This window comes from Hemitrygon akajei, chromosome 1 (assembly GCF_048418815.1).
Source record: "Hemitrygon akajei chromosome 1, sHemAka1.3, whole genome shotgun sequence".
Lineage (NCBI taxonomy): Eukaryota > Metazoa > Chordata > Chondrichthyes > Myliobatiformes > Dasyatidae > Hemitrygon > Hemitrygon akajei.
Window position 1 is genome coordinate 82,914,584 of NC_133124.1, and position 121,896 is coordinate 83,036,479.

At 38.3% G+C, this 121,896-nt stretch overlaps 1 protein-coding gene across 6 annotated transcripts; it reads right to left on the bottom strand.

The window, feature by feature from the left end:
• Positions 1 to 9,425: 9,425 nt before the first annotated feature.
• On the bottom strand, positions 9,426 to 115,260 carry ptpn2b (protein tyrosine phosphatase non-receptor type 2b). 6 transcript variants are annotated; one of them, XM_073046602.1, is made up of 10 exons: positions 115,046 to 115,253; positions 85,202 to 85,292; positions 57,438 to 57,538; positions 38,470 to 38,568; positions 34,630 to 34,767; positions 25,752 to 25,961; positions 25,067 to 25,228; positions 16,015 to 16,214; positions 14,599 to 14,700; positions 9,426 to 9,784 (listed from the first exon to the last, which is right to left on the bottom strand). In XM_073046602.1, the coding sequence occupies exons 1-10, from the start codon at positions 115,100 to 115,102 to the stop codon at positions 9,769 to 9,771; spliced, it is 1,176 nt and encodes a 391-aa protein (XP_072902703.1). In that variant the 5' UTR covers positions 115,103 to 115,253; the 3' UTR covers positions 9,426 to 9,768. The 6 variants fall into 6 exon arrangements, with proteins under 6 accessions (XP_072902703.1, XP_072902694.1, XP_072902730.1 ...); XM_073046593.1 differs by having other exon boundaries at positions 16,006 to 16,214; XM_073046629.1 differs by lacking the exon at positions 25,067 to 25,228 and having other exon boundaries at positions 16,006 to 16,214; positions 115,046 to 115,260.
• Positions 115,261 to 121,896: the final 6,636 nt, after the last annotated feature.

Below are 121,896 nucleotides of genomic sequence, written 5' to 3' on the forward strand. Positions count from 1 at the left end.
AGTTCCTCCAGTGTGTTGTGCGTGTCACACAAAAATCTATTGCTCAGGTGAAGGGAATGCGGAGAAATGATCTGTTGTGTTCAGTGGTTCGCCTGCTGCAGTGCCGGTGATTTTTATGAAGGGATTCCTGCTACAGAATGTGAGCTCATAATGTCTGGAAACTGATCAGCAGGAAACGGTGTGAGCATCACGCAAAACGCTGAAGGCAACTGGGCAACATTTATGCAGGGAATGTTGACAAAGAGTATTACGGCAATTGTGACGATGGAAGAAATGCAACATCAGAATGTTCGCATAGAGGCTAATGACAGCAAAACAACAGACTGCAGCTAAAGGAAACCTGATCACAGGCATCAGGAGGCCATGAACTATTTTCTGAGAATGACTCAGGGTGGGAGCACAGATGCTCCCTGAAGAGAATCAGGTTTGACAGTATCCCCTGTTACCAAAAAAAATACTCTGCAAGAAGGATGCATACAGCACAGTTAATCCTGGATCTTTTCACAAGAATCACAACCTGGTCCACCTTCACAACATATCACTCCTTCCATTTCACCACCTGCACCTACTGAGTCATTGATGTATTCATGAGTACACACTGTGCTATGCATTGTCCCATTATATGCTCACTGCTTAAAAAATAATATTGTAATACCCTTTGGTAGGGGTGGCCAATCCGTTTGAGAGCATGTCCCCATATTGGTGATAATATTACAAAAATTTCTTTCACACCTATAATTTTGAGTGGAGATTATCTTTGATAATTTATTTAGTAATTAGTGGAGATTGTAATTGATTAATTAATTAATTATGGACTTTTTAAAGGAAAAAAGATGAGACCTGTTGCTTATTTACCTGTATACCTTGTTTTACGATTAATTAACGTATAAGAGACAGATTGAAATAAATGAAGCATTTTAGAAAACTTGTTAAAATGTTAATATTAGTCTTTTTAAAAAGACAGAATCACTTATAAATAGCATTGTAAATGCTATTTATAAATTATAAATGCTTATTATCCAAATACTGATATGTATACCAGGGCTGTGAGGAGTTCAAAATGTATCATACAACCTCTTGTGTTCTAGCTACCAGCTAGCTGGTGCCAGGCTGATGTGAGATGTTTCCTGTGGAAGCATCTCACTACTTTCAGATTGTAAAAAAACATTACTATTTTATTTAACGGTAAAGATAATCATTATGTAACTTTTTTATTATGGGTGGGATTTAAAATGCCTCATGCCAACAAAATTTCTGAGTGCACCATCTGGGGCACAGGTGAAATAGGTTTGCCTCCCTGCATTTTGTCTTCCACAAAACCTTCCTTTCTCATCCATCCTTGGATCCAAGTAAGGTATCAGGTACGAGCAGCATTCGTTGCCTCTGGGCTTCTACTTGAAGGGTTTCAGCACGATGGGGAAATCTTACTGAAGCCTATTGGCTATTGAAAGAACTGGATAGAATGGATGTGGAGAGGATGTTTTCACTAGTAGGAGACTATTTTTCTCAGAGTAAAGGGACTCACATTTAGAACTAAGATATAGAAGAATTTCTTCAGCCAGAGGGAGGTGAATCTGTGGAATTTGTTGCCAAAGAGGGTTGTTGTGTCTACGTCATTTGGTGTACTTAAGGCAGGGATTGATAGTTTCTTGATTTATAAGGGGGGAGGGGTAGTTTACAGCGAGAACAGGGTTGAAAGAAATCTGCCATGATTGAATAACAGTTTATTTGATGGGCTGAATGGCCTAATTCTGCTCCTATATCTTATGGTCTTATGTGCTTATAACCTATGTCCCCATCAAAATGCCTTCTACCACTTAACACTAATTTACATTTTTCCACTTCATAATTGCTAAACCGTATCTCTGTATCATAATGTTTGCCTTTCCCTAATTAGGACCTTTTATTCCTGTTTTAATGTTGTCTTTGTCCATTACTTCATTGAAATCAAAGTCCAGTTTATTGTCATCTGCACAACTATAATGTGTGCATGCATAAGTTCAGTGAAAAACTTCCTTGCCACAGCATCACAAGCTCATAGCTCAAATAAACATCCATAAGAAAAAACAAACTGAACATAAACTGTGCAAAATTATATAAACCCACCCAATTTATAATCATTACCACTATCGTGTTCTTGCTGTTACTGCTTCCACTATTTCACTCAGTGAAAGTTGAGAAATGTTGCCTATCTTGTTGAAATTGCTAAGTATTGATTAAGTTTTTTCTTGCATGTATTCCAAAAAATCTACATCATTTATACTTTTACCAAGATATCACTTGCAACTACCATTCTTTTAATAGAAATCCCCTATTTTAATGACTAATTTTTTACTGGAAATTTGCCTGAATTATTTTTAGTTCTGTCTCCCTGGTAACTTGGGACCAGCATTGAGACAGGCCTCTGAAAGTGCCTCGGGTTAACTCAGTTGTTGACTTTTCCATCACTCCTCAGAGTTGCAATCATTTGAACAATATTTCACATTTTGCTTCTTTTTATCCCTATCTAATTAGAAATCCCTATAACCAAGGAGTAATAAATAATGTGCTGGAGGAACTCAACGGATTGGACAGAGTGTGTGTGTGTGTGTAATGAAATTGTTGATGTTCTGGATCAGGGTCTGAAGTGGAGAGTGAAAGGTAGCTGGGATGAGGATGAGACGGAAGCTGGTGTACTGAGGAGGGATGAAGAATGTCGGACAGGTGGTCAGATTGGGGAGGGGTTATGGATGGAGTTGGGAGGCAGAGACAGGTGAAAACAGAAAAAATGCAGATGGAGCAAGATTTCGGAAGGGGGAAGTTGGAAGTTTTAATTTGGTTCCATCCAGGAGGATGGGGAGTTCACAATCTCCTGTTCAACCAAAAATGTTGAAAAGTAGCTTGTGTCTGCTTTCACAATCCATGTCCTTGACTCATTGGCTTCATTTCCCTGATTAAAGAATTTAATTGTTCACATAAATATAACTGCAAAACACTACCAACTCCTTTATTTATTATTGTGCAATTGCTTCTTCTGCCATGCAACGTCCTTTACAATGCAACTCATCATATCCTGATGAAGGGTCTCGACCAAAAAGGGCGACTGTTTATTTTCCTGACCTACTGAGTTCCTCCAATATTTTATATGCATCTGCAGAATCTCCAACATTGCCTCTCCATCTTGAAATTCAAAGTTAAAAGTAAATTTATTACACATACAAAGTACATATACGTCACCATGTAGAACTCTGAGATTCATTTTCTTGTGGGCAATCACAGTAAATACAAGAAACACAATAGAATCAATGGAAGACTGCACCCGAAAGAACAGATAAACAACCAATTTGCAAAAAAATACACACTGTGCAAATACAAAATAAACAAGCAATAAATATGGAGAACATGAGATGAAGAGTCCTTGAAAGTGCGTCCATAGGTTGTGGGAAAAGTTCAGTGATGGGGTGAGTACAGTTGAGTGAAGTTTTCCCCACTGGTTGAGAGGTAATAACTGTTCCTGAACCTGGTGATGTAGGTCCTGAGGATCCTGTACCTTCTGCCTGATGGCAGCAGTGAGAAGAAAGCATGGCCTGGATGATGGTAGTTATTAATGATGGATGCTGCTTTCCTGTGACAGCACTCCATGTAGATGTGCTCAATGGTGGGGAAAGCTTTACCTGTGATGGACTGGGCCGTATCCGCTACTTCTTGTAGACTTTTCTGCTCAAGGGCACTAGTATTTCTATACTAGGCCGTGATGTAACCAGTCAATATACTCTCCACCACACATCTATAGAAGTTTGTCAAAGTTTTAGATAACATGCTGAAACTTTGCAAACTTCTAAGAAAGTAGAGGCGCTGCTGTGCTTCCTTCATTACGGCACTTACGTGCTCAACCCAAAAGGCAGATCTTCTGAAATGATAACACCAAGAAATTTAAAGCTACTGGCCCTCTCCACTTCTGAGACCCCAATAAGGATGGCTTGTAGACCTCTGGTTTCATCCTCCTGAAGTCAATAATCAGTTCCTTGGCCTTGCTGACACTGAGTTAGAGGTGGTTGTTGTGGCACTGCTCAGCCAGATTTCCAATCTACCCACTATATGCTGATTTATCACCACCTTTGATTTGGCCAACAACAGTGGTGTCATCAGCAAACCTAAACATGTTATTGGAGCTGTGCTTAGCCTGACAGTCATAAGTATAAAGCGAGTAAAGCAGGGGCTAAGCACACAAGCTTTGTGGTGCAACCCCTGCTGATGGAGATTGTGGAGGAGATGTTGCCAAACTGAACTGACTGGGGTCTGTGAGTGAGGAAATCGAGGATGCAGTTGCACAAGAGGGTATTGAGGCCAAGGTCTTGAAGCTTACAGACTAGTTTTTAGGGGATAATAGTATTGAATGCTGAACTGTAGTCAATGAAGAGCATCCTGATGTATGCATCTTCACTGTCCAGATGTTCCAGCATTGAGTGAAGAACTAATGAAGTGGCATCTGCTGTTGGCCTGTTGTGATGGTAGGCAAATTGAAGTGGATTCAAGTCACTTTTCAAGCAGATGACGTTTCATCACCAGCATCTCAAAGCACATAATCACAGGGGATGTAATTTCTACTGGATAATAAACATTGAGGCAGGTTACCACATTCTTCTCAGTCATCGGTATAATTGAAGCTTAATTGAACCATATGGTTACTTAAGACTGCTGAAGTGTGAGGTTTAAGATATCGGTGAACCACCATTAAACACATCTACATGGAATGCTGTTGCAGGTAAGCAGTATCTATCCTCAGAGACTCTCACCACCTGGCTTATGCTTTCTTCTTTCTGCTATCTATATTTATTGCTTTATTTATTATTATTATTTAGACTATAAGACATAGGAGCAGAATTAGGCCTTCTGGCCCATCGAGTCTGCTGCGCCATTCAATGACTGATCCTTTTTATTTCTCCTCCTCAACTTGTTTCTGGCCTTCTCCCCGTAACCTTTGATGCCATGTCCAATCAAGAACCTATCAATCTCTGCCTTAAATACACCCAATGACCTGGCCTCCACAGCTGCATGTGGCAACAAATTCCACAAATTCACCACCCTTTGGCTAAAGAAATTTCTCTGCATCTGTTTTGAAAGGGCACCCCTCTATCCTGAGGCTGAACCTCTTGGCCTGGACTCTCCCAGCATGGGAAGCATTTTTTCTTTTATATTTGCAGTTTGTCTTTTGCACATTGGTTGTCTGCTCTATTTCTTTGATTTTATTATGTTTCTTGGATTTACTGAGTATGCCCTCAAGAAAACAAATTTCAGGGTTGTATATGGTGACAATAAATTTTCTTTGAACTTTCCAGCCAGTTGATCCACATGGGTCTTTAGTACTCAAATTCCCACTTCTTGTCAAGCTAGTTGAATCCTTACCAAAAACTAACTCATTAGATAAAAATAGGTTTGGCTTGCTGAGTTGCAATGATACACATTGTGTACGATTTCCCACCTTTCACGAGAAAATCCTCAATACGCGAAGTTTCTAAACTTCCACAAGATGGCATTATAATCTCAACAGTAACAAAGTGCTAGTTATTACTTAAGGCCCTATCTAATATGTAATACTGTGAATTATCCAATATCATACTGCAATAGGTCAGATGATTTCTGGCATCTCTGCATTGTCTTGCCACAAGACCATACGATATAGGAGCAGAAATAGGCCATTTGGCTCATTGAGTCTGGTCTGCCATTTGTTCATGGTTGATCCAACTATCCTCAGCCACAATCTCCTGCCTTCTCCCCATATCCCTTCATGCCCTAACAAATCAAGAATCTATCAACCTGTGCCTTAAATATACATAAAGATTTGGCCTCCAGAGCTGTCTGTGGCAACAAATTCCACAGATTCGCCGCTCTCTAAAGAAATTCTTCACCTCCGTTCTAATTGAATGCCCCTCTAGTCTGAGGCTATATCCTCTGGTCTTAAACTCTCATACATAGGAAACATCCTCTCCACATCCACTCTATCAAGATCTTTCACCACTCAATAGGTTTCAATTAGATCACCCCCCCCCCCCCCCCACTTCTGTATTGTAGTAAATACAGGCCTAGAGCCATCAAACACTGTACATGTTCAGCACATTGTGGGCCAAAGGGCCTGTATTGTGTGTAGGTTTTCTATGTTTCTATATGAGAAGCCATTCAATCCTGGAATAATTTTCATGAACTTCCTTTGAACCCTCTCCAATTTCAGGACATCCTTTCTAAGGAGGCCCAAACTGCTCACAATACACTGAGAGGCTTTATAAAGTCTCAACATTACATCCTTGCTTTTATACTCTACTCCTCCTGAAATAAAAGCTAACATCGCATTAACCGTTTGTTTGACCAATCCCAGACCTAATGTTTCAGCTGCAGAGCCTGTGAACCAAACCAGTCACATAGCAAGATGTACTGTGTTGCACCAGGGAAGTACAGGAAACAAATGGTAGTCTACAAACTTGGTTGTTTAAAAAAAATGTTTATTTTGTTTGTACTGTTTCCCCCTCCCTGTAAAATATGCCTACTGACTTTTGGGAATCATCAGTATTAAAAAATTTACACAACTGTTTTTAACAACCAAGTCAAAAGTATTTGAAGATGATTCTCCAGTTTAAATAGAGAATTACAGCACTTTGTTACAAGTGTTGCAAGAGAAAGCCAACTGAATATTCTGTCAATTAAATTCATATTCATTTGGAAGGACTACTACTTTTGAATGAATACCCAAGAAATAGTACAAGGTTTGGTTAGTTCATACATCTTTCAATGAAATGTGGTTTTACAGCTGGCAGCTGACCACTGAAGTCCATGTTACTCTTTCATTACTTTCAGAAAAGGTTAAAATTAACTCATCATGCTCTTTTAGGCTGCATAAATTCCTTGTAATTTTTTGGTCTTTAACCTCCCCCTGTAACTGAATCCTTGACCTCCTCATTGAAAGACCACACTCAGTGCAGAATTGTAATACTTCCTCCTTGCTGATAATCAACATGAGCACACCTCATAGATGTGTGCTTAGCCCACTGCTCTTTCTCTACACTCATGACCTTGTGGCTAGGCACAGCTCAAACATTATCTATAAATTTACTGATGGCACACACAACTGTTGTTGGCAGATGGTGACAAGGAAGCATACAGGTGCGAGATAGATCTGCAGATTGAGTGGTGATGCAACAATCACCTTGCACTCACCATCAGGAAAACCAAGGAATTGATTGTAGATTTCAGAAAGGATGAGCAGTTTCAAGTTCCTGGGTATCAATATCCCTGAAGATCTATTCTGGGTCTAACAATATTAATGCAATTATGAACAAGGCACATCAACAGCTATTTTTCATTGGAAGTTTTGACACGTCACCAAAGACTCTTAATAAATTTCTACAGACGTACTGTTTCACTGTGCCAAGTATTCTGACTGGTTGTATCACCATCTGGTATGGAGGCGCCACTGCACAGAACTGGAAAAAAGCTGTAGCAGATTGCAAATTCAGCCAGATTTCTCACGGGCATCAGCCTCCCCAGAATTAAGGACATCTTTAACAGGTGCTGCCTCAAAAAAAAAGCAGCATCCATTATTAGTAACCACAGGACGTGCTCTCTTCTTATTACTAACATCAGAGAGGAGACACAGGAGCCTGAAGATACACTCAATGAAGCACAGCTTTTTCCCCTCTGCCATCAGATTTCTGAACGGACAAAACACAAACCTATGAACCTCACTATTTTTGCTCTTTCCGCACTAATTATTTAATTATATACATCTTATTGTAAGTTATAAAATTTTAATGTATTGCTCTACAACAAATTTTGTGACAAGTCAGTGATATTGATTCTGTTTAACATCAAAGAACAGGACTCACCAATAATCTTGCTTTCAAAATTCAGTACAAAATCCAATTAAACCTTAATCCAGGTTATAGATATGTTATATAAGAGAACTCAGCAGAACAGATTTCAGCATGAAGTCTGGGACTAACCAAGAATGAAAATCAAGGAATTGCAAAAAATGAAATAAATACAAAAATGTATCAAAAGATATTGCCAAGAGACTGATCAATAGTCTTCCAATAATTAGGAGTACAAGTAATCCAGGTTCAACTCCTATTTAGCTGTCCAAGAAGTTCGTCCATTCTCCTCATGACCACATGGGTGCTCCAGTTTGCTCCTGCATTCCAAAGACAAACTGTGCAGGTTAGGGTTAGTAAAGTGTAGGCATGCTACATTGGCACAGGAAGCATAGTGACACTTACCCTTGTCCCAGCCATCCTTGTGGATGTGTTAACCATTGTTCCAAAAATGACATTTCACTGGATGACTTGATGTATCATTGCAAGCATTCCAGCACCTTCACCAGTTCAGAGATGTATTTTTCGATACTACATTTATGATCATGAGGAGGGATCTTGATTGTATCTAATAGGTAGCCACAAATTTTGGTGTGTTTCTCCAATTACTTTTTGTATTCTAGATTACATGGCTGTGAAGGTGATGGTAATAGGGAGCAGGAAAGATGAAGTTTATTGCCATGATATGCAGACTACTATAGTGGTTATAAACCCTACAAACTCCAATTCAATCAAGGAACCTACAGAGACTAAGTATTCTACAACAGATGGCTCACAATCACAAAGCCTCCCCACCATCATTTCCACTCAGTTTAAGAATGTGATGGAAAAATTGCCTGGAAATACATTAGGATAGAGCAGTCTGCTTTAATTTCTGCTACTGGACCAGCTACCCCTCCACTGTTTCAGGTTTAGTATTGGTGGTCACAGTTGAATAAAGGGTCCATTTTTCTGCTTTACAACTCTTAATTCATGAATTCATTTGGGAACTTAGCAACTACAACTCCAAGCCTGTCAACTTTCAGCATTCTCATCACATCCAAATCATCCTTTACTCTCATAGTGGGCCCATAGCCTTTATTGCTCTAGCAAATATTTTTTCATTATTGAGATACAGCGTGGAATTGGCCCTTCCAAACCCTTTGAACCACACTGACCAGCAATTACCCAATTTAATGCTAGCCTAATCACAGGACAACTTAGAATGAACGATTAACCTATCAACCAGTACGTCTTTGGACTGTGGGAGGAAACCGGAGCACCTGGAGAAAACCCATGCAGTCACAGAGAGCACGCACAATTTCCTTACAGGCTGCGGCAGGAACTGAACCCGGATCGCCGGTATTACCATGCCACCTAATATCTTTGGGGGAGCACTGACAACAAAGATTATAACAATTCAAGCAATTACCAATGATTTAAAAATTTCTATATACAATTGCCTTCATAGGGGAAACTAACTGCAGGAAAATAAAACTAATTTATGTACTTAGGTATGCTTACTAATAATATGATTTAAAAGGTAACCTGAGATAATCATATTAATTATGGATCAAACTTAAGTTTCCAAAAAAACCAGCCACCTTTATTTTATTCTTTCAGAACATTTAATGCAGATCAAAAGGTATAAAAATACAACACAGTGAAATGACTAAAGTACAAAGCTTTTTTAAAACTTTTGTTTTTGCAAGGCGCAGACTATAAGCATTATAAAACATGTGATAATACATGAAGTCCACCCTCTGCAGAAGTCTTGTGGGGTCAGGTTTGTGTTTTGTCTCCTGCATCTAGTAGTTTACGCTGTAAACAGTTACATGTGAGGTCTCCTGAACAGCAGACCTCACTATTCTTGAGTGGTATTTTTCTTATTTTCCACGGTTGATAAAAATAGGTGCAGAATGTGGCATCTGTTGTGTGGAGTTAGCAGTCAGACAGTCTTTAGCCTATGACATACAATACAGAACATAAAACATTTACTCAATGCAACAGTTCCACTTTATCGACACATTAATAAGTACTTCACAGGCAGTGCAATTAAGAAACCAATGGGAAAAAAATCCTGGTCTCTGGATAACAAGTTATTGATTTCAAATTCTTTCAGATGATCTCTGAGTAAAATAGCTGGCTTATGTAACTTGACATATAGATAGCTTGAAAGAACAGTTGTATTAATTGTCAGCATATGGTTCACAATTTGTAGCAGCTCAAATTTATTCTCAATTCATGCTAACTGCTTTATTCAATTATGTTGCAATCAGTTGATTTAGCCAGACTGTGGGAGTCTGGCAAATACAGAACCATAATCAGCATTCCCTTTCATCATAGGGTCACAATGCAATGAGATGAATACAAATAAGGATCCTGATGTAAAGGAATGATTTAATAAAAGAGATAAACTACAATTTTCAAATAATTTTAATAACCTTTTGTAATAGTGTACATCTTATTAATTGATTATGCTTAAATAATAGATTTGGGAGAAACAGTAAATTAGTGCACCTGAAGATATTCAATTACTTTGTTTCACAGTAAAGTCAATCCAGAATATTTGCATTAATCTATTTTCTGCCAGTTCCCATTCTTATACACCATTAAGGGGATATACTTAAACACAGATATTGACTGAGTCAGTTAATTAAGCCAATATAGTGACTTGACAGAAGCCAGAACAAGATCTCTTGAATCAAAAGACAGGATGGGATAAAAAAGCCCATGAAGCCTATCCTTCCAAAAAGTCTTGTCCATCGGAGTTTCCGAAGGTTTGTTGAATGCACCTGCAATGCCCCAATGAGCTTTAGGCATTAGATGAGAGGATTACTTTTTGCATGAGAACATTCCTGGCATTAACCATATTAAAGGTTTTTAAAGTTCTCATGTCCAAGGTATGCAAAATGATTTCTAAAGGGGATATGAATTAATTCAAAAGTTGCACAAGAAATCTAAGCTTTTAATTATTCATCAACACAAAAGGTAAAAGGTTAACATAAATTATTTAGTAAGTATAATTCCAAAATATATTAGGAACATGATCGTACTTAAAATTAAAAGGTGCGCCCTTTACTTAAATGTGATTTAAAAGTTTTAATTTTCTTCATCTTTCCTCAGGTTGGACTTGCAGTTGAAGAGAAATATTTTGCTTTTCATGTGGTGTTTTATTACATGGAGTTATGAGAAGAAACGTAGTTCTATACAGATTTGAATTCAATCTTATATTGTTGCAAACTGGAATCAAAGTCTACATCTTAAAATTATGTTTTACAAACTTTCTGTCCAGTGGTATGACATATTATTGTGGATCATATTTTAATCAATCAATGTTTAACAATATAAACTGGCAGCTTTGGTGAAAATATGTATGTAAATTATAGTGGGAAAAACTTACCTCAACATGCAAATTATGCCTTTTTTTGTTGGCCAATCTAACAATTCAATATATTAATTCGACATATCAACTAATAAACAATCTCCATTCCTCCCCTTCATGATAACTGATCATTACATTTCTTAATATCTTTAAAGCTATTAAAGGCTCCTGTTGGATATTTCCTGAATGGTCCCCAAGTACAATAAGATGGATTATTGACTCCAAAATTCACCTAATTATGACCTTGGGACCTTTTTGTCTACCTGAACTGCACTTTGTCACTGTAAGACTTTATTCTGCATCATTGCTTTACCTTGTACTACCCAAAAGCACTGTTGTAAGGGAATTGATCTGTATGGATAGCATGGCCAGAAAATTTTTCACTATACCTCATTACATGTACCAATGAACCAAAATGCATATTTTAACATTCAAGATTCCAATGATAAAAAGGAACTATCTCAAAAGAATCTCATTACAAAGATCAAACTTTTTTTTTAAATTTAGTAAACAAGAACACATGGATTACTTCATATCTGTAGGGGTTTTGGAAGGTCCTGAGCTTGTAAATGAAAGCATATACATGTAAAGTCTCTACCTTCCTATCAGTATACCGTTCAGTTAAAATATAGGAATACATGAGAGAAAACAAAAAAGATAAAACTGTGATAACTCTGAAAACTGCAAACTCTTCTACTTGTCTTTTTGTATTTTTTTGAAAATTCAGATTAATCTGCAGTGCTTATTAAACTAGATAATTTAATGTAACGTTATGACACGAACATGTTTTCATGCCAAATCTCATTTAAGTCAATTATTTGAACTCTTATTTACTTATAACCCCATATTTAATATTATATCATAAAAAACAGCAGCCAAGCTCATTAAAGAGTTAAGTTTAGAGTATTTTGAAATTGCATTTTTCTCTTCGTAAATAAGATTTTAATTCAATTTTGAGAAATTTTACACTTTCAGTAATAAATCTTCAATTCACATGAGTTACATCAACTTTACCCTCATTAGATCTACAATAAATTACACGAGGGAAGAACTTACAGGCAATATGCCCAATTTACTTCGGGCCACCTTGAGCTACAGTGTCATTTCTTTTTTTTTCAGGCCACATACCTAAATTGTGCTCTATTTAACCTACAATATATACCTGGAACTTCTCCAACAGTTATCTTCAGAGTTAAAAATATCCCAAGCTTACACTTTCATTTAAACTTTCCAATACTGGCCTTCTCATGATCATCCCAGTAACTACTAGGTTCTAATTTCTTTTTAAACAGAATAAGTGCAAGTTAAGGAAGCAAATCTTCCAAACTTTAAGAGCTGGGAACATACCTAACTAAAGAAATGAACTGTGACATTTCACATCAAATACACATCACTAATGTTATTCCCAGTAACTTCGCTTTTATTGTAGATAAGAGCTCTAGGCTCAAACCAACAGGGTAAGTGCTGGGTGCAAGTTTCTAAGAATTCTAGCCACTGGCTGATTAAGTAATAAACTAGCAATCACATGTCTGATATAAAGTACATCAGCTTCAAGCTCTGTTAAAGAGATTTTATCCTGAGTCATGAACAAGAAAGAAATGATTGATTACTGAATACATGAAAATCAAGTATTGCCCACTAATATATCTCCTGTCACATTCATGAAATGGAGGTGTAAAATACTTGGCTTCAATGCAGAGAACAGTGCAGGATATTCTTAATGCAATATATCCTGTTTATGACTTTGATCCAAGCTATTTCCAGATCAGTGTATTATTTGAGGCATAGATCCTCTTCCCTACCATTAGTGCCCCCACCCCGCCTTAGGTTTGGAGAGAAAACTGGATCAAGGATCAGAATTTTCTCATTTGAAGGCATGCATAAACATTCAGAAATGCAAGGACACATTAATAAATAATAAATTGTCATATGCCTGATTTCCATCACTAAATTGATGATCTATTTACAAAGCTCACTAATCATACCAAGTGGCAGTGATTCAATAATATAACAGTACACTGCAGATTGGACATAATTTACATCATTAGATTCTGACATAGCTTACAAGAATCTTTATCTTATAGTATGATGCATCATCTCCAACACAGATGTACAATGATACTAATTAAAAGCAGATTTTATTCGGCTGGTCTTTCTGGAATGTAAAGCTGTAACAAATTTTAAGTGTCATCTGATGCTATTTCCAACAGGTTACTCCTTCCTGCCCAAAACACAAGAATAATCGTTTCATTTCAGGATAATCACATCATTAACCAGCACTAACTAGAAACACTTCTCAACTCTTTAACCCACAGAAGCAACTTTGGATGTCTATTTACATATCAATCTCTATACATGGAATGAGTACTTTGGTATATTAAAGGCATGATTTATCTTTAAAGATATCCTGGTAAACTATGCAAGAAATTGAACTGAAAATTTTAAAGTAAAATTTGAGAAATATACATCATAGGAGTATGAAAATAAAAAAATCTGGCAACAGAAAATAAAGAACGGCACTTTTTTTTGGAAACCTCTATGGGTTAAGGAATTAACTAGTATTTTAGACATTCACAATGATAATCAACAATACTTAGACTGCTTAAAACTATTTTGAAAAGGCTTCCAAATCTCTTTGCCAAAAGAATAACTGAATTCTACATACTGGCCAATAAACAACAAAATGGAAAAAATATTTAACCCAAAATAATTAACTTTTTAAGTGACCTCTTTAATCCAAGCAAATATGTTTTAAATGTGCTGATAAGATAAAAAAGGGGGAAAAATGTAAAAATGCAGGACATCAGTTGGCTAAACCAGTAAAGTAGAACCCAAGCCATGCAAAGAGGTTGGCTTCCACTCCTTGTTGGTTTAATATTTATGGACATGGATATTTAAACCTTCCTACCAAAATAAATGTGCTTTTCATAATGCCCAGGCTACCAGGCAAAACAGAATAAATATAAATATCCTTTTGGACATCTCAAGAACAGGAGAACAACTACTTTTAATGGAATCACAACTTTTAACCAAATGTTTATTGTAGTACAGATCTGATAATTTATTTACAACAGAATCTTTGTGTCTGGTGGTTTTGTTTATTCAAACATCTGACGGTACAAGAACCTGAGATTCTATATTGCAAATTTTGAGTAAAACCAAACAGCTCCACCCTACTGCATTTTTTCTTTGTCAATCCTGAAAAACAAAGTTCTTGTGCAGGGAAATATCATTCCTCAGCATCTGAAATCTCAGATGCAATATGCTACCATGTGCCATTAAATGAAGTTACAAACTGATCACTGAAAATACATAGAGCAGCAAACAATAGCTCCAACTGCAAGAGTAGTAACTGCAGCAATGTTAATGAGAATAGGTTTCCAATATAACCACCTTTTTCGTTTCACCTCGGTTTCATTAAGCTTCTGTTTCATTCGCTGTACTTTCTGCGCTGTACTTGCTATCCTATCCTCACGATGTCGCTTACGAATATTACTGGAAAGCAAACAAGAAAGTGATAATGAGGGTATACAATCACATATAGAATTTAAGAAAAAAGTTGAATGCAGTTTTTTAATACACAAAACAAAGGGTACAATATACAGCCACAGACTTACCGTGACACGGACAACCATGATAAGCACAAGAGACATTAATTTGCAGCACTATGAAAAGCATATGACTAGGACCAATTTGACTACTCCACAAAATGACTCAATGAGCTCCTTTGTTGCAACAATTTTATGACCAACTCCCTGATCATGGTTAAGTTGGAACATTGAAAAGGTAGCCTGCTACTCTGCAACTGCAATATGGCGCATATCAAAGTCTTAATACCCAAGGCTAATCATACATTTCCTAGTTACCAGCTCAAAGCAATATCTGTGGAGTTCCAGGAAACCCAAAGATGATACAACATTTGACAGGAAAGAAACATAACAGGTACTAAGAAAAGAAAGTTCTAATGCAGCAAAGCTGTGTTTCAATGACATAAAATATATCATAATTGATAAATTGATTAACCCTTCAGAAGCATATTCCCCTAAAAAATCTTTAAAATAAATCAATTATCAGGTCTTCTTCATATAGATATGATTAGTCATTCCAGAACAGTTTAACTTATTGATGAAACAATAACAAACATAATTCTAGTGGTTTCAGGGAAGAATTTAAAATTCACTTGCAAAAATACTTTTTCTAAAAACTTGTGAAAATTGATTTCCATCAATCAGTAGCCTCCCTTACTCTAAGTTTTAATGTTATACCGTATCATTAATACCCAAATAAGCTGACATTGATTCAATATACAAATAACAGCACAGTAAAACACAAAAGGTCTATAGCACTATTTCTTCAAAAGCTGCATTCAATGAAATTAAAATGGTCACACCAGCATAGTAAACAGTATTTCCATTTTCCATGCATTAGACAGTTGAAATTAAAAATACTCTTTTGATGTTATAGAATACCTCATTTTCCCAAGCAAAAAAATAAATCCACACTTGATAGGAAAGACGGATTCTAAAAAAGAAATTAGGTATTACTTGCATTAATCTATAGAATTACAAAAAGAGGATCAAGTCCAAATTATAATTTCTCAAGTTATTGTCAGTCATATCTGCATAAGATGGGAAGCTACAAGACATAGAAGACAGTTAATTGAAACAAGAGTCAGCACAAGAACCACACATAAAACCTCTCAAGCCATAAAGGAGTTCCAGAAGTTCAGAGCCTAAGATACAAAACATGTACAGAAAGAACAGGGTAACATTTAAATTTTTTTTTTAAAAAAAGACTCACTTCACATACTTTGCTTTGATCTCTTTTTCTTGTACAGAATTTTCTTCTGTGGAAATGTTGTTTGCTGCATCAGTTGCTTCATCTACTGACAAATGAGGCGCCCTATTCTCATTATGTCGTGGAAGGGCTCGTTTTGGAGGCTGGGGTGGTGGAGAAGCATTGCCTGGTATAGGCTCCTGGTCTTCGTTGGAAAGCTCTTTCCATCTTTTCTGTTCACAGGCAAAAAAAAATCATTGTTTGTTCCATCAGATGAGCATACAAACAACTTGCTAAGCCTCAAAGTAAAAAAGCAAATCTTAAAAAACCTTTTCATCTTACAAAGGTTTTGACAATCCCTCACTCAGACAACAGCAAGCATTTCAGAATTAGAATGAGGTTTAATATCACTGGCAACAATACAGTGGAATACATTGCAAAATAAAACTAAATTACATTAAGAAAGACTTACATTTTTGCACATAATTTAAATTACTGCAAAAAAAAACACAAAAAGGTCATGTACATGGGTTCATTCTCCATTCAGAAATTTGAAGTTTGATAAAGTTTATCAAACTTTACAACTCCTCCCTCGGAGTGTCAGACACTCTGAGCCAATAGGCTGGTCCTGGACTTATTTCCACTTGGCATGATTAATTTATTATTTAATTATTTTATGTTTTTTTATATTGCTATATTTCTACACTATTCTTGGTTGGCGCGGCTGTAACGAAACCAGATTTCCCTCGGGATCAATAAAGTATGTCTGCCTGTCTGATGGTGGGAGTTGGGGAAGAGGCTGTTTCTTAAACGTTGAGTGTGTGTCTTCAGGCTCCTATACCTTCACCCTGATGGTAGCAATGAGAAGAGGGCATGACCTGGGTGATAGGGATTCTTGATGATGCATGCCACCTTTTGAATGCATCACCTTTTGAAGATGACCTTGGTAATAGTGAGGCTAGTGCCCATGACAGAACTCAGCTAAGTTTGCAACTTTTTCAATCCTAAACAATAGCCCCTCCACACCAAGTGGTGATGCAACCAGCTACAACGTTCTCCATGGTACATCTGTAGAAACTGGCGAAAGTCTTTGGTGACATACCAAATATCCTCAAACTCCTAATGAAATATAGCCGCTGCCGTACTTTCTTTGTAATTGCACCAATATGTTGGGCCAAGATAGATCTTCAGTGAGGCTGACACCCAGGAACTTGAAATTGTTCACCCTTCCTACTGCTGATCCCTCAGTGAGGACTGGTGTATGTTCCTTTGACTTCTCCTTCCTGAATCTACAATCAATTCCTTGATCTTATGATGGGTGGAAGGTTACTGTTGTGACAGCACTCAACCAAATGGTTGATCTCAGTTCTGTACACCTCCTCGTCACCATCTGGAATTCTGATAAAAGATGTTGAGCTATCTGAGAGTGAAGCACCACAGACATTCATGATGTTAAGAATTTGCCTTGTAAGAAGTAAAAGCCTGCAAACCTTGCCAGAGCAAAGTAGAAATAACATCTCCTCCTCACTGACAATCAACACTGGCGCACCTCAAGGATGTGTGCTTAGCCTACTGTTCCACTCCCTGTAAACCCATTTCTGTGTAGCTAAGCACAGTTCAAACGCCATTATGAATTAACTGAAATAACTACTGTCAGAGTTTCAGATGGTTATGAAAGAGGTGTACAGGAGTGAGACAGATCAGCTGGTTGACTGGTATCGAAACAACAACCTTGCATTCAACATCAGTAAGGCCAAGGAATTGATTGCGGACTTCAGGGAGGGGGAAGTCAAGGGAACACACACCAGTACTCATCAAGGGATCAGCAATGAAAAGGGTGAGCAGTTTCAAGTTCCTGGGTGTCAACATTTTGCACAAATTTCTACAGATGTACCATGGAGAGCTTGGTACAGAGGGGCCACTGTGCAGGACTGGAAAAAGGTGCAGGAAGTTGTAACCTTCAAAAGGCTGCATCCATCATTAAGTAACCCCATCACCCAGGACATGGCCTCTTCTCATTGCTACCAAATGAGGTGACAGAGTCTGAAGACACACACATTTCAGGAATAGCTTCTTCCCCCCTGCCATCAGATTTCTGAATGGACATGAACCCATGAACACTACTTCAAAAAAGACCATAAGACATGGGAGCAGAATTAGGCTATTTGGCCAATTGAGTCTGCTCCACCATTCAATTGTGACTAATTCTTTTTACCCTCCTTAGCCCCACTCCCCTGGTCTTCTCCCTGTAACCTTTAATGTTATGTCCAGTCAAGAACCTATCAATCTTTTCCTTAAATACACCCAACAACCTGGCCTCCATAGCTGCCTGTGGCAATAAATTCCAGAAATTCACCACCCTCTGCTTAAAGAAATTTCTCTATATTTCTGTTTTAAATGGACACCCCTCTATCCTGAGGTAGTGCCCTCGTCTCTAGTTCTAGTCTTCCCCACCATGGGAAACATCCTTTCCACATCTACTCTATCTAGGCCTTTCAACATTTGAAAAGTCTCAATGAGATCCCCCTCATCCTCCTAAATTCCAGCAAGTATAAACCCAGAGCCATCAAACATTCCTCATATGATAACCCTTTCCTTCCCAGAATCATCCTTGTGTAACTCCTCTGAACCCTCTCCAATGCCAGCACATCTTTTTTAGATAAGGAGCCCAAAACTGTTCACAATGCTCAAGGTGAGGCCTCAACAGTGCCTTATGAAGCCTCAGCAACACATCTCTGCTCTTGTACTCTAGACCACTTAAAATGAATGCTAACATTACATTTGCCTTCCACACCACTGACTCTACCACCGTTAACTTTTACGGTGTTCTGCACAAGGACCCCCAAGTTCACTTGCACCTCTGACTTATGGATTTTCTTCCCATTAAGAAAACAACCTGCATATTTATTTCTACAATCAAAGTGTATGACCACGCATTTTCCAACAGTGTATTTCATTTGCCACTCTCTTGCCCATTCTCCTAATCTGTCTAACTCCTTTTGCCGCTTCCCTGTTTCCTCAACACTACCTGCCCCTGCACCAATCTTCATATCATCTGGAAACTTGACAACAAAGGCATGTATTGATACACAGCATAAAAAGCAGTCCCAACAATGAACCCTGTGGAACACCACCAGTCACTGGCAGCCAACCAGAAAAGAATCCTTTTATTCACACTCGCTGCCTCCTACCAATCAGCCAATGCATTAACCATGCCAGTACCTTTCCTGTAACACCATGGGTTCTTAACTTGGTAAGCAGCCTCATGTGTGGCACCTTGTCAAAGGCCTTCTGAAAGTCCAAATATACAACATCCACTACATCCCCTTTATCTCTCCTACTTGTAATCCCCTCAAAGAATTCCAACAGGTTCATCAGGCAAGATTTTCCCTCAAGGAAACTATGCTGACCATGTCCTATCTTGTCCTGTGTCTCCAAGTACTCCATAACCTCATCCTTAACAATTGACTCCAACATCTTCCCAAACACTGCATTCAGGCTAACTGATCTATAATTTCCTTTCTGCTGCCTTCCTCCTTTCTTAAAGAGTGGAGTGACATTTTCAATTTTCCAGTCCTCTGGCACCATGCCAGAGTTCAATGAGTTTTGAAAGATCATTACTAATGCAATCTCTACTGCTACCTTTTTCAGAGCCCAAGGGTGCAGTTCATCTGGTCTAGGTAACTTATGTATCCTTAGGTCTTTCAGCTTTTTGAGCACTTTATCCCTTGTGATAGCAACTGCACTCACTTCTCTTCCCTCACACCCTTCAACATCTGGCACACTGCTAGTGTCTTCCACAGTGAAGACTGATGCAAAATACTCATTTATTTCATCAGCCATCTCCTGGTCCTCCATTATAATTTCTCTGGCCTCATTTTCTCGAGAGCCTATATCCACTCTCGTCTTTTTTAAAAAAAACATACTTGAAAGCTTTTGCTATCCACTTTAGTATTGTTTGCGAGCTTGCTTTCATATTTCATCTATTTCCTCCTAATGATTCTTTTAGTTGTTTTCTGTATGTTTTTAAAAGCTTCACAATCCTCTAGCTTGCTGCTAATTTTTGTTTTGTTTTATGCCCTGTCTTTTGCTTTTACATTAGCTTTGACTTTCCTTGTCAGCCACGGTTATACTGTCGTTCCATTTGAATATTTCTTTGTTCTTGAGATACTCTATCTTGCACCTTCCTCATTTTTTTTTTACAGAAACTCACATCATTGTTGCTCTGCTGTCCTCCCTGCCGGCATCTCCTTCCAATTTATTTTGGCCAACTCCTCTCTCATACAACTGTAATATGCTCTACCACTGAAATACTGCTACAACAGACTTTACTTTCTCTTTATCAAATTTCAAGTTGAACTCAGTATTATTTCGATCACTGCCTTCTAAGGGTTCTTTTACCTTTAACTCCCTAATCACCTACAGTTCATTGCATAACATCCAATCCAGCATAGCTGATCCCCTAGTAGGGTCAACAACAAACTGTTCTAAAAAGCCATCTTGTAGGCATTCAACAAACTCACTCTCTTGAGATCCATTTCCAACCTGATTTTCTCAATTGACTTCTATGTGAAAATCTCCTATGACTTTCATAGCATTGGCTTTTTGACACGCCTTTTCTATTTCCTGTTGTAATCTGTGCTCCACATCAGGGTCCTTTTATCCTTTCAATTCCTAACAAGGATTCATCATCTTCTGGTCCTATGGCACACCTTTCTGCTGAATTGATGCTATTCTTTAACAGCAGAGCCACTCCACTCCCTCTGCCTACTTTCTTGTCCCTCCAATACAACATGTAACCTTGGACACTCAGCTCCCAACTACAACCATCCTTCAGCCACAATTCAGTGATTGCCACAACATCGTACCTGACCATCTACAATAGTGCAACACAATCATCCACTTATTTCTTGTACTGCGTGAATTGAGACATAACACTTTGAGTACTGTATTTGTTATCCTTTTCGATTCTGCAGTCAACATAAAAGCAAAAAGGGCATATAATAGAGCAAAGGTATCCCCCACTTTTTGAAATTTTCCTTTATGCCACTTTGCTTTTACGAAAGACGTACATTAGTACCTGTTTTCACTAACTGAAAGAAATCCGAAGAGGATTTTTGCTTTTATGAAAAAAGACGAAAAGCGAAAATAGCGTTCAGCATTTGTTTTGCAGTGAGCTGTTACTGTATAGAGGCAACTGTTACTGTTTAGCGTGCCCCAAGCTCCTTCCCCAGGAACTACACACAGCATCTAACCGCCATAGCTTTGAACTGTGCCTGTGAGCATCTGTGCTTTATCTCCATTTATTTTGTGCATCTGTTAGCAAGCTGTGTCCTAAGGCTTATCATAAAACTGGACGTAATTAAACGTATTGATCATGGTGAATGAAATAAAGACATCGTGCCTGCATTGAACTTGCCTGCGTCCACCATTCGTACTATTTACACGCAGAGAGAAAGAATCTTGAAAGCTGCCGATGTTATTATTGGTTTTGCTAGCAGCAAAGTGGTCTCTTTTAGTTGGTATCATTCCTGCTTTTACCATATGTTAGTGTTATTTGGTATGATATGGAAGGTTATTTTTTTGGGTCTGGGAACGCTCATCAACTAAAAAAAAAACATAAGGAGTGAAAAGATGAAATTTGAAGGTACACTAGCTAATAATATCAAGAGGATACAGGTTTCCCCCACCATCCAAAGCTAGAGCGTTCCTATGAAATGGTTCGTAAGCCAGAATGTCGTAAAGTGAAAAAGCAATTACCATTCATTTATATGGGAAAAATTTGTGAGCGTTCGCAGACCCAAAAAACAACTTACCGAATCATGCCAAATAATACATAAAACCTAAAACAACAGTAACATATAGTAAAAGCAGGAATGATATGGTAAATACACAGCCTATATAAAGCAGAAATACTTTTCTGCAATCATTGCAGCACTGTCTACCGTAGTGAAAATCTCACACAAGCGCTCTCGGCAGCACTCGCGTCAGAAACATTTGGCACAAGTGCTCTCGGCAGAAACACTCGGCACAAGCGCTCTCGCAGAAGCCTTCTCTCCGGTAACCTTTAAGCTATGAAGCTGCCAGATCATACCAAATAACACATAAAAATACACAGCCTATATAAAGTAGAAATAATGTATGTACAGTGTAGTATCACTTACTGGAATTGGAAAGACAGCAAGCACATTAATAATGGTGTGTTAGGCTGAGTTGTCAGAGGTTGGGATGGTGGGAGACTGGGGTGTCATCTCATTGTCGTCTGTTTCCGTCTTCTACGTCTGCCTGCCTTGATGTCGAAGGTTGAGGTTCGTCGTCTGCTGTGACTGATGTGGAAGGCTTGAAAAACGACAGTATGCTTGATTGCTTAGCCTCGCGCATTTTTCTATCATACAGTTCTTTGTAAGCACTCAAACCATCCTGCAAATATGCCCTAAACCTACGTACCCTTTCAAAATTAAAGTTGTACTTTTCTGCCATCATTGCAGCATTGTCAATTGCAGCGAAAATCTCACGCAGTTGCTTCATGTTGAGTTCCTGGACAACTTCACTTTTGGTCTGTTCGCTACTGCTTTCAATTTCGATTGTTATCCTTTCCTCTTCCAATTGCATCAGCTCTTCATCTATCAGTTGTTGGTCATGGGATGCCAAAACCTCTTCAACATCATCTTCGTCAAAGTAAGCCAAACTTACTTTGTCCTTACTTTGTTCACCACGATTGAAACGCTTAATTATGTCTAGTTTTACGCTAAGTGTAACACCCTTACGAGCTCTTTTAGGCTTTTCCGATACCTTAGAACTCAACTTGCAAATGGATGCACAAAATAAATCGGAATAAAACACAGATACTCAGAGGCACGTGTTTAAGCAATGCCGGCTAGAATGCAGTTCCGGGGGAGGAGTTCGGCTGCTTGGGGCACGCGCTGCCTTTTTTCATAACAGTGAAAACACCTTCTGTTAATGAAAACAGGTAACTAATGTAGGTCTTTCGTAACAGCGAGGTGTTGTAAAGCAAATGCTCAAAAAACGGGGAACACCTGTACAAAAAGTTTTTTTCAGGTATACAAAGAGTAAAAGAGAGCTAAGAGTAGATATTGGACCGCTGGAAAATGACGCTGGAGAGGTAGTAAAGGAGGACAAAGAAATGGTGGATGATATATAGTAAGTATTTTGCGTCAGTTTTCACTGCGGAAGACAGGGTTTCAGGGTACTTGGAGGCAATGGTAAAATAAGCTGAAGTTGGCATGGTTTCCACTAAGGGAAAATCTTGTTTGACAAATCTATTGGAATTCTTTAAGGAAATAATAAGCAGGACGGGCAAAGAAGAATTGATGGATTTTGTGTACTTAGATTTCCAGAAGGCCTTTGACAAGGTGCTGCAGATGAGGCTGCTTAGAATAAAGGCCCATGGTATTACAAGAAAGATACCAGCATGGAGAGCGCACTGGCTGACTGGCAGGAGGCAAAGAGTGGGGAAGAGGGAGCCTTTTTGATTGGCTGCCAGTGACTAGTAGTGTTCTGCAGTTGTCTGTGTTGAGATCACTGTCAATGATCTGGATGATGGAACTGATGGCTCTGTGGCCAAGTTTGTGAATGATAGAAAGATAGGTGGAGGGGTGGGTAGTGTTGAGGAAGGTGGCAGGCTGCAGGAGGTCTTAGGCTGATTAGAAGAATGGGCAAAGAAGTGGCAGATGGAACACAATGTCAGGAAATGCAAGGTCATGTACTTTTGGAGAAGGAATAAAAGCATAGACTATTTTTTAAACAGAGAGAAAATTCAAAATCTGTGGAGCAAAGGGACTTATGAGTCTTTTTGAAGGATTTCCTAAAGGTTAACTTGCAGGTTAAGTTGGTGGTGAGGTACAGAACTGCAATGTTAGTATTCATTTCAAGAGAACTGAAATATAAAAGCAAGGATGTAACGCTAGGCTTTATAAAGCACTAGTGAGTACTGAGAGCAGTTCTGGGCTCCTTAACTAAGAAAGAATATGCTGACATTGGAGAGGGTTCAAAGGAGGTTCATGAAAATAATTCCAAGAATGAAAGGCTTATCACATGAGGAAACTTTGATGACTCTGGACCAGTATTCACTGGAATTAAGAATAATGACTTGGGGGGGGGGGGGAGGGGTGCGGAAATCTCATTTAAACCTACTGAATGTTGAAAGGCCTATATAGAGTGGATATGTAGAGGATGTTTCCAATAGAGGGGAGCCTAGGATCAGAGGCATAATCACAAAATAGAGGGACGTTCACTTAGAACAGAGATTAGGAGGAATTTCTTTAGCTGGGAGCAGTGATTCTGTGGTATTCATTGCCAGAGGCAGCTATGGAGCACAGGTCATTGGGTGTATTTAACGCAGAAGTTGACGCTCTTGATTGGTCAGGCATTAAAGGATAGGGGGAGAAGGAAGGCGATTGGGGTTGAGGGGGAAATGGATCAGCCATGATCAAATGACGGAACAGACTCAATGGGCCGAACAGTCTAATTCAGCTCCTATGTCTTGTGGTCTAACTCAGGCTGCTATGAAAAGCCGGGGAGGAAAATTGCTGGAGCTATGACAAATATTTTTTACACTTTCCTTAGCTACAGATGAGCTGTCAGGAGACCAGATGATAGCAAAAGTTGTTTCTTTATTAAAGGGCAGCAGGAATAAGCCAGGCAGCTACAGGCTAGTGAAACTTCTCTCAGTTGTAGGAAAATTATTGAAGAAAATCTTATGGGATAGATTGATGTACTTTTGGAAAAGTGGAAGTTGATAATGGATTGTTAGCATAGCTTTGTGCAGGGGAAATCCTCCTTTACTAATTTGATCAAGTTCTTTCGAGGAGCTAACTAATATTGAAAAAGACAGAGTAGGTATCCATTGATAATGATTTAGTAAAGGCATTTAACAAGACTCTGCAGTTTGGCTGGTCCAGAAGATTAAGGAACATGAGATCCATGGCAAGCTGTGTAATTGCATCCAAAACTGGCTTGGTGATAGGTGACATAGGATAGGGTGTGTTTCTGTACTGTCAAACTTTATGACAAATGGTCTATCAATTAGTCAGAAATATCACGGAGGAGAATAAACAGCTTTTACCTGCACTGATGAGTCTCCCATGATATATTTTGCTCCCTCTATAACTGCCATGTATGAAAATCTCAACTGATCTGGGGTCTGTATGAGTCCCATCCGGTATTTCCTCATTTCTAACAGTACTTCTCTGATGTCCACAGAAGATGGATCTTTGCGTTTTTCCATCTGCAAGAAATATATCCTCCTCAGCTGACAGGTTTAAAAAAAAAATTTGCATGTGTTTATCTGCACAGTAACCATAATCATTACAGGCACCTACAAAGTATAGAGTATAGAGTTGCTTTTCTTGGCAAACCACATTCAAGTTTCCACCATTACTTGGGTTCTGCATGGAAAGGGACAGTGAATGGAAAAGCAACCTGTCTACACAGCAAAGGAGCATTACAAGGAACTATTATATGATTAACACTGATGTTTGTACAGTAAGTGATCTGCATTTAAAAGGTCATGATAGCAGATGAATTGCCAATGAAATCAACTATTTATCAGACTATAGAGTCAAAATGAAAAAACTTGCCCCCCCACACCCAAACCTTTTATTATGATTCAACTATTTGTTGAATTGGCCTGAATATTAATCAATCTTAATTTTACATGACATGCAAAAATAATAGGATATAAAATGATATTTCAGACTGAGGCAACCAGGTGCTACTTTCAGTAACTATTTAACTTTATGACCACTCACCAAAACAAGGCATGTATCAACCAAAGAGAAAGTACCAGATCTTCCAATGCCTGCACTGCAGTGAACAACAGTAGGTCCACAATCTGAGTTCAAGCAGCCAGACTCCCTTACTTTGAACAAAAAATTAAGGAATGAAGCAGGGGATTCAGGTACTCCAAAGTCAGGCCAAGTGGTGTAATGGAAATGGTAGATTTCTCTGGTTTCTCCAGTCTAGTGATACAAAAAGAACAAGAAACACAGATAAATCAGTAGTAACATTGAAAAATAGAATATAGATAAAACATTTCCAAATATGTGGTTTAACACCTTTAAACTTCCAAAATAAAAACTTAAGTCAAGAATAAAAGAAAAATCTCAAACTATAGAAGTTTCTTCAGGACCATTACCTAAAAGTTTCAATTTAAGATGTAAATTTACAAAGTTCTAACTTCCAGGAAAACAAATACAACTTTAAGACTTCCTACATCCCATTAAATGAGCTTCTGAAACTAACAGCATAGAAACAAAAATCAATTTATAAAAATTTATTCCAATCCCATACAGAGGATTCTAGTTAACTAGGGCACAATGGGACCAATACATTTTGCCCCAATTAGCCAAACTTCCACTGAAATAGTTAAAAAGATATAAAAAAAAGACAAACTCATGTTTAACTAAGTAACAGGTTATGTATTTAAATTAATTACAGAACAATTTAGAACACTACCAATATCACTACAGTACTATAAAACTGTGTATTAGTTCCTAATATTTATCGAAGAAATTCATCCAGAGTACACAGCTGTGTTCTTTAAGCTGACTGTAAGTGAAAAAAATCAGCGCAGACACCTAGTGCAGATGGTGAACTGTCTTCATACAATGCTTTTGACGTTTGCATCCTCCAAACATTCATTTCATTATAACATTCAATGAGTGTCAATACATTCAAATTCTCTGTAGTTCCTAATTTGTTGAGGAAGTGAAATAGTTTCATTTTCACTCCTGGTCATTTCTGGCATCTCCAAGCCTGAACGCTTGAAACAGCAATGAATTGTCTTATTGCTAGTTTGTCACCAACTATCAGTGACAAAAATCACTGCTTTTTGAACACAAACACATACAACTAATGCTATTTAAAAACGGTTTGTTTCAAGCATGGTGTGGTGTCTAACTGATGCTAGTTAGAAACAGTTCAGCAAAAGCCTCCTGCCCCAGTTAAGGGCCAATTAAACAAAGGGAATCCTGGGCATTTAGTTTTTGTTTTTATAAGAGTTGTCACAAATAAGTGGCTGCCCAGATTAACTGACGGCTCAATTCACCAGAATCCATTGTATTATAATATTGACTTGGAAGCAAAATGCTACAGATGCGCCTTCTGGTACATCAGGTGGCAACCTTGCCGTTTCTTTAGCATTTGTCGTCGAGTTGCTAGCTTGACACTCAGCTTAGCACAGATGGAAAATGTGCAAGGAGCCAGCCGGATTCAAATCTGGGACCACTTGCCTCAAAGTCCGGTGTGGATGCCACTACACCACCGGCCAGCATTTCTATCCTGAAACCCATTACCCAACCTTTAAGTTTCTAACTTAAAGATTCAGACTTTCTGATCAACAGACTGCAATCAGTAAGGATAGTCAGCAATACCCCTGCCATGATTATTCTAAGCATCCTCAGCCCCCATACACTCATGACTGCTTGGCTAGACTCTGCTCTAATTCCGTTGGTAAGTTTGTTGATACCACTGTCATGGGCCACATCTCAAATAACGATGAGTCAGAGTACAGTAAAAAAAAGTGAACTTAGCTACATGATGTCATGACTGCAACCTTTCCCTCAGCGTGAAAAAAAGAGCTAGTCATTGATTTCAGAAAGGGAAATGGTTCACATGCTTCTGTCTACATCAATGGTGCTGAAGTAGAGAATCGAGAAGCTTAAAGTTCCTTAATTTTTAACAATGCGCCATAGGAAGTATCCTATCTGGATGCATCATTGCTTCAATCGGCAAGTACTCTGCATGTGACCACAAGACACTGCAGAGTTGTGGACGCATCTCAGCACATCACAGGAACCAGACTCCTCTCTATGGACTCTGTCTATGCTTCTTGCTGTCTCACTAAAGCATCCATCATAATCAAAGACACCACCTAGACCAGACGCCCTTTTTCTCCCCTCTCCCATTGGGTAGAAGATACAAAAACTGAGAGCACACATGACGAGACTCAAGGACAGCTTCTAACCAACTGTTATAAGACTATTAAATGATCCATCTGTATAATAAAGATGGACTCTTGGTCTCACAATCTACCTCGTATGATCTTGCACTTTACCAGTAGCTTTGACACTTTATTCGGCATTGTTACTATTTTACCTTATTCCAGTTCCGTGCACTGTGTAATGATTTGATCTGTATAAACAGTATGCAAGCTATTCAATCTTGGTAGATTGACAATAATAAACCAAAACCAAACACAACTTGTCAACAATTAACAACTCACTTATTAAATCTCCTTTTGCTACTTTAAAAAAAAAATTCTTGGCACAGTAAAACACTCTGGTCAGCACTATAGTCATGCAGAACTACTGCACGTTATTCCCCTATGAATACCCCAACACACTTACAATATACTTTAAGTAAAAATACACAGAACAATAACTTTCAAGAAATCTCTGAGATTAAATGCGCTTAGAAACCAGGGCACCAGTGAGTTTAAAGGAAGCATGGGGAAACAACACCCAATGAGTCAAATGTCAATCTATCAGGGTTTGCCAAAGAGTAAGATATCAGATGATCAGTGTTCTCTCACCAATTATCAGTGAAATTCCTATAACTTACACATTTTCAGGACCTTACTTGAAAACAGACCAGTTACTTGCAACAAACAAAAACAGGAGTGGCTTCAAATAGATCACGAATTTGCAGAAATCTGAATGGAACAGCGTTTGTAATTAATCATATCCAAAAATCTATTCAGATTCAAGGCTCTAGGAGGGTCAAAATTAAAACCAGAGAAACTGAACGTTTTCTGGAAAAGTACAATCTGAATTGGAAATGGATGCTTTTTGGCTATGTACCAATATCAAAGTCTCTAGCTGCTGAACAAAACATAATTACTGCCCAACTAAGGTCCCAATGCTGTGAATAATAAATATTATGCTATTAGGCCATGATGTTACTTTGACACTCTAAAATAGGTTCAGGTCTGATAGGACACTAATCAGTTGTACTATGGCTGACCCAGGGGGTACAGAAAGAGAGGACATGAGCGACCATCAGGAATACCAGTCAGACAGTGCAGGAGACTCTGTAGTTATCCCCCTTGCTAACAAGTACACTTGTATTTGTCTCCATGGTGCTAGGGTTAAGGATGTCGTGAACTTGCTGCAGGACAATCTAAAAAAGGTGAATAGCCAGAGGTATCAATCACTTAGTAGAAAGGATAAGGCCCTGTAACATGAGCATAAAGAACTAAATGGCCGTTTAAAGAGCAGGACCTGAAAGATAATTGCTTCCAGTGCCATATACTAGTAAACACAAGAATAGACACAGATTAGATGACTATGTGGCTACTGGGATGGAGCAGAAGAATGGATCTATTGAAATGCTTAAGTATTCTGGTTGCCAACATTTGAATTGAAAGCATTTTGTTTGGTCTGGTATGCACAGCTGAAAAACCAACATGAATGGAGCTGAAATCAGTGACCTTGAAGTCGGGGCTAAAAAAGAAATTAAACTTACTGATAAATTTTTAGCAAACAGAATCAATAGTTCTCAAAAGGAATTTAAGAAAATTGTGAGCAAAATTAAAGGTTTAATACCATAAAATTACAAGTCTTATGTGAGAATCAGAAAATGTCTCAAGTGGAGTCTCACATTAAAGACTTGCACATTCTCCATGAAGTTGTTGCTAAGCAACATTATGGGTTTTCTTTAATTTCTATTCCATAGTGATAAGCAAGTTGAAAGAGATTCTTGTTAATAGTCATAGCAAATTGCTGAAACAAATATGCGATGTTGAAGGTTATGTTGCTGAAACAAGCAAAAAGGCTTCTCAAAGTCTAACACGTGTTTTGACTATGTATAAAGCTGAGGATCCACAGGATGATATACACCCAGTTGACAGCGCTTCAAATGTGCGTACTGCAAGTTATGTTGCCAGCAGAACATCTGATGTGTCTGATATCTCTTTGGCATGCATTAAAATGGAGGCAGATTTAACTGCATTATTCACACAGCAACAAATATACATGCATTGGAAGAACAAGAGCAGATGGAAGAACAGCTTTGGAAAAGAAAAGGAGCAGATACGAAGAAGGATCTTAAGCTAAAGTGCTAAAGGCTTCAAGTGCTGTGGGTGCTAAAGGTGCCTCAGTAGGACAGCTTTATGGTGTGTCTTCCTAGGTTGATATGGCACAGAGAAAACCCAACACACTCAATGGGTACATTTGCTCCTCAAATGTTTATGAGCCAAGAGTTAGGATCACAACAGGTAGTTCAGGGTGTACACTCTCAACCGGCACTAAGAAGGCTCTCTGAACCAATGTCATATCCAACAGCTCAAGGTGCTTTTGGGGACATTAACTTAACAATATGAAAACACTCGTTTTTCAGATGATAGAGGTCTGAATTGTACGATGGATGTCATAAGGAAGCAAAATGATATAACAACCTTATTTGTACCACAACAATGCATTGCATCTCTGCCTAAAAGAGATTCAAATCTTTGATGGCGATCCATCGCAATATTATGCATTCATGAGGGCTTTTAAGAATAGTGTCGAAGGCAAGACTGACACATAAGGTGACTGCCTCTACTCCCTTGAACAGTACACTGGAGGTCGCCTCAGAGGTTGTCAGAAGTTGCCAGCCTGTTAACTTGGAGGAAGGATATCTAAAGGTCAAACCTTTACTATAGGAACGTTCTGAAAATGAACAGAACACTGCACCAGCAAAAAGCTCTTTCTTGGCCATCTACCAAATCGGAAGGTATGAAGGCTCTTCAAGACTACAGTCTTTTTCTTTACAGTCAAGATAATCCTTCGGTGTAGAGGCTACTGAGTGTGCAATGGTATATTCACTCTGATACTTTCAAGCCCAAGATCAAGATTAGATAGACTGCTTACTAGTAGGGGGAATCCTCTTCACAGTTAGTTCCATCTAGGATACCTTGGGAATGTTGGTGTTTTCTGCTAACAATATTCTACAAGAAAGAGCTTGACTGGGATGATGCTATACCAACATTATCAGCTGCTCATGAGTGGACAAGCTGGCTGGAAGAACTCTGCCAAATGGGAGACTTCAAGATAGCTGTTTGAAACTCCTGGATTTTGGAGAAGTTACTGTTGCACTGTTACACCACTTTACAGGCACAAGAGAAGATGGCTGCAGAGCAGTGACCTACCTAATGTTGCACAACACGTATTTTCAGGTACACAGTATTTTTGTCATGGGAAAATCTATAACAGATCCATCGAAGTCAGTTTCCATCCCTTGTACGGAACTCAGTTGTTACAAAGGTAAGCCCTCTGGACATACTGTGGAGGAAGGAGTTGCACCTGCAACTTCGTGATTCAGTTTTTTGGACTGATACTACTACTTTGCTGAAGTATATCAAGAAGGCAAGTTCCAGGTTCCAAATCTTCATTGCTACAGTTTCAGGAACTCTTAAGCTCTCACAAGCATCTCAAAGTAGGTATGTAAGCACTTCAAGCAACTGAGCAGATATGGCCTCTGGAAGGTTGAAGGGTGAAGGTCTTTCTGAAGAATAAGGCATGGGTGTCAGGACCTCAATATTTCCTTTCGCCTGAAAGCAAATGGCCTGTGAATCCAGACTGTTTTGGAGAATTTCTGCTAGAAGATCCAGAAGTAGCAAAGGGATTGCTACAATGAATGTCATGCAGATTGGAGAGGTGCTGGAAGCGGTAACACATAATCCATCACTTCTTGTCTTGGACCCACTTGAGGAAGACAATGACCTAGATTCTTAGATTTAAGAACCTGTTCTTATTTCTTATTTGAAAGAGGAAGCAATTGAATATTGTTCAATCTCAGTCTGACTTGGAAGAAGAACAATAAGTATTATTTGGGGAGAGAGGTGGAGGAAGGTCAGATTGGCTAAGATTGTCTCTCAGTGAAGGAGCTCAGAAAGGCTGAAATGGAGATTGTTGGTTTTTTCCAAAGAAAGATTTCCAGATGATTTCTTTAGTTTGCAAAGGGGAGAAGGTGTGAAAAGAAACAGCCATATTTTCAAGCTCAATCCAGTCCTTGAAGATGTACTTGAACTACTTGAGAGTTGGTGGATGGCTTAGTAGGGTGGCCATGTCTGAAGAGTTTAAACATCCTGATGTAACTGGCAAAAGTTCTTCATATCTCAGATATCGCTCTGAGGAATGTACATAAATAAGTGGGATATAGTGACCATCAGCACTCGTTATCAAGGTTTTCCCAAAAATATTGTAGTCCCAGTGCTAGTACAGCTAGACGAAGAATCTTGTCTAAGTGTGTTGTTTGTTGACAGTTGCATTCAATTCCAGGACATCAACACATGACAGATCTACCTCTGGACAAGGTCTCCCCAGATGAACCGTTGTTCACATGTGTAGGAGCAGACTACTTTGGACCTTTTCAAGTGAAAAGCAGGAGTACAGTGAAGAGATACGAGGTTATATTTATTTGTCTAGATATACAAGCTATTCATATTGAAGTGGCATCTTCTTTGGACACAGATTCTTTTGTTAATGCCGTTCCAATGCTTTATAGCAAGACAAGGACAGGTTCATGAACTACGCTCTGATAATGCAACTTTGTTAGAGTTGAGCATGAGTTGAGAGAAGCCATTGAGAAGTGGAATCATTCACATCAATAATGTACTTCTTCAGAAAGAAATGAAGTGGATCTTTAACACCCTGCCTCCTGGCTGGCTCACGTTATGAGGAACATTGGAGAGTCTGATCACGTCAGTAAGAAAGGTTCTCAATTCTACCATGAAGGTGCAGAATCTTGATGAAGTGGATCTTCACACAGTTCTTTGTGAAGTACAGGCAATTATCAATGGTCATCTGAGTACTAAAACATCATCCAATCCCAATGATTTGGAAGTGTTAACAGCAACCATCTGTTGCTTCTAAAGACCTCACATACTTATCACCAGGAGTGTTCCAAAAGGAAGACGTTTATATTCATCATAGATGGAAACTTGCCCATCTGTCAAACTTGTTTTGGAAACAGTGGCTCAAGGGGTATTTAACACAGCTGCAAGAATGTCAGAAATGGTCAAGTGCAAGACACAATTTCCCAGAAAATATTGTGCTTACTGCTAACGGTACTGCGCCTTGAAACTCATAGATCATGGGAAGAATCATTCTAGCCTTTCCAGACAAAAGAGGATCATGACCAAGACTAGCTGTTTGGATTGGCCTTTAACCAAAATTGGTCTTCTACAGAAGGCAGAGGGTTGAGGAGCTACAGCTTTGAAAACTTCATTAATCTGTCTTCTCAGACAGTAGTGATAAAGGTCACTCTGTACTGGGCTAAGTGCTCGTAACCTCTGGCCAAGATGACTTGTCTGGAAGAAGAAAGAGGATATTTGTATGTATGACTTACATGTATGTAAGATTTCATGTCTCCTGATATTTATCAGTATGCAGTTGTAATTATTATAATAATTAAGGGCTAGGATGTAGGAGCCATTTATCTATTTTCTATCTATATTATATTTTGTGTTGTATGTTTATTATGTTCATTATGGTAGTTAGTCACGTGGGTTGCAGCATGGTAGATGTCAAGAGTTTAGTTATGTATTCATGCTTTGTCTTTGGGGTCAGTCTAGTTTAGAGCTAAGGAGTGAACTAGGGGTGGTATCTTCTTTGTTGACTGCTTAATTATGCTTAATATTGCTTAACTACATTTGAATATTCTTGAATACATTCAAGAATGCTTGGCTTAAGTCATAGGCTAAGACTTTATTTTGTTACACTGCTAATGTCAGTTTCATTAGTTTTTAAATCATTTCAAGATTGTTTTGCTAGTTTCCTAATAAAAGATTGATCGTATTCTTCGACTGAGAAACTTTGTTACTGGATTAGATAGTGTATCATACAGGATCAACCCTACTTAGTCTCCAAGTGGTTTTGGTTTGTTCGAGTAAGCACTACAATAGTTTTTATTTATTAAGATACAGCGCAAAATAGGCCCATCCAGCTCTTTGAGCAACACTGCCCAGCAATCCCACAATTTAATCCTAGCCCAATCACAAAATAATGTACAGTGACCAATTAACCTACCAACCAGTATGTCTTTGGACTGTGAGGTGAAACCATTGCACCCGGAGGAAACCCATGCAGACATGGGAAGAAGATACTTCTTACAGGTGGCAGCAGCAGGCTTTAGGCTGCTGAGCAATACAAACATGTTGGTGAAATGGGCTAAAAAATGGTAGATGGCAGTTAAGCCAGACAAATGGCATCTTTGGGAGTACTTGAGGGTAGGAAATACACTAATGAATGATAGGATTTTGGAGGGTACCAAGAGACAAAGAGACCTTGGCATACAAATCCACAGATCCTTGCAGGTGGCAAAAGAGATAGATATCAAGTTAGGGAGGCATATTAGAGTACTAATTTTTATTGATCAGGACAATGAAGTGGGGATATTATGGTTTAAATTTATAAAAACTTGCTCATCTAGAGAGTGGTCAGCATCTCAAATGTAATGCCTACCAGAGTAGTTGAAGTTGGGTCACTGACAGCATTTTGGCAAGTACCAGGCAAGGAATTGACAGTGAAAGGTGCCCACTGGTCAGTGAGGAGGAGTTGAGTCAAATAGCTTGTTTCCATACTGTAGGTTTTATGATTCTATGAAATCAGACCCTTAAAATATCACTTCAGTTAAAAATCTCCTTACAGAGGTTCTCTGCAATTCCAACTGCCGCACAGTGTAGTATGATTTTACATCGTCGCACAACAATCTTAGAGTGAACCCAGTATCTTCATATGACATTGTTTCATCTTTCGTGCTTGGCCAATACTTTTCACATTTTACCTGCAATGCAAAAGATTACATTTAAGTTCCACTTTCTAATAAACCACTCATTTCAAAAGCTATAAAGTTATTATGGTACAGCTACATTAATGAAATTGAATTTAGATGAAGTCCATTTGTATTCAATATCTTGCTCGTCAGTTCCACAGGGAAGAAAAATATAAAATTCATTAACAATGTTATCCAATCTTAAATAGAGACAGATCTGTATAATATTGTGTGCTGTTTGTTGCACATTAACACTGATAGCAGAAGATAAATTTAATTACAATGCCTACACTTTTAAGTTTTAGTGCTATCTCATGGGACGAATTAGCAGGAAGGTCATGCCACTCTCTTTCCAATAATTAAGTGATAGTCCTAATTCTCTAAGTTTGGAGAAACTCTACATAACCAAACTTTAGAATAACAACATACAATATACTTAAAAATCATTAATGCATCTGAAAGAAATTTTGTTAAGGGTACAGTACGAATAGCTGAAAAATGTATTATTTTGAGTCAGAAACAAAAACTGATCAAAGGAGTGAGGTAAACAGAAGGCAGGTGGATCCCTGTGGAACCATACTGCAGTAAATACATTTACTGAGTGATTGTAGGAAGTCAACTGTAGTTATGTGCTTTCACATAAATATTTTCAATATACAATTTATGAAAACAAGTTATGTTGAGCAGCTGATTACTTGCTTCAGCATTGCTAAAATTTTCAAAAAAATAGGAAACAAATAATTCTCTTATCGTCTCCTACTCCATCATATGGCAACATTTTCACTGGTATTTATCTGACTGAAGTCTAGATTGCCTTACAAGCATATCCCTTAATAAGCAAAGCTGTTATCTGGACAAGCAGGAACATTTCTACTAGTATTTTGATTAAGAAGCTTCACTACTTTGTCACATAAAACTTCAAAAGACCTAGATTCCCAATCTATGGTTCTGCCCAATGTATGTTCAAGACAAACTTTTATTTTAAAAAAAGTCTGTGCATTAATGGAGGACAACATGTATTGCTGGAAGAACTCAGCAGGTCAAGCAGCACTATGGAAAGGAATGAAAAAACAATTCGGGCTGAGGCCCTTATTAGGAGCAATCTTGTATTTGATATAGGGCAAAAATGCCCCACAAAGCCCATAAGTATAAATTTGTCAGTAGGTTTCTTGATATCTGCAACAAGGTAATGGATTTCAATGGAACAATCCTGTGAAGTGATTAAATGCTTAAAAACTTTAAAAACTCAAAAAAGCATACATAATAAGGTGAACAGAGAGCAACAAACAAAATATGATTTTCATTATAGACACATGGTTGCAGGATAATCAAAGCTGGAGTTGAATATCCAAGGACATTAAATAGTTAGGAAGCACATGCAAAATGGAAAAGGAGGAAATGGATGGCTAATTAAAGGATTAGTCAGAAACATTAGTTCATAAAATGAAATGTAATGAGTCTGGATGGAGCTCAGTGGTGCAAAAGGACCAGAGATATTGACAATTGTCTACAGACTTCCTAAGCCATAATGGAGAACATATGGTAACACTAGAAATTAAAGATGCATGTAGAAAGGGTAAAACAGTTATATTGAATGATAGCAACCTAAATAATAATAATCTATAAAATCATAACTGAATAGACAGGAGTAGGCTGCCAGGGGTAGTGGTGGAACCAGATACAATTGTAGTGTTTAAAAGGATTTTACATGGACCCATGAATATGGAAGAATATGGATCATGTACAGGCAGAAGAAATTGTTTAAATTAATGTTGAGTCTGAAACAACGTTGAAGAACTTCTGAGCAGTATTACTGCTGTTGTGATTTTGTTTAGCTTTTTAGATCAATATGTTCAGCAGATGAGCAGAGAACAGGCTCTCCTAGACCGAGTATTGTGCAATGAATAGATGGTCACTAAAAATTCTGTTGTATGGGATCTGAAGCAATTGGAGAGCTTCATTCATAATTGTGGCATTAGATAGTCAATGGCTGACAGTAAATAAAGAGTGCAGGAACTGCAATAGTTTTGGTGTAAAACCAAAAGAATAAATGGTGATTAATCAGGATCAAGCCCCACCCATGCTCTGTTCACTTGAAAGGTTATATAAGGAGGTGTCTCTAGGGGGACTTGTCATTTGACTAACTTGTGCCTGAGGAATACAGTAGGATTTACAGCTGAAACTTGCAATCAGTATCTCTAAGTATGTGACTGTTAAGGGCAAAAGATAATATGGATCAATTACAACTATAGATAACAAAAATTAAAGATGGTATAATATCTAAAGTTATACTCGATTGCTAGACAAAGCAACAAACGTGAGCATTGGGAGCAGTTCAGTTTAGCAAGGAAAACAGATTAAAGAGAAAAAGTACACAATGAGAATAAAGTTGCAGCAAACAAATAAATAGATTATAAAAGCTTCCTAAACAATGTTGAAAGAGAAAGTGATATCATGTATAACACCATAAGACATAGGAGCAGAATTAGGCCTCTCAGCTCATCAAGTGTACTCCACCATTCTATCATAACTAATTTATTATGCATTTCAACCCTTCTCCTGTCTTCTTCCCATAACCTTTGACACCCTGACGAACCAAGAACCTATTAACCTGCCCTTTGAATATATTCAATGAACGGCTTCTGCAGCCATTCCTGGTAGTGAGTTACACAAATTCACACCCTCTGGCTAAAGAAATTCCTGCTCATATCCGCTCTAAATGGATGTCACTCGATTCTGAGGCTGTACCCTCTGGCCATAGACTCACCTACTATAGGAAACATCCTCTCACATCCACTCTGTCTAGGCCTTTCAATATTTGATAGATTTCAATGAGATCTCCCCCACCCACCCTCCCCCCCATTCTTTAAAACTCCAGCGAGTAACAGTGCAGACCATCAAACACTCCACATACTTTAACCCTTTCATTCCCGAAATCATTCTCGTGAACTTTTCCTGGACCTTCTCCAATGCCAGCACATCTTTTCTTAAATAAAGGGCTCAAAACTGCTCACCATACTCCAAGGGTGGTCTAACCAATGCCTTATAAAACCTCAGCATAACATCCTTGTTTTTATATTCTAGTCCTCACAAAATGAATGCTAACATTGCATTTGCCTTCCTTACCACCAACTCAACCTGCAAGTCCCTTTGTACCTCTGATTTTTAGATTTCCTTCCCATTTAGAAACTAGCCTATGTCTTTATTCCTTCTATCAAAGTGCATGGCTATACACTTCCCTACACTACATGCAATTTGCCACTTCTTTGCTGATTCGCCCACTCTGTCCAAGTCCTCCTGCAGAATCTCTGCTTCCTCAACATTACCTTTCCCTCCACCTATCTTTATATTGTCTGCAAACTTGGCCACAGAGCCACACTTCTGTCATTCAAATCACTGACAGATAACTTGAAAAGCAGTCCCAAAACCGGACCTTGCGGAACATTACTAGTCACCAGCAGCCAACCACAACTGGCCCCCTTTATTCTCATTCTCTGTCTACTTCCAGTCAACCTATCTGCTATCCATGCTAGTGTCTTTGCTGTAATACCATGGGCTCTTATCTTGTTAAATAGCCTCATACACCAATTAACCTGTTCATTTAAGCAGGATGGTAGACTAAAATTCTCCTATTTACACTATGATACAAATGGAAACAGCAAGTTGCTAGTTATATTAAATTAAATTACAAATATTAATTTATCTTTCACTTACTGATCCCTTTTCAATGACACGATTGAGCATCACAATTGCTCTACTTCTTTGTTCCCAGGCCATTTGCCAGAAATGTCCACATGAATTGGGAAGCGGACCCTGTTATAAGAACACAAACAATGGAATTGAGATTATTTTTTAGAAGTATGATGCATTGTCCTTACCTGGTGGTGGAGTTTTCAATTTCCAGTCACAGTAAATACTTTAAAATTACTTCAAAATTTTACTGAAGCACCAATTAACAAAAATTGAAAGTTTCAGCACAGTAACAAAGGGTGCTTTCAGCTTCTATCCACGTTGGCTACAAAATTTGGCAATTGCTGCAGTAATAAGGTTGTAACAGAACAACAACACACAAATTGCTGAAAGAACTCAGCAGGTCAGGTGAACAGTCAACAGATGAAGGACCTTGACCCAAAGCATTATTGTCCAGTTCCCTCCATAGATGTGGCCTGACCTGGTGAGTTTCTCCAGCATTTTGTGATTTGCACCAGATTCTAGCATTTTCAGCTTCCTGTAACAGAATAGAGCTTCCTGTAACAGAATAGAGTATATGGTAGAAAAATAAATTATATTAGTTCAATAGAAATGTTTTCAGTTACTTTTCAGAAGGTTTAGTTTTAAATGATAAAATCTTTCAGACATTTTTATTTTTTTATTTTTGAGTACATTTGAAAACACATTTCCACAGGCAAAACCTGCTTCTTCTGTTACTCCAACAAAAACAGTAACAAGGAAAGACCACCTGTCAAACAATAACAAGGAGAAAGCTGGTGTCAAACATTAGATTTTAAAATACTTCTTCAGTTTTAACAACTTCTTTCAAATATTCCTTTTAGTCCTTCCTCTCAAGCCCTTTATTTTTCCTACCCACCTGTCTTCACCTATCACATTCTAGCTGAATTCCTTCCCCTCCCACCAACTTCTTATTCTGGTGTCTTCCTCCTTCCTTTCCAGTCTTCAAGGAGGGCCTCAGCCCAAAACATCAACTGTTTATTCACTTCCATAGATGTTGCCTGACCTGCCAAGTTTTTCCAGCATTTTGTGTGTGTTCCTTTAAATTGGTATCAGTTATTTCTCAATCACCACCTCCCCAGCTGGAATCCAAATATGCAAGGAAACGGATTATGCTCTCCCTGTGAACATTGTCTTGAAGCCAAATTGAGTAAGCTATAAGATGGAACAATGAAAATCATGAACTTTGCCAGAGAACATGGTAGTTTTAAACACATTAAGGAACTGAGAATTATTCAAAAGGATCTTGTACATGAGTCACTGAAATCAGCATACAAGTATAGCAAAAATTAGGAGCACAAGAATATTGTTTTCTATAGCAAAAAGGTTTGAGTCGAGGAATAAAAACATTTTACTGCCATTATTTAGGGCTTGGGAAAATTGCATCTGAGAGTATAATAGGAAGTTTTGGCCCTCTTATCTACAAACAGATATAGATCTCATCATGTGAATTTAATAAAGGATAATGAAGATGATATTCACTAGATGAGTTTTTAGGAAGGCAGGTTTGCCATATAATGTGGGTTTCGGTACAGTAGTCCTTCACTTTTTTTTTGTAATTTATTTTTTTATTGAAGTTCATCAAACAAACATTTCCATAAGATGTATTTCAGACATTGTACATATATATCATATAATCATATATATCACAAAATCTCCACAAAGTATTTATCTGAGGTATACACTTATAGAAGAGTGGAAAGAAAAAACAAGCAAAAGGAAAGAACTATGTACAAGTAGGGAGTGATCTTTTCTTTAAACAACAGATTCATTGATTTGTGAGAATAAAATCAGGCCTATGAGGCATTATGTAGTTAAACCATTTTTCCCAGTATAAATCAAATTGTTCCAGCTTATGATTAACAGATGCTGTTATCTTCTCCATTTTGTAAATGTCCATTGTAATTTCCATCCATGTATTTAAAGTTGGGCTCTCCTGTGATAACCATTTCCTCGTAAGAGTCTTTTTACCAGCCACCAACAGTATATTCATTAAATATTTATCTCTTTTCAACCATTCTTGAGGTATATATCCAAAATATATTGTCTTACTCTCTACGGGTATTTCACATTTAAAGATGTCTTGTAGGGCATTGTGTATCCCCCTCCAATAGTTTTTGATAACAGGGCAGTCCCAAAAAATATGATAATGATTTGCATTTTGATTTCCACAATTTCTCCAGCAAACAGGGAAGTTACTATCATAATGGGATTTCTGAGAGGGTGTAATAAAATATCTTATCAAGTTTTTCCATCCAAACTCCCTCCATTTCTGTGAATTGGTACACTTCCATTGATATCTCCATATTGTTGTCCATTCTTCCTCAGATATAATTATTCCTCCTTCCTTCTCCCATTTTGTTTTAATGTATGAAGTCGAAAGTGTTTTAAGATTTGACAACCCCTTATACATGCTTGAAATGATTCTACTACCATTATCTGAATTATATGCTTTTCTAAAGAGCTCTATCAAGCATGTATTTGCCTTGGTTACATTTTTAAGCGTCTTATTAACATATTGTCGCATCTGTAAATACCGATAAAAATCTTGTTTTTCTAATAAGTGTTTCTCTTTAAGCATTTCAAAACTTTACAGTATTCCTTCTTTCATTATGTTGCAAAGAACTGTTATTCCTTTAGCTGTCCAGTCCTTAAATCTAGCATCCAATTTATTTGGTGTAAAATCAGAGTCGTATGCACACCATTTAAGAATTGCAATATCTCCCTCTAGATTATATTCTTTTATGGTAGTTTTCCATATTTTAAGAGTCAGTTTCACCCATGGGTTATCAATAGTATTTATGTACCTTTGCAGGTTCTTATCAGACAAAATTGCTTGTATGGGGATGGGAAGTACCCGCTCCTCAATGTTCTTCCATTGAGTGTCATATGATGGGTTGCACCAACATATCACAGCTCTCAACTGTGCTGCAAAATAATAATGTCTAAGAGAAGGCAAGCCCCATCCCTCCTTTTCCTTTGCTAATTGCAAAGTTTTGAGACGAACTCTAGGCCTTTTACACTGCCAAATATACCTTCAGAGCATCTTGTTCCATTAATTGAATTGACTTTGATTAATCTCTATTGGTAGGGTCTGAAAGAGATATAACAGTCTGGGCAGTATATTCATCCTAATAGACTCAATCCTTGAACTGAGACTGAAAAACGGAATCAGGCTCCATCTTGCCACATCTTCCTTAATTTTTTTATATAAAGGCTGATAATTACATTCTGATAATTTTGCCAAATCTTTTGGCATAATGATGCCCAAATATTTGAAAGACTCTGTATGCCATGCCCAGGGGTATCGACTTTCAATTTCTCTGGGTGGGCTATAGTGATATGAAAGTAATTGGGTTTTATCTATGTTGATCTTGTATCATGATAATTGACCATATTGTTCAAAGGATTGCATCAATTTAGGTAAAGAGTATGTTGTTTGCCCTAGATAGATCAAAATGTCATCCGCACAACAAGCCCATTTATGCTCTGTCCCTTTAATAGTAATTCCCCTGATATCTTCATTTTGTCTGATGTATTGAGCTAATGGTTCCAGATATAACGCGAAGAGTAGTGGTGACCATGCACAATCCTGTCTTGTGCCTCTTTCTAGGGTAAGACTATTTGATAAATATCCATTGATTTTAATCCTAGCAGTAGGATTGTCATATAGTGAGTCCTTCAGTTTTCAAAGAAATGAGATGAGCTCTTTGCAATGTGAATGCTGGAACGTAACTTCCTCTCAGTGGGCGGGGGGGGGGGGGGGGGTGGTGAGAAACAGAAGGTAACAAACTTAGAATAAAGGGCAAATCTGCTACAATTATAGAACAGAACAGTACAGCACAGTACAGGCCCTTCGGCCCACAATGTTGTGCCGACCCTCAAATCCTGCCTCCCATATAACCCATTTTAAATTCCTCCATATATCTGTCTAGTAGTCTCTTAAACTTCACTAGTGTATCTGCCTCCACCACTTACTCAGGCAGTGCATTCCACGCACCAACCACTCTCTGAGTGAAAAACCTTCCTCTAATATCCCCCATGAACTTCCCTCCCCTTACCTTAAAGCCATGTCCTCTTGTATTGAGCAGTGGTGCCCTGGGGAAGAGGTGCTGGCCGTCCACTCTGTCTTTTCCTCTTAATATCTTGTACACCTCTATCATGTCTCCTCTCATCTTCCTTCTCTCCGAAGAGTAAAGCCCTAGCTCCCTTAATCTCTGATCATAATCCATACTCTCTAAACCAGGCAGCATCCTGGTAAATCTCCTCTGTACCCTTTCCAATGCTTCCACATCCTTCCTATACTGAGGCGACCAGAACTGGACACAGTACTCCAAATGTGGCCTAACTAGAGTTTTATAGAGCTGCATCATTACATCGCGTCTCTTAAACTCTATCCCTCGACTTATGAAAGCTAACACCCCATAAGCTTTCTTAACTACCCTATCTACCTGTGAGGCAACTTTTAGGGATCTGTGGACATGTACCCCCAGATCCCTCTGCTCCTCCACACTACCAAGTATCCTGCCATTTACTTTATACTTTGCCTTGGAGTTTGTCCTTCCAAAGTGTACCACCTCACACTTCTCCGGGTTGAACTCCATCTGCTACTTTTCAGCCCTCTTCTGCATCCTATCAATGTCTCTCTGCAATCTTTTGAAAATCCTCTACATTATCTACACCACCACCAACCTTTGTGTCATCTGCAAACTTGCCAACCCACCCTTCTAACCCCAAATCCAGGTCGTTAATAAAAATCACAAAAAGTAGAGGTCCCAGAACAGATCCTTGTGGGAGACCACTAGTCATAACCCTCCAATCTGAATGTACTCCCTCCACCACGACCCTCTGCCTTCTACAGGCAAGCCAATTCTGAATCCATCTGGCCAAACTTCCCTAGATCCCATGCCTTCTGACTTTCTGAATAAGCCTACCGTGTGGAACCTTGTCAACTGCCTTACTAAAATCCATGCAGATCACGTCCACTGCACTACCCTCACCTATATGCCTGGTCACCTCCTCAAAGAACTCTATCAGGCTTGTTAGGCACGATCTGCCCTTCACAAAACCATGCTGACTGTCCCTGATCAGACCATGATTCTCTAAATGCCCATAGATCCTATCTCTAAGAATCTTTTCCAACAGCTTTCCCACCACAGACATAAGGCTCACTGGTCTATAATTACCTGGACTATCCCTACTACCTTTTTTGAACAAGGGGACAACATTTGCCTCCCTCCAATCCTCCGGTACCATTCCTGTGGACAACGAGGACATAAAGATCCTAGCCAGAGGTTCAGCAATCTCTTCCCTTGCCTTGTGGAGCAGCCTGGGGAATATTCCATCAGGCCCCGGGGACTTAACCATCCTAATGTATTTTAACAACTCCAATACCTCCTCTTTCTTAATATCAACATGCTCCAGAGCATCAACCTCACTCATATTGTCCTCACCGTCATCAAGTTCCCTCTCAGTGGTGAATACCGAAGAGAAGTATTCATTGAGGACCTCGCTCATTTCCACAGCCTCCAGGCACATCTTCCCACTTTTATCTCTAATCGGTCCTACCTTCACTCCTGTCATCCTTTTGTTCTTCACATAATTGAAGAATGCCTTGGGGTTTTCCTTTACCCTACTCGCCAAGGCCTTCTCATGCCCCCTTCTTGCTCTTCTCAGCCTCTTCTTAAGCTCCTTTCTTGCTACCCTATATTCCTCAATAGACCCATCTGATCCTTGCTTCCTAAACCTCATGTATGCTGTCTTCTTCCGCCTGACTAGATTTTCCACTTCACTTGTCACCCATGGTTCCTTCACCCTACCATTCTTTATCTTCCTCAACGGGAGAAATTTATCCCTAACATCCTGCAAGAGATCCTTAAACATCGACCACATGTCCATAGTACATTTCCCTGCGAAAACATCATCCCCATTCACACCTGCAAGTTCTAGCCTTATAGCCTCATAATTTGCCCTTCCCCAATTAAAAATTTTCCTATCCTCTCTGATTCTATCCTTTTCCATAATAATGCTGAAGGTCAGGGAGCGGTGATCACTGTCTCCCAGATTCTCACCCACTGACAGATCTGTGACCTGACCCAGTTTGTTACCTAATACTAGATCTAGTATAGCATTTCCCCCAGTCGGTCTGTCAACATACTGTGACAGGAATCCATCCTGGACACACTTAACAAACTCTGCCCCATCTAAACCCTTGGAACTAATCAAGTGCCAATCAATATTAGGGAAGTTAAAGTCACCCATGATAACAACCCTGTTATTTTTGCACCTTTCCAAAATCTGCCTCCCAGTATCTCTGCTGCTTACAGGGGGCCTATAGAATACCCCCAGTAGAGTAACTGCTCCCTTCCTGTTCCTGACTTCCACCCATACTGATTCAAAAGAGGATCCTGCTACATTACCCACTCTTTCTGCAGCTGTAATAGTATCCCTGACCAGTAATGCCACCCCTCCTCCCCTTCCCCCCCTCTCTATCCCTTTTAAAGCACTGAAATCCAGGAATATTGAGAATCCATTCCTGCCCTGGTGCCAGCCAAGACTCCGTAATGGCTACTACATCATAATTCCATGCACGTATCCAAGCTCTCAGTTCATCACCTTTGTTCCTGATGCTTCTTGCATTGAAGTACACACACTTTAGCCCTTCTACCTTACTACCTTTATACCCTTTATTCTGCTGCTCTTTCCTCAAAGCCTCTCTATATGTTAGATCTGGCTTTACTCCATGCACTTCTTTCACTGCTCTATCGCTCTGGGTCCCATCCCCCTTGCAAATTAGTTTAAACCCTCCCGAACCATGCTAGCAAACCTACCAGCAAGGATATTGCTCCCCCTTGATTTCAGGTGCAACCCATCCAATCTGTACAGGTCCCACCTTCCCCAGAAGATATCCCAATGGTCCAAAAATCTAAAACCCTGCCCCCTGCACCAACTCCTCAGCCACGCATTCAACTGCCATCTCCTCTAATTCTTACCATCGCTATCACGTAGTACTGGCAACAATCCTGAGAATGCTACCCTTGAGGTCCTGTTCTTCAGCCTTCTGCCTAGTTCCCGAAACTCACACTTCAGGACCTCATTCATCCCTCTTCCTGCCTATGTCGTTGGTCACGACATGTATCACGACTTCTGGTTGCTTTCCCTCTTGTACCAGGATGTCATGCACCCAGTCAGAGACATCCCGGACCCTGGCACCCGGGAGGCAACAAACCATGCGAGTTTCCTTCTCACGTCCACAAAATCTCCTGTCTGCTCCCCTGACTATACAGTCTCCAATGACGACAGCTCTCCTCTTCTCCATCCCATCCTTCTGCACCACAGGGTCAGACTCAGTGCCAGAGGCCCTGCCACCATGGCTCACACCTGGTCGGTCGTTCCCACCAACAGCATCCAGGATGGTAAACTTGTTATTCAGGGGAATGGCTACAGGGGTGCTCTGCACTACCTGTCTATTCTCCTTCACTTTCCCCCCTCGAACTGTCACCCAACGACCTGCTTCTGGCAGCCTAGGTGTGACTACCTCCCCGTAGCTCTCATCTATGACTGTGTCATTCTCCCTTGAGTTGAAGGTCATCCAGATGCTAGTCCAGATTCCTCACACGGTCTTCCAGATCGCCCAGCCGCAAGCACTTCTGGCAGATGTGACTCTGCGGGAGAGGGGAGTTCCCCCAAGACTGCCACATCTCACAGGAGAGGCACATCACCATCTCAGGAGTCATTGTAAAGACTAACTGGGAACAAGCTTGTCCTCTGCCTCTTCTCGTCGAAGCCTCAAATCTCCACTCCTTCACTGGCCCACTCACTCACTGGCCGCTTTCCACAGCGGAGGAGAAATGTCTTCACTTAGTGAGTGCGGAATTTTTAGTATTCATTCTGAGGATTGTGGAGGCTTAGTTATAGATTCCATTCAAAACATAAATACAATTCAGGATTTTAAGGAATAGTGGGATATAGGATAGAGCAGGATAATAACAGTAAGTTAGAAGCTCAGCCATGATCTTAATGAAAAGCAGAGCAGGCTGAAAGGTCAGGTGACAACCTCTTGTTCTTAAGTCTTTATATAATTTACCAATTAATTTAAAATGATGCCCTAAAAGCCAGTGACCTCTTTGCTAAGGGAAATAGGGCCTCTGTACATCTCAGTTTTGTATAGCTCAGCTAATTATTCCCCCTTCCCTTCTTAAAAACTTGGGAACAGCAAAAATTTAATTTTATTTGCATAATTAATTCCCATACATGATGCAAGTTTAATCTGAAATATGAACTGCTCCTTGTTTCTTTGACAAAATACTCATACCTGTAAAGAAACTTTGAAACTACAAATAAATTGGATCAGCGATGCCCTTGAAATTAATGCTTCAGAAACATTTATTTAACAGCACTTGCAGCAGTACGGTAACTATTTATTCAAGAGGAGCCTGGTTTTAGGCAGCAAATTATATTTAATCAATCTGTTCAGCTACACGTAAATATTAATATATTATACATTACATGTAATATAACACAATACTAATCAAAATAACATGCAAGTCCAATTTAACAACCCTACTGCACCACAGGCTACAGGCAACTTTTTTAATGTAGTGGAACAAATTGATAATACAAAGAACTTCTGAAGATTGTAAAAGTCTGATAAAATATGACTTTCTATTCAGAGAAAACTTAAGAAATCGCCTGTTGTGTAACACATTTTTAAATTTTAAAAAATTGCTATTCTGCTCTCTACAGCTAATCAGCAGTGCTAAAAATGATAACCACATTAAAACTGTCAGTGTTAATACCAGAGTGCAAGCATCTCAAAATACAAGTTGTAATACTTTTATATCGTAACAATGTTACAGTGTCCTTAAAGTTACCAACAAATCAAAGACAGTGAAGGTCAATATGCTGAATTTCAATTCAGCACATATTATTTATTGATGCAGTTTTAACCTGTCAAATGCAGTTCAAATCCTAGTCCTGACAAGATCAATCCTGTGGATGGCAGGTTTCTTCAGTTTCAATACAGTCATTGAATTTTCCCTTCATTGTCCTGCTAACACTGTAATTGTCCACTGTAATGCTTCAAATGGTGTCATAGCTGAAATTAACTTAAATGGCTTCATAGTTGAAATTAACTAACTCCAAATAGAACTACAATAAAATGCCAGATCTTCCATTTTGTAAAACTTGATACCCTCATCTGTTATTCATCAGGGAGTCTGCATTTCTCTCTGACACACACACACAGACAAAAATGGCTAAGTGTAATAAGACTAGTTGCCATTTTCAGCAAGACAGTCTGGTTAGAGTACCAGCTTGGCAGTATGTATAAGTCAATCTGACCTTCACACAAGATGCAGATACACTAATACACAAAGCCTTGGAGTAAGTTAATGGATCGACACCCTTAGGACCTCACTTCAGTTCTTTTTAAAGAAGAAAGCATTATAGAAACAATTCAGATTCCTTCAGCTCAAAAAAGATATTGTCATGCTTCAGTAAACCACATCCAGAGAATGAGGAATCAAAACTAACATCTGCAATTCTTCTTCGGGCTTCATTTATTCCAATTCTTCTAATTATTTTCCATAGGGAAATTTATATTTAAAAAATGGAAAGTAAATATAATTTAATTTCAAGGCCATCTTCAAGCAGAAAACTTCAAAAACAATTGCAAAGTTTAGTTAATTGGTAATGTAACCTGATAAGGAGAAAATCTTCACTTTAATACTGGACAATTAACACATGAAAGTTTTATTGTGTGGCAAACATGCAGTCTTCTCCCATTGCCATTGCAAGCCACACACTTAACATATCATTGTTGTACAGAATTCTGCACATTTAAGGTCCATGTATAAGGCATGACATAAAAATAGACTTCAATACTTCTTTGAAGAGAATTAGTGAATTTATATTTCTTCACATCAGTTTTTCTACATCGCCTCAATACTCCACTACTGTGCTTCAATAATAATTTATCAAATAGCACCTCAACTTTTGTATCAGATCTCTTGCTCTTCCCCAAATAAAACTTTTTTTAAAAGTTGATAGATTTTTAGGCACCAGGAAATGAAGGTGTATGGAGTCAGTGCAGGAAAATAGTATGGAACTAAACTATGAACTGGCTAAATAAAATGAAATGTAAGAAGGGCTAAAGTGCCTTTAAAGACTGACATATCAGAACCAGGTTTATTATCACCCGCACGTGTTGTGAAACTTGTTAACTTAGCAGCAGCAGTTCAATGCAAAAAATATAGGAAAAAAAATCAATATACATATATTGAATAGATTAAAAATCATGCAAAAAACAGAATATATATTAAAAAAGTGAGGTAGTGTTCAAGAGTTCAATGTCCATTTAGGAATCAGATGGCAGAGGGGAAGCTGCTGTTTCTGAATCGCTGAGCGTGTGCCTTCAGGCTTCTCTATCTCCTACCTGATGGTAACAGTGAGACAACGGAAGACATGGTTGAAAGAATGAATAAAATGGAAGATGATATTACTGCCTGGACATCAGAAAGAAAACAATTTATGGAAAAAAGATTTTTTACCGATTATCGAGAAGCGGAGGAGTTCGCACAAAAACTTCCATTTATTCGCTAATTACACATAGAGACTTCCAAGCGTAATGGATTAAAGATGAAGATAGAGACAGTGAATGGAAGTGATGGACATTAAGGATGATACAGGGGAGAAAAGCAAAATTTCAGAAATACTAATTGAGAATAATTTTTTTTTCTTCTTATATACTATTTTATGTTGCGGGGGGGCTGGGGAGCTTTGGATCGGTTACTGCGGGATTCACGTGTGTAATCATGGCGATCGCCATGACCCGTACAACAGAGGGGGGTAATGTTGTGTTCTTTTTTTTTCACAACATTAGTAGGGGGGTATTTTGTTTTTTTTCTTTATACCCTATTTTTCTTCTATCTTTCTGCCTGGATGATCGGTGGGGACACACATAGCAACATGGAGAATTTTTAAAAGATTTCCCAAGATACCACGAAAGTTGAAAGATTAGGTATTATTATAGATTGGAGTAACATAATAAAAAATAATGACTAATTTACTGAATTTTTTAAGTTTTAATGTTAATGGGCTTAGCTTAATGGACCGGTAAAAAGAAAAAGAATTTTAACATACATTAAAAAAATGAAAACAGATATAGCTTTTTTTTTTACAAGAAACACATTTAACAGACATAGAACATCAGAAATTAAAAAGAGACTGGGTTGGAAATGTTATTGCAGCTTCATTTAATTCAAAGGCGAGAGGAGTTGCAATTTTGGTTAATAAAAATTTACCAATTAAAATACAAAACGTATTAATTGATTCGGCGGGGAGATATGTAATTATACATTGTCAAATTTTCTCAGAACTATGGACTCTTATGAATATTTATGCACCAAATGAAAATGATGTAAAATTTATACAAGAGGTCTTTTTGAATTTGGCTAACGCACATGATAAAATATTAATAGGTGGAGATTTTAACTTTTGTCTAGATCCAGTTTTAGATAGATCAACAAAGGTTGTCACAAAATCAAAAGTAGTAAAATTAACTCTATCATTGATGAAAGACTTAAATTTGATTGATATATGGAGAAGAATTAATCCAAAAGAAAGAGATTATTCATTTTATTCAAATAGACATAAAACATATTCAAGGATAGATTTTTTCCTATTATCAACGAATATTCAAGATAGAGTGGAAAAATATGGAATATAAAGCGAGAATATTGTCAGATCATTCTCCTTTGATAATGACAATGATAATGATAGATAAAGAGGAATCAATTTATAGATGGAGATTTAATTCAATATTACTAAAACGTCAAGATTTTTGTGATTTTATGAAAAAGCAGATTCAGTTCTTTTTAGATACAAATTCACATTCAGTTGATGATAAATTTATATTGTGGGAAGCAATGAAGGCATATTTGAGAGGTCAGATAATAAGTTATACTTCTAAAATTAAGAAGGAATATATGATAGAAATAGATCAATTGGAAAAAGAGATTACAAAATTAGAAAAAGAATCTCAAAGAAATATGACAGAAGAAAAACAAAGACAACTTATTAATAAGAAGTTACAATATAATACACTCCAGACATATTGAACAGAAAAAGCAATTATGAGAACTAAACAGAGATATTATGAACTAGGTGAAAGATCACATAAGATCCTTGCATGGCAGTTAAAAACAGACCAGACTTCTAAAACAATAAATGCAATTCGAACAAGAGTAAATAAAATTACTTATAAACCTTTAGAAATTAATGAAACTTCTAAGAATTTTTATTCTGAGTTGTATCAATCAGAATCACAAAATGATAATGTCAAGATAGAAAGGTTTTTATCACAAATAACTCTTCCAAAATTAAATACGGAAGAACAGAAGGGATTAGATATGCCTTTTACATTGAAAGAGGTCGAAGAAGCCGTAGGATCACTTCAAAGTAATAAATCTCCAGGAGAAGATGGTTTTCCGCCTGAATTCTATAAAAAGTTTAAAGATTTATTAATTCCTCCTTTTATGGAGTTAATACATCAAGCGGAAAGAACGCATAAACTTCCAGAATCTTTTTCGACAGCTATTTTAATAGTATTGCCAAAAAAAGATAGAGATCTTTTAAAGCCAGCATCATATAGACCTATTTCTTTATTAAACACTGATTATAAAATAATAGCAAAAATCTTATTTAACAGATTATCTAAATACTTACCAAAATTAGTACATATGGATCAAACAGGATTTATTAAAAATAGACAATCAGCAGATAATGTAACTCGGTTATTTAGCATAATTCATTTGGCGCAAAAGAGGGAGGAAATGAGCGTGGCAGTTGCTTTAGATGCAGAAAAAGCATTTGATAGATTGGAATGGGATTTTTTATTTAAGGTATTGGAAAAATATGGATTAGGAGTATCTTTTATAAAATGGATTAAAACCTTAAATACTAATCCAAAAGCTAAAGTGGTGACAAATGATCAAATTTCAACACCATTTCAGTTAACAAGGTCAACTAGGCAAGGTTGTCCATTATCACCTGCTTTATTCGTGTTGGCGATAGAACCATTAGCTGAATTAATTAGAATGGACCCAGATATTAAGGGTTTCAGAGTTAATCAGGAAGAATACAAGATTAACTTATTTGCTGATGATGTTCTGCTTTATTTAACAAACCCATTGCACTCGTTGCGTAAATTATCCTATAGATTAGAAGAATATGGGAAAATATCAGGTTACAAAATAAATTGGGATAAAAGTGAAATTTTACCTCTTACAAAAAAGGAGATTATAGTCAATGTCGATTAATAACTCAATTTAGATGGCCGGCAAATGGTATAAAATATTTAGGTATAAGAGTTGATAATGATATAAAGAACTTATATAAATTAAATTACTTACCATTATTGAAAAAAATTCAAGAAGATCTTGATGAATGGATAGTATTACCAATAACATTAGTAGGTAGAGTAAATACCATAAAAATGAATATATTCCCTAGACTACAATACTTATTTCAATCACTACCAATACAACTACCCCAGAAGTTTTTTCAAGAGTTAAACAAATATGTGAGGAAGTTTCTTTAGAAAGGTAAGATGTCAAGAATATCGTTGGAAAAACTGACATGGAAATTTGATCTAGGAGGGTTACAACTTCCAAATTTTAAGAATTATTATAAAGCAAATCAACTTAGATTTATTGCATTTTTTTTGAGAAAGATAGACCGGCATGGATTAGAATAGAACTAGATAAAATAGGAGAAAATACACCAGAAGATTTTATATATAAATGGGAATCTAAATGGATATGGGAAAAGAAAGAATCTCCTATATTAAAACATTTGATTGACTTATGGAATAAGATAAATGTTGATGATGAGACAAAGAAATCTTTATTAGCAAAGAGATCTTTAATTCAAAATACTTATTCCTTTTACAATGGATAATCAACTTTTATATAATTGGTTTCAAAAAGGGATTAGATATATAGATTGTTTTGAAGGAGGTATATTAATGTCATTTGACCAATTAAAGAATAAATATAAAGTATCAAACAACACTCGTTTTTGTTACTTCCAACTAAGGGCTTATTTAAGAGAAAAATTAGGTCAAACAATGTTATTGCCGAAATCTAATGAAATAGAAACTTTAATTCAAAAAGGAAAGATTAAAAAATTTATTTCTTGTATGTATAACTTGATTCAAAAACAGGCAATTAAACAAGGAGTCCATAAGTCAAGACAAAAATGGGAAAGTGACTTGAATATTAAAATTGAAGAAACAAATTGGTCAAGACTATGTCTTGATAGTATGACAAATACAATAAATGTCCGGTTAAGATTAGTGCAATATAATTTTTTACATCAATTATATATTATACCACAAAAAATAAATAAATTAAACCCAAATTTATCCAATCAGTGTTTCCAATATAACCAAGAAATCGGTACTTTTTTACATTCTACTTGGTCTTGTTCTAAAATTCAACCTTTTTGGACAAATTTAAGAGTTTTATTGGAACAAATTATTGGAACACAACTTCCACATAATCCAATATTATTTTTACTAGGCGATATTGAAGGGATAAAACCGAAACCCAAATTGAATAAATATCAGAAAGAATTTATAAAAATTGCACTGGCAGTAGCCAAAAAGGCTATTGCAGTTACTTGGAAATCGGATACATATTTAAGTATAGATCGTTGGAAGAAGGAAATTTATAGCTGTACTCCATTTGAAAAAATTACTTATAATTTAAGAGATAAATATGAAACATTTTTGAAAATTTGGCGCCCTTATTTACAAAAGACAGGTGCTCCGAAGATGAAATAATTGGTTATTTGGGGAAAGAAATATATATACTAAAGTTATTATGAACTCCATGGAGCACGTGGGGATCTTCTGATATCCAGGCACTCTTTCTTTTTTTTTCTTTCTTTCTTTCTTTTTTCTATAGGGATGTTAGGGGGGAGGGGGGAAGGGTATATATATATATCTTTTCATATATTTTCTTTTATTTCTGCAATTATTTGAAAACTCAATAAAAAAAGTTTATAAAAAAAAGAATGGCGAAAGACAACTGCACGGGTAATAGGAAGAGGAAAAATGACTCTTCAATAAGAGCATGACTTTGTATGATTGCTAAAGTGGACAGCAAAGTATTGGCAGCTTCATTCTGAATGGATGATCTATTTCAACTTATTTTACAGATCCCCATCATCACATAAAACTACCTTCAGCCAATATAATTGCATCAATATGTCAGTAATAACTAAATTGCTGGTACACTAAAAATGGTGGGAATAGACAATATCCAAGCTATAAAACTGAACATGCCTATACCACAAGCAATTGCACATCCAGCCAAACTGATCCAGTACAACTTGAAAACCAGCAACCATGCAACCAAGTGGGAAATTTTTAAGGTATGCCATGTCAAAAAGACTCCAATCCAGATAATTACTGTTCAGTCCAGCAACAAAGTGATGCAGGGTATCATTGGAAGTGTTTTTAAGAAGCTTTTAAATTGCCAATAAATTATCCACTGATGTTTAGTATATGTTATATTCTTTATTGATCATGTTATAAAAGGATACGGGGGAGGGGAAGGATGCAAGAGATTGGGGCTGAGGAAAAATGGATCAGCCATGATGAAATGGCGGAGCAGATTCGATGGGCCAAATGGCATAATTCTGCTCCCATCTCCTATGGTCTTGTGTTTCGCCAGGACTACATCAACAAACATTTTCACAACCTTGATTTAAACTTGGAAACAAAGAGCTGAATTTCAGAAATGAAAAGTTATTCATAAGTATCTCAGGGCAGTGTGGTAAACCCAACCAATTCACTGCTTCAATGGTCCTCCTTTCAACATCAGGAGTAGAGGACACATCTTCAAACACATTTACTTCCATTTTGAACTCATCAACAAATGAAATAGCTATACATCAAAACCTCACGTAAAATCAAGCATCAATTACCACATAATGGAATAAAAGAAACAGTTACTAACCTGACAGCCTCTAACCAACTCTAATTTGACATTCTATGATAAGTCAGTCAGGTACTGGGTATATTGCAATGAATGATTCACCTCTTGATGACCAAAGCCTTTCTAATATCTATCAAAAAGTCAGGAGTATGAAACAAATGCACCCTATTTGCCTTGAGTGTTTCTGGAGCTGTGTTCATCAAGCACCTCAACACCACACAGAAATAAAGCACTCCATCTGAATGGCACACTACTCACTACACAAATCGTTCATCCATTCAACCAATGACACAGAGTGGCTAAACAAATAAATCAGAATTATGGGATGGTTATCGCACAAGTGGTGGTTACTGGGCCCCATTATATCTGTGCTAGCTCTTGAACTAACCAATTCTATATTTCTTGCAATTTCTTTGCCATCATTCATCTATACAATTCTCTCTCAAAAGCTGCAATGCAACCTGCCATTACTATATTTGCATCTAGCACTTTCTATGCTCAAATCAGAGGGAATCTTTCCTCTAATCACTCAATTGTCTTCCCTTTAACAGGCCTTTCTCAATAACAAATGGCTTCTGTTTTTACAGACATCCATTAATTTTATCCTCAAATTGGAAAATGGACCAAAAATATCACTATATGGTAACCACATCTCCACAGTATTGTAATATATGGCATCAGAAAAATCAGATTAATAAGAAAGAGCAATTACTAAAAGCGGAGAGAGAATCAGAATTAGAAAGGAAATTAGTTCTGTTGCTCAAATACATCAAACTTTTGAACTTACTATTATAGAAACTTATTCAAATGTAAAGGGTGCCTATAAGTCAGGCTTTCATAACCTGGGAATGGCCAGTGTTTTCTTTCTATGATCTCTGGTCACCAGCTGCTCCAAAAGAAAAAGTGTCTCTTACTTCTTAATCAGTATCTTAGTCACCTCATTACTTTGATCAAGTGTACTTTGATCAAGTCACTTATTTTTTCACCAAAGAAAACAGTCCCTACCTCCTAAATCTATTGCATATACTATTCTCATTCCAGAAACCATCCTTCTGGACACTCTCAAATGCCTCACTTCCTTATTATAAAAAACTGAATTTATCATGAACACCTCTATTGACAACTTTAGTTACTAGCTCTGCCTTATTAAGTTTTCTCAATCCACCCTGCTACTTCTAATGATTTTAAGTACACTCACATTTGGATGTTCTGATACATTTTGATGAAGAAAGGAAGGTGGCTTGAGTGGAGCATAAATAGTCTCGGTGGTCTGGTTTGACATAAAGAGCATGCTGTGTATTCCGTGCAATCTGTGTATGTAATCATACCCCAGATACCACTAATCCTTCAGTGATTTTAGCATAGTATTCCTTATTCTATATTGCTTCTTCTCAATTTTTCTAAAAATGCATCACCACTCACTTCTCCAAAATAAACAGCATCTATTCAGTCTATCTAAATGTACTCACTAATCTATCATTCTCTTCTCCACCATTCACAATACTACCTCATCTTTTTTTGTTGTCTACACATTAGTTCAAGGTGGATCACCATCACCTCAAGGGCATAAATTACCATCTTGCCAGCATCACCAAACTGCAGTAAAGCCAAATTATGCATTCCAGCAAAAACATAATAAAAAGGAGCACAGAGACAAATCGAAAAACAGAAAAGTGCCCTTTATTGAATGCAATGAAATACAGGCAGTCCCCGAGTTATGAACATCCGACTTATGGACAACTCGTATTTACGAACGGAGGGAGGAGAACACCGTCCGCCATTTTAAGTTGGATCATGACACCATCTGCCATTTTAAGTCGTTGCTGTTAACACTGTGTTGAGTGTGTAACTTTGTATTTGGCTTAAATATTTCTAAGCAAGATTCACCCTGATCCCCCTTTTCCAGTCAGCACTGCCCCATTTAACCTGTCTCAGTGCGGGCTGAGTTTAGGACCCGGAGCGACCCACTTCCCGCGGCTGACGCTGTATTTTTTTTTATTAAGTGCTATCATGAACAATAATCAGATCAGAAATGCTGATCAAGTCAACTAGTTCCTAAAGAGAACTCTGATAGGCCAATCAGACAGTTCACTGCTGCTCAATGATAGAACATAAAATCTGCAGTTTTCTGTTCCATTGATGGAAAATGATCGCGATTGAAAATAAAGTGGAAATAATAAACCGATTGGAAAGAGGTGAAACGCCATCGGTCATTGGAAAAGCGTTAGGCTACAGTCGGTCAATGATCGGAGCAACTTTAAAGGATACAGGTAAAGGATAAAGTGAGAATAATGGAGCACGTGAAAGGCCCTGCCCCAATGAAAGCTACAATTATTACTAAGTAATGCAGTGGTTTAATTATTGAAATACATAAGTTTCTTAAGTGTTTTTATATACATAGAAAGGTAAAATATATACTAAGACAAATGTTTGACTAATTAATGCTAAATGATACTGGGTGTACCTGTTCCGACTTACGTACAAATCCGACTTATAGACAGACTCAGGAATTGAACTCATTCATTACCCAGAGACTGCCTGTAGTACTCCAATTTGAACTAATTACTTTAACCAAAGTGAAAAGACAAATTGATGGGGTTGCGAAGATCTCAGTCAAGCATTTGTGATAATGAAAAATAACCGAATTTCAGGAACAGCGCGTTTGCAATGTTTGAAACTTGAAAAGTGAAGCCAATCTCCCCACACATAAATACTACAAAATTAAATATCCTGCCCAAGCAGGGCATGAAGATCTGCCATAGGCAAAAGCTTGTTTGGCATTATAATCTTACAAGTAACGTTGTATTTTGCCTGTTCATTTGGGGTACAGGTTACATAATTTGTATGAACACAGTTCAACCACCCCACACAAAATCCAACAGCAAAAAATTCAATATTCTCAATCACACCAGACAACAGACACTCTGTGGCTTATCTGTGTCTACCTACCTGGGTTAAAATGTAGTTTCTCTGGGCCTCGTCCATGCTAATTAGACTTGCATTGATATAATCATTATCTGCTTTCTGAAGTTTAACACGGCTGTGGTCAACTACAATTAAAAAGTAAAACAAAATTAATAGATGTCAAACCAAAATTAACATTGTGGACCATGTTATTTTCTACTGAATATTACTGTTGATATTATTAAAACTTAGAAATACTTGATGGATCAGGAATCTGGATCAACTAATGAATTGAAAAATTCTTTTCTCAACAGGCAGCAAATGGAGGTAAATAAAACCAATCTCATATCAACGGCTTCATTCAGAATATACCTATTCCAGTTTTGGATAGTATCTATGGGTTCTTAAAACAAGCTGTCTAAAATAGGCAAATGTTTAGTTCTGATTAATTCAACAATAATAAGGAATTGGAAATAAAACATTTACATGAACTTATCACAAGTTAAAATTCCTCAGACAGACTGAATAGCTACCAATCCCACTCCTGACTCTAGCTTGATTGTTCCAAAAGTCTGACCCATTTGGTAGTAGTATTAAGCTAGTGGGTTGATAAGCAAAATTAGACTTTCCAAGCGACTTCCCAATGTAAGCTCTGGCAGCCACAATATTGGATCGGCTGAAGAAATCCAGCAGCTTAAGTGAGCACCCTTTCACTGCCTCAGTGATGTCAAGGTACTGTGAATTCCAGTTAATTGGAACACATTGGGACCAGGACATTTAGGCTCAATTAAGCAAAGTTCCATGAAAATAGTTTTAAAAGTTTAAAAATGATAAACTAGTGTTTAACTGAGTAACAAATTATGTAATTAAATGAAATACAGAACAAATTAGAACATTACTAATACTACTACAGTACTATAAAGCTGTGTATTACTTCCCAGTAATTATTGATGGAGGAATTCATCCAGTGTACACTGCCATGTTCTTTTGGTTGACTGTAAAAATCAGCGCAGACATCTAGTGCAGATGATATTGGACCGCCTTTATACAATGTTTTCAATAAACAAATCCTCCACATCTTCATTGTAACATTGAAGGTGATTGGCAATACCTTCAAATTCTTTGGAGCTCCTAATTTAAATTTTCATTTTCACTCCCGGCTGTTTCTGGCATCTCCAAGCCTCAATACTTGAAACCATAGTAAGCAAAACAGTCCCAAAATGTCTTATTGCTTATTTCTTGACTGCTTATTTCTCGCCAACCATCAGTGACAATCACTGCTTTTTGAACACAGGCGGATGTGACTGACACCAGTTAGAAACTGTTCGGCAAGCTTCCTGTCCCAATTAAGCAGCATAGTGTCCCAAATAAGCTGAGGGAATCTGGGCTATTTTCACCATTAGTTTTTGTTAAGCATTGTCCCAAAAAGCAGTTGTCCTCATTAATCGATGTCCCAACTAACCGGAGTCCATTGTACACAAAAACTACTCTGCATCCTTTTTGATATTGTCAGTTAATACAGCAGAAACCACAGAGGTGCAATCCTAAAATGATAAACTATATGCTGTGCACATCACAAGATCCAATTTACATATTAAGAGACAAGCATTCCATTCAACATCAATCCAAGGATGTTTGATTAGCTACAGTTAATGAGCCAAGTGACATAATCACTCCATCATTCAGGTGTCCTCAAAATATATTCCCAACTAAAATGCACTCAACTTGATAGTTTCTACAAATTGGAATATAAGAGTTATCTCACACTTGCAGATGCTATTGACAAATTGCAAGATTTTCTCCTGTTATTCAAAGGAGAAAAGCTATTTCACAATAAATGTATGCTTTACTATCAGGGATTATTTTTTAAAAATTGCACTGCTACCCAACAAACTCACAATGTGAACAATAAACACTAGTTAAATACATCCAACTAAACTGGAAAGTGGAGCTTTTAACGTACAACACTCCTGGATAACTGCATTAAAGTTTCAGCATAGACAATAGGAAAATCATATGAAATCTTGAATAGAGTCCATAAATGGGTTTGAACTTGCAAGTAGGATGCATCATCAATAATTCTTCTGCACTCAGGTCCTGCTTAAGCAAGTACATATTTATCAGAATTCTGCATCACCCTTAAAAACACATCCCAAAACCCTAAAAGCTAACTTCCTATTCCAGACATCTGGATCTGTCCAAACACACACACAATCCTGACTGAAAATATTTTGAAAACAGAACAAGTCTGAACTCAAAATCAGCAATCCCACTAGAATAAAAACTGAAAAATTAATTTGGCAGAAGTCCCAAAACTTGTTAGGACACATAGACTTGAATAGACCAATGGAGTGCACAATGATTAACAATTATACATAGGAGCTCAAAAGAAGACCTTATAATTAACAAAAGCAACTAATAAAGTACATTTTATATTATATACTTCCTTGCAAAATAAAAAAAAATCAAAATGAAGTTGAAAACAGAAAGATTGAACCTTTCTACCCAAAGTCAAAAATGATTGGTCACTGTAAACAAGTTCCTTGAACTTAAATTCATTTTGAGTAACTACCTGTCTACTCTTTAACAATTATTTTTTTAAACTGGATTCTCAATGAATTTACATAATACAGAATGCTTATGCTAACTTCCACATCAGCAAAAAAAAGTAATATTTTCTTTCACTTTATTTTGAACATACTTACAAAACTAAGAGTTTAAAGGGAAGTTTTCCTATTTTAAAAAACTAAATGCACAATACAAAATTATTAAGCATTGTTTACTAAACAAAAAGGTTGTTTTTATTCATGAAACAGCAATATACTAGTGACATAAATAATCCATAATTTCCAAATAAATTCAGCCTATTTTTTTTTTTTTTTTACAGAGACCAATAAAATTTCCATAATCATGTTTACAAAGGTTACACTGCAGATGTCAACAGGAAAAGTTCTACACTTTCTGGTAAATTGAAGCTCTAGTGTTCTCGGAAAGATGACATCACTCCTTCAGAAAAACGAACTAATGTAATACTATGAATAGTTCCTGATGCAACCTACACATGAACACATATTTAACTGTTTCATGGCTAGACAGCACATTCATGAACTTGAATAACTTCCTTAAAAATTGTTAGTCAAAACATTTAATGCATTTAATCATCACTAAATCAAGTACATATCCTGTGGCTATTCTCACTGAGGACTGTGTATAGTCCTGATCATCAGGCAGTTCTTAAATCATCTGCAGCAACTGCTTTGAAAACAAAGAAAATATGAACAGAGTAGGCCGGTTGGCCTTTGGATACTGCTGTAACATTCCATAGGATCATGGCCAATTTTCCCTTTCAATACCCTATTCCTGCTCCCTTCATACATACCTCTTGTATCTGGAAATTTATCTTTCTTAATAGTATTTAGAAAATTGGTCTCAACAGACATCCTAATAGAGAATTCCACATGTTTACCACATAACAGGTGAACTTCACCTCTTAAAACCTCTTGCCTCTGACATGAATCTGTGATTCTTTATTCGACACATCTTCCTCACATTCAAAATGTCTAGCTGTAACAGAATTCCATTAGATCTCTTCTCATTTTCTCAATTTAGTAAATAAGACAAATAGTCTCTATCTCACTGTCTCCATCTCTTGAAACAGCTTTTTACTTGATGTCTATTATAAACCCAAGGACTCTCATAGCTACCTGGATTATACCTCTTCTCACCCTGTTACTTGCAAAAATGCCACCCCTTCTCTCAACTCCTCTGTCTCCACCGCATCTGCTCTCAGGATGAGGCTTTTCATTCTAGAACAAAGGAGATGTCCTCCTTTTTCAAAGGAAGGGACTTCTCTTCCTCCACCATCAACGCTGTCCTCAACTGCATCTCTTCCATTTCACTCACGTCTGCTCTCAACCCATCTTCACGCCACCCTAGCAGGGATAGGGTTCCTTATTTTCACCTACCACCCCACCAGCCTCCACATCCAGCACATAATTCTCCAAAACTTCCTCCATCTCCAAAAGGATCTCACCACCAAGCACATCTTTCCCTACCTCCACTTTCAGCTTTCACAGGGATCGCTCCTTACATGACTCCCTTCATTAGTCCCTCCCCACTGATCTCCCTCCTGGAACTTATCCTTGCAAGCGGAAAAAGTGCTACACCTGTTCCCTACACCATCTTCCTCACTACCATTCAGGGCCCTAAAAAGTCCCTCCAGGTGAGGTACCCGGGAGTCTGCTGGGGTCATATACTGTGTCCAGTGCTCCCGGTGTGGCCTCCCGTAACAGTGAGACCGCTTCACCAAGCATCTATGCTCCATCTGCCAGAAAAAGCAGGATCTCCCAGCGGCCACCCATTTGAATTTCATTTCCTAGTCCCATTCTCATATGTCTCTCGATGGTCTGTGTCTCCTCCACTGTTGTGATGAGGCCACATTTAGTTTGGAGGAACAACATCTTATATTCCATTTGGGTAGCTTCCAACCTGATGGCACAAACATCGATTTCTCAAACTTCCCGTAATGCCCCCCACCCCCCTTTACTATTTCTCATCCCCCTTTCCCTGCCCATCACCTCTGTCTCATGCTCTTTCCCACTTTTCTTTCTTCCATGGCCTTCTGTCTCCTTCACCAATCAACTCCCTGGTTCTTCACTGCTCCCCTTTCAGTTTTCATCTGTTTCTTTCTCCCCTCCCCCCACCTTATAAATCTCCTCCTCAGCTTTTTTCCTCCAGTCCTGCCAAGGGGTTTCAGTCCAAAATGTTGACTGCACTTTTTTCTATATATGCTACCTGACCTGCCAAGTTCCTCCAGCATTTTGTGCCTGTGGCTTAGATTTCCAGCATCTGCAGATTTTCTCTTGTTTGTGATAAGACTAAATAGTCTTCAGTTTCCCATTTTCAAAAGAAGATGGGGTTACATTTGCCATCCTCCAATAAGCCAGATCTATTTTAATAAGCCATAGAATTAAAAAAAATTGCAATGCATTCATTATTTCAAAGGTTAGCTATTTTTTAATATCCTGTAATGCAAATTCAGGCACATTTCTTGCCACTAATTTCTCCAGTACTATTTTCTTACAGATGTGAATTTTCTTTAGTGCATTGCCTTTAAGGAACAAAGAGTCTAACATTTCTGTGAAGTTATTTGTACCCGCTTCTTTTATGAATCAAAATAAAACAGTATTTATTTAAAGGCAACACGAGTGAATCTGTAGATGCTGGAAATAAATAAAAACACAAAATGCTGGCAGAACTCAGCAGGCCAGACAGCATCTATGGGAGGAGGTAGTGACGACGTTTCGGGCCGAAACCCTTCATCAGGAGTGAAGTAACATGGGATGGTCGAGGGGGGATAAGAAGTGGGGGTTGGGATGAAGTAGAGAGCTGGGAAGTGATAGGCTGGAGGGAAATGGGCTAGGGGGGAAGGTGGAGAATTATGGGAAATAAAAGAGAAAGAAAGGTAGGGCTGGCGGGAGATTATAGTGAGGGGGGAAAAAAGAGAAAGAGAACCAGACTAAAATTATAGATAGGGATGGGGGTAAGGGGGGGGCAGGGGTATCAACGGAGGTCTGTGAGTTGGATGTTCATGCTGGCAGGTAGGAGGCTACCCAGGCGGGAGATAAGGTATTGCTCCATTGACCTGCGTGTGGCCTTATCTTGACGGTAGAGGAGGCCATGGACAGACATATCGGAGTGGGAGCGGTCTGTGGAATTGAAGTGTGTGGCCACAGGGAGATCCCGCCACTGCTAGAGGACTGAGCGCTGGTGTTCGGCGAAACAGTCTCCCAGTCTGAGGCGGGTCTCCCTTATGTATAAATGGCCACATTAGGAGCACCAGATACAGTATATCACCCCAGTTGACTCGCAGGTGAAGTGGTGCCTCACCTGAAAGGACTGTCTGGGGCCTAGGATGGTGGTGAGGGAAGAAGTGTGGGGACAGGTGTAGCACTTCTTCCGTTTGCAGGGATAAGTGCCTGGAGGGAGGTTGGTGGGGAGGGATGGGGGGCATGAACGGACAAGGGAGTCGCGTAGGGAGCGATCCCTGCGGAAAGCTGAGAGTGGGGGGGGGGGGGGGAGGGGAAGATGGATTTAATTAGGCTGACATTTCCCAGTTTCCTAATATGAATTTCCCCTCTTTCTAACCGCAGGGGTTAACAGACCACTATAATATTCTCCAAAAGTTTATTTAAATACTGTTTTTTTCTCCAAATCATTTATTTGCCATCCTCCCTGCTGAAAAGAAAACCAGAGTTAGAGTAATACAGCATAGAAACAGACACCTTGGTCCAACTGGTCACACTGACCACAGCATCCTCACTGCAATCCTGTAACCCTCCAAGCCATACTTTTCCATGTACCGACCCAAATGCCTCTTGATTGTTGCAATTGTACCAGCCTGGACCACTTCCTCCAGCAGCTCTTTACAAGTACTCACAACCTTCTACGTAAAGAAGTTACCTCTAAGGTCTCTTACATCTCTCTACTTTCCTTGTATCTGTGTCCTCTAGTTTTGGACTCCCCAACAATGGAGAAAAGACTGTCAGCTTCCTTGTCCATACACTTGATTTTATTATCTTCTGTGAAGTCACCTCTCATTCGCTTGCACTCCACAGAATAACAACCCAACGTGGCCAACCTTTCCTGTAACTCACCTGACAGCATCCTCATAAATCTCTTCTGCCCCCTTTCTGGCTTGATAATGTCCAAAAGCAGGGTGGCCAAAACTGTATGCAATACTCCAAGTGTAGTCTCACCAACAACTTGTAAAAATGCAACACATCTTAACTTCTAAATTCAGTGCTCAGGCTCATGAAGCCCAGCATGCCAAATGCCTTCTTCACCACTGCTTTCAATAAAATACGCTCTTGTACTCCCAAGTCCCTGCTCCCAACACAAAAACTTAACTGTTGCAAGAAAAACTTGCCACATACTTGGTCTATTGCCCGTCTTTGTAACCATAACAGAAGTATCAGCAATCTCAGTTACTACAGTTGTTTACTGGATTTCTTGCTTTGTTCATTTTATAGTTGAAGGAATCATAACGCCACCCATTTACATTTCATTTCAGATTTCTTCCCTAGATCTTAAAAAAATGATAAACCTTAAAAAATGTATTTAATATAATTATTTAATTTTGGAGCAAAGAAGAGTCCATCTAATAAAGCCATCATAGTCTTAATGGCACAAGAAAATAGAAGACTGGAAAATTGGAAATAATCAGAAGTGAATTATTAAAACAAAGTTGTCAAGTTAAATTTGGGAAGTTAATAAGGTAGTATGTACCCAATGAATAGTTCAGCCCGAAGGAGAACTGAAAAGCTGAAGGACCTTGATAAGTTAAAAAAAATCTCACGGTAGCAGTGTAGAAGATAGTGACAAAAGCAACATGCAGGACACTCAGCTTCATCAGTCGAAGTATATAAAGTAACCAGAATCCGATTTAATATCTTTGGCGTGTATCATGAAATTTGTTAACTTTGCAGCCAGTACAATGCAATATATGATAATATAGAAAAAAATCCTGAATTACAGCAAATATAAATGTATATCTAATAGTTAAATAAGTAGTGCAAAAGCAGAAATAAAGTAGTGAGGTGGTGTTCATGGGTTCAATGGTCATTCATAAATCAGATGGCAGAGAAGAAGCTGTTCCTGAATCACTGAGTGTATACCTCCTTCCTGACGGTAGCAATGAGAAGAGGGCATGTCCTGGGTGATAAGGTTCCTTAATAATGGATGCCGCATTTCTGAGGCATCCCTCCTTAAAGATGTCTTGGATACTACAGAGGCTAGTACCCATGATGGAGCTGACTAATTTTATAATTTTCAGTAGCTTGTTAAGATCCTGTGCAGTAGCCCACCTCCAGACCAGACAGTGATGCAGTCTGTAAGAATACTTTCTATGGTATATCTGTAGAAATTTTAGGTGACATACCAAATCTCCTCAAACTCATAATGAAATATAGCTGCTGTCTTGCCTTCATTATGGCGGCATGGATATGTTGGGACCAGATTAGGTCCTCAGAGATATTGACACCCAGGAACTTGAAATTGCTTACTCTCTCACTTCTGATACCTTTGAGAATTGGTGTGTGTTCCCTCATCTTACCCTTAATCAACATGGTTTTGTGGAGAGACATCATGTAAACATCTCTCGTTTTGAAAAGGTGACAGAAATGAATCATGAAGGTTGGGCAGTAAAGGTCCACGTGGACTTTAATAAAATATTCAACAAGGTTCCTCATGGTAGGTGGATCCAGAAGATGAAGACACATGGGATCACAAGGACTTTGTATATAGGATTTAAAACATGATTAGCCATAGAAGTTAGAGGGTAGGACTGACTGGAGATCAGTGACCAGTTATGTTCCACGGGGATCAGTGATAATATGGACAGAAATGTAGGTGGGCTGTTTAGTGAGTCTGCAAATTACATCTTTTTCATTCAAATTGGTGGTTGGAGTTTGTAACTGGTGTGAGTGGTGGAGGAGGCCAAAACCCCCATGACAGTTAAATACGTAAAGGTGTGCTTTAATCACGAAGGCATAAAAGGCTACAGAAAATATGTTAGATGGGCATTTCATAGTCAGTGTGCACAAGGCATGCTGAAGGCCCTGCTTCTATGTTTTACCACTACATGATTCAATTTTATTAATAGTGAAATTGCCATTACTTTCATTACTGTTCTTTTTAACTATGTGAGTCACTGTGGAAAGTCCCTGCTGGCATAACAACAGTTTCACTATTTAAATTACAGTTGTCATAGGAAGCAGGATTTACATATTACTTGCCTATATTTGCTTTATTTATCATATTAAATACCCATAACTCCAGATTCATCTCCAAGAGCAAAAGAAATACAAGACTCTTTATTTCACTACAACACCACCCCCAAAGTACTCTTAAATAATGTCAGGGTACATAGATGTCATAGTCACCTGCATTAAGAAAGAATGGAAATTTGTAGGGATGAGGTGAAAGCAATATGGAAGGAGGAGCAGATGTGGGGGGGGGGGGGGGGAGGGCAGGGAAAGCAAAGAGCCCAAATATGTGGATAGGGTAGGTGAAGGTAGCTGGGAGAAGGGGGATGAAATGGGTGGAATGGAGAAGGATTGTAAGGAAAAAGAGAATAGTGTGGCAATGGAGGAAGGGAGAGAAAACAGAGGTTGAAGGCTACCTAAAACTGGAGAATTGAAATGTTCATATCACTGGGTCATAAAGCATCCAGGCAGAACACAAAGTGCTGTTGCTCTAACTTGCATTGGACATCAGTTATGGTGGTGGATATTTAAGCAACTAACAGAAAGGGGAAGCCCCAAGAATATTCACCAGGGAAAGCACAGCAGCTGAGTGATACAGACAAGACTGAAGTATCCAACACAGTGTAATTAGTAAGGGTAGTCAGTAACGCATCCACCACAATTATTCTACTCCCTGTACACTCCCCGTGGCCAGGTTCTGCTCTAACTCCATCTAAAAGTTTACAGAGGATATCACTATAAGGAGCCAGATCTCAAATAACGATGAGACAGAGTACAGAGATATAGAACTTAGTGATAACCACCTTCAAAGTTCAAAGTAAATTGATCAAAAATACAACCAGTACATGTCACCACACAGAACCCAATAAATCCATAATAGAATAATAGTTATAGTAGAATCAAGGAGAGACCACACCAACTTGGGTGTTTATCTAGTATGCAAAAGACAGCTTTTATGCATATACAAAAAAAGCAAGAAATAATAATAATAATAATTAAATAAGCAATAGATATCTAGAACATGAGATGAAGAATCCTTGAAAATGAGTCCATTGGTCGGTGAACATTTCAATGATGACACAAGTTGAATTGTTCCCGAACTTGATCGTATGAGTCTAGAAGCTCCTGTACCTTCATCCTGAGCGCAGCAGTGAGAAGGGAGCATGCCTTGGATGGTGGTGACCCTTGATGATGGATACTGCTTTTCTGTGACAACGCAGAAACTTGGGAAGGGCTTTACCCATGATGGACTGGGCTGTATCCACTTTTTATAGGATTTTCTATTCAAAAGCATAGGTGTTTCCACACCAGGCTGTGATACAGACAGTCAATATACTCCTCACTTCACATCTATAGAAGTTTATTAAAGTTTTAAATGTCTTGCCAAATCTTTGCAAACTCCAAAGGAAACAGAGGCACTGCAGTGTTTTCCTTGTAATTGCAGTTACATGCTGGACGCAGGACAGGTTCTCCAAAATAATAACACCAAGGAATTTAAAGTTGCTGACCCTCTCCATCTCTGATCCTCCAATGAGGACTGGCTCATGGACCTCTGGTTTCCTCCTCCTGAAGTCAACAATCAGCTTCTTGGTCTTGCTGACATTCAGCTATTGTTGTGGCATCACTCAACCAGATTTTCAATTTCCCTTCTGTATGCTGATTTGTCATTACCTGTGATTTGGCCTGTCAGCAAACTTGAATATGGTGCTGAAGATGTGCTTAGCCCCTCAATGTCAACAAGAGCGCAGATCCACGGCTTCAGAAAGGGCACTGGTGCACATGTTCCTGTCGACATCAATGGGGTTGAAATTGAGAGGGTTGAGAGCCACAGATATCTGGGTGTGAACATCACCAATAGCCTGCCCAGGTCCAACTACATTGATGTCTTGGCCAACAAAGCTCATCAATGCGTCTATTTCCTTAAGAGGCTAAAGAAATTTAGCATGTCCCCATCAACACTTACTAATTTTTAATCAATGCATCACAGAAAGCATTGTCTAGATGCAAAAAGGCTTGGCACAGCAATTGCTCTGTGGTTGACTACGAGAAATTGCATAAACTTGTGGATACAGCTCAGCATATCACGGGAACCAGCCTCCCCTCTATGGACTCCATCTACACCTCTCTCATTCTTAGTGAAGGAGATTAAAGATTAGCTTTATTTGTCACATGCACATCAAAACATACAGTGAAATGTGTTGTTTGTACTTATGACCAACCCAGTCTGAGAATTTTGCTGGGGGGGTAGCCCACAAGTGTCAAACATTTTAAGCACCAACATAGCATATCTATGCCTCAACTGTAGGTCTTTGAATGTGGGAGGAAACCAGAGTATCTGGAGGCAATCTACACGGTCACAGAGAGATGGTGGCATCTGTTAGTCTCACAAGACCATGGATCTGCACCTGGGAAGTCTACTAGACTGTCCTCTCCAGGGTGTAGGCCTGGGCAAGGTTGTATGGAAGACCGGCAGTTACCCATACTGCAAGTCTCCTCTCTCCATGACACCGAGAGACTCCAGCTCTGGATTTGTCCTCAGGGTTTACTCCCGAAGCCTTTCCCATGAATGGGTATGGCCACAAGGCAGCAGAGGTTTGAATTCGGAGTTTTCCCTCTCTTAGGTGGACTGCCTTCCCAGGTTGACGAGCTCCATCTACCTGAACAAACAGAGAGAACATACAAAAAAACCCACATACAGCACTGTTGCTGTTAAGTATTATACTAATTGCTACACAACTATGGCCAGTAGGTAGCAGGTTTATGTATTTTTTTTAATGGATGCTTCCTGATGGAATATCAGCCAGAATACAATTGGAATGGTCAGCCAACATTAGCAAATGGAACGGAGAAATGCTTAGCTCCAATAAACAAAGATCTCACCCACCTTGGATATTCTCTCCTCTCCCATCAGGCAGCAATATAAAAGCCTGAAAGCATGTACAGCTCAAAGACAGCTTCTTTCCCACTGTTATCAGACTCTTAAACAGGCCAGTTATATATGAAGATGGACTCTAGGCCTCCAAATCCACCTCTTTATGATCTTGCACTTTATCTTTACCTCCTCTGCATTCTTTTGGTAGCTTTTACACTTTATTCTGCATTGTTATTATTTTACTTTATTAAAGCTCAATGTGCTGTGTAATGATTTGATCTGCCTAAACATGATGCGAGACAAGCAATAAACAGAAACTGTATATTGGTACCTGTGAGAATAATCTACCAGAACCAAAGTACAACTGAGAAGTGGTGTAGACAATCAAGAAGCCAGTCTTGAGTCAATTAAATTGACTCCAAATGATAATAAAATACGAAAAGCACTGGTTGCAGCAAAAGCCAGGAAAAAAAAGTGAAGGCTGCACTTCAAAATTACTCTCCAGCCAAGCTGTTCTTTACAGTCATAAATTGAAATATACAAAGTAGTATGTCCAGTACAAAAGGTATAGTAAAATAATAGTTCACTAACTCACAATCAATCAACTCCCAAATGGGAGTCTCGCTTTTACATCAAGGCAGCATTTGACTGAACATTGCATCAAGACAAACAGGAAAATACTTATCTGTCATCTCCTATCAGATTTCCCCTTCTCCAGCCCTTTATCTCTTTTACCAATCAGCTTCCCAGCTCTTTAATTCACCCCTCCCCATCTCCTAGTTTCACCCATCATCTACTGCCTTGTACTTCATCTCTTCCCTCCACCTTCTTACTCTGACTGTTGATGTCTCTTCCCCCACAGTCCTCATGAAGGGCCTTGACCCAAAACATCAACTGTTTGCTCTTTTCCATAGATGCTGCAAGGCTTGAAGATTTCCTTCAGAAATTTGTGTGTATTATTAGAAAAATACTTCAGTTGGAATTACACCTTATCAAAAGGTAGACAAGGATGACTTTTAGTTGCCAAATAGCCTAAGCTCTAGGAGATCACTGTGGAGTTTCTTCGCTCAGTGTATGCAGGTCAAATAGCATCAGCTGCTTGCCTGCTACGCTTTGCCTTATGGAAAAGGTGCAATCATGTCATGTTTTGAATGCAGGAAGTAAACACCCCATCTTTGAATCACGTTGCAACACCACTGCAGAGAAAAATTACACACAGATTGACAGACAGGCCTTGAGTCTGGTTTGGGGTGTAAAACATTTCAACCAGTATCTGTATGGAAGAGACTTAACCTTCATAACTAATCACCAACTAATCACGTCCATTTTCAATCCAACGAAGAATGAGCCACTAACAACAGCAGCAGAGATGGGCTGTGTTTCTTGGAGGACACTATTACAAGAACAAATTCAAGAGGACAATTAATCATGGAAATGCTGATGAATTGTTCCATTTACCCTTGGAAAGATAATAACTGAAAAATGAACAAAGAGGGTAGTCCTTTTGATGTATTCACCCGAATGCATATCGGAAGTCTCCCTATTATGGCAGAGATGATCAAAAAGGACACCAGAAAAGACCCCATACTGTCTCAGGTCTATACGGCTACTCACAATGGCTAGAATGTGCAGCAGAAATCCCAGTTCCATCACTTTTACTAACACTGGATGAACTTGCCCTTGATGGGAGTCGCCTTATGTAGGGATTAAGAAGTGTTCTACCATCCAAGCTGAGAGTAAAGTATTGGAGAACCTAAAGGCTGCAAAATAAAAACATCGGCTTGAAGTGTGTTGGCCTGGGATAGATCATCAGATTGAGTAGCTTGCCAGATCAAACAGTCGGCAGCTCTATTTGGGATGCCAAGACATCCAGAAGATGCTACGAGAAGCGCCTCCCCTTCCCTAGGAATGACCTGCATTACCCTGGCAGAGGATTCATGTGGATTTTGCCGGATCATTCGTGGACACAAATTTTTTGGTAGCAATGGATGCAGCTACAAATTGGCCAGAAGTGCTCCCAATAGCTTCCACTAAGAAGCCTCTTCTCAAGGACTGGTGTTCCAGATGCTTAGTAACAATGGACCACATTTTGTTGTGGAACAGTTTCAGTCATTCCTGAAAACAGAATGGATTAAGACATTTTACATCTGCACTGTACTATTAACAGATAGGTTTGCCCAGAGTGTAAAGAACGCCCTGGAGCAACGTCAGCAAAACACACTACACTGACACTAAATCAGAAGCTCGCCAATTTTCTCCTTGCATATCGTAATGCAGCACAATCCACAACCAACAACTGTGCTGCTCCTGTGTCATCCATGTGCTCATGCTTGGATCTCCTCAAACCCAATCTCAAAAGTATGCAGAAGAAACAGCTGAGACAAATTGACGGCTTCTCAAACAACAAAGTTCATTGTTTCACACATGGACAAGCACTCCTCACAAGGGACTAAAGAGGAGATCAAAAGTGATGTCAACTCAGGATGATACATTCAGGAGAGCAGAGTCAATTGTTTGAAAAGAAAGAAGTTCAGAGCTGTCAAAATCACTTCCTGCAGTCCTAGAGTTAACTCCTACAAGCACTATGGCACAAGCCACAGAACACAAGATTGTTTCACAGCCACAAGTCTCACCTGCCAGAGTAACCCCTCCTTTGTCAGGAAAGATGCTATTCCACAAGAGTAATATATCCTCCATAGCTATTAAATATTTAGTCCGAAATGGGACTATTTAAAATTTACTATTCTGTGGATGTCTATATAGTAGTTTTATTATATAGTGTACGGGGAGTCTGCAAATTATACAGCATGGAATAAGCCCTTCTGGTCCTTCAAGTTGCACCACCCAGCAACCCCCAAGTTAACCCATGCCATCAAGAAGAAAGCGTACAAACAACTTACAGACAGCAGACAAAGATATATATAGTCAGTGGCATGGGGAAGATTTGACTGGTAGAAGGAAGAATGAATTGAATAGCAGCAAATTACACACACGCACATGCGCAATAGTTTGGGCAACCCCGGTCAAAATTTCTGTTACTGTGAATAGCTAAGCGAGTAAAAGATGACCTGATTTCCAAAAGGCATAAAGTTAAAGATGCCACATTTCTTTAAGATTTTAAGCAAGATTACTTTTTCATTTCCATCTTTTACAGTTTCAAAATAACAAAAAAAGGAAAAGGGCCCCAAGCAAAAGCTTGGGCACTCTGCATGGTCAGTACTTAGTAACATCCCCTTTGGCAATTAGCACAGTTTGTAAATGTTTTCTGTAGCCAGCTAAAGAGGATTTTCACCCATTCTTCCTTGTAAGAGGCTTCTAGTTCTGTGAGATTCTTTGGGCCGTCTTGCATGCCCTGCTCTTCTGAGGTCTAACCACAGATTTTTGATGATGTTCAGGTTGGGGGACTGTGAGGGCCATGGCAATACCTTCAGCTTGCGCCTCTTGAGGTAGTCCATTGTGGATTTTGAGGTGTGTTTAGGATCATTATCCTGTTGTACAAGCCATCCTCTTCATCGTCAGCTTTTTGTTTTTACAGACAGTGTGATGTTTGCTTCCAGAATTTGCTGGTATTTAATTGAATTCATTCTTCCTTCTACCAGTGAAATGTTCACCATGCCACTGGCTGCAACACAAGCGCAAAGCATGATCGATCCACCCCCGTGCTTAACAGTTGGAAAGGTGCTCTTTTCATGAAATTCTGCACCCTTTTTTCTCCAAACATATCTTTGCTCATTGCGGCCAAAATTCAGTGTCAGAAGTTTGCAAAGGAGCATCTAAACAAGCCTGATGCATTTTGGAAACAAGTCCTGTGGACTGATGAAGTTAAAATAGAACTTTTTGACCGCATATACTGTGTCCGATGCTGCCGGTATGGCCTCCTGTATATTGGTGAGACCCAACGTAGATTGGGAGACTGCTTCACTGGGCAGCTACACTCCAACTGCCAGAAAAAGTGAGATCTCCCAGTGGCCACCCATTTTAATTCTACTTCCCATTTCAATGTGTCTATCCATGGCTTCCTCTACTGTCATGATGAGGCTACACTAATGTTGGAGGAATAACACCTTACATTCTGTCTGGGTAGCCTCCAACCTGATGGCATGAACATTGATTTCTCTAACTTCTGGTAATGGACACCACCCTACCCCCCTTCACCACTCCTCAACCCCTTTTCCCTCCCTCACCTTATCTCCTTGCCTGCCCATCACCTTCCTCTGGCACACGTCCCCCCAATGGCCTTCTGTCCTCTTCTGCCCCCCCTTCTCCAGCCCTGTATCTCTTTCACCAATCAACTTCCCAGCTCTTTACTTCAACCCCTTCTTCCCCCACACCTTGGTTTCACCTATCACCTATCCAGTCCTGCTAAAGGGTCTTGACCCAAAACGTCGACTATACTCTTTTATACAGATGCTGAGTTCCAGAGAGCAATACATTACATATTTGAGTTGAGTGCATTCCATATTGAGTTGGAGTTCACAGCTACACAGTTTAAATATAGCTTCAAACTATATTTAAAATTTCAGCCATACAATTAAGATTGTAAATGTATTGTTTCATTCAGCTTTCTTTCTTTGTTAACATAATTTCATTGAGGATTATATGCAAGTAGTACGTGCATGGTATACGTCATTATGCCACCAAACCACATGTGAGTGCCTTACTAAAGAAAGATTAAGACAAGATCCCATGCCTCTGTGTTTTTCTTCCAATCATTTCTGGAGTTACAAAATATAACACCAGACTTCAGTAATGCTTAAGTTTAATTAAGTACAATGTTGCACATCTGCAACTTGAAATCTGACAGGGAGGTAACACAAATTATAAACTATTTGACTTTATTTTTTAAAATTACAATTGACAGTATTTTTTTTAGAATAACCTTAATATTAGAGTTCTCTCTTCTGGCAAAATCAATGGCACTTCTGGCTCAATCAATCAATTTAAAATAGAGGCGCAATTTTCAAATTCCTCAAGGAAAATATTAAGCACATCCCAAACTTATGCTATTTGTATTTTGTTTCATCTTATTCTCTTATATTCATACAGAAGCCTAACAATTAAGTGCATTGAGATCAATGGCTTTACTTGTGTACCATGTGGATCAAGTTACAAGATGATTCTTTAAACATGAAGGCATCTATTTTGACAGATCACTTAGATGCATGAAGTATCGATCTAGATTTGGATATATGGCCTGGATGTATTGATAGTCAAATTACATTTCAAACAATTTCTACATTCTCATGCAAGTGCAAGATAGATTCATAAATATACAGGGAATGGAGGAATATGCATCATGAGCAGCAGAAGGGATTAGTTTGATATCATATCATGCTTGGCACAGACATCACTGGCCAAATGGCCTGTTCCTCCGCTGTAGTTTTATGTCCTACACAGTGCTCCTCAAATTACAGAGCAAAATATGACCAACGAACCAAGTCTGTGATTCTTTCAGCACTTACACTGAGTTAACTGCTGGCTTCAGACAACTTGATTGGCAAGAGTTTAGGCTGATGTTACAGGTTTCCTAATTACACCTTAGCTTCTGCTTTTCGCAGAATTCCCAAGCACAGTTGGCCCAACGACTGCTGCAAAAAATGAATCTCATAATGCTATCAGACTATGTGCAGTGCAGTCAGGAGAGTATCAAAGTATGATTCAGAACTTCCAGAAGTTATTTGATGCAATTCTTTATCAAGACCATAGACAAACATTGGAGCTCATTGAACTGAAGGCAAATTATTGATCTGGTAAGCAATTAGTTGAAAGCACTGTTAGTCAAGTTGCAGGTTCTCCCCAGGTTACCACAGGTTGTAAGTTGGAAATGCAGCCAAGACCAAAATTCCCATTTAGCAGAAGGTGCTTGCAGAAATTGGCTTGTGCCATATGAACAGACAGCATGGAAAAGCATTTTAGATTACCTTTTGCCATGTTTCATAACGGATTTGATAAAGGGACTTAAACGGCTCGTAGATAGGCAGATGAATACACAGAAAATGGAGTGATATGGACCATGTGATGTCATTAGCTTAACATGCATCAAAGGCTGAACGACCTGTTCCTGTGCTGTTCTGATAACGTTAACAATATGTTAACTAAAATGCATTTTTGAGTTCATAAAAAACAGTGCACCACAGCACAAGATTCAACATTCAAAATTGTTCAGTGTCATTTCCAGCACACACTGTAAAAGAGAACAAAATAACTGTTTACTCTGGATCTGATGCAGCATATAAAAAATGTACAAGATAAAGAACACAAAAATAAAAACAACAATACATGATAGCTTATATACATAGATTGATTACATGTACATAAAGTGACACTAGGCAGTGGAGTGTCTGTATATAAGGTGACTGACAAGAAATGATAAAATAGGGGTGGTGGGGATTGTGGTGGAGTGGGTTAGTGAGTAGAGGAGTTGACCAGCCTTACTGCTTGAGGGAAGTAACTTGCTTTTGACTCTGCTGGTCCCAACATGGATACTACACATCCTCGCTGATAGGACTGGGACAAAGGCCAATAGCAGGGTGGACAGAATCCTTCATGATATTGATGGTCTTTTTCTGGTATTTTTCTGTATACATGCGGGTAGGCTCATGTTACTGATGTGTTGCACAGTTTTGTTGATCCATAGTAAAGCCTTCCTGTCCACCACAGTCCAGCTTCCATGCCATGCAGTGATGCAGGATACTAGGATGCTCTCTACTGTGCATCTGTAGAAGGCTGTGAGTACTGATGTGCATAGTCCAGCTCTCTCTGGCTTCCTCATAAACGAGAGGCATTGGTGAGTTTTCTTGATTGTGTAGGTTGTGTTCTGAGACCATGAGAGGTTGTGCAACAAAGATGTGCACTCCCAAGATTTTGAAAATGCTCGCAGTTTCCACTGCTGTGCCGCCAATGTAAAGAGGGGTGTGAGTGGTGCAAGTTCTCTTGAAATCAATAACCATCTCCTTTGTCCTGTTGGCATTGAGGGAGTTTATTTACCTGATAGCACACTGAGTCTTTCACCTCTTCTAAGCTGAATCATTGTAATAAGACCACCAGTGTCAAGGTTTTCTAGGAGGGCCTGGTGCATGACAGATGCCATGGTATGTGTCATAGAGCAGTTCTGTCAGTAAACATATTAGTGAATGTCTAGTGTCGTAGGGATGGAGTTTCTGATAAGTGACATTACCAGCCATTCTAAGCATTTCATGATGATTGGCATCAGTGCCACTAGGAGGTAGTTGTTTAGTTTTGAAGTTGCAGAGTTTGATGGTATAGTGATGGTGGCTGATTTGAAGCATGTGGAGACATCAGCCTTAATGACAGAAGTGTTGACAATGTCCTAGAAGACATCAGTAAGCAGGTGTGCATGCTCCCTGAATATTCCACCTGTGATGCTCTCCAGCCCAGCAGCCTCAGAGGGGGCTGACCCTCTGCAGAGTGCTGCTATTACAGACTGTGGCTGCTCACCTGAATGGGGGAGGGGGAGAATTGAAAGTTGTTTAGTGTTGGGGAGTGAGGCATCACTGATACAGCCATGTACACTGGGGATCATTATTGAAAAGTGTCGTTGATTGTTTGTGCGTAGGTGGACTTTGCCCTCATAAGGTTTGTCCTGTCTGCTCTGAGAGCTGTTCCATCACCAGGCTTGAAGGCAGCATCAATGGAACAAACAAAAAAAACCTAGTTTAAAAAATTCCAACAAGCAAATATTTAAATCAGCCATGGGACTGATGAGCCTTCAGAAAGAACAAAATTTGTTAGAACAAGAAATATTCCTCAAGACATTATGCAGCACTGCAATGCAGCAGATTCTTCAAAGTGCAAAGTAAATTTATTATCAAAGTACATTGTATATGTCACCATATACAACCCTGAGATTTGTTTTCTTGCAGGCATACTAAGTAACTTCAAAAAAACATAATAGAATAAATGAAAGACCTCACCTAACAGGACAGACAAGCATCCAATGTGAAAAAGACAAACTGGGCAAATACAGAAGAAAAAAAAACAATAAATAAGCAATAAATATCGAGAACGTGAGATGAAGAGTCCTTGAAAGTGAATCAAGGTTGTTGGAACAGTTCAGTGATAGGGCGAGTGAAGTTGAGTGAAGTTATCCCTTCTGGTTCAAAAGCCTGATGGCTGAGGGGTAATAACTGTTCCTGAACCTGGTGGTGTGGGTCCTGAGACATCTTTACCTTCTTCCTGGTGGCAGTAGTGAGAAGGGAGCATGGCCTGGGTAGTGGATTCTTTCTCTCTCATTTCCAATTGTGAAACCAAATAACAAGCAAAAATACAATGCTATTATTTATGCATAGAAAAATCTTTGAAGATATTGTGCATGGCATGCTCTTCTATCCAAAAACTTAAAAAGCCTTTTTTAAAGGCAATACTTTACATCTATAAATGCTAGAGCTACTTAAACTTGCTGAATTATTCAAAATGCTGTTTGAATACATTTTGTTCACTGGTTTGTCAGTTCAGTAACTGGAACCTATGTCCAAAATAAGATGTTAAACAACACATCAATGCTCTATTTAGCATTACCCTGTAGACTCCCAATTCTTTGTAGCATTATTGGTCCTAGCGTCAGAACATTCACAAGGTACATACACTTAAAAAGACATTTGCTTGAGATGTGCATTACCACAATGAAACACTCAGCTGGCACTTTATAAATTCCGCAATTCTCAGTTGGACATGATAAAATCTGTTGCCACCGCTCTGTTGAACTGCACACCGCACCGCAGTCTGAGGACTGCTCTATAGTAACAAGCTCAATGAGTGCTGTCTAAGTGCACCCTATAGTTCTACATGCCCATCTCAACTCTGCAAAGCCACACTGTTCACCTTTGCCTGACCAACACCACCCTTAACAGGCACACTTTCCATACTGAACCAGGGATTGATTCATGGCTGCAGTTATTCCAGATTCTCAGCACAGTGGTTTTGTAATACATCTAAAAATTGCTATCACAACCCCTTTAAGCGCTAATTCCATGAACACTTGTTCTTGGGAACATAAAGCAAACTAAGCAAGATATCAGTATAACCAAACAAAAAATGACCAATGAACCAAGTCTGTGATTCTTTCAGCACTTGCCAGGTGCATTGTCACATCAACTACAAGGGTCATGTCTCCAACATGATATTGGACAGGAATTTTGGCCATTTGATACACCAAAAACTTGGTGCTGGATTTTGGTGGTGCAAGATGGCGCCAGTGAACAACAGCAACCTTCTGCAGGCTACATACAATACTTCTAAATATACCTCTTTGAATTACTCTCACTGCAATCTTCAGCATGTAATTTCCTTTTAAGCAATATACTTTTAAACTGACTTTATAAACTACAGATTTCACAATCTTCTGAAGGCCTTGGCAGGCTTAACTTTCAAGCAAGCAGGTACAGCAACTTTAAGTAGCCAGAAGTGAGGCGTGGGGTGGGGGGGAGAGAAGAGAGGAGGGGGCGAGAGTACTCCAAACCAGGCTGAAATACAGAGGAATGAGATCCCTTCTATCCAGCATCTTGGCAAATGAGCAGTCAATGAAGAACAAAGAGGACCTGAGGGTAAGATGGCTGATCAGAGGGAAATAAGAGATTGGTGTGCTCTAACTGTAACCAAGACATGGCCTACTCCCAGCACACAAGACACGGTGACCAAACCCAGAGCCTTCTCAATTCACAGGATGGACCTAACAGCTGATTCGAAAAAGGCAAAAGCTGGAAGTATGTGCTTCTTTATAAATTCTCAGTGGTGCTCCAATGTGGCGGTTTTGATGAACTCATGTTCCCCTGACTTGGAACGTCTAATGGTGAAATACTGTCTATTCTATTTATCCAGGGAGATCACCTCCATAATCCAGACTGCATTTTACATACCACCAGATGCCGACTATATTCAAGTGCTTAAGATACTGCATGGGTGCTGTCACCAAACAAGAAACAGTCCACCCCTAAGCATTATTTCAAATCAAAGTCATAATCAGGTTTTTTTTTTTAAGAACTCTCTTCCCAATTACAATCAGCATATAACCTGTAGCACCAGAAGTCCCAACATATTAGACCACTTTTATACTAAGATAAAGAATGCCCAGACCGCATTTCAGTAAATCTGATTGCTTGTCTGTCCTTCTACCTGTAGAGGTAGAGGCTGAAGAGCAAAGCTCCAGAGATTACAACAAAGAAGTGGTCGTGGGAGCCAGAGTGGGGGCTACAGGATTGCTTTGAGTTGGTAGAACAGGCCTTGTTCAAAATCTCAATATGTGAATATGAATGAATAAACCATGCTTGTAGTGGACTTTATTTGTAGATGACTCGGTCCTCACAAAATCATTTGGTCTTCACCAACCAGAAGCCCTGGATGAACCATGAGATCCACAATCTACTAGGGGCTAGGTCAGAGGCATTCAAGTCTGGTGACGAAAAAAGTTACAAAAGGTCCAGGTCTGATCTCCAGAAAGTCATCTTACTGGTGAAGTGGAAATTCCAAACAAACTTGAATCAATGAAGGATGCATGAGAATTGCGGCAAGGCTTAAATGCTATCACCTTATATGAAGTGAAATGAAGCAACATAGGTGACAACAGGGTTTCATTTCACTCCAGATGAGCTTAGTACCTTCTATGCTAGATTTAACTGTTAAAACATTGAAGAGCTATCACAAACTCCAGCAGCACCCTGGGATTTCAGTCTCTGACGCCGACGTGTGAGCAGCCTTCAGGAGGGTAAACCCATGTAAAGCATAGGGTATGAGGCCAAGTACTATAGATCTGTGCTGTTCAACTGGCTGGAGTGCTCACTGAAATCTTTAACCTCTTGATTAGGTAGTCTGTGGTACCTACCTGCTTCAACCAGACTTCATTTATACCGGTGCCTAAGAAAACCATGGTAACCTGCCTCAATGACTATCGTCCAGTAGCACTTACATGATGAAGTGTTTTGAGAAGTTGGCAACGAACCATATTAACTCCTGTCTGAGAAGCAAATTGGACCAATCAAATTTGCCTACCAGCACAACAGCAAATCCCACTGCATTGGCTCTTCACTCAACCCTGGAATATCTGGACAGCAAAGATGCACAAATCAAGACACTCTTTATCAACTACAGCTCAGCATTCAATACCATCATCCCCTCAAAACTAATCACTGAGCTTCAAGACCTTGGCCTCAACACCTCCTTGTGCAACTGGATCCACAGTTTCCTCACTTACAGATCCCAATCAGTTCAGTATGGCAACAATATCTCCTCCACAATCTCCATTAGTACAGGTGCACAGGGCTGTGTGCTTAGCCCCCTGCTCTACCCACTTTACACTTATAACTGTGTGGCTAAACACAGCTCCAATGCCAAATTCAACAAGGTTGGTGCCATAACAACAACCTCTTAAATAATGTCAGCAAAACTAAGGAGCCGATTATTGACTTCAGGAAGAGGAAATCAGAGGTCCATGAGCCAGTCTGCATCGGCGGATCAGAGGTGGAGATGGCCAACAACTGTAAATTCCTCAGTGTTATCATCTTGGAGGACCTGTCCTGGGCCCAGCTCGCAAGTGCAATTATGAAGTACAGCAACACGTTTACTTCCAACAGTTTGCCAAAATTCAGCGTGACATCTAAAACTTTGACAAAGTGTGTGGTGGAGAGTATATTGACTCCCTATATCACAGCCTGATATGGAAACACCAATGCCGCTGAATGGAAAATCCTACAAAAAGTAATGGATATGCCAGTCCATCACGGATAAAACCCTCCGCAACACTGAGCACATCCACATGAAGTGTTCTCGTATGAAAGAATCATCTGATCCTGACCACCCAGGACAAACTCTCTTCTCACTGCTACCATCAAGAAGGTGATACAGGAGCCTCAGAACCAATACCACGAGGCTTAGGAACAGTTATTACCTCTCAACCATCATGCTCTTGAACCAAGAGGGATAATTTCATTCAACTTCACTCAATTTCACTTGCCCCATCATTAAAATACTCCCAGAATCTATGTACTGACTTTCAAGGAATCTTCGACTCATGTTCTTGATATTTATTGCTTATTTCTTTTTTATTTTTATTATTATTATTATTATTTCTTTCCTTTTATATTTGCAGTTTGTTGTCTTTTGTACACTGAATGCCCAAGTTGCAGTCTTTCATTGATTCTATTATGAACTGATTATATCTGCAAGAAAATGAATCTCAGGGTTGTATATGGTCACACACACACACACACACACACACACACACACACACACACACACACACACACACACACACACACACACACACACACACACACACACACACACACACACACACACACACACACACACACTCACTCACACACACACACACTCACTCTGATAAGAAACTTACTTTGAACTTTGAAGATCTTGATCCATCACTTTTCTGCTAATGGTTTTGTTAGCATATTGGAACTGGTGGTTAACATTGACGCCTACCTTTATTGAAATAATCCACTTAGATCACGATTACATGATAAATATCAATTGTTCAGGTGTGGTGTTCTATGACAGCATTAGGTTGGTGATGGACTGTCAGATGTCTAGTGTGAGGCCTGTCCTTTTTATATATATTAATGAATGAACTGACAATAGTTTATAGCTCAGCCTCCAAGCGTGCAGTAACATCAGTGCTCTCATACAGAACAAAACTGATGTGATCTTTATTTTGGAGTGGAGATGACAAGAGGCTGACAATTTTCAACTCCATTTCACTTTGGCCAAGAAGTAGTCAGCTCCAAAAATTAAACAGCAAAACAGGCACTTAAAAATTTCATGTCTGTGTAGATATGAAATTCTTCTGAACCACAGAACTACACATTTAACACCAAGAGCCCTTTTCTCACTGTTACCATCGGGTAGGAAGTACAGAAGCCTGAAGGCACACACTCAGCGATTCAGGAACAGCTTCTTCCCCCTCTGCCATTCAATTCCTAAATGAACACTGAAGCTTTAGACACTACCTCATTTTATTTTTTTAAATAAACAGTACTTCTGTTTTTGCACTTTTAAAAAATGTATTCAATATACATAAATGATTTACATATTTATTATGTTTTTTTCTCTCTCTGCTAGATTATATATTGCATTGAACTGCTGCTAAGTTAACAAATTTCACGTCACATGCCAGTGCTAATAAACCTGATTCTGATTCTGAGACATGTACAGTATAAGCTTTAAGAAAAATCTTACTAGGTTCTATTGTTAGATACTCATAAGGGTTGTAAACATCCCTTAGTATTGCTGACATACCCCGAAAGGACCAAGAATTCTCAGATTGTTGCAGCAACATTGTGGTTGAGTTACAGATTAATATCCACAACAGTTGCGAGACACAAATCACACTGCAGCACCAGAATTACAGTTCAAGTAATTAATTAAATCTATAATAAGAAGATTCTTTTTAGTATCAATAAAAGAATTGTTAAAGCTACCAGATCATCTTAAGAAACTTGCTGGTTCACCCAAAACTTTGTAAGAAAATGAAATCTGCCACAAGTGATTTCAACTGTGTACAATTGTTAATTGCACCTTCCCTGAAAAGGCAGTTACAGATGGACAATAAACAATTGTTTTGTCAGTAACACCCACATGTGAATATCATGTTTTTTGTTATTTCTTCCATGCAATACAGCCCTCATTGCTGGGGAAAAAGCTCCATTCAATGCAGGATATTTCCATTGTATCCTGGATAATGGACCACCTGACTAGTAGACCAGTTTGTGCAGTTCAAGAGCTGTGTGTCAGACATGGTTATAAGCAGCACTGGGACCCCACAAGAGACCGTATTGGCTCCCTTCCTATTTACCCGTATACCTCAAACTTTAGATACATGTTACCTGCAGACATTCTCTGATGACTCAGCAATAGTTGGGTATATAAAGGGAGGATGGGAGGATTTGATCAAATGGTTCAAGCTGAATTACCTGCAGCTCAACATTAACAAGACAAAGGAGATGGTGATGGATTTTAGGAAGATTAAGCCTGCACTGCTCTGGAACTATTGGTGGTGACAACATGGATATGGTGATGATCTACAAGTACCCAGGGTGCACCTGATGAAAGATAAGTGGAGCAACAATACAGAGGGTGTGTATAAGAAGGGCCAGAGTAGCCTCTACTTCCTGAGGAGATTGAGGTCCTTTGGAGTACAGAGGCCTCTCCTTCACATGTTCTACTAGTCTGTTCTACCTGTATAATGTGGTGGTGTGCCGGGGCAATGGCATCAACACAGGTGATGCCAACAGGCTTAATAAGCTGATTAGAAAGGCTGGCTCTGTTATAGGAATCAAACTGGACACACTGGAGGCTGTGATGGAACAAAGGATCCTACAAAAAATACTGGCAATTCTGGACGAGGTTTATCACCCTCTGCATGCCACTTTGGCTGAACAGAGGAGCACTTTTAGCAATAGACTAAGACAACTGCACTACTCCAAAAAGAACTATACAAGGTCATTCTTACCCTCAGCCATTAGGCTCTCTAATGAGTCAACCGATAGTTGGAGAGTGATAACCCCTACCTGTTAAGCAAATTGAGGTAACTTTTTAAAAAATTCTTTCTTACTTCTCTTCTAATATTTGTATATCTGTGCACTTGTAATGCTACTGAGACTCTGTAACTTCCTTTGGGATCAATACAGTATGGTACAGGTGTTTGAGTCTGTCTATGATTCAGTAAGATGACTGATCTGAGCTTTGCTCCATCTCCATTTTCCTGTCTGTTCCCCTAAACTTTTGGTTCCCCTAAATTTTGACTTTTCTCAAAGACCTAAGACAGTCACGTATCATATGGCCCATGAGCTCAAAGAAAAAAAAAATCTTCACCTTTCATTTAAATAGTTGATACCCTTCTGCTGAAACTATGGATCATGGGAAACAGCATTTATTCACTGAAGCCTCCTGAAAATCAATTGCTTCTAAATTATTACCTTACATTCTACTGAATGTCATGAATAATGTAAAAAGGCTGAAAATCACCTATTATTGTTCACAAGCAAGCCTCTCCAGCCCAGGTATCAACCTAATGAACATCCTTCAAGTTGCTTCTAATGAAAATATATCGATACTTAAATTAGGGAGGCCAAAATGTTTATCATACGACAGATGCAGTTTCACCAACACTGTACAGAGTTCTATTTTTTAATACTGGAAACCCCTGAAATGAAGCCCAATATTCTATTTGCCTTCCAGAATAATTTGCTGTACCAGTATACTAACCTTGTTTTATGTAGGCTGCCCGGTACCTCCATACTGCAGGATTCTGAGCTACCACTGCATTTAAAACAATATTCCAATGTTATTCTTCCTTCCAGAAATTCATCTACTGGTTCCCACTTGTCCACTATAACTACATTCTCAAAGACTAATAAGTTTTCCCAACACCAATTTCCTTCTATAAAACCACAGACAGCACATGATCTCCCCAACAATGTTCAGGAACATCCAAATGAAAGAACAAAGTATTTATATCCTACCTCTCATGAACTTACAACATCACAAATACTTCAGTGCTAATTAAACAAATAATTACAAACTACTTTTCATGTAGGTAACAACTTATGCAAATATGCCACACAAAAAATATAAATAACGAGTTAAAGGATAAATATTACACTTGATGAGAGTTTCCTTGTTCTTGCTCAAATTGTAGCCAAACCCTCTTACATCCAACTGGGACAGAACAAACCTCAGTGTAACATTGTCTAGAGTTTCAATTACATACCTATTAATTAACATTCAAGAATATTTGAAGAATGAGGAACAATTGATAATAACATAGCATCCTGCATCAACTACCTGACAAGTTTTGCCATTTTAAACTCCCATTTCCATACTAAAACTGAAGCTTCTCATGTAACCCAACTCCTTGAACAACACATTGCTGTGTAGCACTAGCAGAATGATGTGTTTGTAACAGGATAAGTAAACATTTGCAATTTCCATTATAAATTTGCACAGAATTTGAAATGGATAATAAATTATTGTAGTTCTTAAAATAGCAGAAAGGTACATCTCTGAATCCTGCAGCAGTCCAGTTCTGCTACTTCACATTAAAAAGTGTACTATTTTTTCACTTGCATACACTAAAACACAAACAGGTGATCAGATGGCAGTATTACTATTAATATTAGTAAGAGAAAATTTACGTAATAACTTACAAGGGCTGACATCCCTGTATCTGTTTCGATTCTGATTTTCTGGATACTTAGCTACTTTATAGGGAAAGTCCTGGGACTCGTTTCGAATTTCCTACAATCAAAAGCAAAATTTATTAACAATGGCAGATGAAACTCAATGTACAAACAATGCATCTTTTAGATCTCTACTGAATTCATACAAATTACACTGAAACTCAAATAATCCAGTATCTGATTGTTTTGAAATTCCAGTGATTCATTAGCTAGCTCCCCATTAATCCAGACTGAAAGTGGGATGGGGGGGGGGGGGGGGGGGGGAGCGAGGGAAGGTGCCAGAATGCAATCTGGGTATATGGACAGGGCTCAAAATACCTCAAAGTTCAACATAAATTTATTTTCAAAGTACTTGTATGTCCAATCTTCCTGCAATAATTTTCTTCTGTGTTACTTGAATTTTATGAGTAGTAGCTTGATGACGGTCAGGGATCAATCCAGAATCAACCCTACCGAGCAAAACATCTTCAGAATTATCTTGAAGATCCTCTTGACGCTGTTGTTGTACACTACATTTATCATACAATATGTCAAAACATGTCAGAATAGAAATAAAACACTAATTTATTCTTGTGGAACATCCCATACTAATGGAGTAGGAATTCTTATGGATGAAAACATGGCAAAAAGTGTTTTTAGGACACTGGGCAATATCAGAAAGAGTGCTATTTGTTAGATTCAGAGGACAACCAGTAATTTAGCAATTATACAGATATATGCACCACAACAGATGGAACAAATGAGGATACAGATAAATTCTATGAAGAGCTTGAACAAGCAAAGAAAGGATGCAAATCTCAAGATATTGTTATTGTCATGGGAGATCTAAATGCTAAAGTAGGACAAGGTGCTGATGGAAATACCATTGGAAAATTTGGACTAGGGGAAAGAAATGAAAGAGGCGAGAAATGGGTAGAATGGTGCAAGATGAATAATCATGTCATTATGAATAATACCTACTTTAAAAACCATCTAAGACACTTGTGGACCTGGAAAAGTCCAGGTGATAATACCAGAAATCAAATTGACTTTATTACTATAAACCAAAGATTTAGAAATTCAGTGAGTCAATGCAAAACATATCCAGGTGCAGACCGTAATAGTGACCATAACCCAGTAATATGTCATGTAAAAGTAAAACTTAAAAAACTAAAGAAGCAAAAACCTGAACAATCCCTTGACTACTCACAATTAATTAAAGAAGAAAACTTAAGACAAAAATTTACAATTGAAGTAAGGAATAGATTTCATAGTCTAGAAATAGAATCTGTTGAAGATGATAGCAATCATGTAGAAATGAAGTTTAACTCTCTAAAGGATGCCTTGGCAGAATCAGCAAACTCGGTGATTCCTAAAAAAGAAAAAAGCACAAAGAATAAATGGATGACAGATGAAATCAAAAATCTAACAGAAGAAAGAAGACAGAGAAAGCAAATCCTATAGAATATAAGTCCTTGGATAAAAAAAGTTAAAAGCTTATGTCAAAATGCCAAAGAAGAATGGTTAAACCAGGAATGTGAGCAACTAGAAATAATCCCTATTATTGATCCAGAAAGGTTGTATCAACAAATCAAGAATATCACTGGTAAAAAGCTCGTCTGTTCTTCAGGTGGATGTTTGAAAGCAAAGGATGGTACCATTATCATGGAAAAAGATGAGATTACGAACAGATGGACTGAGTATATTCAAGAATTGTTTGAAGACGATCGAGACGAAAAACCAAAAATTAAGAACATTGAAGGTCCAAGTATTTCAAAATCTGGAGTTCGTAATGCAATAAATAAGATGAAGGAAGGAAAGGCAGCAGGTCCTGATGAATTTATAATAGAACAAATTATCATCCTTGAAGATTATGGAATTGGAAAAACTTACTGATTTAATCAATGACATTTATGAGAATGGAATAATACCAGAAGAGATGAAAAAAATCAGTGTTTATCACTCTTCATAAGAAACCTGGAGCAATAGAATGTGAATTACATATGACCATAAGTTTAATGAGTCATATCACCAAGATACTTCTAAGAATTTTGACGACAAGAGCTAAAAGTAAGATACAAGCAGAAATAGGTAAAGAACAATGTGGTTTTGTGAAAGATAAAGGTACAAGAAATGCAATATTGATGTTAAGAATACTATCAGAACGAGCTATTCAAGTGCAAAAAGATTTGTTTGTTTTATTAACTACACAAAAGCATTTGATAAAGTGAAGCACAATAAGTTATTTGAAATATTACAGGAAACTCTAGATCTAGATTCAAAAGACTGCTGCCTAATCAGAAATCTGTACTGGGAACAAACTGCCGCTGTAAGAATAGATGGAGAAGTGAGTCAGTTTACGAGAGGCGTTAGACAAAGGTGTGTTTTCTCCCCTGATTTGTTTAATGTGTACAGTAAAACAATATTACAAAAAATAAAAGACATCTTGGGAATCAAAGTTGGCGATGAAAACATCAATAATTTCATATATGCGGATGACACTGTGCTAATTGCAAGTACGGAGGAAGAACTACAAAACATAATTGATACAGTAGTTGAAAAGAAAATGCAAAAATGGGTCTATCTATCAATTGCAAAAAGACAGAATGTATGGTGATATCCAGGAAGAAGGAGAATCCTATCTGCAGGCTGAGAATAAATGGGGAAGAGAACAAGTACCGAACTTCTGCTGCTTAGGAAGTTGGGTGATATCAGATGGCAGGTGCGACATGGACATCAAAAGAAGAATAGGGATGGCAAAAGACACCATTATGAGAATGAAGAGTATACTGATCAACACTAAACTAGGCATGACAACCCACCTCAGAGTACTGAAATCTTACGTTTATCCAGTTACCAGACAACAGGGTGACCTGTTGGGGCACCCTTTGAGAGAATCGAAATAGAGCTGCCCTGCCCTTTTGCTCCGCTTGGTGTCGTTGCTGAGGGTGGCAGTACGCATGCGTTGCAGTGTCGCGTCCTGATTTCCATGATGGTGGCTCAGCTCTCGGGTGAAAGTGGAGCTGTTGATTTTGGCGAATGAGCAATTTTAAACAAATATATAACTCTGAACTTAGCCTGCATTCTGTAAGTTAGCACATTTTAAGTCGATTTAGCCAAACAAAGTGCCGCTGTAATGCACCGTTTGCGCTAATTGGAGGTCTCAAACAGACAGAGCATGAGTGTTTTAGCAGTATACTAGACAACGGGGTGACCTGTTGGGGCACCCTTGAGAGAAAGGTAGTGCAGTCTGATGTGACCAGAATGAACATTAAATTTTCCTGAATGCTATTGTTATTGCTTTGCTTTGGAAATTGAAGAGAAACCAGTTTATTGATGAAGAAAGACGCGAAGCAAAGCAAATATAGCTCCTCCTCATTTAACGAAGGACACTTCTGATAGCAACATTTCTGGTTAATATGCCACCCTTGTGCCTCTTGTTGTCATTTTGGAGACGTGCAGTCCTTTCATGCACTATCTCTTCTGCTGTTTGTTGTTTGTCTCTGATCTTGGGAGATGTGCATTTCTCTGCTCCTTCTGTTCCAGTTGTTTTCATTCTGGAGACGTGCATGCCTCTCCTCCTCTGTCTCTTCTTCTCTCATCTTTTTTGTCCTGTCTCTTTGATCCTGGAGTTGTGAGGCCCTGGCTTCATCCGATTCTTGTTCTCTCACTCTCCTTGCCACTTCCCGACAATGTTTGGCGTATCTCTTGACCATAATGTCCCCCCTCTCTTTCCATGTGGCATAATTAGGCCGACCATTTTTTTTTTACCCTAATGCTGGATGGAAGATACGAAGCAGTAATACCAAACGAAGCTGATTATTCTTGATGATGTGATTGGCGCTCTCCTAAATGGATGTGATATAGTCAGAGCTGTCTTTTGACTGCAGCAAAGGGTTTTATGGGTGTCTCGAAGTACGTCATTACAGGTTAGAGGATGTTTTGTTATGCTTAAATTTAGAGATGATCCGATGTTCAGTTCTTGAATCTAGTCAAAACTTTTATACATTGTGGGGACCATTTTTGAGTTATTTTCGCGACCTTTGATTTGCTGTAAAAGTACAGATGGTGGCTAATAATATATTTTAATTATATGATAAGGGTGTTTTCCCCTTTTTCTTGCTTTTCCTAACAGCTCTGACTTTGGTAGTGGATTTAGATTTATTTTCCCTGTATAAAAATATTGTTATATTTCAATATTACAATTTAATTTTTATGAATATACAGCTTTGTGATTGTAACTGGATTTTTAATACAATGTGTTTTGTACTTTTTTTACTTATATATCATCTTGTACTCTATATTCCTTTATGCAGAAACTATTAAAAGTATTGAAAGAGAAGTACGTCATTACAGATGCCTTGTGCAGGAAGGCACAGAGTCGACTGTACTTCCTTAGAAGGTTGGCGTCATTCAATGTCTGTAGTGAGATGCTGAAGATGTTCTATAGGTCAGTTGTGGAGAGCGCCCTCTTCTTTGTGGTGGCGTGTTGGGGAGGAAGCATTAAGAAGAGGGACGCCTCACGTCTTAATAAGCTGGTAAGGGAGGCGGGCTCTGTCGTGGGCAAAGTACTGGAGAGTTTAACATCGGTAGCTGAGCGAAGGGCGCTGAGTAGGCTATGGTCAATTATGGAAAACTCTGAACATCCTCTACATAGCACCATCCAGAGACAGAGAAGCAGTTTCAGCGACAGGTTACTATCGATGCAATGCTCCTCAGACAGGATGAAGAGGTCAATACTCCCCAATGCCATTAGGCTTTACAATTCAACCGCCAGGACTTAAGAACTTTTTAAAAGCTATTATTAATGCTTTTTGAGATAGTGATTTAGATGCATATCATATTTTTTACTGAGTTAAGTATTGTATGTAATTAGTTTTGCTACAACAAGTGTATGGGACATTGGAAAAAAAGTTGAATTTCCCCATGGGGATGAATAAAGTATCTATCTATCTATCTATCTAATGATCTCTTATTGACAGGTGGCAGTTAGATCTGTCCCAATCCTGCACATGCAGATGGTGATATGTGACCGCTCAAAATAGAGCTGCGCTACCCTGTCCCTTTGCTCCGGTTGGTGTCGCTGCAGAGGCTGGTCGTGCACATACGTCTTGGAGCTGCGTCCCGATCTCCATGATGGCAGATCAGCTCTCAGGTGAAAACGGGGCAGTTAATTTTAGGGAATGAACAATTTTTTATGAATATATAACTCTGAACTTTGCCTGCATTCTGTAAATTAGCATATTTTAAGTCGATTTAGCCAAAAATAGTGCCACTGTAATGCACCATTTGTGCTAAATGGAGGTCACAGACAGAGCATGAGAGTTTTAGAAATATACAGATGTTATATGGCTCAGAATGTTGAACAATATCTAGTAACATGAGGAAACGAATTGAAGCAGCAGAGATGTGGTTCTTGAGGAGGATGCAAAGAATATCATGGACAAAATGAATATCGAATGAGGATGTCATGAACAGAAGAAGGAAGAAAAATAATGTACAAGATCATGAAAAGGCAAGGTAACTCCATAGGACATGTGATTAGGAAAGAGGAGTTAGAATGCATGGTAATTATGGGAAAGATCGAAGGGAAGAAAGCAAGAGGAAGGCAAAGACAAATGATGATGGAGACAGCAGCCAGAAAACTGGAAATGAATACCAATGAATTGATCCACTTGACCCAAAACAGGAGTATGTGGGCCATGGCAGTCAAAGCTCAAACTAGGCATGGCACCTGATGATGATGATGACAATGACTTGTACATCACCATATATAATCCTGAGATTTGTTTGCTTGTGGGCATATCAATTAATTGAATAACCATAATTGAATCGCTGAAAAGATTGCACCCAAGAGGGCAGACAACCAGTGTGCAAAGGGGACAACCAGGTGTCACATGATGACGTAGGATCGAGACGTGGAAATCCAGCTCTCCCATAAAAAAAACTAATAAATTAATGTTTAAGTGAAGAAATGTAAGTAAATATTTTCTAAAAACTATGTTTAAACTACTCAGGATTTTCCTTAGATAAACCTCCTAAACAGACAAAGCAGAAAACTTCTACTTTGAAGACAATACAAGCTGGGCCGGCCACCATGAAGAAACCTCGGACTCAAGTGCATCTTACCTCCGGCGATAGAGAACAGAAATCGGCAGCAACATTAACAGTCTCCAAGAAGGAACAACAGGAACTGCGTGTGCGCGCAGGAAAGGGCATGCGCAAACATGAGAATTTGAACTACAAATCCCAGCTACGATTGTAAGCGGAAGTGAAAATGAACCCGAAGAGGATTCGGATTCTCTGGAACATACAGATGAAGATGAGGAGGTAAAAGAAGAACAACAGGAAGAGGTTGGAGGTGGAAGATATTCTGGAGACATAAGAGAAGCTTTGGCACAAATAATGCATGAATTAAAAGAATTAAAAACATTAAAAATAATAAATAATATTAAAAATATGAAGACTATGTTTGATAAAATGGTGAAAAAACAAGAGAAAATGGACAAGAAAGTTAAAAAGCTGGAAGAAATAATGGGAGACACTATTGATAGAGTGAATAAAATGGAAGATAATATTTTTGCCTGGACATCAGAAAGAAAACGACTGTTGGAAAAAATAGACGTGCTTGAAAATTTTAGTAGATGAAATAATATTAAAATTGTTGGTCTTAAAGAAGGAATAGAGGGAGAGGATCCAATAAAAAATTTTCAAAAATGGATCCCAGAAAATTTGGAAATGGAAGAGGGAACCCAGTTGATTGAAATCGAAAGGGTCCACAGAGCCTTCAGACCAAAACCTCAACCTGATCAAAACCCACGACCAATCTTGATAAAATGCTTAAGATATCAAGATAAAGAAAAGATCCTGAAGGCGGCTGCCCAATGTGCCAGAAAGAGAAATGAGCCATTGATGATAGAAGGGAAAGCAGTTCTTTTCTATCCTAATATGAGTTATGACCTTTTGAAGAGAAAGAAGGAATTTAACCCAGCGAGAAAAGTTTTATGGGAAAAGGGTTATAAATTTATATTGCGCCACCCGGCAACACTGACAATTTTTTTGGATGACGGAAAAAGATGATTTTTTTACTGATCACCGGGGATGCAGAGGAGTTTGCACAAGAACTCGCAAATATTCGCTAGACACAGTAAAGATTTAAAAGTGAAACAGATTAAAGATGAAGACAGGGACACTGAAGTGAGTTGATGGACATGAAGGACAGAAGAATATATAAATATATTTTTAATTATATGATACAGGGGAGAAAGGTAAAAATTTGAGAAATATTAATCTAGAGTAGTGATATTATTTTTTCTTCTCTTAGATATACTTTTTTCATGTTACGGGGGAGCTGGGGGAACTTCGGATCAATCACTACAGGATTCACGTGTGTAATCATGGCGTTTGCCATGACCCGCACAACGGGGGGGGGTAATGTGTTTTTTTTTCATTCACAACATTAGCAGGGGGATTTTTGGGTTTTTTTTCTTTATAATCTATTTTTCTTTCATCTTTCTTTCTTTGCCTGGATGATCGGAGGGGAGACACATAGCTACATGGAGAATTTTAAAATAATTCCCCAAGATACCATGAGAGTTGAAATATTATGTATTATAATGACTAATTTACTGAATTTTTAAAGTTTTAATGTTAATTGGCTTAATGGACCGGTGAAAAGACAAATAATTTTAACATACATTAAGAAAATGAAAATAGACATAGCTTTTATACAAGAAACACATTTAACAGAGATAGAACATCAGAAATTAAAGAGAGATTGGGTTGGAAATGTTACAGCAGCTTCATTTAATTCAAAAGCAAGGAGAGTTGCAATTTTGGTCAACAAAACTTTACCAATTAACATATAAAATGTATTAATTGATTCTGCGGGAAGATATGTAATTATACACTGTCAAATCTTTTCAGAACTATGGACTCCTATGAATGTTTATGCACCAAATGAAAATGATGTAAAATTTATATGAGGCTTTTTTGAATTTGGCTGACGCACACGATAAAATATTAATAGGTGGAGACTTTAACTTTTGTCTAGACCCAGTTTTAGATAGGTCAACAAAGGTTGTTACAAAACCAAAAGTAGCAAAATTAACTTTATCATTGATGAAAGATTTAAATTTGATTGATATATGGAGAAGAATTAACCCGAGAAAGATTATTCATTTTATTCAAATAGACATAAAATTTATTCAAAGATAGATTTTTTCCTACTATCAGCGAATATTCAAGACAGAGTGAAAAATATGGAATATAAAGCAAGACTATTGTCAGATCATTCTCCCTTGATAATGATAATGATGGATAAGGAGGAATCGATTTACAGATGGAGATTTAATTCAATATTATTAAAACGTCAAGATTTTTGTGATTTTATGAAAAAACAGATTGTTTTTTTTAAGATACAAACTCACATTCAGTTGATGATAACTTCATATTATTGGAAGCGATGAAGGCATATTTGAGAGGCCAGATACTAAGTTATACTTCTAAAATTAAGAAGGAATATATGGTATAAATAGATCAATTGGAAAAAGAGATTACAAAATTAGAAAAAGAATCCTAAAGAAATATGACAGAAGAAAAACAAAGACAACTTGTTAATAAGAAGCTACAATATAATACACTTCAGACATACCGAACAGAAAAAGTAATTATGAGAACTAAACAGAGATATTATGAACTAGGTGAAAGATCACACAAGATTCTTGCTTGGCAGTTAAAAACAGACCAGGCTTTCAAAACGATAAATGCAATTAGAACAAGTGTAAATAAAATTACTTATAAACCTTTCGAAATCAATGAAACTTTTAAAAAATTTTATTCTGAACTGTATCAATCAGAATCACAAAATGATATTGTTGAGATAGAAAGGTTTTTTATCACAAATAACTCTCCCAAAATTGAATTCAGAAGAACAGGAAGGATTAGATGAGCCTTTTACATTAAAAGAGGTCGAAGAAGCTCTAGGATCACTTCAGAGTAATAAATCTCCAGGAGAAGATGGTTTTCCGCCCGAATTTTACAAAAAGTTTAAAGATTTATTAATACCTCCTTTTATGGAGCTAATACACAAAGCGGAAAGAACACATAAACTTCCAGAATCTTTTTCGACAGCTATTTTAATAGTATTGCCAAAAAAAGATAGAGATCTTTTAAAGCCATCATCATATAGACCTATTTCTTTGTTGAACGCGGACTATAAAATAATGGCAAAGATTTTATCTAATAGATTATCTAAATACTTACCTAAATTAATACACATGGACCAAACAGGATTTATTAAAAATAGACAATCGGCAGATAATGTAACTCGGTTACTTAGCATAATTCATTTGGCACAAAAGAGGGAAGAAATGAGTGTGGCAGTTGCTTTGGATGCAGAAAAAGCATTTGATAGATTAGAATGGGATTTTTTATTTAAGGTATTGGAAAAATATGGATTAGGATCATCTTTTATAAAATGGACTAAAACCTTAAATACTAACCCCAAAGCTAAAGTGGTGACAAATGGCCAAATTTCAACAACATTTCAGTTAACAAGGTCAACTAGACAAGGTTGTCCATTATCACCTGCTTTATTTGTGTTGGCGATAGAACCATTAGCTGAATTAATTAGAACTGACTCAGATATTATGGGTTTCAGAGTTAATCAGGAGGAATACAAGATTAACTTATTTGCTGCTGATGTTCTGATTTATCTAACTAACCCATTGCATTCATTGCGTAAATTATCTTCTAGATTGGAAGAATATGGGAAAATATCAGGGTACAAAATAAATTGGGATAAAAGTGAAATTCTACCCCTTACTAAAGGAGATTATAGTCAATGTTGATTACTAACTCAATTTAGATGGCCGATAAATGGTATAAAGTATTTAGGTATAAGAGTTGATAATGATATAAAGAATTTATATAAATTAAATTATTTGCCATTATTAAAAAAAATTCAAGAGGATCTTGATAAATGGATGATGTTACCAATAACATTAATAGGTAGAGTCATTGCTGTAAAAATGAATATATTCCCTGGATTACAATATTTATTCCAAACACTACCAACACAATTAACGCAGAAATTTTTTCAAGAGTTAAATAAATGTGTGAGGAAATTCCTTTGGAAAGGTAAGATGTCAAGAATATCATTGGAAAAATTAACATGGAAATTTGACCTAGGAGGGTTACAATTACCAAATTTTAAGAATTATTACAAAGCAAATCAACTTAGATTTATTGCATCTTTTTTTGATGAAGATAAACCGGCATGGATTAGAATAGAATTAGACAAAATAGGAGAAAATATATCAGAAGATTTTATATACAAATGGGAATTTAAATGGATACGGGAAAAGAAAGAATCTCCTATACTAAAACATTTGATTGATTTATGGAATAAGATAAATGTTGATGATGAGATAAAGAAATCTTTATTAGCAAAGAGAACCCTAATTCAAAATAAACTTATCCCTTTTACAATGGATAATCAACTTTTATATAACTGGTTTCATAAAGGGATTAGATATATAGGAGACTGTTTTGAAGGAGGTATATTAATGTCATTTGACCAATTAAAGAATGAATATAAAATATCAAATAACACTCTTTTTTGTTATTTCCAATTAAGGGCTTATTTAAGAGATAAACTGGGTCAAACAATGTTATTGCCGGAACCTAATGAAATAGAAACTTTAATTTATAAAGGAAAAGTTTTAAAAATTATTTCCGGTATGTATAATTTGATTCAAAAACAGGCAATTAAACAAGGAATTCATAAGTCAAGACAAAAATGGGAAACTAATTTGAATATTAAAATTGATGAAACAAGTTGGTCAAGATTATGCCTTGACAGTATGACAAATACAATAAATGTTCGACTAAGATTAGTACAATATAACTTTTTACATCAAATATATATACACCACAAAAAATAAATAGATTAAACTCAAATTTAACTGATCAATGTTTTCGATGTAATCAAGAAATTGGTACTTTTTTTACACTCTACTTGGTCTTGTTTTAAAATTCAACCTTTTTGGACAAATTTATGAGTTTTACTGGAACAAGTTATTGGAATAGAACTTTCACATAATCCAACATTATTTTTACTAGGCAATATTGAAGGGATAAAATCGAAATCCAAATTGAATAAATATCAGAAAGAATTCATAAAAATTGCATTGGCAGTAGCCAAGGCTATTGCAGTTATTTGGAAATCAGATTCATACTTAAGTATAGATCGTTGGAGGAATGAAATTTTTAGCTGCATTCCACTTGAAAAAATTACTTATAATTTAAGAGATAAATATGAAATATTTCTGAAAATTTGGCACCCTTATTTACAAAAAATAGGATTAAATATATAGGTGCTCCGAAGATAAAATTATTGGTTAGCTGGGGAAAGAAATAAATATACATATTAAAGCTATTATGAACTCCATGAAGCATTTGGGGATCTTCCGACATCCAGGCATTCTTTCTTTCTTTTTTTTCTTCTCTTTTTTTCCCCTATAGGGGTATGTTAGGGGGGAGGGGTTAAGGGGAGGGGGGGAAGGGTTGATAATTTTTTTTTCTTTCTGTAACCTATTTGAAAATTCAATTAAAAATTTCTTTTAAAGTGTGCAAAGACAACTGTGCAAATACAAATAAAAGAATTAATAATAAATAAGCAACAAATATCGAGAACGTGAGAAGAAAGTAGAGTGCACAGGTTGTGGGAACAGTTCAGTGATGGGGCAAATGGAGTTAACCCCACTGTGTCAACAGCCTAATGGTAGAGGAGTGTGAACCTGGTGGTGTGAGTCCTGATGTTCCTGTACCTTCTCCAGGACATGCAGCAGCAAGAAGAGTGCATGACCTAGGAGGTGGGAGTCCCTGATGGTGGGTGCTGCTTTCCTGCGGCAATGCTCCATAGTGAGAGGGTTTTACCTGTGATGGACTGGGCCATATTCACTACTTATTGCAGGATTTTTCGTTCAAGGGCATTGGTATTTCTATACTAGACTGTGATGCAGCCATTCAATATATTCTCCACACAAATCTACAGAAGTTTGTCAAAGTTTTAGATGACATGCTGAATCTTCGCAATCTTCTAAGAAAGTAGAAGCACTTTATAGCACTTGCGTGCTGGACCTAGGGCAGATCCTCTGAAATGATAATACATTCGACCCTCCTTATCCGCGAATTCCGCATATGCAAATTCAACCAACCGCAAATCGAGAAAACCTGGAAGTGCTCTTCCAGCACTTGTTGTTCGAGCGTGTACAGACATTTTTTTCTTGTCATTATTCCCTAAACAATGCAGTATAACAACTATTTTACATAGCATTTACATTGTATTAGGTATTGTAAGTAATCTAGAGATGATTTAAAGTATACGGGAGGATGTGCGTGGGTTATCGTGGATCGGGATCGGAAAAAATCGGAAGTTCTCTTACTAAGTAAGTCAGAACAGGTACATCCAGTATTATTTATCGTCAGTTAGTTAAGCATTTGCCTTAGTATATAGTATATATTTTACCTTTCTATGTATATAAAACACTCAAGAACGTATGTTTCAGCGCCGGGCTCGTGAACGGAAGTTCCCGAGTTCGATTGAGTGACAGACCATGCCCAAGTGCGCTCTCCACCATGCCGGATTGTTGTGGAGGATCAAAAACCCAAAACCTAATAATTAAACCACTGCGTTGCTTAGTAATAATTGTAGCTTTCATCGGGGCAGAGCCTTTCTTACTTTATCCTTTAAAATTGTTCCAATCGTTGACCGACGTAGCCCAACGCTTTTCCAATGACCGATGGCGTTTCACCTCTTTCCGATCACTTTATTATTTCCCACTTTATTTTCAACCGTGATCATGATTATTTTCGTGAACAGAAACACTACGGATTTAGAGTTCTGCCGCCAGGTCCTAATGTCCACCACACTGACACAGGTTAAATAAGGTCTGGGGTTCCGTTGGGTCCACCGCATTGAGACAGGCTGAATAAGGGACTTGAGCATCGGCAAATCTTGGTATCCGCAAGGGGTCCCAGAACCAATCCCTCGCTGATAAGGAGGGCCAACCGTACAGAGGAATTTAAAGTTGCTGACCCACTCCAGCTCTAATCCCCTGATGAGGACTGGCTAATGGATCTCCTCCCAAGTCAAAAATCAGTTCCTTGGTCTTGTAGACATTGACTAAAAGGTTCCTTAGGTCAGGAACATGCAACGTATTAAGTTGGAACCAGAGTGCACAGTGATTTTGTTTCTGTTTGATTCAATAAGCTGAAACTCAAAATACTCCCACTGCCTTAAAAATTCACCAGTATTCCTTTTCCTGCTCCCTTTAAACTTAACAAGTTCACTGGAAAAACAGATTATGCTATTTTGTGAGGTTTTTAATAGGAGTAACGCATAATAGTCTAGAAAATCTTATAGTCTGATCCTGCCAAAATCTTAAAAAAGGCCACATTAACAAAACTCTACAGTATAATCTTTTGGCATTTCACCTGAGGAGTCTGCATTGAATAACAATATAGTTTTCTAACATCTTGATCATATTAGTTTTATTCTACAACACTCCACAAAATTAAACAAGCCATTCACAGTTGAGACCATTTAATGAAATCAAAACTAGCTACTGTTGGAGGAACATTTCAAAATTAGAAATAAATTGTTGTGCCTATAAAACTATTCAACCCCATTGGAAGTCTTCATGTTTTATTACTTTACAACACTGAATCACAGTGGATTTGAATCGGCTTTTTTTGACACTGATCAACAGAAAAAGATTCTTCATGTCAAAATGAAAACAGTTCTCTACAAAATGATCTAAATTCATTACAAATGTAAAACACAAAATAATTGATTGCATATGTATTCACCCACTTCAAGTCAGTATTTCGGAGGTGCACCTTTGGCAGCAATTACAGCCTTGAGTCTGTGTAGATAGGTTCCTTTCAGCTCTGCACACCTGGACACTGGATATTTTCCCCATTCTTCTTTACTAAACTGCTCAAGATTGCATGGGGATCATGAGTGAACAGCCCTTTTTCAAGTCCAACCACAAATTCTCACTTGGATTGAGGTCTGGACTCTGACTTGGTCACTCCAGGACATTAACTCTGTTGTTTTTAAGCCATTCCTGTGTAGCATTGGCTTTGTACTTGGGGTCATTGTCTTGCTGGAACACAAGTCCTCTCCCAAGTCGCAGTTCTCTTGCAGACTGCATCAGGTTTTCCTTCAGGATTTCCCTCTAGTTTGCTGCATTTATTTTACCCTCTACCTTCACAAGCCTTCCAGGACCTGCTGCAGTGAAGCATCCCGACAGCATGATGCAACCACCACCATGCTCCATGGTAGGGATGGTGTGTTTTTGATGACGTGCAATGTTTCATTTACACCAAACATAGCATTTAGTCTGATAACCAAAAACCTCTATAGAACCTTCTTCCAGCTGACTTTAGTCTCCCACATGCCTTCTGGCAAACTGTAGCTGAGACTTCATGTGAGTATTTTTTCCAGCAGTGGCTTTTTGTTTGCCACTCTCCCATAAAGCTGTGACTGGTTAAGCACCTAGGCAAAAGCTGTTGTATGTAGTCTCTCCCATCTCAGTTACAGAAGCTTGTAATTCGTTCAGAGTTATCACAGGTGTCTTAGTAGCCTCGCTCACTAGCCTGACAAATCTGTTGGAATTCTTTGAAGAAATAACAAGCAGGATTGACAAAAGGAGAATCAGCAGATGTTGTGTACTTGGATTTTCAGAAAGCCTTCGACAAGGTGCCACACGTGGCTGCTTAACAAGCTATGAGTCCATGGTATTACAGGAAAGATTCTAGCATGGATAAAGTAGTGGCAGGATGCAAAGAGTGCAAGTAAAGGGAGCCTTTTCTGGTTGGCTGCCGATGACTAGTGGTGTTTCACAAATGGTGTTGGGACCAATTCTTTTCACATTACATGTCAATGATTTGGCTGATGAAATCGATGGCTTTGTTGCAAAGCTTGCAGACAATATGAAGATAGGTGGTGTGGCAAGTTGAGGAAGAAGGGAGGCTACAGAAGGACTTTGACCAATTATGAGAATGGGCAAAGAAAAAGCAGATGGAATACAGTCTCGAGAAGTGTATCATCATGCATTTTGATCAAAGAAATGAAAGGACCGCCTATTTTCTAAATGGAGAGAATATACAAAAAACTGAAAGGTAAAAGAGACTTCAGAGTCCTTGTACAGGATTCCCTAAAGGTTCATTTGCAGGTCGAGTCTGTGATAAGAAAAGCAAATGCAGTATTAGCATTCATTTTAAAAGAACTAGAACATAAAAGCAAGGATAAAATGTTGATACATTATAAAGCACTGGTAAGGCTTCACTTATAGTACTGAGAGCAGTTTTGGGCCCTTTATCCAAGAAAGCATGCACTGAAACTGGAGAGGGTGCAAAGGAGGTTCACGAAAATGATTCTAGGATTGAATGGGTTGTCATATGATCAATGTTCGATGGCTCTGGGCCTGTATTCTCTGGAATTCTGAAGAATGAGGGGTGACTTCATTGAAACCTATCGAATAGTAAAAAGCCTCAATAGAGTGGATATGGAAAAGATGTTTCCTATGGTGGGAGAGTCTATGACCAGAGGACAGTCTCAGAATAGAGGGGTGTCCTTTTAGAATGGATTTGAGGAGGAAATTCTTTAGCCAGAAAGTGGTGAATCTATGGATTTCTTTGACACAGGCGGCAATGGAGGGCAAGTTTTTATGTATATTTAAGGCAGAGGATGATACATTCTTGATTGGTCAGAGCATGAAAGGATTTGAAGAGAAGGTAAATTGGGACTGACAGTAAAATTGGATCAGCCACGATGATATGGCAGAGCAAATTTGATGGCTAAATGGGCTAATTCTGCTCCAATATCTTTTGGTCTTATACCTGCACTAAATTAATTACATGCACTTCTAAATGGCCATGCTCTATCTTGAATTTATTCCATATGCTACAATATTCATGCCGACTCTTAACCTGTCCGAAAGCCCTTCCCAAATACTCATCATTCATTCATGTAGTTATTTGTCACGTAACTCTTCTATTTTTCTGTACCAGAGAACAGTCTCCAGTTTCCTGTAACTGTTCAGTTTCATTTCTGAGTATCTGGAGTCTGCACAATTTTTAATTCCCATGAAAACTAAAGAATTAGCAAAAACTGCTGTAACTAAACAAACATTTAAACTGCCCTACATAACCCGCCAAGAGCCACATCAGAAGCATTCTTGACTGAATATCAAGAATGCTACAAGAGGTGCAGATATGATCTCTGGAAAGCCATCTCTCAGGTGAAGTGGAGATTCCAGACTAGACTAAAGTCAATGAGGGATGCTTGACAGCTGTAGCAGGGTTTGAACGTCATAACCTCTTACATAGCTAAATCTTGCAAAATAGAGGATGGCAGAGCTTCACTTCCAAATAAGCTCAACACGTTCTATTTTTGCTTTGACCACCAGAACAGGGAGGAATCATGTCTCCCGATGATCCTTTGGCGTCAATATCTAAAGATGATGGGCAGGTTACCTTCAAGAGAATGAATCCAAGGAAAGCATCCAATCCGGCCAGAGTACCTGGCCTAATACTGAAGACCTGTACCAACCAAATGGCTGATTTATTCATGGATATTTTCAACCTCTTGCTCTGGCAGTGTTTGGTACCCATCCGCTTCAAGCATGCTTCAATCCTACCAGTGCCCAAAAAGAGCATGGTAACTTATCTAAATGACTAACGCCCTGTGGCACTTATATCCACAATGATGAAGTGTTTTGAGAGTTTAGTGTTGAAGCCTATCAGCTCCTGTCAGAGTGGTGACTTGGATCTGCTCCAATCCATCTACTGAAGCAACAGGACTACAGTAGATGCTATCTCATTGGCTCTTCACACAGCCCTGGAACAACTGGACAGCAAAGATGCATACATCAAGATGTCTTTATCGATTACAGCTCAACCCCCTTGTGCAACTGGATCCTGGATTTCCACATTTGTAGACCCCAGTCAGTTCAGATTGGCATAAACATCTCCTCCACAATCTCCATCAGTACAGGAACACTGCAGGGATGTGTACTTAACCCCCTACCCTACTCGCTTTACACTGTAAATGTGTGGTTAAATACAGTTCGAACATCATATACAAGTTTGCTGACGACACCACTGTTATGGGCTGTATCAAAGGGGATGATGAATCAGCATAGCTCTCACTCATTGAAGGAACGAATGTAGAATTCAGGAGAGGGAAACCAGAAGTCCATGAGCCAGTAATCATTCAAGGATCAGAGGAGGAGATGGTCAATGATGTTAAATTTCTGGGTGTCACTATCTCACTGGACCTATCCTGGACCCATCTCATAAATATTATTGTAAAGAAAGCACAATAGTGTCTCTACTTCCTTCAGAATCTGTGGACATTTGGCATGTCATTGGCAAGCATCTTTAGATGTGATGACTGGCTGCATTATGACCTTGTATGGGAATACCAATGACTTTAAGTGGAGAGCTACACAACGGACTTTTAACATCGTAAATCAGCGAGTTGTTTGTTATGTCTCCCCTCTCACTGTGAAATGGAGACCTCTTTTTTCCCTTATTAGGGAGAGAGAGGGCACCTGTGGTATGTCAAATTACTGGGTGAACAAGTATTCGTTGTGGTACCGCAAGTTTGTGTCTTTATTGATGCTTTGCTGTATTGATGCTTTGCTGCACGCTTGAGTGCTCTGTTGGGGGGGGGGGCCCAATGCTTTGGGAGAGAGGGGATCATTGCTTTGCTGCTGCTTACATGCGAGAGGGGGAGCTTTGTGGCTCTAACATTAACTGTCATTCATTCTTTGGGGTATTCCTCCATTTTCATGGATGGTTGCGAAGAAAAGCATTTTAGGATGTATATTGTATTCATTTCTCTGACATTAAATATACCTTTAAAAATTCTCCAAAAGGTAGTGGATAAAACTCTCCCAACCAATGAGCACATTTACATGAAACATTGCCATAGAAAAGGAACATCCATCAAAGATCCTCACCACCCAGGCCATGCTCTTCTCTCACTGCTGCCATCAGGTAGAAGGTACAAGAGCCACAGGACTCGCACAACCAGGTTCAAGAACAGTTACTACCTCTTCAACCATCAGGCTCTTGGAAAAAAGGATAACTATACTAATTTAAGGACTCTATTATATTGTTATTTCATGCTTGCTATTTAGTTATATCTGCATTTGCACAGCTTGTTTACAGCTTATAGTTCCTGATGTTTACAATTACTGTTCTATAGATTTGCCAAGTGTGCCTGCAGAAAAAGAATCTAAGGGTTGCATGTGGTGACATGTATGTACTCCGAACTTTGAACTTTTAATGTCAGATACATTTAAAAACTTTAAATTAGTGACTGTTCTGACAGAAGACAATAAGCAGTCCCAACTTTGCCTTCTGTCAAAGGCAGTTCAAGGAAAGAACACATGCAGTTCAGATACAGGTGCACTGCCCATCTTCAGGGTGCACAGTCAGCAAGATCACATCTTCAAATCCAATTCAAACAACTGTAAGCATGGTCAGGTTCAGAAAGCAAGACAAATTATCTGTATCTGGGACTATCAAGCATGTTTACTGATTTGACAGGAGCTGTGGATCTACAGTATTTCAGTGGCCTTGCACTGGTTAATTCTACAATACTCACCAAGCCTGGCTAAATCAATGTCAATATTGAGTTTATTGTCATATGCACAGTACATGTATGCACAGGTGCAATGAAAAATATCTGCAGCAGCATCACAGGCACATATCATTATATAAGCAGCATTCACAAGAAATCATTGACAAAAATATTATGCATTTTTTTTAAAGAACACATTAGAACAGAAAAATTCCATCTTAGTGCAAGATAGTCAAAATGGTCATGGATTAGGCAGTCACAATTAGGGTTTTGCTGGTTGGTTCAAGAACCAAATAATTGAAGGACAGTAGCTGGGTGGATGATAATATCATCAGACTCCTGTCTGATGATAGCTACAAAAGTATGGCAAGGCCCAGATGGTAGGCATCTTTGATGAAAGATGCATCTCCTGTAGATACTACCAGGAGTGGGGAAGATCTTGCCTGCATGTATAGGGTACAGTCTGCTACTCCATGAACCTCACATACCATGACATAAACATCTACTACCATTTCATAACCAAGTAATATGCTCAATGAACAAAAGAAACACTCATAAGCTGCCAATTATTTTTCCAAAACATACAAATGCAGGTTAAATCAGCAACTGCACAGAAGTGTATTTTTGGATGGCATGCCTGCAATTGCAGTCATTCTAGATTCTTTTAAAAATATCAATCCAAACAGCAAGTACCAAAAATCTCCAATGAATTATTGTTAAAACACTATTTTTATGAACAGATGACATTAATTGGAAGTTTCTTTCACTGGCAACAATTCATGCAAAGTCAATTCCTAATTTTAAATTGGAGACCGATAGAAATGTTAATAATCAAATATTTTAAGAGATATGGAAAGAAGGCTGATGAAATTAGTTAATAAATCAGCTATGATCTGATTGAGTGATGAAATTGCTTGACTGGACAAAAGGCCTGCTCTAAATACATTTAAGAATACAACACAACAAATTCAGAAAAAGAAATGAAGGATGAGGACAGGCAAGATCAGAAAAAAATACAAAATAAAAATGAAGAGAAGCATCAAAGGTAACAACATCATGACAGAAGACTATGATCCTCTGAAGTTATTAATGTTTGAGTGCTTTTAGATATTAATTTACCATAGTAAGGGCATTAACCTGCATCTATATAATTGCAAGATAATCAAAATATTACTGTAGAAAACAACTTAAATTGCTTCACAAGTATAACCAAAGAAATTGATGCTATCTGGAAGGAAATGAGCAGGGATAGAATGCAACTTTTCATCATCCTTAAAGATTTGAAAAGCATTGCTCCGAGACCAATACACAGAAGGCCAAACGAAAAGGAACATAAATTTAGGGTACAGCCTAACAAGTACAAAATGATGAATGACTTAAAGTATAGATTCAAATGCAGTTCAGATAAATAAGGATGATGGGCAAGTGAAAGTTTACCTGGTGTAAAGAAAAGGTAGGTTGAATTTTCCATGAATTTCATAGAAAACTAAAGAGTGAACAGCTAGGAAAACTAATGGAATCTCATCTGAAAGTAATGAAGCTCAGCTGTGCATTTCATTTACAAAGTTAAGATAGGATGAAAGACATCAAGATAAAAATCAAATGGTGTGTGAGGTATGGTCAGAATCTCAAATGGGGGGGGACGTCACGTGATGACGTAGGATCGAGACGCTGGAACCCAGCTCTCCCGTAAAAAGTTAATAAATTAATGTTTAAATGAAGAAAAGTTAGTCAATACTTTCTAAAAGTTACTTATAAACTACTCCGGATTGTGTCAAACTATGCCTCGAGGAAAGAAGATGATGAAAACTAATACCAGGAAGACTATGCAAGTTGGAACAGGAACAAGGCCCACGTCTACCGAGGAACCGCGGTCTCAGGTACATTATACCACCGGCGATACGGAACGGGAAACTGCGGCAACATCGGCCATTTCTAAAGGAAAAGACCATCGTGAACTGCGCAAACGCGAAGGATGGAGCATGCGCAAATGGGAGCAACAAGAACTACAAAGCCCAGCTACCACTGCAACTGAAAGTGATAGCGAATCGGAGGGAGAGTCAGATCTGCCAGAAAGATCAGATGAAGAGGGAGATAAAAGTTCTTTTGGAAATATAGAAAAGACTTTGAGGCAAATAATGCGTAAATTAGACACATTAAAAGTAATCAAAAAGTACTCCAAAAAAAATGACAAATATGGAGATTATGCTTGATAAAATGACAAAGAGACAGGAAAAAATGGAAAAAAAAATTATGGACTTGGAAATTAAAACGGAAGACATGGTTGAAAGAATGGACAAAATGGAAAATGAAAATACTGCTTGGACATCAGAAAGAAAACAATTTATGGAAAAAATTGATAAGCTTGAAAATTTCAGTAGACGAAATAATATTAAAATTGTTGGACTTAAAGAAGATATAGGAGAAGATCCAATAAATTTTTTTCAAAAATGGATCCCTGAAAAATTGGAAATGGAAAGAGAAACTCCAATCCAGATTGAAAGGGCTCATAGATCCTTAAGGTCAAGACCTTGAGCTGATCAAAACCTACGATTAATTTTGATAAAATGCTTAAGATACCAAGACAAAGAAAAGATCCTGAAGGCGGCTGCTCAAAGTGCCAAAAATAGAAACGGGCCATTGATGATAGAAGGGAAACCAGTTCTTTTTTATCCTGATATAAGTTACAACCTGTTGAAGAGAAAGAAGGAATTTAACCCAGCGAAAAAAGCCTTATGGAAAAAGGGTTATAAATTTACAATGCGTCATCCAGCAACACTGATAATTTTTTTGGAGGAGGGAAAATTTTTTTTTTCCAATTATCGAAAAGCGGAGGAGTTCGTACAAAAACTTTAATCTATTGGCTAATTACACATAGAGGCTTCCAAACGTAATGGATTAAAGATGAAGATAGAGTCAACGAACAGAAGTGATGGACATTTATGGATATTATAGAAGAGAAAAGCAAAATTTTAGAAATACTAAATGAGAATAGTATTTTTTTTCCTCTTCTTATACATATACTTTTTTATGTTGCGGGGGGGCTGGGGAGCTTTGGATCGGTTACTACTGGATTCACGTGTGTAATCATGGCGCTTGCCATGACCCGTACAACAGAGGGGGGTAATGTTGTGTTTTTTTTCCACAACATTAGTAGGGGGTATTTTGTTTTTTTCTTTATATTCTATTTTTCTTCTATCTTTTTGCCTGGATGATTGGTGGGGCCACACATAGCAACATGGAGATTTTTATAAAGATTTCCCAGGATACCACGAAAGTTGAAAGATTAGGTATTATTACAGATTGGAGTAATATAATTAAAAAATAATAATGACTAATCTACTGAATTTTTTAAGTTTTAATGTTAATGGGCCAGTAAAAAGAAAAAGAATTTTAACATATATTAAAAAAATGAAAACAGATATAGCCTTTTTACAAGAAACTCATTTAACAGACATAGAACATCAGAAATTAAAAAGAGACTGGGTGGGAAGTGTTATTGCAACTTCATTTAATTCAAAGGCGAGAGGAGTTGCAATTTTGGTTAACAAAAATTTACCAATTAAAATACAAAACGTATTAATTGATTCGGCGGGGAGATATCTAATTATACACTGTCAAATTTTTTCAGAACTATGGACCCTTATGAACATTTATGCACCAAATGAAAATGATGTAAAATTCATACAGGAGGTCTTTTTGAATTTGGCTAACGCACATGATAAAATATTAATAGGTGGAGATTTTAATTTTTGTCTAGACCCAGTTTTAGATAGATCAACAAAGGTTGTTACAAAATCAAAAGCAGTAAAATTAACTCTATCATTGATGAAAGACTTAAATTTGATTGATATATGGAGAAGAATTAATCCAAAAAAAAGAGATTATTCATTTTATTCAAATAGACATAAAACATATTCTAGGATAGATTTTTTCCTATTATCAACGAATATTCAAGATAGTGAAAAATGTGGAATATAAAGCAAGAATATTGTCAGACCATTCTCCTTTAATAATGACAATGATAATGATAGATAAAGAGGAATCAATTTATAGGTGGAGATTTAATTCAATATTATTAAAACATCAAGATTTTTGTCATTTTATGAAAAAACAGATTCAGTTCTTTTTAGATATAAATTCACATTCAGTTGATGATAAATTTATAGTGTGGGAAGCAATGAAGGCATACTTGAGAGGTCAGATAATAAGTTATACTTCTAAAATTAAGAAGGAATATATGATAGAAATAGATCAATTGGAAAAAGAGATTACAAAATTAGAAAAAGAATCCTAAAGAAATATGACAGAAGAAAAACGAAGACAACTTATTAACAAGAAGTTACAATATAATACGCTCCAAACATATCGAACAGAAAAAGCAATTATGAGAACTAAACAAAGATATTATGAACTAGGTGAAAGATCACATAAGGTTCTTGCATGGCAGTTAAAAACAGATCAGACTTCTAAAACAATAAATGCAATTCGAACAAGAGAAAATAAAATTACTTATAAACCTTTAGAAATTAATGAAGCTTTTAAGAATTTTTATTCTGAATTGTATAAATCAGAATCACAAAATGACAATGCCAAGATAGAAAGGTTTTTATCACAAATAACTCTTCCAAAATTAAATACAGAAGAACAGAAGGGATTAGATATGCCTTTTACATTGAAAGAGGTCGAAGAAGCCCTAGGATCACTTCAAAGTAATAAATCTCCAGGAGAAGATGGTTTTCCGTCTGAATTCTATAAAAAGTTTAAAGATTTATTAATTCCTCCTTTTATGGAGTTAATACACCAAGCGGAAAGAACGTATAAACTTCCAGAATCTTTTTCAACAGCTATTTTAATAATATTGCCAAAAAAAGATAGAGATCTTTTAAAGCCATCATCATATAGACCTATTTCTTTATTAAACACTGATTATAAAATAATAGCAAAAATCTTATCTAATAGATTATCTAAATGCTTACCAAAATTAGTACATATGGATCAAACAGGATTTATTAAAAATAGACAATCAGCAGATAATGTAACTCGCTTATTTAGTATAATTCATTTAGCGCAGAAGAGGGAGGAAATGAGCGTGGCAGTTGCTTTAGATGCAGAAAAAGCATTTGATAGATTGGAATGGGATTTTTTATTTAAGGTATTGGAAAAATATGGATTAGGAGTATCTTTTATAAAATGGATTAAAACCTTAAATACTAATCCCAAAGCTAAAGTAGTGACAAATGGTCAAATTTCAACACCATTTCAGTTAACAAGGTCAACTAGGCAAGGTTGTCCATTATCACCTGCTTTATTTGTGTTGGCGATAGAGCCATTAGCTGAATTGATTAGAATGGACCCAGATATTAAGGGTTTCAGAGTTAATCAGGAAGAATACAAGATTAACTTATTTGCTGATGATGTTCTGCTTTATCTAACAAACCCATTGCACTCATTGCGTAAATTATCCTATAGATTAGAAGAATATGGGAAAATATCAGGTTATAAAATAAATTGGGATAAAAGTGAAATTTTAACTCTTACTAAAGGAGATTATAATCAATGTCGATTAATAACCCAATTTAGATGGCCGGCAAATGGTATAAAATATTTAGGTACAAGAGTTGATAATGACATAAAGAACTTATACAAATTAAATTATTTACCACTACTGAAAAAAATTCAAGAAGATCTTGATAAATGGATGGTATTACCAATAACATTAGTAGGTAGAGTAAATACCATAAAAATGAATATATTCCCTAGATTACAATACTTATTTCAATCACTACCAATACAATTACCCCAGAAGTTTTTTCAAGAGCTGAATAAATATGTGAGGAAGTTTCTTTGGAAAGGTAAGATGTCAAGAATATCGTTGGAAAAATTGACATGGAAATTTGAGCTCGGAGGGTTACAACTTCCAAATTTTAAGAATTATTATAAAGCAAACCAACTTAGATTTATTGCATCTTTTTTTGAGAAAGATAAACCGGCATGGATCAGAATAGAACTAGATAAAATAGGAGAAAACACACCAGAAGACTTTATATATAAATGGGAATCTAACTGGATACGGGAAAAGAAAGAATCTCCTATATTAAAACATTTGATTGATTTATGGAATAAGATAAATGTTGACGATGAGACAAAGAAATCCTTATTAGCAAAGAGATCTTTAATTCAAAATAGACTTATTCCTTTTACAATGGATAATCAACTTTTATATAATTGTTTTCAAAAAGGGATTAGATATATAGGAGATTGTTTTGAAGGAGGTATATTAATGTCATTCGATCAATTAAAGAATAAATATAAAGTATCAAACAACACTCTTTTTTGTTACTTTCAACTAAGGGCTTATTTAAGAGAAAAGTTAGGTCAAACAATGTTATTACCAAAACCCAATGAAATAGAAACTTTAATTCAAAAAGGAAAGACTAAAAAATTTATCTCTTGTATGTATAATTTGATTCAAAAACAGGCAATTAAACAAGGAGTCCATAAGTCAAGACAAAAATGGGAAAGTGATTTGAATATTAAAATTGAAGAAAAAAATTGGTCAAGACTATGTCTTGAGAGTATGACAAATACAATAAACGTCCGATTAAGATTAGTGCAATACAATTTTTTACATCAACTTTATATTACACCACAAAAAATAAATAAATTGAACCCAAATTTATCTGATCAGTGTTTCCAATGTAACCAAGAAATTGGTACTTTTTTACATTCTACTTGGTCTTGTTCTAAAATTCAACCTTTTTGGACAAATTTAAGAGTTTTATTGGAACAAATTATTGGAATACAACTTCCACATAATCCAATATTACTTTTACTAGGTGACATTGAAGGGACAAAACCGATACCCAAATTGAATAAATATCAGAAAGAATTTATAAAAATTGCATTGGCAGTAGCCAAAAAAGCTATTGCAGTTACTTGGAAATCGGATACATGTTTAAGTACAGATTGTTGGAAGAAAGAAATTTATGGCTGTATTCCACTTGAAAAAATTACTTATAATTTAAGAGATAAATATGAAACATTTTTGAAAATTTGGCGCCCTTATTTACAAAAGACAGGATTAAATATATAGGCACTCCGAAGATGAAATAATTGGTTACTTGGGGAAAGAAATAAATATATATACTAAAGTTATTACGAACTCCGTGGAGCATGTGGGGATCTTCTAATATCCAGGCATTCCTTTTTTTTTCTTTCTTTTTTCTTTCAATAGGGATGTTAGGGGGGAGGGGGGATGGGTAACACATTTTTTCTTTTTCACACACTTTTATTCTGTAACTATTTGAAAACACAAAAAAAGTTTAAAAAAAATAATCTCAAATGGAACAAAATAGGTCAGCCAGGAAAAGAAATGAATTGAAAATTTAGATAAATTGCAAATGCTCAATATCTGAAATCAAGAGAACACTAAGGTCAGGCAAGAAGTGTGGAAAGAGAAATTAGTTTAATCTTTCAAGTCAATCACCCTCTGCCAGGATTAGAAATTTGAGCAAACAATTTAGTGCTAAATTGCAAAGAGGGTGGGGAAGAATAGATAGTATAAGGCAATTTCATTGGTAAAGTAACATTAGGTCATTTTTCAGATGATCCTGATGTTTACAGCTTAAATGAGGGCAGTTAGAGAATGATAAAACAAACGAATGTGTTAAAACTATGAAAGGCAGGTCAAAGTAGTTGGCGAAACTTGAAACAGAGTTCCTAGAAATGCCCAGCATCTGCAAAGACAGAAAATATTACAGCACAACTAGCCAGTCCTTGGTCAGTGGTACCCACAATCACATTTATCATAAAACCTTGAAGAATTAGACCATTTGGTCCATCAAGTCTGCTATACCATTCCATCATTGCTGATTTACTATCCCTCACAACTCAATTCTCCTGCCTTCTCCCCATAACCTTTAACACCCTTTCTAATCAAGAATCTATCAACCTCCGCTTTATATATATACTCAATGACCTGGCCTCCACAGCCGCCTGAGGCAACAAAGTCCACAGATTCACCAATCTCTGACTAAAGAAATTCTCCCTTATCTGTTCAAAATGGACACCCCTGTACCCAGGGTCTCTGATCTTCAGTCCTTTGCTGCCCCACTAAAGGAAACACCTTCTCCACATCCACTCTATCCAAGCCATTCAATATTCAACAGGTATCACTGACACATGTCGTTGTTACATTTGTATTGTGGCAGCAGTACAGTGCAAGACATTAAAAACTGCTATGTTACAATAAAAATATATATATGGTGTGTGAAAGAGGAATAGCACTGTTCATGGACCATTCAGAAACTTGACAGCACAGAAAACCTGATCGCACATGCTAGCTGTTCTTAAAACACAGAGTGTGGACCTTAAGCGTCTGTACCTCCTCCCCGATGGCAGTAATGCTAAGAAGGCATATCCCAGTTGGCAAGAGTCTTTTATGATGGATGCACCACCTCTGATGTAATTCAGTACTTAGGCATCGTCAAAGTCATGCAGCATTGAAATAGACCTTTTGACTCATTTCATCCATGCTGACTGTTTGGCCCAGATAGCCAGTCCCATTTGTACACATTTGGCCCATAGCCCTCCAAACCTCTCCTATCAATGGATATATCTAGCTGGATTTTAAATATTTATGAGTCAGCCACAAAGCATTATTTCTGGCAGTTCATTCCAAATACACACCACCTTTTACGTGAAGAAGCTGTCCTCAATATTATTTGTAAATCTCACATCTGCCTCTATCCATAAAGCTATGCCTCTTGCTTTGAACACTCCCTTCACGGGAGAAACTACTTGTCATATTGCAAGTACATGATGCATGTATTCTGGGCCTGTGTGACAGATTGTTCTGGGACGGAAGACTTGGAGGAAATTTTTTTGAGGGAAGTTGTATGATATACCATTTCCCCTAACTGTTCTGTAAGCAAGTATTGAATGTACACAGGTTTGGTTTTATCAGGTTTATGAAGTAAAGTTTATTGTCACATGCACAAGCACAGCAAGATACAGCTAGAATAAAAAGCTTAAACTTCACCTACGTGATACAACACAGAATATAAATTGCACAAGAATTAGCTTTATCGTCAAAATATCAAAACATACTGTGAAATATGCCAAAGAGCAACACCATCTGAATATGTGAAGGGAGACTACAAGTGCCACCATGCTTACAGCACCAACATAGCATGCCCACAACTTGTTAATCCTAACTGGCTCATCATTGGACTGTGAGAGGAGGCCTGCATGATCGTGGGGAAAACATGCAAACTCCTTATGGGATTTGAACCCTGATCGCTGATGCTGTGATAGGATTGTGCTTCCCCCCCCCATGCTATCATGCTGCCATACAAAACGATGAAACAAAAGAAAACCTGCAAAAACAAGGCGTGGTAGCATAGCAGTTAGTGTGGCAATATTACAGCACCAGATTTAATTCCCACCAGTCTGTAAAGAGTTTGTGCATTCCCTCCTCGACTGCGAGTTTCCTCCGGGTGCTCCAGTTTACTCCCACATTCCAAAAGTGTACAAGTTAGTAGGTTAATTGGTCAATGAGGGCTCATTGGCTTGGAAGAGCCTGTTACAATGCAGTATCACTAAATTAAAAAAAAAAGACCCTTGTGTAAAAGGCCTTGTTGTAGTGTAATGTACAGGCTGTTGTAGGTGTTTCTCACTTTGTTCTGTTCCACCACACTAGCTTATTTCATCTTATATTATTAAGGGTGTCAAAGGTCACGGGGAGAAGGCAAGAGAATGAGGGCTGAGGGGGATAATAAATCAGCCATGATAGAATGGGAGCACACCCACAATGGGCAAATTCTGCTATGTTAATATGCCCTTATCAGACCACAATGTAGGACCATTGAACAAGAATGGTATAGAACAAAAACCAAACAACAGAATTCTGAGATGATGAGAAAATTGTCTTGTCACATTGTTAGTCACAAGACACACATAACACTGTTAGTCTTGTCTTATTTAAGGAAGTAAGAAAAGGCAGCATTGTTTAAGATAAATGAATGAAGATGGAAAATCCCAAAGTTGTCTGCACCCCACAAGTAATGGAACAATGTGAAGGAATGCAAGGTGAGCCACAACCAGGACACAGGTTCCCAGGGACTGGTAGACAAAACAGATAAAGGACTGCATTAAGTCTGTGCCTATGTACTAAGGCAGCAATCTCCCTCTATTGATTGAAGTGCAACCAGCCCTTTCAGAAGTGCCCTATATTGTCATTTGCTTCAGAAGAACAGTATCCACAAACATACCTTATGACATAAAAATACAAAATTACGTAAACTCAATCAACTCTGAAATAATAACTACGATAACTGCACTGCAAGAACACAAACATTCGTGTGTATACATATCTGCAGATTTTGTAAATCCAAAATAAAAACAGAAAATTATGGTAATACTCAAGTTGGTCGAGCAGCACCCTCAAGAGAAACCGGTAACGTTTCATATCAGGACCTATTGTTCGAACTTAAGTCTCTGAAGCTTACACATTAACTTCTCTTCACAGATGCTGCCTGGCCTACTACTTCAGTATTTTTTATAACGCAAAAATCGCCTATAAACTACAGAGATGGGTACAATATTGCTCCCTTTTCCTTCATTTGCGGACAGCTTTGGCTCTGAGTGCTTAAATACAAAGACGCAAGTGAAGGTCACACAGAGTGAAACTTGCAGACGGCCGAACTTGGCTACAACAAAAAATCTGCTAGGGCTGCTTCAGCGGATGATGGGGGGAAGTGGGAGTCGAGGGAAGAAGGAATTGTCACCGGCTCGCTTCCAAGCCCTGTATTGGAGTTATAACTCCTTCTCCGTTCCCCCATCCCAGATGCTGTTCGACTGGCCGAGCAGTTTGTTCTATGTTCCAGCGTCTGTAAGTTTCCAGAAGCAAATTACAACCAGAGGCAGTCACAGCCTCGCCTCCCCTTTAAATCCAAATTAATCATCGGCAAGCAAAGAAAGAGTAAACGGCTTAACGACACGCAGGCGCACTGCGGCGGGATGCTCGTGCCTCCAGCCAGGCCCCGGTTCCGTCTAACGAGCAGAAAGAGCCGGACCCGGTGCTGGCTTGACCGAGGCCGGCAGCGTTTGACAGAAAGTTGAACAGCCTGGGCCCGGTTTCACTTTCCCCTCACACACCAACTTACCAAATAAGACTGAGGCCAGCGGCTTTCCCTGTCTATCTCTGCAAATTTCTTTTCCATATCGGTAAGCCGGCGTAGATTTGATGGAGAGGAATTCCGCGGTGCTTTCTCTGTGCTGAGTTTTATTTCTTTTCCTTCTACTCTAGGGAAACTTTTCTTTTACCCCCTCCCCCCCCCCACTCCTCTTGAGGTCACGAAACTCGTCGACTATCAGCGACGCGACTCCGCGGACATTGGACACCCGCGCGTGCGCCGTGCACCCCCCCCCCCCCCCCCGAGCAGCGAGGGTGTGTGGGCGGGGCTGGACGCGGAAGCGTGATCTCCCGGAACAACCTACACTCGGCCGCTCACTTTCAAAATGAGACGCGGGGACTGGCCCGTGCTCCGATGCGATCACCAGTGACGTGCTATTGGGCAGGTCACTGGGACGGTGGATTAATTAGTCACAGGTTCGTAGGGGGCGTCATCCTCGGATCTTAAAAATAGATCAAGATTGCCCCATCTAATCTGGTTCCATTCGCCCGCATTTGGCACGTTACCTAAAGCTTTCCAATCCATGTACATACCTATCTGTCCTAAAAGTTATTATACTTGCATCAACCATTTACGCTGGCAGCTGATTCTACATAGATACCACCCTTTGTGTAAAAAAAATGCTGCTCCTCAAGTTCTTCAAAACTTTCCAGTTTCACCTCAAATCAATGTTCCCTAATTTTTGATACTGAAACTGCGAAAAATACTGAAAATATTCACTCTATCTATGCCCTCATGTTATGATACATCTCTATAAGATTACCTCTCAGTCTCCTTTACCTTAAAGAATAAAAGCCTATTAACTTAATGTTTTGTTTTAATTTTCCAGTATTCCATAAATTTGGTCAAGCTGTCATTGGGCAAATGTAAATCTCTGACATGATGAGGCCAGAGTGTCGATAAAGATGTTCAATCGATGTTTTAACGAGAACAGTTAGAAAGCGAGAAAACAAATATAAGTGACACCAGAAAATGCCAACACAGGAAACTGGAGCAACAAACAATAAGCTTGAGGAACTCAAAAGGTTGAGCAGCATCTGTGGCAGGGAAGAAGGTGTCAACGTTTTGGCTCAAAACCCTTTATCACGTCAGGTAATTGGATGCATTCAAACCATGAAATGCAGGTCAGAACTGTGGCAAAATTTCTGTTATTGATGAGATTCCCCCCTAGAACATTTCTTTTAACTTTGCCTCCCTTCCCTTCCAGCGTTTAGAAGTGACTATTCCCTTTACAACTCACTGATCTGGTCTTGTACATTCACCAGCCACTCCACTTCTTATGCCAAACTCCCATGCAACCCTAGAAAGTGCAACAACTGCAACTTTACATCTTCCCTTTCCACCACCCAGAGACCCAAACAATCCTTTCAGGTGCATTTCTTCCAATCTACTGCAGTGTATTCAGTGCTCACAATGCAGTCTTTTACACATTGAACAATTATGTGACAGCTTTGTGGAATACTTTGTTAACTGCCCACACAATTTCTTTCAATATTTTGTTCTGTAAGTAAATAATTAAGTATATTATCAAAATGTCTGCTGGCTGACTATGCACCCTATACACTATTAAAAGTGAGAGTTATATTGCATAGAAATAGGCCCTTCTGCCCCGTTTGTCCATGCCATCAAAGGTGCCATCCTGAGCTTGTCCTATTTGCCTACACTTGCCTCATATCTCTTTAAACATTTCCTATATGTGAGCCTGTCGAAATGTCTTTTAAACATTTCAATTTTGGCAATTTGAACCTCTGGTAGCTTGTTACATATACTCACCACATTCTGTTTCTAAAAGTTGCTCCCTTTAGTTTTTTTTCCCCCTCTCACCTTAAACATGCCCATCTAGTTCTGGACTCCTGTGGGAAAAGGACTGTAACCATCCAACTTATTTATGCCCCCAATGATTTTACTGTATATACCTCTACAAGATCACCCTTTAGCCCCTTTCACTCAAGGTAAAACATTCCCAGCCTACCCAGTCTCTCCTTATAATTCAATCCCTCCAGACATGGCAACATCCTTATGAATGTTTTCTACACCTTCAAGCTTATTGACATCCTTCCTTTAGTACGGGGACGTGAAATGGACACAGTAGTGGGATGGGAACCAGAGTGATAAGGCTGAGGAAGGGGAAAACAGAAATAAATCAGAGATAGCGTGCAACAGAGATGATAGAAATGACAGGCAGGAGATGAGGCATAATCACAGCCAGTAGGATGAGTTACAGAGCAATGGAGGTGTGGTGCAGTTAAAACAGAAAGCAATAAATACTGGACCAAAAGTGTTATGCATGCAGCATAAGAAATAAAATGGACAATCTTGAAATTCAGCTACAGACTGGCAAGTATGACATTGTGGCTATCTCAGAAACTTGGCTAAAGGATGGCTGCCATTGGGAGCAGAACATGTTTCAGAACGATAGGTTAGTAGGCAGAGGGGGTGGTGTGCCCCTGTTTATAAGAAATAATATTAAATCATTTGAAAGGGATGACATAGGATTGGAAGCTGTAGAGTCTCCATAGTCTGAGTTAAGAAGTGGCAAGGGTAAAAGGACCCTAATGGCAGTTATATTCAGGCCTCCAAACAGCAGTCGGGATGTGGATTACAAATTACAGCAGGAGATAGAAAAGGCGTGTCAGAAGGGCAATGTCATGATAATCGTTGGGGATTTTAACATGAAAGTGGACTGGGAAAACCAGGCCAGTTCTGGACCTCAAGAGAGAGAATTTGTAGAATGTCTAAGGGATGGCTTTTTAGAACAGCTTGTTGTTGAGCCCACTAGGGGATCAGCTGTGCTGGATTGGGTGTTGTGCAATGATCCAGAGGTGATAAGAGAGCGTATGGTTAAGGAACCCCCAGGGAACAGAGATCACAATATGATCGAGTTTACTTTGAAATTTGAGAAGGAGAAACTAAATTCCAATGTGTCGGTATTTCAGTGAAATAAAAGAAATTACAATGGCATGAGAGGGGAACTGGCCAAAGTTGACTGGAAAGGGACACTAGCAGGAAGGACAGCGGAGCAGCAATGGCTGGAGTTTCTGCGAAAAATAAGGGACGTGCAAGACAGATATATACCAAATAGGAAGAAATTTTCAAATGGAAGAGGACACTGGCGTGGCTGACAAATGAAGTCAGAGCCAAAGTAAAAGCACAAGAGAGGCATACAAGAAAGCCAAAGCCAGTGGGAAGACAGAGTATTGGGAAGCTTTTAAAAACTTGCAGAGGGAAACTAAGAAGCTCATCAGGAAGGAAAAGATGAATTATGATAGGAAGCTGGTGACTAATATCAAAGAAGACACTAAAAGCTTTTTAAAGTATATAAAAGGTAAAAGAGAGTTGAGGGTAGATATAGGACCAATAGAAAATGACGCTGGAAATATTGTAATGAGAGACACAGAGAGGGCAGATGAACTGAATGTATATTCTGCATCAGTCTTTACAGTGGAAGACATCTGCAGTATACCGGACATTCAAGAGTGTCAGGGAAGTGAAGTTTGTGCAGTGAAAATTACGACTGAGAAGGTGCTCAGGAAGCTTAATGGTCTGAGGGCAGATAAATCTCCTGGATCTGATGGAATGCATCCTCAGGTTCTGAAGGAAGTAGGTGCAGAGACTGTGGAGGCATTAACAATTATCTTTCGAGAATCAATAGATTCTGGCATTGTACCAGATGACTGGAAAATTGCAAATGTTACTCTGCTATTTAAGAAGGGTGGGAGGCAGCAGAAAGGAAACTATAGACCTGTTAGCCTGACATCAGTGATTGTGAAGTTGTTGGAATCAATTGTTAGGGATGAGATTATGGAGTACCTGGAGGCACGTGGCAAGATAGGCCAAAGCTAGCATGGTTTCCTGAAAGGAAATCCTGCCTGACAAACCTACTGCAATTTTTTGAGGAAATTTCAAGCAGGGTAGACAAAGGAGATACAGTAGATGTACTGTACTTGGATTTTCAGAAGGCCTTTGATGAGATGCTGCACATAAGGTGGCTTAGCAAGATAAGAGCCCATGGAATTACAGGAGAGTTACAAGTATGGGTGGAGCATTGGCTGATCAGCAGAAAACAGAGAGTGGGAATAAAGGGATCCTATTCTGGCTGGCTGCCGATTAAGAGTGGAGTTCCACAGGGGTCGATGTTGGGACCACTGCTTTCTACAATGTACAAAGGTATGTGAATGGTTTGGACTATGGAGTTAAAGGATTTGTGGCTAAATTTGCCAAAGGTCCAAAGATAGGTGGAGGAGCGGGTAGTGTTGAGGAAACAGAGAGCCTGCAGAAAGACTCAGATAGTTTAGGGGAATGGGCAAAGAAGTGGTAAATGAAATACCATGTTGGAAAGTGTATGGTCATGCACTTTGGTGGAAGAAATAGACAGGCAGACTATTATTTAGATAGGGAGAGAATTCAAATTGCAGAGATGCAAAGGGACTTGGGAGTCCTTGTGCAGGATATACTAAAAAGGTTAATCTCCAGGTTGAGTCAGTGGTGAAGAAGGTGAATGCAATGTTGGCATTCATATCTAGAGGCATAGAATGTAAGAGCAGTGATGTGATGTTGAAGCTCTACGGGGCACTCATGAGATCACACTTGGAGTATTGTGTGCAGTTTTGGGATCCTTATTTTAGAAATGATATACTGACATCAGAGAGGGTTCAGAGAAGATTCACAAGAATGATTCCAGGAATGAAAGGGTTACCGTATGAGAAACGTCTGGCAGCTCTTGGGCTGTATTTCCTGGAGTTCAGGAGAATGAGGGGTGATCTCATAGAAACATTCCGAATGATAAAAGGCCTGAACAGATTAGATATGGCAAAGTTATTTCCCATGGTAGGGGAGTCTAGGACAAGAGGGCATGACTTCAGGATTGAAGGACTTCCATTTAGAACAGAGATGCGGAGAAATTACTTCAGTCAGAGGGTAGTATATCTGTGGAATTTGTTGCCATGAGCGACTGTGGAGGCCAAGCCATTGGGTGCATTTAAGGCAGAGATAGATAGGTACTTGATTAGCCAAGGCATCAATGGGTATGGGAAGAAGGCAGGGGAGTGGAGATGACTGGAAGAATTGGATCAGCCCATGATTGAATGACAGAGCAGATTCAATGGACCAAATGGCCTACTTCTGGTTCTATATCTTATGGTCTATTGTCCAGGTCAACCTTCACCAATGTTTTGTACAGTTGTAATATGACATCCCAACTTTTTTACTCAATGTCCCATCCGATGAAAGGAAGTGTACCTTAAGCCTTCTTCACCACCTTGTCCATCAATATCACCACTTTCAGGGAAGAATGTAATTTACACCACCAGGATTTTCAATTCTACATCACTCCCCTGGACCCTTTGATACCCTGCTTATGTCCATGCCTGGTTTAACTTCCTAAAACGAATTCCACTTTGCACTTGTTTAAGATAAATTCTATTTTCCATTCCTTTGTCCACTATCCCAGTTGATTTAAATCCTATTGAAACCTTCCACAACCTTCTTCACTGTACATCACACCACCAATTTTAGTGCCATCCACAAACGTTTTAATCATGCCAAGTATGTCCTCATCATTAATATACAAATGTATCAAACACTAGTCAATCCAGCACTGATCCCTGTGGCACACTATTGCTTACAAGTCATCAATTTGAAACAATCCTCACTGCACCCTGTTCCTGCACCAATTCCTCAGCCATGCTTTCATCTGCTGACTCATACTATTCTTATCCTCACTGACACAGGTACAAGCACAGGCAGCAATCCAGTAATTATTACCTTTCAGGTCTTGATTTTCAGCTTTCTACCTAACTCCCTATATTCTCTCTTCAAGACCCCTTTCTTACCTCTGTCGTTAATACCAATATGTACCACAACTTTAATCTATTCACCCTCCCCTTTTGAATACAGTGGACCTGATCCAAGACTTCCCTGACACTGGCACCTGGGAGGCAATATACCAATTGGTGACTCTTTCACACCCACAGAATCTTCTTTTTGCTCCTCTAACTATGGAATTCCCTATCACTACTGCGCTCCTCTTCTCCTCCCTTCTCTTCTGAGTCATGGTGCCAGACTCAGTGCCACAGATATGGTCAATGAAGCTTGAGGGGAACGTCATCATACACTGGCTGCCTACTCCCTTTTACTCTCCCATCTACCTGCCTCCTGCACCTTAGAAGTGACTCCTCCCTGTAGCTCTTACTATACCTCCTCATTCTCCCATATGAGCCTAAGATCATACAGCTTCATTTCCAGTTCCCGAATGCAAATTGCAACGAAGTGCAGTTCAATGCATCTCTCACAGATGGAGTTATCAGAGAGATTGGAAGTCTCCTAGAGTTCCCACATCTCACACAAAGAACATGCCATTAACACTGGATCCCTTCTCAGTGCACTAGCTATGTACTAATAAAAAAAACTTACTAATCTCCGGCTCTATAACCTTCATCTCTCCTCACCTAAGTGAGCCAAAGCCTGACCACTCTAACACTGGCCCACTGTTGTGCCAAAAGTTAAGTACTGTTTACAGATCGTACAGAAATAGCCTTGCACACACAATGCTACACACAATACACTTTATTGCAAAGTTACAACAAGTGGTACTTCTCTCTGAAGCATGCCTGAGCCCATTTCACTGAAGTGCCCTGTTCCTATCAGTCCACAGTGTCAGTCACGACCCATCCTGTGGTGAGCCCAAATCCAGGAGCCCTCACCACCAGTGTGATCATTCATTTATACCCTGGTCACTTCTCTCCATCCCTACCTGGGTCAATCCTTTGTCCAGGCTGACCCATCACATGGCCATTGCCTCAGGCATGACATGCTCAGGTCTG

Coding starts and splice junctions, on each gene's coding strand:
- ptpn2b (XM_073046584.1), bottom strand. CDS start 115,102: ATGGAAAAGAAATTTGCAGAGATAGACAGGGAAAGCCGCTGGCCTCAG. Junction 57,539..85,201: donor ATACAGGGATGTCAGCCCTT/GTAAGTTATTAC, acceptor TTTTAATTGTAG/TTGACCACAGCCGTGTTAAA. Junction 14,701..16,005: donor ATCAAAGCAAAGTATGTGAA/GTGAGTCTTTTT, acceptor TTTGCTTTCCAG/TAATATTCGTAAGCGACATC.